Here is a 144,179-nt window from a genome sequence, read left to right on the forward strand (position 1 = left end):
GGTGGAGGGATGGGTGTTTGGTCATTATGTGATTGTAATCCAAAATGAGAGAAAGAATCCGGAATTCCCACCTCTGTCGACGGTCAAGAATTAGGTACACTGTCTCTTTTGCCAAGGCATCTAAAATCAGATGTGCTGGACATGTAATGATTTGGAAACTACCGCTGGACTAGAGCCGTTACTGACTGGATTCCATGGGATATCAAAAGACCGTGTGGCTGCCCACCTACAAGATGGTCAGACTTCTTTGTTAAGGCCCTGAATGGTCACTTTGAGGCTCTTCGTGTTTCTAGAATGAGCAGAAGCCATTGGGCTACACTAGCACGTGACAGGGATGAATGGAGATGTTACTGGTGGCCGCTCAAGCAAATTGATGAGTAAAGGGATGTCAAGTGATCAAGTGATCAAGTGATCAACCCAAACATGAAAGCTTGTAACTTTAAAAAAAAAAAGGAAAGAAAAGAAAAACCCTAAAGAACCAAAAACAAAAACAAACAAACAAACAAACAAACAAAAAACCAAAAACAAACAAACAAACAAACAAAAACTCAGTTTTTATAAAATGAACATTCCAGGGGCTGGAGCAATAGCACAGCAGGTAGGACATTTACCTTGCTTTGCGGCCGACCTGGGTTCAATTCCCAGCATCTTATATGATCCCCTGAGCACCTCCAGGAGTGATTCCTGAATGCAAACCCAGGAGTAACCCCTGAGCATCACCAAGTGTGAGCCAAAAAACCTGAGTGCCGAGAACAGATGACTGGTTAAAGAAACTTTGGTACATTTACACAATGGAGCACTATGTCGCTGTTAGAAAAGGTGAAGTCATGAAATTTACATACAAGTGGTACTACTTGGAAAGTATCATGTTAAGTGAATTGAGTCAGAAAGAGCAGGACAGACACAGAAAGATTGCATTCATCTGGGGAACATAAAGCAACAAAATGGGAGACAAACACCCAGGAGTGGCTGAGATTAGTACCAGGAATTTTGCTCCATGACTTGGAGGCAGCCACACGTGCTAGGGGAAAAGGAAGCTCAGATAGAGAAGAGAGCACCAAATAAAGGGTGTTGGGAGGATCCTTGCAAGGTGGGAGAAGCATGCTGAAAGTAGACTATAGACCAAACATGATTGCCACTCAATGCCTCTCTTGCAAAACACAGGACCCAAAAGAAGAGAGAGAGAACAAGGGGGAATGCCCTGCCACAGAGGCAGGGTGAGATGGGGGGAATGGGGGGTGGGAGGGATGCTGGGACCCGTGGTGGTGGAGGATGGGCGCTAGTGGAGGGATGGGTACTTGATTATTGTATAACTGAAGCCAAAGCACAAAAAATTTGTATGTCTATAACTGTACCTCATGGTGTTTCACTAATAAAAAAAAAAACAATCTAATTCTTCCCCTCGGATCCATATCTATCTTTCTGAGACATCCCTGTCTGTTAGGGTCAACAGGGAGAGACAGGCTACCACACTTGCAAAGTTCTGAGACATTTATTTGAACATAAAAACAGGGTTTCCTACTTGCACCCCCTTTTGATATTACAAAAAAGCTATGACAAGGCTATCTCTCTGGGAGAGGCAATACCTAGTAGTACTCAGAGGCTACTCAGACCTTGATTCTTAGATGTTATTTCCAATAACACACCGAGGACCATGGTACTGGGGATTAAATTTAGAATTCCCACATTCAAAGCATGTCCTCCAGCCCTTTGAGGCATCTTCCCAGCCCCTGGCAAGGCTTTTTAATACTTTAGACCACATATTACTTAGTCACTTTAATGTTAAAATTACAGTCAGGAAAATAAAAGCAATTGTTTTTCTCTACTTCTCATTGGCTTAAGGCAGGCTGAAACTTTAAACAATTCTAAAACTTAACAGAACTACTGATACTTCACTGATACTTTCTACCTTCTACCTCATATTAGACCTATTGGATCAGGATATTTCTACTTCTTTTTGGATAATAAAACCATTGGAACAATTGAGTTTCATTGGCCCATTTAGTTTGATTTCATTTAAGCAGATAAAAATAATTGCTCAATATTACAGTTGGATTGCTGTGATGATTGATAATCAGATTAACTCCATGCTGTGCTTCAGCTTCCAATTCTGTAAAATGAGTAAACTTGGCATAGATGATCACTTGTCTTTCAATTTGAGAACCTTTACCAAGTTTAGGAAAAGGGAGAGAAGGAAAAAAAAATAATTTATGTTTTTTAAAGTTTCAATTCTACCAGTGGTTATGCCAGACATTTTCTTCTTAATTTTATAAAAAAAATTGTGAAAAGATCATTAACATACTCTCCGAATAAAAAAGCAATAGAGATCATTGTGCTCAATTACCCACCGTAGCACCATAGCACCGTCCTCCTGTTGTTCATCAATTTGCTTGAGCGGGCCCAGTAACGTCTTCCATTGTGAGACTTACTGTTACTGTGTTTGGCATATCAAATACATCATGGGTAGCTTGCTAGGCTTTGCCATGAAGGCGAAATACTCTTGGTAGCTTGCTGGGCTCTCCGAGACGGGCAGAGGAATTAAACCTGACTTGGCCAGGCCGGTGGCTTGCAAGGCAAACTCCCTACCACTGTGCTATCGCTCCAGTCCAATGAATTACCCAAGATAGAAAAATTAATAGTTAGTGAATCTGGATCTATAATCATCCACCTTAGCATAAAACTTGAACACGTTACACTAAAGGCTGATAAATCCATCAATAATGCCTGTTCTGCAAAGATCAGATGTTTCAGAGATTGCATGTTCCCAACTTTTCTGAGTCTCTTGTTGTTACCCTCTATTTGAGAGACTTCATGAGCGTGGGATGATAGGTTTAAAAACTAGGCAGTGAGAGTTGAAGTGTTAGCTTGGCAGCTCAGCAAGTTCAAGGAGATGAATCCGAGTCTCAGGCTCAATAAGAACAAAACTAAAGTTTGGGGAAACATGGTAAAAATAAAGGACAATAGGCAAGAGGGTCTTTCTGAGCTTGTGTGTACACAAAAACAATCTAATGATATAATCCAGCAACTGCCAACTTCCTACCCAAATCCCACCTAAAATCCCATTCCAATATGATGTAGTTACTATTGCACCCTAAGACAATAGTACAGAAACAATTGCTTAAGAATAATGGGGTTGACTCTGGCTCAAGTAATAGCCCCACTTCTACTCCCTGCAGTGAACTTTTGCAAGAATAAACTTGTTTGCTCTATTGCTGATGAACTTGTGTGTGCAAGATCTTCAACTCTTTACTGATCAAATACAAGAATGGAGAATTTTTCGTCACCCATCTGTTCCACCCTATAATATAATAGGGTGGTGTCATCTTTCTTACCATGATAGTTTGAGAGTCCTCTGGATTTAGCAGACTCATTACAAAAACATAGAATCACCACCAGTACTAAACTTAATCATATGATGTGAATTTTGGCATGTTGTACCAAGGTTCTGTATGACTAGTGTCTAGAACTTCTTCTGTGAGTAGATAGCATTAGCCACATCGAATGTGATCCATGTTCCTGAAATTGTGGTCATTTTACCTGCAACCTCCTTCAAGAGCACAAGGGAAGTTTCTATTTCAATAGCCACTACCCCCCCCCCCCCCCAGGAACTGCAACAGCATGCTTAATGTATATATTTTTGATAGACCTAGACCTCTTCAGACAAGGAACTATTTCTATTTACTTCTATTAGTCATATCACTCACCAATGATGAGGGGACTTGTTAGTCTATTACACCTGACTCCAGAAGACACTGGATTCTGCAAGTTTCTGTGTTTCTGTCATGATGGTAATGCCCTGTACTTGGAGGTTTTTCAGGGAACCATGGATTTATGGAACTTTTAATAAAACTTTGTCCACCAGGCTGATATGCTTATCCTTAGTTGCATGGAGTCCTCTGGGCTAGGTTGAATCAGAAGGGAATGATACTTACTTACGTATGCTTGGGAAAGGTTCACTCAGTGGGAGTTGACATTAAAAAGAGGTAAGGTTTATATCTTGTTGGGGGCTGTAGGAGAGGATTTTGTGGGGAGGAAAGGGTAAAGAAACATTGTAGCAAGTTGCCAGGACCTGGAGAATTTGGTGGTCTGAGGAGCATGGTTCTGAACAAGTCTGATATTCTGTCCCAAGATAAGCTTTTCCATCTGCTCTGTGCAAAATTTTTTGGGTCTGCCAAGGTAAGGTGGTGTCAATTTTGAATGTTCAAACAGTTGGGAGAGGTGCTATTCTGCACATCTGCCATGCCTTCCGTCAAGTAGCAGTACAGCTGGCCCTACTTCAGTGACTGGAATGAAAATTTGCTCTTGGTGTCCACACAGGTAGAATGTGTTTGAATTGGATCAGTCTGTCTCAGGCATTGCTTAGGATCAAGATTCTTGGAGTTAATGGAGAGTAAGAGGTTACTGACAATCACTCTTAAACTTCAGGAACCCACAGATATCTTCTTCCACACAGTGTTCCTGCAGGGTACATCTCTTTGGATTTACTTTATAAAATACAAGGTGCTGAAAAGATATAAGGGCATCCATGGTGGCTATCACATGTGACACACAAAAGTCTATGTACCAAAGTGTGTGTATATATACATATATACACACACACACACACACACAGCAAGGCTATTTACAGACTGAGAGTGTGTAAAACATTTATTACATAAACTAATGCAAGACAACCTTGAGCTTTTAGCTGAGATTAGAAATGTAGATGATTATTCAACTTCATCTTTTTTTGTACTTTGGTAGGGAAAAAAAAGACTGGCTGCATAGTGGAGAAAATGCTCAGCAGGAGTATTCCAATGAGGACACACCAAGGATGCCTGCAACTCTTTCTCCCTCATTTGTCATGAGTTTAGCCCTTTTTTCAGTCAAGTAATTTTCTTGGTAAGCTTCCTGGGTTGGCTTGTGTTGAATCAGAAGGTTTTTGGAGTATTGGATTCCTATAACCCTTGACAGAGCCCAGAGCCTGCACTGCTGTTCATGTTTGATCTCCCATTCAAGTTTCCGGAAGAAGTTGGCTGAACTGAGGATCAAAGATTTCTCCACTTGCTTCTTCTTCTCCCCTATGACAGCATCAGCGTTAGCAGTTTAGTACAACAGCAAATTAACTTTCCACTTGATTATCAGATTTTGTCCATTTTCACAGAAATGGCAGTTCAGATAGAATCCTGGTTTTAGAGAAGATTTTTATTCCAGCTGCAAAGTGTCTGCGGACAAAAGTTCAGTTTAGTTAAATTTTTTTTTTAGTTGTTGTTGCTTTTAATCCATGCCAAAGGATCTGTTAGGAAACTACTCATTCTTGCTAAATAATTTTATTTGCTGGGCAGAACTCTTGATAAGAAATTTTAACAATGAATACTTAGAAGTTTCCAAGGAAGATGAATGCGTTGAATGGAATTCTCAACAATGGCTTCAACTCTCCAGAGAAAATTGTATTCCTCTGCAACACAAAATCAAAGAAATTCCAGGTACCAAAGCTCTACTGATTGTGTCACCTTCTTTACCTTGCCTTTGGACTTCCTAAATGAGGCCAACATTTAAGCACTGTCCTCCCATTGTTCATCGTTTTGCTTGAGCGGGCACCAGTAAGGTCTCCATTGTGAGACTTGTTGTTCCTGTTTTTGGCGTATCAAATATGCCATGGGTAGCTTGCCAGGTTCTGCCAGGCAGGCGGGATACTCTCAGAAGCTTGCCAGGCTCTCCAAGAGGGACAGAGGAATCAAACCTGGGTCGGCCACGTTACCCGCTGTGCTATCGCTCCAACATTAAAGAGAAATAATCTTAACTCTCTCTGTATCTGGCTCACTGCTGGTCTCGGTCCTCAAAAAGTCTGAGAGGTAGAACTTTGCTCTTTAACCTTTAAAGTGCTTCCATATTACCTTGGAATGAGGTAGAAATGCAGATTCTGATATAAGAGTCTAACAAGTTCCCATGTGCTCCTGAAACTGCTGGTCCAGAATTAATTCCCTTTGATCAGGAAGATTCTGGGAAAATTAGTATGTTATTGTAGGATTAGGATGCTTTCCGGACCCGCGCGGCCGCACATCATAAGACACTAAATATCCATCTTCCGGAATTGTCGTACCATATTTGATAGGGTTCAAATATGGTAACACCTATGAGGGCAATTAGAGGTCGCCCCAAAAGCCTCTATCCCTCTCAGAAAGACTGGCAAGCTACCGAGAGTATTCTGCCCGCAACGAAGAGCCTGGCAAGCTATCCGTTGTGTATTCGATATGCCAAAACCAGTAACTACAACTGGTCTCATTCACCTGACCTTGAAGGCTTCACTGATATGGCAGCACTGAGAAGGATGAGAAAGAAGAGGCCGATAAAATCTCAAGGCCGAACTAGGCTGCCACAATGAAGGAAGACAAAAATGATCGTCTGTACTTTCAATGCACGTACACTAGCATCAGATGCATCCATCGAGGACCTGATGGTACAAGCGCGAATGATCAAGTACGATATCATTGGTCTGACCGAGACAAGAAGGCATGAATCTCACAATGCCGTTTTCGACACTGGAGAAGAATTGTTCCTCAGAACATGCGATAAAAGAGGTGTCTGAGGCGTCGGTGTCCTTGTCAACAAAAACTTGGCCATGAGCATTGATTCATTCGAATGCCTAACAACCCAAATCGGGCGTTTACATTTGAATAGATGTGGCTCACTGCCTGCAGTTTCTATCTTCGTTGTCTACGTACCAACATCTCATTATGATGAAAGAGAAATTGAGAAGTTCTACATGGAGCTGGAGAAGTTCTATAAAGAAGACCACACCTTAGACAAGATCATTGTGGGTGATTTTAATGCCAAGATAGGACTGAGAAGATCAGCTGAAGAAATTCACATTGGGACCCATGGCCTAGAATGGAACGAACAGGGTGAGAGACTGTCTGAGTTCATCATGTCGACCAAGACCATCCATGGTAACTCACAGTTCCAGAAGGCAGAATCTAAACGTTGTGCATGGGAGTCTCCCAGTAGACGATTCCACAATGAAATAGACCACATTATATTCAATCGACGGTTTTGCCTGACCGATGTCGCTGTTGTCCCAAAATTCCGAACAGGATCGGACCACCGTCTCCTTCATGCAAAATTCTACTTCACAGAGCGGGGAGAAAGGGCTGCAAAGTTTAAAAAGAGAACTCCCAGAACAACCACCAACTGGGAGCTCTTTGGCACTATTGCGGCAACATGGGAAGATACCATTGTTGACAACATTGACGAGGAATACGATCAACTGGTACAGCACCTCCATGAATGTGTGAGGAACGCCAAGAGAGAGATAGCCACAAAAAAACGCCTGTCTTCAAAAACTCTTGAGCTTATTCGCCAGCGTGGTTTGGCGCATGCCTCAGGCAACAGCAAGCTAACGTCCGAGCTCGCAAAGCAGTGCAGAGATGCGATCAAGGAAGACCTCAAAGAGAGAAGAGCAGAAGTGCTGGTAGATGTGGCAGAAGCAGGGAAAAGTATTCGTAACGCCCGCCTGTCCTTTGCCAACTACAAGACCAAGATGACTGCCCTCCGACGTCCTGATGGATCCATCACATCCTCCAGAACGGCAATGGAGAAGATTATCCATGACTTCTACTCAAATCTATTCCATAGCCATGTCCACTTGCCGACATACCAAATTCCACAGGATGGATATGTCGTTCCCAACGTTCTCCCTTCCGAAATCCGACATGCCATTTCCTCGGTAAAGAAATGAACAGCACCCGGCCCAGACAAGGTCAGACCTGAACACCTGAAGAACCTGCCGTCAGTACTCATCAATACACTGGCTCGGCTCTTCACACGCTACCTGTCTGAATGCAAGGTTCCATCCCAATGGAAAACCAGCAGGACCGTACTACTGTTCAAGAAGGGAGACATCCATGACATTGGCAACTATTGCCTGATATGCCTATTTTCTGTCATCTACAAGTTGTTCACTCGAGTCATCCTGAATAGGATTGGCAGAACACTAGATGAAGGACAACCATGCGAGCAAGCAGGGTTCCGCAAAGGATTCAGCACCATCGACCATATCCACACGATAACCAAGCTCATTGAGGTTTCTCGGGAGTTCAAGATGCTGCTCTGTTTAACATTCATTGATTTAAAGAAGGCCTTTGATTCTGTTGAGACGGAAGCGGTCATTGAAGCCCTAGCCAATCAGGGCGTACAAACTCAATACATCAAGATCCTCCGTGAGCTGTATTGCTGATTTACTACCAGGATCTCACCATTCTACAAAGAAGTAATCATTGATGTCAAGAGAGGGGTTCGTCAGGGTGATACCATTTCATCGAAACTCTTCAGTGCCACCCTCGAGAACATCATGCGACAACTGGAATGGGAAGGAATGGGAGTGAAGATAGATGGTCGGCAATTACACCACCTCCGCTTTGCTGATGACATTGTTTTAATAACACCAAACATCAGCCAAGTGGCACAAATGCTGGCCGACTTTGACCGTGAGTGTGGAAAGGTAGGACTACAGCTGAATCTTACAAAGACAATGTTTATGAGTAACAGCCTCGTTCCTGATGCTCCATTCGCTCTCAACGGAACGACCATCTCCGAATGCAACAGCTATGTGTACCTAGGTCGAGAAGTCAACTTGACAAATGACCTGGCACCCGAGCTGTGCAGGAGGAAGAGAGCGGTTTGGAACGCCTTCAAGAACGTCGAAGAAATAACTAAGAGGACGAAGAACCTCCGGCTCCGGGCACATCTCTTTGATTCCACTGTTCTTCCTGCATTAACATATGCTTCAGAGACCTGGGCCCTATGCAAACAGGATGAGAACACAATTCAGATCTCCCAAAGAAGAATTGAAAGAGCTATACTTGGAGTATCACGTTTCACTCAAATGAGAGAAAGAATCCAGAGTTCCGACATCCGTCGACGATCAAGAATCAGGGATGCTGTCTCCTTTGCCAAGGTGTCAAAAATCAGATGGGCTGGTCACGTAATGAGATTTAAAGACGACCTCTGGACTAGAGCTGTTACTGACTGGATTCCACGGGATGTCAAAAGACTGCGTGGCCGCCCACCTACCAGATGGTCAGACTTCTTCATCAAGATCATGAACGATCAGTTTGAAGCTCTTCATGTTCCCAGAGCGAACAGATGCCATTGGGCTACACTAGCATATGACAGGGACAAATGGAGACGTTAATGGCGCCCGCTCGAGCAAATCAATGACTAACGGGAAGTTAAGTTATTAAGTGATTAAGTGATTGTAGGATTATTATAGAGTTTTTTAGTTTAGCTTTTATTTATTTCTTTTTGCTCATACCTGGCATATTTATTCCTGACTCTGTACTTAGTGGTAACTCCTGAGGTGCTCAGAAACCATACACAGTGCTAGAATCAAACTGAGATTGGTGAAATGCAAAGACAGCATCTTCAATGCTGTACGAGCTCTCTGGTCCCAGATTGAAGAGATTTTTAAAAGATATTAGCATCAGTTTAAATGAAACTCTGACCTGAAATAGACATAAAAGGAGTTGTTTTCATAGAGAAGGGACCATGATGGAATGCCTGACTTTATCCACATTCAATCTTCCACCTTTACCTTTACCTTTATCCTTACTCACGAATGAAGAGACTCATAAAGCACCTCAGTGTTACCATGCAGTCTGTAGCAGGTATGGAAGAAGCAACACATTCAAGGAAGAGAATAAGCATGTAGATCTATGTCACCTACATGTTAAGGATTAACATTAGTCCTATGATGGTTATTTTTGTGTCAACTTTACTTGGACAAAATACCCATATAATTTTAATACCACTGTGAAAGTATTCTTTCAGATGTGATCAGCATTTTAATCAATAAACTTTGACTAAACCGAATCATCCTCCATATTATGGGTGGGTTACTTCTAAACAGTAGGTGGCCTAAAGATCAGGATCCTGAGGAAAAGAATTTTTTTTCTTGTCTCCTAAAATACTCTGCCCTCCCTGGACCAGGGAAAGACTTTTATTCTTCTCCCCTAGGGCCAATATGTGTGTGTGTGTGTGTGTGTGTGTGTGTGTGTGTGTGTGTGTGTGTGTCATGTACGGGTTGGGGGAGGGAGTAGGGAGGGTAGATATACTGGTACTCAGGATTTACTCCTGACTCTGTACTCAGGGAGCACTTTTTGTCTGGGAGAGCCACATGCAAGGCCACATGCTGTTTCTCTCTCTCTCTCTCTCTCTCTCTCTCTCTCTCTCTCTCTCTCTCTCTCTCTGTAGAGGGTCAATATATTTTTTAAATTGTCCAATCTATCAGATTTATCTTCCAGACTGACAACTCCAAAACCCAATAAACCTCTGTCTGACCCCATTAGTGCTAAGTTAGCATGGGATTTCACTCCCTTACAAAGGAAGGCCTACATACTTTCCTAGCAGCAAGCAATTACAAAAGACAGACTAAGCCATATACCCCTTAAGAATCTGAGGGGATAAAATCTCTAGGGAATAAAGTTGCAAGCAGATGGATGGGGGCCCCAGTAACACTTTTTTTTTGGAGGAGGGGAAATAATGAAACTTAATTAAGAAATTATCTAGCACTAGCACTGAAGTCTCCAAAAGGCATAATATCTCTTTGAGGGTCAAATCCTGAACTCTTTGGGCATGGTGAAACTGAGGCAACACCCAGAGAAGGTGATCCCCTCAGAAAAGGAGAAACTATTAAAGAATCTAAAACCCCAATAAAAAGAAAGGATTATGACATAAAACCATATTTAAAAAAAGAAAAAAAGAATTATGAAATGTTGTGACCTGAGCTTTACAGCAGGGATAGGGCAATTGCCTTGCATGTAGCCAATCTGGGTATTATTCCAAGTCTACTTTAAGTTTCCCTAGCACTGCCAGGAGTAATCATGAGTGCAAAGCCAGGAGCAAGGCCTAAGCATTGCTGGGCATGTGAAAGAAAAGAAAGAAAGAAAGAAAGAAAGAAAGAAAGAAAGAAAGAAAGAAAGAAAGAAAGAGAAAGAAGAAAATGACAGGATCATCAACAGTGCCGAGCTTTCCCTGTGACAACACCCAGATTAACTTTTATGTATGCAGAGAACTGCAGGCCAAAGCAATTTGAGAAATTGTACATAATTTCCCAAAAGCCATTCGTTGCATTTTCCACTCTAAAGAAACCAGTGTCCACTGTTGAATATGTACAGTTCTCTGGTTCTCTCTTTATCTCCCCTCACAATTTCCTAAGTAAATTTCTTTCAATAAACCTATTGTATTAACAAAAAAGAAAGAAAATAAAGAAAGATAGAAGGAAGGAAGGAAGGAAGGAAGGAAGGAAGGAAGGAAGGAAAGAAGGAGGGAGGGAGGGAGGTAGGGAGGGAGGGAAGGAAGGAAGGAAGGAAGGAAGGAAGGAAGGAAGGAGAGAGGGAGGGAGGGAGGGAAGGAAGGAAGGAAGGAAGGAAGGAAGGAAGGAAGGAAGGAAAGAACGAGAAAGAGAGAAAAAAAGAAGAAAAGAAAGAGAATTCTGGCTCCAGAAGCTGTAGTGTCATGCTGCCTTTGCATCTCTAGTTTGCTTTCTTAAGTACTTTTGGACTTGGTCAACTTTCACAATAAAAAAATAGATTATTTGTAATAAGTCTCTCATTTCCCACTCTCCTCTTGATTTCTCTTCATCCAATTGGTTCTGTTTTAATGGAGAACCCTTATATAGTCCTGTCAATCATATAGGTGAAATAAAGTCCAGTTTAAAACAAAATATGGGTTCATTACCCCAAATGTGCCTTGATGATGATGCAGGTGCTTTGGTAAACTGGGGAGAAAGGAAGGTAGCTTCAGGAAACCAGATTTCTTCCTGAGCTCATGCCTTCTTAGGAATTGTCTGAAAGATTTGCATAAAAACTCAGAAATTTAAGATGGGTCCTTGTATATGAGAGAGGAGGGACAAAAAGAGAGAGAGAAAAAGTGAGAAAGAGATTGGCAGGCACCTGGGTTCAATTCCTGGCAACCCATATCATCCCCCAGCACTGCCAGGAGTAATTCCTGAGTTCAAAGCCAGGAATAACTCCTGTGTATCACGAGGTGTGGCACCAAAACAAAACCCAAACAAATAAATAATTGAGCCAACTAGTTTATCTATAGCTCTATCTTTCCTCTCTCAATATGATGTAGGCAGATAGATAAGGGAAGGGCCCCCCTCAAATCATGGTGATAAAGTTCTGGGAGTAATAAAGCCACTAGGCCACTAGTCCTAAATCTGACCCACCTTGTGGCTACAGAAAGCCAGAGCCCTGGTCGGGGCGGGGAGGAAAGCTCAACCCGCTCCCCTCATTCCTTTAATACCGATTAATAGTCAACTAGCCCAGATCAGATCAGATCATATCTCTGAGAATGGACCCATTCTCAGAAAGAAGATTCAGAATAAGCAAAGGTCAAGAAAAGGAATTTCAAAAGAACCTGATAAGGCTTCTTGAGCAACAGAACCTGAGGAGAGTGGACCCCTCCCTACAGAAAGAGCCTGGAGGGAATTACCAGAGAACCCTCAATTCATTCCTTTTTTTTTTTCATCATCCTGTTATTCGTCGATTGCCCCGAGCAGGCCCCAGTAACGTCTCTTTCATCCTAGCCCTGAGATTATATTCAAGGCTCTTTAGGAGAAAGAGACCCATCATTGTTACTGGTATTTGGCATATTTGGTACACCACGGGGAGTTTGCCAGACTCTGCCCTGTGGGCAGGCTACATTCAATAGCCTGCAAGTTTGTTCAAAGTAGGAATGAGATAATAAGATGTCATAAAAAAGATGTCCTGATGGATTTTATAGTCTCTGAGTCTTGGCCATTGATGGGATTACACAGCACCAGGGGACCAGGTGGTGGGTGTGACCCCCGCCTACTGGAATTTGGAGGATCTGGGTGGAGGATACCCGACTCCAATCCGAGTAGGCTTGGAGATCTCGGCCCCGGAACCCGCGTGGATTTGTCCCTCTGCCAGTACCTTCATGTGTGCGGAGAGTGGTCTCAGCATGGTGGTAGCTGGTCCTGGAGGTCTTCGGCTGCCGGAGCCCTGGTCGGGGCGGGGAGGAAAGCTCAACCCGCTCCCCTCATTCCTTTAATACCGATTAATAGTCAACTAGCCCAGATCAGATCAGATCATATCTCTGAGAATGGACCCATTCTCAGAAAGAAGATTCAGAATAAGCAAAGGTCAAGAAAAGGAGTTTCAAAGAAGACCACTCCCAACAGTACCCACTTAGCAACAACCCTAGCAATGGACTTTTATCTAGCTAGAAAACCCCATGCGGGGCAGCTTGGGAAAAAAACCTATAAAGGCCACCTTGAACAAAGGAAGGGCTTGCATATGCTGCCTGAGCCCATGTGCTGCTTGTGCCCATGTGGCCAAGCACATGTGTCGCCCACATCTCCCCTCTTGAGATGTGTACTTTCGTACTTCCACATCTAATGCTGGGGTGTGTGTGTGTAGGGGCTCTCTCTGCCCTTGGAGAAGCCTGCATTCTCCCTTGAGCATGTTTCTCTCTCTCTCACTTTCCCTCCCTCCTTATATTCAAAAACCTCCCAATAAAATCTGTTTTACTTCACTGCTTGTCTACTCCTGAAATTCTTTTCTGCAAGGCAAAACAGGTACTCCAAAACTCTGGGTCCTGAATGGCAGAGGTGACTTGGGAGAAAGTGACCAATTTCTCTCCTCCCTGCCTCATATAAGCCACCCCTTGTGCCCACCGACATCAAATGTATCACTCCCACCTCTTTGTTCAATCCACGTCAACCACCCAGGGAAATATCTGGCATAGGTCAGGACTGATACAAGCACCTAAATTGCATGGGGTCTCTGGCTCCTCTAGCCCCACAAGGCAGGAGTCAATCTGTGCTTGAAGCCCATGTGTTATGTATGACATGGGACCTGGTCCACTCTACCTGTGTTCTCAGGAACTGAAGACTCAGGCTGGAGCATGGATCTGCTCTTTGCAGGAAAAGGAAAACCAGTCCTAGCCTCAGCACAGGCATTTGTCACCTTCCCTTGGGGAAATTAATTTGAGGAGAAGGCAAAATAGTGAAGCAAAAAAATGGTTTTATTCAATTTAGACTGATGTGAGGAGACAGAGTGTTTAAAAGAGGACACAGGTTTTTTTGGGAAAAAAAGCAGAGGAGAGAAGCACTGTAGCTTTGTCCTCCCATTGTTCATTGATTTGCTCGAGCAGGCACCAGTAAGGTCTCCATTGTGAGACTTCTTGTTACTCTTTTGGCATATCGAATATGCTATGGGGAGCTTGCCAGGCTCTGCCATGTGGGGGGGATACGCTTGGTAGCTTGCTGAGCTCTCCAAGAGGGGCAGAGGAATTGAACCCAGGTCGGCCTCATGCAAGGCAAACGCCCTACTTGCTGTGCTATCTCTCCAGCCCAGAGGAGAGAAAAAAAGAGAAATATGTGTTCAAAAACACGTGTTTGGAAAAATGCTTGGAAAAGCTTTTGGAAGGAGGTTATAAACAATTCCTTCAAATGCCTGTAGTTCTCAGCCTACATAAAAGTTAACTTGGAGACTTGTTTTTCAAGTGTCCCTCTATATTTTCTTTTTGGCTTGCTCTTTCAAGCCTGTGTTCTCCTTAGCCATGTTCTCTCTTAAACACTTATTTACCTTGCTTTCTCTCCCCTCATGCCATTACAAGTAAATTTCATTCAATAAAAGCAATCTTGCTTTATACACACACACACACACACACACACACACACACACACACACAAATTAACCTTGGTATTGTCACAAGGAAAGTCTTACACTCTTGGTGATCCTTTCACAATCTTACCAGTCCTTTAAATTATCAAGTAGCTTTTTGAGGCCTCCACCCTTCTCTGGGTGGATACTTGGTTTCTGCATCTGGATGGGGCTTATGTTTGTCCTTGTCCACAGAGCTCAGGATTTGAGTCTCAAAGGGATGTGTTCTTCAGGGCAGGGCAATTTTTTGGTAAATTGTGTTTTTTTCCTAAAAGATCTTTACCAGAACCCCCCCCCCTCCCCATCTGCCTGTATGCAACAGTTTCTTCCTCCGACAAATAGATGATCTTGTATCAACTTTTCATTTATTTTATGAAGTTGGGATTCTTTAGGAAAAAGACCTATCACTGTGTAAGTTCAGAGAAATGCCTCACCCATTCATTTCCTTCATAGAGAATCACCATGAACATTCATTTCGAAGGTGTTAGAAGTCCTGCAACAAAGACTTCACTTAATGATTTTCTAGGGCCTGTTTGGTACCCAAGTAATCATGTCTTGGAGAAACATATTTTAGGATATACTAGATGACCATTCTGTTCCTTCCCAGTCCTCAGATTTTTTTCACAAGATTCAAAGATAGAATGAAACCATGAGAAAAAAAATGGTGAAATTGTTTATAATACTCAAAGACTCTCTTGCTTTTTATTCTAAAATGGGAACCTTAATAGAAATCAGCACACTGAATTGTTGTAAGGTTAATGCCAAATGATGTATACAAAGCACCCAAAGTCTAGCCTAGTGCTTAATAGACAGGATATATATATAATATAATCTCAGGGCTAGGATGAAAGAGACGTTACTGGGGCCTGCTCGAGGCAATCGACAATTAACAGGATGATGAATGAATGAATGAATATATATATATATATATATATATATATATAATCTTAAGCCTGTAAATGGTTTTATCTGAATAGTTAACTTCTAAAAAACATGGGCATTCGACCCTTCAAACCAAACCCAACTATTTTATGCTTGGATTATTTCACTTCAGGTAAAGGGCAACTTCCAGACTTTTGAAAACTTTGACATACTTCTGGCAACCCAGAAGCTTTTTAGAGCCAAGATAGTAATGATTTAATATATCCAGAGATAAACCATTCAATTTTCTTTTAAGTACACATCATAAAAGATAAAGAAATATTTGAGTCTAGATACCATGAGAGTTTTACTGAATCTGAAAGTTTTGGTACATTTTTGTAGCCACCTACCAGGTCTAGCGCCTAGCTTCATTGCTTCTTACCCCACGACTGGGAGGTGAGCTATTCTAACCTTGGGTAATACTCTAAATTCTTTCTCTCTCTGAGAATACTCAAAAAGTGATCCTTTCTTCACATAGCTATTTTGGCCTATCCAAAGTCTTTTACATTTATTTTTCTTTTGTTCAAAAATCCTCTGACTGTGGAAGGCTGCGTAGATATTGCCTATTTAACAGAGGTAGTCACTGAGGACTAGAAAGTGATGCGATTTTTTGAAATTCTAGAACAAGTTGGCATTGGAGATTCTAGCTAGAAATGCTGCCTCTTGACCCCCCCAGTACTGTTCCCTGCCCCCTGAACTGCATACCTGCACAGGTGACCCACTGCAGCAATAACACAGCCCCAGGGTCTGAGTTGTTTGTGGGTTGCAGCAGATTGGTATGCAAGCTTGGTGGGCTCTGGCTAATCTTGCAGAGGGAACCCTTCAATCTGAATAACAATCAACAAGATTTTAAAGAAATTTGGGCCAATTTCCTGGAAGTCTATGATTAATCTAATTGCTGGGTTTTCCTCTGTTTTTGTTTCCCACTGTTAATTTCATTTATTTTTCTCTTTCTTCCCCTACACAGACTGCCTTGTCTCTGTGTGTGGTTTTGTCACTGTTGTTATTTGTCCGTACATAGTTTATCATTGGCAATGCATTCAATGGGATTGTTGTACTCTGTGTTTGGGGAAGGAGAATGTTTCAATAGAGACAACATCATGCAGCCGGAAGAAAGAGCACTGAGCTGAATTTCAGAGACCCGTCGAAGCTCAGCTCTGCAATACCTGCTATGGCTCTCTGATTCCTCAAACCTCCCAGGGTTGAAGAGACCCACTGATCTTTCCTGCTCTCTTTCAGTGAAAAAAATACCTCAGATTGTGTGTTTATGTGTGTGTGTGTGTGTGTGTGTGCGTGTGCATGTGTATGTGTGTGTGCACGCACTCTCACACACACGCTATGAGAGGGGCTGTACCAGTTGCTAAACTTCTAAGTACAGGGCATAGTTCCAAAATAGTTTTGGGTGGGATAGAATAGAAAATGTTTTCTTAGTGTCAGGGGTTTTTGTTATTCATTGGACCCAATAGAGAAATATAGGATAACCTTAGAACAGAACAGACAAAGGTCTTTCAGTACTTGGGAATTAGCAGAGATTATTTAGAGTGATTATTTAGGCTGGAGCGATAGTACAACGGTAGGGCATTTACCTTGTACTCAGCCAACATGGCTGACCCGAGTTCGATTTCTCCGCCCCTCTTGGAGAGCCCAGCAAGCCACCGAGAGTATCTCGCCCGCACGGCAGAGCCTGGCAAGCTACCTGTGACGTATTTGATATGCCAAACACAGTAACAACAAAGTCTCCAATGGAGACATTACTGGGCCTGCTCAAGCAAATCGATGAACAACGAGAGGACAGTGGCAGTGACATTTAGGGTGAACTAAATACAACTAAATACAGAGAGAGTGAGACAAGGAAACAAAAGAGGGTTCTCTGCCCATGACTATGGTAGAGATGCCAAAGGACCCTTCGTGGGGTAGGAGGGGAAAGGGGAGATGTTCTGAAACATGAAACCATCCATTTTTGTGCTCTGATTCTGCTCTCTTGACTCTACCAACTTTGGAAGTTGTGTCAGTCATCAGTTTTGGGGAAATCAGAAAGTCTAGCCAAATAACACCAGAGATGCCTGGCTCAGTGGGTTGAGAAGAGTAGGACTGCCTCTAATATTAAACAACGTGAACGTGATGCTGAGGCAGCCTGTCACATGTGACTTATGTGCTGACCACCTCTCCACCTGGGTTTCCCAAAGACTCTACTTCACACTCCATTGAATTCTTAGAAATGTTCCATGGGGTCTATGAAGATCTATGATTTTTTTTATTCATTCTAACTTCAGTTTGAGAACTAAAGATGCCCTGTCTTTGAAGCCTAGAGTTGCCCTTTCTTTTCTATCACCTGCCAGCAAGCTGGAGAGGTATGGACTATTCATTTGGTAGCTCAGGAGGCAATTATGGTTGTGAGAAGAGTCCTTAATATTGGTCCATGGATGCATGCCAGAAATGAACCTGCCATATTTTATTGTTCCTGACCCACACTGTTGTAATAAATGTTTATTTTATAGTAAGAGTCAGATCATAACTTAAAAGAGCCAGTCCAGTTCAAAATAAAAATTTGAGTCCTTTGTTTGAAAGACAAAATCATTAAGAATTTTAAGACAGAAAGTACACAGTGTTTGATCATGAGTAGACTTCTTCTGGGCAAGGGGCGCTTTGTGGGTGCTCATCGATCTAGCTCAGGTTATAATAGAGACATATAGAAGGTATGTAATCTCTATGAGGAAGAAGCATTATTTACAAGTATATGTGTACATATATGTATGTAAACAAGTATGTATAAGCATATATATGTATATATACTGAGTGATACATATAGTATACGCATATATGTATATACAATAGATGTATATATGTGTATACAGTAGATATATTCATACATATATATATGTATATGCATATATGCATATATACATATACATACATATTATGCAGTATATAAAAGATATATACTCTCTGACTATAGACATGATCACTTGATGAATGATGGATCTTACAGTCTTGATGACATTCCCCTGCTACCGGTGATTTCAGGATTTGCTGGCTGGTCCACTCAAAGAGTCTGGTGTCACTGAGTGCATGCTCTAGAGGTTCCGTATGAGGTCAGGACTCCAACCATGGTTCTTGTCATCCAGGCCTGTACCCTCAGACTCTTGAGGTAGCACCTTCTGCTTACCAGCATGGCCTAATTTCTATACAACACCAGCCTCCAAATTTACAGCAGTAATTATGAGTAAGCCTGCACACCTGGGCATGGCTGGATCATTGACGTGTTGTCTCCTTCCTCCTGATGTCATGGAGAGGAGTCCTGTGTAAGAGAAATTCTCCCATCTGCTCTGGAGACTCTGCTCCTATATGGGCTCAAGGGTTCTACTTACTCTGCCTTTGTTCAGAGACACAATGACAAAGGTTGCATAGAGGTCTTAGATTCATCTCTTGGCAACTTCTAATCCTATGGCCCCATTTCTCCTCTCTTTCCCCCAGGAGCTGAGAGCTCCCTGTGCCTGTACATATCAGAGTTGGCACAACGTGGGAGAAAGCTGGCCTCTGTGTTCTCTTCCCTCACCTCCTGCTAACAGACACCTCACATCTTACCCTTAAGAAATTGAAAGGTTAAGGCTGTTGCCAGAATCCCTCTTAACTGGTTCCGTGATTCAGGGAATAGTCAAAAATTAGATTCTGTGTAAGGTCAGGAGGCATCTGAACTTTTGCGCAAAAGGGAGGAAGATTTGAAAATTGTCTGAGGTTGTGGAGAGGATTTAGCCCAGTAATAGGTGGGCAACAAATAATAAGATAGATGAGGTTTCTTGGCTCTTGAATCTCATAGACCAGTAGGCAACACAGAGAGAAAATAATTTTTATAAATAAGTCATTATGAACAGAAGTGATGAAAAAACACAAGATGACTTCACAATGTATTCAGAGATGACTGGATCTAGACACAGGGGTCAGGGAAAAAATGAAGAAATTACATCAGCTATAGATACCTCTGATGAGTAGAAAATTGTCACTGGATGAGGTGAAAAGTGGTTGGTGGAAGTCTAGCAAAGGAAACAGGGACCCAAAGTCAAGAATATTTCTAGCTTTTCTCTCAGTACTAACTCTTAGAAAGGGTTCCCAAAGAAGTACCACCATGAAGTGCCAACTGAGTTAAGAAGAGAACAGAAGGCAAGACTGAAAGAACAAGTAAAGACCACAATGAGCAGAGAAGGCTAAGCGAGCACAAGGAGGCAGTTGAGTGAGGTCCGCAGTGAGGGTCTGTTAGGGCACGGTTCAGGATCTCTGATGCAGACAAGGACTACGCAGGAATGCAATGAGCAAGCAGGCAGTTTATTGAGCCGGCTAGCCAGGATCAAGCCATCCCATCGACACACAGGTCCAGTAGGTTAGGCAAGACCCCAAGCCTCTTCAGAAGGGAACATTTATAGGGCTATACTGGCTGTTACAACAAAGCCCGCACATCTTACAGTCAATAGATTCATAATAACTCATGTCTTCCTATCCAATCTAAATTAGGAGACAGCACCCTTTAGCCTATAGCTTTAAAGGTCAGCGTTTACGTTAATGTTCAGGCAGTCTGGGTGTCAGTCATGCGATATGGGCCTTGTGAAAAGACATCTAGTTATCTGGTCATACCCGCCATTCCCTAGTGACTAAGCACCCACATCCGGGCTCCCTGCTCAGGGGCAGAAAAACAAGTTGTTTTGCAATGTAGGTCCTTGTGAGGAGAATCTGAAAGGGCTATTTGACCTTGTTCCTCACAGGTCTATGGGAAACACATAGGAAATTAGGAAATTCCACTTCCTAAGGCAAAGCTCAGAGTCAGCCCTCCCCAAGAGAAGAGGCCAGGACTCCCAGCCTGGGCACCTAGAGCTGCTTTGACCTTTCTTCAAAAACACACTTATTCCTCCCTAGGGCCATGTCTGGTGTAAGTGCGCGCGCGCGCGCACGTGTGTGTGTGTGTGTGTGTGTGTGTGTGTGTGGGCCCTGGGGGTGGGGGGCAGGGGAAAGATCAAGGAATGCAGAGTCCACTCCCATTGACTATGCAGCTCTTTTGGAATTTCTCTCTGTGCAGGAATCTACTAGTGAATCTGGGGGTGTGACATAAGGACTAAGGGAGAGGATGTTTTCTTACAAAAAGCCCAACAAAGGACTTGGTAAGGACCATTTAGGAGCATTTAGAGCTTCTATCTACTAATTATTACTTCTAATATGGTGATCAGGGGAAAGGAAAAAAGTAATGACTTTAGTTTGAAGTGGTCTCACATAAGTTTTGTGTTCTTGGGCTGCCCACTTAACCTTCTTTCATCATCAATAGAATAACCATCATGGTACTTAACCACAGAAACTTGTGTGGCACTTAGTTATCATCCCTTCATCTTTATTTCCTCTTAGTGTTCTACTCTTGTAAAATGAGTCTCTTTGAGAGTTGAAGGGGGAGAACGTCTGTGTAAGCAGTTTGCTGTCCTCTCACCATCCCTTCTAAAGGACCATGGGTCCAGCATGGAATTTCAAGTGTCCCTGAGTTCACCGTGCAGTTTTTAAATCTCCCTCATATTCCTGGCAAACTGCAACTCTTGGAATGTTCTCATAAAGGGACCAAGAGGTAAGGTGTTACAGTTTTCATTTTATAGAGAGCAACACAGAAGCTCTGAGAGGTCCATTTACACCTCCAAACTATTGAATTCCAATACTTTACCCCGTGGAGGAGAGCACACCTGTTTACTGGCTATGAAAAGTAAATCAGAAAAGGATCTTCCAGGATGGGAAGTTTAGAGCCCCCTACTCCCTGTGGGGGGAGAGAGGGGGTGGAGAGAGGGGAAGTTCCCTGAGAGTCTTTAAAAATGATCTTTCACTTGGGACCAATTTAGGTGTGGATTACTGGAAGTGGCAGGATAAGAAGGAAGAGGGTGGGATGGAATGTGTCAAATCAAGCTAGTTCATGTTCTGTAGCCCCTGATGTTCAGGGGAAATCAGGTCCCAGAGAGGACTAAAAGAGCTAGCAATACCTTGGAGCAGGACAGGTGGATCCTGGTGTTTTCGGTGTAAGAAGTAAATGTGGGTCCCAGACATTTCTCCCAACTCCTCCCTTCCTCTCTAACAACAGCCTTCCTGCCAGCTAATCTGGGGGGTGCAGGGCTGGGTGGGGGCGGGGCTGCTGCTCATACTCCCACCTGGGCTCCATCCAGTCCTTCTCTGCTCTTGCCAGGGGTTGGAGTGCTGGTGGCCGGCTCCTCCAGCTCGCCTCATTGGCCTGAGTGCGTCCTAGCCCACTCTGGATATTAGAGCATTCTCTCCTTTGAAAGGCTCCTTTATTTTTAGTGCTAAATCAACAAAGCTGTTACTGTCATTTTCCATCAGACTGTCATCTTCCACGGATTGAAAATTACACTCAGCTGCAAACTATTGACACTCCTCTTAACAAAAAAATGGTTTTAATAAATCTTTACATTAGCCTATGAGATAAAAAAAATCTTTACCATGAAATATACAAGTGTATAAGTGTTTTATGAAAGTTTTATTAACTTTACAAAAGAAAAATTGGCAGTGGACCATGAACATCCTGTACTCCTAACACGTGGTTATAAATTACATGTTCTTTCCAATAACATCTGAAAAAGAGACTGTAATTTAAATTTCAAAACCACTTGGCATACCTACTATATAGTGCTGACATGAAGTAAAAGGAGGAACTAGAGAGGCCCAGACAAAGAAGGGAAATATAAAGACGTCCTTAGCTAAAAAGCTGCTGATGGGTACAATCCCCCTCCAGCTGGACAGGGATCAAGTACTTGCTTGTCATATCATTCAATGCACTGTTCAATCTGGGATTCTTCCTTTCAACAAAAAGAGAACTTAAGTGCTAGTAATCATCGCTTGCAGAACTTTATCTCCCAGATACCTTCTTTATGTCAGGATTTCTCAATGACCATTGCCGCTGGCAGAGGGATCAAAGTTGTTATTAAACACAAATGCAATCCCCAGCCCATGCAGGAGGTACATGCCGCGTGATCTTCCCTCCCTGGGGTGTCAGCCTGCCTTCGTGATTTTTCATTTTCTTTCCCAGCTTCTGAGGTTTAAATAAAGTTCCTATGGGGTTTATCTAATATGGCAGGGTGCAGTGGGGGTGAGTCTAGCTTTTCTTTGCCAGCAAGTATTTGAGTGTTAGGAATAGTTTGGCACATTTTGGCCTTCCGGAGGGCTTCCTGGCTTATAGAAAAGTGTTCAGGAACAGAGCAGATGCCTGAGGATCTGGCTGTAACCCCCCAAGTTCACTCCTTTGGGGAAAGTAAATCTCTATCCGAAACTCAACAGCTCTGAGCCTGTAAGAGTAACAGGTAGCAACAGAACAGGAAGGCCCAATTTGAAGTTATACAAGCTTGGATCCAAAGTTCCCTTCTGATGTGACTAACTCTGTGATCCCAAGCAAGTTGCTCTCTTTTCTCAAGGAGCCATACTGGTAAAGTCTGAATGGCTGAGTCAGCCCTCTACTATACAGATTCACTCATTAATTTCCAGAGCCTAAGGAGGTGACTTGCAGGCTAACCCTCCCAGACCCAAGAAATGAATATCTGTCAAAATGGTTCATGGAAGTACGTAGGGACAGAATCACCCCATGATGGTTGCCACAGGCATAATCTCCCATTTTGTGGTTTCATTTCAGCATTTATATATGCAAATTTTTTTCATGGACAAAAATCTCAGTTGCTAAAAAGTGTCACTAAATGGGGTGCTTCTTAGTTGGGCAATGGGGCAGCTGCAGGAACCCAGTGGAGTTTCTAAGTAGGGAAATTCCATGCACAGTTTTATCATCCAATGTATACAGGGATGAAAAGGAGTCCCTAAAATGTTGGTCTCTGCGCTAGCAAGAATTTGAATTGGTTTCCAGTCAGATATGGGACTTTGGTTTAGTTCTTTCAGAAATAGCAAAGAGGAGAGTTCTGTGAACACACCTGCTTCTTTGTCTTTTACCTTCATCTGTGTGTTTATTTTTGAATTCATTTTCTCCATTGTTAGATTAAATCATTGGTGGAAGAAAGTTCTGCCTGCATAGGAAGAAAGGACTTTGGAAAGTACACTGTGTGATGATCTAGAAGGTCCTGCTTCACAAAAGGAAAGCTTGTGCCCTTGATAAAAAAATAAATAAACACCTTTCTAAAAGCAGGACTATGACTGGCATGCTCTGGAGGGCCTTGCAGCAGCAAGGATTGAACTCAGGGCCTTGTACGTGCTAAGTACATGATCTGCTCTGTGAGCTATTTCCCTGGCCATGAAAGGGAGGGGAAAAACAACTTTTAACCAAATAAATTATTTTCTTCCAGTTCAAAATAAGTGACGGTCTTTACAAAGTAGAACTTGCCCTGCTTCCAAATGTGTTGAAGGGAAGTGGCATGTGTCTTGGATGCAGAATTACAAGGGTATCATGCTAATCTCCTGGGGTCACAGCATCCCTGATGAGAAGGCAGACAGGCAAGAAGGGGTGGTGGGGACCTTGCAGCACAGTGCCTGGGGACTGCTGTGACTGACTGCATTGGGGTCACACTCAGGGACCACGCAGGAGCCCAGCAGAGGCAAGCCCCAACTTCATTAAGTGGGGAAAACGCACCCGGTGGCAAGATGCAGAATATCTGAGAATCGGTGAGAAAAGTTCATTTGGGCCGACAGGAAGCTGATTAGTTTTAAGCCTGGTGTGTCGCTACTCCCTCACTGACTTGGTCTTCAGAATATTAACGAATAGTACAAGGAACAAGAGAATCACTTACCTGGGGGTGCTGTGCTTCCATCTCTGTGCCAGTGGAACAAGCCACAAGTGCAGTCACAGGGACTTGGGAAGAGGGCCCCATGTATGATGCACTTATTGTAAGCACAGTCCTATGACTAGTACGCGTGACCAGATTTATTCCTCATCACTGTACTCTGAAATATTCCTCATAGATTGCAAGTCCAGCTTGCAGATGAAAACCTCTTTGGCACAGAGAAGTTAAATGAGCTGTCCAAAGACATATGGCTTAAGGTTTGTTCCAAATACAGTTGCTTACTATCTATAGCCTGGTGAAACTTGAACACCTACCATGAGTGCCCACATACAACCCTGACTCCCTTCCAGCTCATCACCAGATGGCAATAGACATGATTGGGTCAACACTGGGAGGCAGGAAGAGGCAAAAGACCGGTGGCGTGTGTGCAGGACAGCGTCCAGGGTTGGTGGTGTGGAGATCGTTGATTTTGACATCAGGAGAAACTGGGCATAGGAGGATGCAGCCTCTCTCATGGGGAGAAAATCATAGCCAGCAAATAGCATATGGAAATGGGGAAAACTTGCCTACTCATATCTGAGAGGTTGGTCTGTGGGGCAGCAAGCAGACCCTGTCATCATTTGGACACCCTGAAATGCAGCTATAAGAAGAGATAAGGAGTTGGCAAAAGAAATGCAACTCCTCCAGGAATAGATTTGTCAGGGTCAGAGAAGGCCTGGAGGCAGGTCCAAGGGCAGAACAGAAAATTGTCATAGAATCTTGGGACCAAGTTCCCAGATAACTGGGTATAAGGAGACAATACTAGATGCCAAGATCCTGGGGCTACAGACCACAAGGAGACATTGTTGTCCACAGTGGAACTGGTATGGCCAAGAATGGTTTGTTCCTCAGTCACGGCATTTGGGACTGGATCCTGACAAACCCTGAATGTATTCACTGCTATGCTTTCTGGAGTATTCACTCATTCCAATCTTACCTTCTCTCCTTTGTTCTCTTCATTCATTAATGTGTTCCATTTCATAAACTTTTGCCAAGCAAGCATTCTGTGATAGACACTGGTCTAAAGATAATGAGACACAGGAGAGCCCCGAGTATGGAAGCATTCTGTCCCATAGTCAGATGTGTATTCCAGGGAAAAGATCAACTATATTTAGTCAAAGGCCTAGAGATGCATAGGGAAGAGGCCTAGGACTGCCTGGAGTCATCTGGGATGACTTCCTGGAAGAGGTGATGGATGATTCAGTAAAATCTTAGAACCCAATTCATTGGTAGATACATGGTAACGAAGGAAGTAGAGGAAGAGGGAACTGGTTGAGAAAGATATAGAGGCCAGAAAGGAAATAAGCTATTCATGGGGTTGCAAGCATGTGGGGTAAAGAGGAAAAGGACTCATCTTTCCCAGGAGATGAAAAAAGGCTGGACGGTAGGAAGCCAGCAATGTGCTGCTGCTGGAATCCTGGTCCCTTCACTTGTAGTGTCCAACCTGCTCATTTCCTGGAGCCCAGAAATATTGCAGATGATTTCTCAGGTTGCAGAAAAACTTAATGAAACCTCAAAATCCTTTGCTACATTCCCAACAAGCTGGGAAACTTCAAAAATGCCTTAGCTTCTCTGAGCCTCAGAATCATCATTGTAAGGGAGAAGTCAGGCTATCAGCACCGACCCCCTGATTGGTTCAAAACTTACCTGGAACTTATCATGGCTATTCTTGGGTGTTAGTCTCCTATTTTATTACTTTATGTTCCCCAGATGAATGTAATCTTTCTATGTCTGCCCCTCTCTTTCTGACTCATTTCGCTTAGCACGATACTTTCCATATAGTACCACTTGTATGCTGAAAGTAGACTATAGACCAAATATGATTGCCACTTAGTGCCTCTTTTGTAAACCACAGCACCCAAAAGGAGAGAGAGAGAGAACAAAAGGGAATGCCCTGTCACAGAGGCAGGGTGGGATGGGGTGGATGGGATCAGTGGTGGTGAAGAATGGGCACTGGTGGAGGGATGGGTACTCGATCATTGTATAACTGAAACCCAAGCACAAACATTTGTAAGTCTACAACTGTAACCTATGGTGTTTCACTAATAAAAATTAAAAGAGAGAGACAGAGACAGAGAGAGAAACTTATCTGGAGAATTAAATCAGATAATACTTTGACAAGCAGGAGCTTCAGAGAGCTTCAGAAGCTTATTGTGGCCTGGGAGCTTGGGCATTTTGTCTTGTTTTACACAGTTGTTGGTGGGGAAGATTAAGGGGTACACATGTGTTGGAGAAACGAGAAGAGGGCTTTGCAATGAAGACCTCTCTCGGAGTCCGCATTGGTAAAGTGTCAAAAAGCCACCGGGAGGGCAGAGACTGTAAGCACACTGTGGAGGAGGGGTGCCTGCAAAGAGGACAACACTCACTGGACACCCTGGGACAGTCTATCTATGCAGGGGCATTCCATTTCCATCAGTTCAATCCCTCCTTTTCACAGTCCACATCTCCAGTGTCCAGTATGGAAAATATAGAGAAGCTGGATGGAGAATAAACAAGAAATGATATTTATTTAATGGAAACTAGCTCACATGCACTTTTTTATCCTCTGTGATACGGATTCATTCTACAAATGTAGATAGTCTATTATAGACTCTGTTATAGAATGTGTAATATGCATTCATACTTCGGTCTCTGACAGTGCCACTATTTTCAGTGTATTGATGAAATGAGGAAGTGATGAGTTGAAAGAGCTAATGATTTGCTCAAGACTGTGCAGGTGACCAATGGCAAGCTTGGGATTTAAACACAATTATGCCTGGTTTCAAAGTCAATTTCACCCCGTCGCTGGTTGTCAAGGACTACCCTCCTTCCCATTCTTAGTTGCTCATTTTCCATTCTTCTCTCTGCCTCACCTTGCATTTTGTGTCCCATCTTCTTGTTAGTTCCTATCAGAACAGAAAACATCAGTTCAGGACTGAAAGTCCAGGGAGGTAGGGGTGTGTGTGTGTGTGTGTGTGTGTGTGTGTGTGTGTGTGTGTGAGTGGGTGTGTGTGTATGTGTGTGTGTGTGTGATGTATTAGGTTCTGAGTTAGCCACACCAGAAAGAGTTTCTCTATCTTCTTGTGACTGGTGTCTCCATGTATCAGGGAAAGGGCAAGCGGCAGGAGTGGATTGGGGGTAGGGGGAGTTTTTGTTAGAAAGGTAGGAGTGAGGGTGAGTGTGGGAGAAAGCAGAATCCACTTTGAGATGCAATGCTCAAACTCTAAACTCTCAATTATTCTCCAATAGAGTTGTAATCTTGCCATGTTTGACATTCAATCTTACTCTTAAAAGAAATCCAACTCAGCCTCCTAGCACAGAAAGCACATCACAGAGGTGCTGCTTTTGTTTCCTGGTGAGGATGTGGGAATACTGAAGGCTTGGCCACGGAGTCCTTTACCCTTAAAGAGTCAGCCACCTCCCCAAAGATGACCCCAGGATCTAGACTATCCAATACATAAGATTTGTGCACAAGAAAACAAAAGCCCTGATTTTTTAAAAAAGTTGCTTGAATCCTCAGAGGAAGGAGTTAGGCATGTGTACCCTGCATCTTATGTAAGGATAAAGGAAGAATAGGAAACCCATGTTTACTGAGCTGCTGGGTAAATTCTATGTGTTCAGTGCACTTGAAAACATTATCCAGTTATTTCACACATGGTCTTAATTCTCAGGTCCAATTTATCAAATGACTTCAACTTTAAAGGGTTAAGTATCAAGGCCCAGGGGCCCATCATCTATAAGTAGTCAGCATAGAAAAGTCTTTCTTTCAGTCAGAGGAATATGCTGTGTTGCGTGGTATTTGAACTGACACCAGGATGGAAAGGCAGTCAGGATCTGTCAGAGCCTTAGTGCCCTCTGTCTGGTGCCAGAGGCACAAAAGGAAATAGATGTGGGTAATTCTGACATCAAACTGAGAGCACTGGAGTTGGAGTCAGAACACGGAGATTCTAGTTTCTGCTCCTCCACTGATGTTCCAGACCAAGTTCCTCCAACTTAAGTTTCAGGGCTGAACAGTAAGGAAGATGGGGATTGGAGACCTGAAGCTTTTGTGAAGAGGTAAGATGTAATAGGATGGATTCTGAACAAGACCGATCACTAAATTAGTTTCTACTTATTTAGTCTTATCCTATCTCACAAAAGTGCAGCTTGCTATAAATAAGTGTCACTGAAGTATGCCTCTGGCCACCACCAAATGCCAACAGTTAGGATAAAGCTAGGGTGCAGAGCCTGAGTCTCTGGAATGTGGGATGGACTTCTGACTTTTACACTTCTTAACTGTGTGACCTTGGATAAATGTCTCAATATGCTGTTTGTTTGTCTGATTTTGGTTCACACCTCACAGTGCTCAGTGTGCATACTCATGGCTCTATGTGCAGAGGTCACCCCTGGCAGTGCTCATGGGACTGTATGTGGTGCCAGAAATTGAACCCAGGTAAATTGTGCACAAAGCAAACTCCTTACATGCTGTACTATTTCTCTGATTCATAATTTACCTTTTAGATCCTAAGTTTCCTCCCTATGAAAATCCCATTTCATGGGATTGTTGTGAAGATTAAATGTGGAAATGTGTGTAAGGTGTAATAGATATCAGTTGCCTGCATAGAAATATCCTGTAACAGTGCATAAGGTCCCACTTCTCAGCTTCCTCCTTTCCAATTTCTAGACAGAAAAATAAATCACTAAAGTTAAATAATTAATAGAAATAAATCAAAACTCCTACTCACCCACCAAGACCCAACTTAACAGATACATGAGTAAATCCCCTTTGTACCTGAAGAATGATGGGACTAATGCCACCTGTAAGTTCCCTGAGGTCTTTGCGCTAGCTTTTACTACTCCATGCTATAATTTCAACACGTGCTAATTTCCTGTTTTTATGTTTGTCTTCCCTAGCAGGCTATGAACTTTCTAGTGAGAGTCTGATACCTGGGAATCAAACATACACCCTTGAAGAGCTATACATTGAGTTAGTCTGTAGTCAGTGACCCCTGAGTAACTTCTGATAGCATTTCATAGATCCCTGGGGACCCTCCACCCAAAACAGACAATTAATTTGATTTGTTTCTACAAAGAGTTCTGTACCATTACAACCTCTTGTATACAAAACAGTTCTTCAGGACACACACACAGAGAAAGAGTGAGAGAGAGAGAGAGACAGACAGACAGACAGAGAGACAGAGAGATAGAGACAGAAGGAGACGGAGATGGAGAGACAGAGATAGAGAGAGACACACACAGACAGAACATAAATGGAAAAAAGCAGCTCTGGAGCCATTGATTTTGGCACTTCTAAGGTTTTTAAGAAGTAAGATTATGTTTCTCTAGGAGACTGCACCCAATATGATGGAAACATAATAAAACACCAAGTTCTACTATCGGCCAGAGTGTATTTTTATTCCAGCTCAATCAGAGAAAGGAACTGTTTCTTGTCAGGAATAATCATCTGAGGATGCTGGAAAGAGTGAGTCTATGATCATACAGTCTCATTATCACACTGTCTCAGTTTGGTTCCTTTCAGGACCCTTTACAATTATGCTTATCTGCACAATGGGCTTACAGGTGGTTGGGGTGAGCAAAGGATGCTGCATGCTGAGGACTCAATGGAGTGTTGGTACCTAAATGCTCCTCCTGTTCCCAGTTTGGTTCCCATGTTGCCCCAGAGAAATTTCTCCACAGCAGACATGGAAGCATGATGAAGTCCCCCTCAGCAGGCAGGCATTACAGATGGGGTAGGAAACTTCCTCCACTTCCTCCTCCTCTTCCTCTTCCTCCACCTCTGTTTTCTCTTCCTTCTTCATCCTTCTCTTTCTTCTTCCTTTTCTGTCTATCTTTATCCTTCTTGTTCCCTTTCTTTTTAGAATTTTCAATTAATCCGCCTGTGTGCAGGAGCTACTTCTGGCTCTGTGCTTGGGAATCATTCCAAAAGGTGTTCAAGGAATCATATAATTCTAGAGATTGAACTTGAACCTCCTGCATGCATGGGTTGCAGAATACATGCAACCCATTTAGCTATCTCTCCAGCCCTGACAATTTTCTATTTGATTCTTGCTATTAGCTATACCATGGATTTGCACAAAAGTTCTCTCTGCAATGGCTCCCTTGGTCCTTTCAGTGCTACTGGGGTCTCTCCTGGTCCCTTTAGTTCTAGAGAGGGTTCTTTATACCAGAAGAAAGACTCTGGCACTATTCACTCATCAGAATTCCATGTACTCATCAGAGAGCAATAATCTCTCAAGCTCCACTTTTCCCTTATCATTCAGCTAGAGGGATAGAAGGAAACAGTATAAGCAACAGAGACAGACCATTTGGGTTAAAAACGCAGGAGCAGAGACTGCAGGATGGGGGCACTGGAGCTCCAGAAGGGACAATCCCTTCAACTGTTCCTTCCAAAGCCTGGCAGCTCCTCTCCAATGATTTCTTGCAAAACCCTCTGCACAGATGGTGGAATGCATGTCAGCTCCCAAATGCTTCCCAGGGACTCCAGGGCCCAGCAGACATGGTGGTGAGCTGCCTATACCCTGATTAGCACCAAGGTTCTCTGGGGATTTCCCCCAGCTCTAGAATTCCTTCTTATTCAGGTTATATCTTAAGTCTGATGGCATAAGAGCTGTGGCCCGTGTCCTAACAGGGGCCAGCTTTAGTGTCCCTGGGCCCCAAACTCCAGTTCCAGAGTTTCGTCTGAGGTCACTGCAGGCCACCTCCCATGACTGCTGAGCACCTGCTCATTGACCTGATAAATTCCAAGTCCAAGAAGCTGAACCTAGGACCAAAGCAATTTCTGATCCAGAATATCAGAAAATTTAATTTTAATTCTCAGGAGGCTCAGGGGCACCCACTGGTGATGGATTCTCAGTCTACCAGGCTGGTAGTTCAATTGCGAGGACTTAATTGCTGTGTTACTTAGGCCCTGTGATGCCAGGGGTGACCCAGGCCCCTCAACCAGGACTATGAGCTCCAGGCTATACCTGGTAATTCTCTGGGGACCAAGTAGTTCCAGGGATCAAACAGAGTTTGACTGCCTATTAAGTCATGCCTATTAAGGCATGAACCTTAATTCCTGTGCTATCTCTCACCCCCCCCCCCCCCCAAATGCCCTGTTTTATTAGCATCATGTTGTGTGACTTCAGGGCTTCATGTATTATCTCTGAGTCTTCAACTGAAATATGAACTTTTTCTAATTCTTTTCACCTTGTTGTTGTGCTGTACTGAAATCATAAGTTTGGGGTAACTGTGAGATTCCACGTTTCCCAGGTAGGGGCCTAGATGTCCCTGTTTGCCTATGACCATCTCAAGAAACTGTTGTTGAAGGTAGTTACTAATCATGTCTCTCTGACTCTCAGAGGTAGTCTGGTTTTTCTGATACTTATTGGTCATCCTATTTATGAGACCACAACGAACACTGTAAGACCGAGGATAAAAGGTGGAGTCTAGTCAGAGTATCCCAAAGTCTCTTCTCCTGGTCTCCTGTGCTCTCTCCCTGCCCCTGTCTCTCTAGATAAGTCCCAACTCTTCAGAGACAGGATTTCTGAATCTCTCTTCTGTGGCCCCCTTGTCCCTGGCGTCTGCTGATAGAGGACACTCAGGACTGACATCCTGTATAGGGGCAGCAAAGAGTTAATGTAGCTCCCAGGGGGCCAGGCAGCAGCCTCATCAGCAGGCCTTGATTCTGATTAAACAGCTGTGCATACAGAGGTACAGTGTGTGTGTGTGTGTGTGTGTGTGTGTGTGTGTGTGTGTGTGTGTGTGCGCGCGCGCACGTGTGTGTGTGTGAGAGAGAGAGAGGGAGGGAAAGAGGCAAGGAGGAAGGGAGGGAGAGAGGGTGGGAGAGAGAGTAGGGGTAAAGGTATATTTGTAAATAAACATGTGATTGAGTGTCTACAAACATGCCTGTGCTTTTGTGTGCCTTTACATTTATGGATTCTGATATATTCATATTAAAACATTTGAGTAACCATATGTATGATAGAGCTGTGTGTATGTAAGTGTGTGTATGTGCAGATGAGTCTCTGACCATTGTATATACATTTTGGAAATTAAAAAAAATTAAGACTTATAGTCAAGATAAAATTATATATGCGGGACTGGAGTGATAGTACATCAGGTAGGGCATCTGCCTTGTATGCAGTTGATCCGGGTTCAATCCCCAGCATCCCATATAGTGCCCCAAGAACCACCAGGAGTAATTCCTGAGTGAAGAGCCTGGAGTAACCCCTGAGCATCTATGTGACCCAAAAACAAACCCAAAAAAATTATACATGCAGACAAAAGTTGTGTGTGTGTGTGTGTGTGTGTGCTAATTAATGTCTATCTGGATGAGAAGAGCTGGGATGGATTGCGGTGCTTCCTTCGACCAGCATGTATCCTCATAGTTGACCTGAGTTCATGTGAACATGATCATTCATACATGTTTGCTGTAAATTGTTTGGGATTTTGAAGGGGTCTGTAGTGGGAACAATTAGCTAAGATATTTAGCTATGAAAGATCATAGGGTGTAGGCCTATGACTAGCTTCTCAGGACCTTAGAAGGGACCCTAAGTTCCTGCCCATAAGAGCACCAATGCTTAATGATAATTCTGTCAGTCTGTGGTCCTAGGTTGAGATTTTGAAGTTCTGAAAGCTTCCCAGATTATTTAAATGTGAAAATCACTTTAGAACTTGCCTTACCACTGAATGGCAAGAGGGTTTATGGATGGAATGAGAGGGCTAAGGCAGGCTTCATGAAGCTTTAAGTGCCAAGTCCGGGTTGGGGAGAGAATGATAGATAGTACAGCAGGGATGGCACTTGCAATGCACACGTTCAACTAGGGTTTGATCCCCAACACCACATGTGGCCACCTGGAGTAATCCTTGAAGACAGAGCCACAATTAGGTCCTGAAAACCGTTTTTGTTTGTTTGTTTGTTTGTTTGTTTTTTGCATGGCTGCCAAACCAAAACAAACAATGTCCAGTCAGAGAGCTTGGAGTTTATTTTTAGAGCTCCTAAGACTAGTGAAGGCTCTTTAAGAGGTCAAGGATATATGTCCACTCAGGTTTTAGAAGGATTACCAAGGCAGTTCCAGGACATGTCAGATGAGAGGTTCTACCTTGGAAAGGCTGCAGGTTTTTCTGTAAGTGCTGCCCGACAGATGAACGGTACAGACTTACAAAAGAGCTCCACCTCAGACCCTCTTTCCAGGGGCTTCAGTACATGCTTCAGTGGGCTCACAGCTGCTGCTGACTGTCTTAGGAGACTTGAAAGAAAACAATCAACTATGAGAAATCCCACAGCTGCTGTGAGATTCTGGGCTTCACCCTTTCTTACTTGAAAGAACACAACCCCACCCCTGGCTGCTCCCCTTCCTCTCCCCTTCACCCTGTCCTTCTTGGTCCTATTAGTGCTTGTGGCTGACAGCTCCTGGCTCTGACCTTGTAGACAGGGTCCAGACTTTCTATCAGGGGGCAAGGACCCTCCTGTTCAGGCCTGGGTCCCTCTCCCGAGTTTCATACTCTAGAGAAACTCTTCAAAAGCCTTACCAGGCACATCAGCAGTTGTCTTCTTCCCACCCACCTCTCTGCCAGCAAGTATTCACCCCTATCTTCTCCACTGGTCAAAACCTCACATTGGACCTCACAGCCTCACTTTATTATTTTTTTTAATTTTTAAAAAGTTTTTATTAGTGAAACACCGTGAAGTACAGTTATAGACTTACAAATTTTTGTGCTTGGGTTTTGATTATACAATGATCGAGTACCCATTCCTCCACTAGTGCCCATTTTCTACCACCACTGATCCCAGTATCCCTCCCACCCCCCATCCCCCATTTCATCCTGGGAGGATCCTCCCAACACCTTTATTTGGTGCTTCCTTCTCTATCTGAGTTGCCTTTTCCCCTAGCATGTGCGGCGGGCCTCCAAGCCATGGAGTGAACCTCCTGGTACTAATCTCGGCTATTCTTGGGTGTTAGTCTTCTATTTTGTTACTTTATATTCCCCAGATGAATGTAATATTTCTATGTCTGTCCCTCTCTTTCTGACTCATTTTGCTTAGCATGATACTTTCCATGTAGTACTACTTGTATGTAAATTTCATGACTTCATCTTTTCTAACAGCCAAATAGTACTTCATTGTGTAGATGTACCCAAGTTTCTTTAACCAGTCATCTGTTCTAAGCACTCAGGTTTTTTTCCAGATTCTGGCTAATGTAAACAGTGCTACAATGAAGAAACAAGTGCAGATGTCACTTTGACCATACTTTTTTGCCTCTCTAGGATATATTCCCAGGAGTGCTATAGCTGGGTCAAATAGGAGCTCAATTTCTAATTTTTTGACAATTGTCCATACTGTTTTCCAAAAGGGCTGAACCAGTCGGCATTCCCACCAGCAGTGAAGGAGGGTCCCTTTCTCACCATATCCACACCAACACGGGTTGCTTTTGTTCTTTGGATGTGACAGCCCCACTTTAGAGTTTCCATTTGCCTTAAACTATTCTTGCACTCCCATGATCATAGGTAGAATAGCTATCTCCTTCCTCAGAGCCCTGAAGCCTGTCCTGGGTTTCCATACAAGTTTTTGTCACCCAAGTCCTGTTCAATTCTTGTGAGTTTGGCATCTCAACTCTCCCATCTCCTCCAGCATCCTCGTCTCTGCAGCACCAGGCATGTAGGGTGCTAGGTGGGTGTTGAGAGAAGTTGCCTGAACTCCTTGTCCCATGTCTGGGCTGCAGGGACTGCATGGGTTGGGGCTGGCTTCTGGCCTGGAAAGAGTCTCACAGAGGCATCCTCCAGCTCCCCCAGCTTCTTTGGGATGTGGTCTCTGACCTCCCTTTGCGCTCACAGACAAATGCATCTCCTGGAATGCTTTGCCCTCTGTTATCAGGACAAAGGCTGGGCCAGTGACAGTTCTCTGGTCCACAGGCCCAAGTGCCATGGAAGGTCATAGGCTTTATCTTGTTTATGTCTGTGACTTTCCTGAGTCTCCTCTCTTCTTGACAGTGTCACAGAGCAGGCCTGTTGCCTGTGATGTGTCTGGAGAGCGGCCCAGATCACTCTTTCAGGGGCAGGGGAGAGGAGCCAGGAACTGGTGCTCATAGGAATGTCAGGCCAGCACGTGGAGAGTCTGTTTTCTCCTTTGAAGGCTGGCTCTGAAGCCAGGGCTGCAGCTGAGCACAAGGTATGGGTAGAGGTTCCCAAACAGAGTTGGCAGATTGCCCCTTTTCAGGAAAAACACAAAACAAGGCAAAGTACTACACAGGGCCCCTTGGAAATATACTTTCTTTAAGTGAAGAAGCAGAGAGTGTCCTGCTCTCCCTACATCATACTTGAGTGCTCCCTGGGAGATGATCTCACCCACTTTGGGGGGGGGGGGAATTGGGGTTAAGTGGAGGAGGAGAGCAACAAACCCTGTTCCTGTCTTATTTTTTCTGTGACACCTGTAGCAACCTGCTCCTAAATATTAGCTGTTTGGTAGAATGGGAAGAGAGAGGAAGAAAGGAAAAGAAAGAGAACTAAGTGTGTGTGTCTGATCCTGAAAATAATAGCATAGAACCAGAATGATAGTATCACCCATAGGGAACTTGCCTTGCATGTGACTGGCTCGGGTTCAATTCCTGGCATCCCATATAGTCTTCTGAGCCAAGTAAGGACCAGGAGTGCTCCCTGAGCACTGAGTCAGGAGTAAGCCCTGGTCACCATGAGATGTGCTTCCTCTTCCCACTACACCAACATAAGAATAAGTGCAAAAGCCTCAAGGTGTGAACATAGTGTGTGTTCCAGGACTGTAAAGAGGTCGATGTGATTGCAGTGGCTTGGACGAAGAAAATGCACATAGAGGATTAGGAGCAGAAGATGAGTCTATGAAAATCATGTCAATGAATGCATTTTTTTCTTTGAATGAGCAAACGCATAATCTAATTGACTTCCCTAAAGATTATCATGAGTTTTTGGGGGATTACAGGATTCTTCTTTTTCCAAAGTGGAGCCTTCTCAAGCTTGTTTTCACTAGCCTCTAGCACCTAGCATGGTGTATTTCAGAGAGTAACTACTCAGTAATTCTTTCTTGATTATTTTGGCGGGGATTCAGTTCCTCAGTTTTCACTTAGGTTTCTGGTGAGTTTTGAGGCCATTGTGACTATTACCCAGTTAGACACTTTCTCTTAGTGCCATGCCAGGGGCTTATTCTCTTATGGACCCTGTTCTCCAGATGTTCCATGGGTAGAAATTGGCATATGGTAACTGCTACAGCTGGCAAAAGCACAGCTGGATGCAATGTTCTGCACATCTGCTACCCAGATGTCTGACTGTGGACTTGAGAGTTAGCCAGATATCTGCAAGGTGTTGTAGGCAAGCAGGAGAAATGGGAAGTGCTCAATGCTAGCAATAGGCGGTGAGGTCAGGTGGCTCTTGGAAGGACCTGTGGCCACTTCCAGGGCGACTTGGATGCCTAAACTATCACTGACAAGTAGCGTTTCCAGTGCAGTTTTCCTTAGGTTCTCTAAATACAAGCTCAAATTTATACTGGTGACAGGATCCTGGGACCAAATTAGACCTCAAGTTCAATTTCCTTTTTTGTAGGAGATACCTGAGTTGGAAGGAGGACTTAAAAAAAAGATGTGGTTGAGAGGCCTCACTGCACGGTGGGGAATAGGTATTGGATGGATCTTTCCTTTCCCTGGGCCTCAGTTTTCTGCAACATTAGGAGTCTTGCAGGAGGATCTCTTCCTGTGAGCCCCCAGGAGAAAGAGGGATATCCCTCCCGCCAAAACTCCAGCTGGCCCCATTCTCTGCCTGGGAACAAACTGTGCCTTGCACTTCAGTTGTTTAAAAAAAAATTGACTTCTCTTTGTTTTCTCTTTTGCATCTTTCCCACTTTACTTATGAGGAGGCCACTTCCTTGAATGAAAATGGAAACTCTTAGACTCAATTAATACTATAATTTTCAAATGCAACTTTATTGAAGCTATTTTTCCCCAAACCGCTGTTCAATTATAGGCATTGGAGAATTTGCAGGCGCCTATTTTAAGCGTGGAGTCTCCAGAACACTTTAGAGCTGTTCTTTAAAAGACATGAGCAACATGTGAAAATCCCAGATGTTTCTTCAATGCTCTCAGCATCTCTAAACTGAGTGGGGAAAGAAAGTGTCAGTCAAGCCCCTCTAGGGAGGAAGGCGTTTGGGTTGAAACTCTTCACATGACTTTGCTACAGACAAACCCAGAAAGAAAGATGTTTCCCTCGTGGGAAATAAGACTGGAATCTAAAACTTCCTGAAGAACTTCCTTTCGGATCGTTTGAGAAAGAAATGGATGGCTGCGAGGACTCTGCCTTTGATCTCACATCTGCCTGGACGGGTGTTTCCTATATTCATCTCATTGGACTCGCACAAGATCCCTGGGAGGAAATTTGGGCATTCTGGTTTTGCGGAGAGAGAAACTGAGGTTCAGAAAGGCTCTTCGACTAGGAAATGATAAAGTCAGGACTTGGGCTCAGACTCTTCCTGAGCCCGCTCAGGTTGCAGAGTGCTTCGGCCACACACGCAAGAGCTGCACTGTCATTCACGCAGTTTAAAGACCTTGGACAGGGTCTCTGTGCTTAAGTTTTCTCATTGAAAACAGGACTAATAACTGCAGCCGCTGCCAGGGATTGTTGTGAATGTTCACAGAGTTAATCATAGGAAAGTGTGTGATAGGTAGATGTATATTTGGAAGATGGTGAGAACTTCTTTAAAAAAAAAAAAACAGAGCTGAGGTTGATGATGCTGCTACCCTGGGAATATGGAAAAGCAGCAATTGTTTTTAAGGACTTCTCTCTGCTCCACAGTCCAAGGTCCCTTGAGATCTGACACCTCCTTGCTGCATCTTCTTAAATCCACTCCCCACCTCCTACATGCCCCACTTTCTGGACTCCCTGCTATTAGCTGCTTCCTGTGTCTTTCAAGACACGAACTTGGGGAACTGTGGCAGATTTAATAGCCAAATGGGCCACTACACATCTATGTTGACTATAAGCAAGTTTCTTAATATTTCCAAAGCTTGGTTTCTCCACCTGTGAAATGGAAATACTAACACTGCCTGTCTTTCAGAACTCGGTGTGATGATTAAATGTTATTAACATATGCAAAGGTCTGAAATGATTAATTGCTATTCAGTTTTAGAGGTTATTATTATATCTTGTCATCACCTAAAAGGCTAAATTTGCTTTTCCCTTTCTAAACTCTACTCATTCTAAGAGCCAACTAAAAGCTTATATTCCACCCTTATCTCCCATGCAGCCTTCCTAGAATTTTACCAACCCCCCACCAACCCCCCACCTCCATACCATCACCACCACCACCACCACCACCACTTCAATTCCCTGTGGCAGCATACACCAGAATCCCTGGGGCAATTAGATACACCTTTATGTAGCTTTATGCTTCTGGGGGAGAACTTGCTCATGCACATTTGGAAGTAAGGATTTTAATTTTCCATGTCAGAATAGAAGTGGTTGCTTTGTGTTTATGGAAATAGTAGTTCTTGATACTAAACTGAAGTTACTAAGAAAGATAACTGCAGTGGGAGGAACTAAAGAATGATTGAGTCAATGTCTCCATTTGTACTGGAAGATCATAAAGGTCTGAAAACAAATAATTTCCCCAAAGTCACAAAAGCACAGGGGCTTTGCAGAGCAAAAGAAAAAGAAAGAGCAGATGATTGGAAGCATAGAATGGTCCTCAGAGTTTTCCAGAACTAGTCATGCTGACTTCTCGTCTCTGTCAAATGGGTATAAGAATACTCATCTCACGGATTGTTGTATTTAATGAGCTGACATGGGGATTTTGCTGCACATAGTAGTAAATTGTTCTCACTCCCCTCGAAGTTTGTGGTATACTAGATGAGATCATTTTTTTCTTCCACTGGTCTTGGCTAATTTGTTTTTCAAGAACCACGGGCTTCCTCTTATACTTGTTGGGGGTATATGAAGCCAGTCCCCACCAGAGCCCTGATGGTAATCCAGCACCTATGGGCTGAGCTGTGCAGTTGCTAAGCTTGTGCTGGTTACTCGGTAGTGCTTTGTCCCCACCCATCTGGTTTGGTTTTCATCCATCTCTCAGAGAGAAGAGGATGTTTCTGTCCAACGGATTTAGTGTCTTTAAAAATAAACAAATAAAAAGGTTTCTCCCTGGATGTTCTATTAACTCTACTAGTCACTTCTCCACACCCAGGGTGGAGGATAGGAAAAGTGCTCTCTTGGAAGCTTTGTTTTCCAAACTCCACTACTGTCATTACTTGGCTAGAAAATCTAGCAGCTCTGACAGAAGAAAAGCCTCTCCATTTGGCTTTCTATTTTTTCCCTGGGTGTTCACAGATGGGGTGCCTTGTCTCTCACTACCTTTACCTGTCACCAAGACATACACTCTAGAAAGGTACTCACAACCACCCTTTGGCCTAGGCTGAGATTATAAAGTACTGTAGCTGGGCAGGGGGCAAACTTTCCAGAATGCAAATGTCCACCCAATTGCCTTTGGCAGGTACCAGAATCTGTATTTCATCCCTCACCAACTGGAAAATGCCAAAGAGAGAATCTCGACTTGTTTTTTAAACCCTCAAATTTCAATGCTATTTGTAAAAATTAAGTTTTTCAGTGAACACTTCTTAGTAGCAGTCGTAAGCAAAGTGGACATTATTACCATCACAGCAGAGCCAGGCCCTCTGTGAGGTGTCTACTGATGCTTGTGATTATGTCAGTCTGAATATTTTGGTTGTAGGCAGCAAAATCAAGTTTTCCCTAAGTAAGTAAAGTGGAATTTACCTGAAGGATCATGGGATTTTAATAAATCAATGTGAAACTGAGAAATAAGCCAGAAACTAAATAACACAGAAAAAAGAACTACAAGTATATCAATCAGGGAGCTACCAGATGAGAGAGCAATAGGGGTAAATGAAGTTTTGCCATCTCTTAACTTTGGACCACTTGCTCAGAAATCAAAAGTGCAGAAAGAGAATCAATAGGTCAGACTTTGTCTTGAGCCTGGCTGAGGAGACCCTAGGGTTGCTTTAGTTTCTGCGATGGCAGACTGCTGACTCTGAATAAGTATTTCATCAAGATTAGAAGTAACAGAGGGGAAATAATTTCTAATAAACATTGGTTATATGTAGAACTAAACTTACTCTTGAGGAGGTATCGAGTGGACAATCTGGTGGAGAGTGTGGTGCTGGAATACTGCATGCATGAAACCCCACCACTAATAGTATTATAGATGGGCTGGAGCAATAGTATAGTGGGTAGGGCGTTTGCCTTGCATGTGGCTGACCCGGGTTCAATCCCCAGCACCCCATATGGTCCCCTGAGCACTGCCATGAGTAATTTCTGAGTGCAGAGTTAGGAGTAAACCCTATGCATTGCTGGGTGTGTGGCCCAAAAAGCCAAAAATAAATAAATAAAATAAAAACAGTATTATAAGTCATGGTAACTAAAATTAAAAAAATGTTTTTCAATTTTTTAAATTGGTTGGAAAGGGGAATGGAGGTTTTCTAGTCCCATCCAATTTCCCAATTTTATGCCTATTTTGTTTCATAGTTTAGAATAGGATGAGTAGTTATTAAATGTGTGTACATGTGTGTTCATGTATATAAATGTGTGAGGAAGAGTGTGTGTGTGTGTGTGTGAGAGAGAGAGAGAGAAAGAGAGAGTGAGAGAGAAAGAGAGAGAATATGATCTCTTCTCTTCCTGGAACTGAAAAGACTGTGAAGAAGGGCTACAAATTATACTTATATTGATTGATTGAGAGAGAAAGAGAGAGAGAGAGTGAGAGAGAGAGAGGGATTTTGAACATTTTCTGAGCATCTACTCTATGTCAGGTATGTGATAGCTATCGACATTATACAGTGATGATTAAACAAACTAGCTGGGGAAGAAAGACACCTCAGCAGAGAGGCTTGTTACCAATATGACAATGCATTCAGATACTCAGTGCTGTGTAAATACATCCCTTTGCTTTCTAATAAGATACAGAAACACTTCCAAGAAGAAAAGATACAGTGGTATCTGTGAAATCTAGAACATGAAAAATGAGATAGCATATATAAATTGCTAACTTTTCCATCCTCCTAGTGCTTTCATACATTCGTTCAATAAGCATGTGTTAAGGCATTTCAAATGTGTAGGACTCTGAGTTAGTTGCAGTGAAAAGAATAACTTCTTTTGCATATGAGAAACAGTCAAGAAAAGGCGTTTCTCCCAATTTGATCAAAGTGTGATTCACTCTAACCATCGTTCTAGTGAGCCTCTCAGAGAAAGTTGATTCAGTCCAGAGTCACAGGAGTTCCCTTTGGACAGCACCATGACAGTTTGGAGTACCTCATTCTCTATTCCTCTTGTTTTGCTCTAGCATGTAAGTGGGACCTAGGGAAGGGAGAAAGGGAAGTGGGGGCCCTATGCCCTTCCCCTTCCTTTGTTTCCCATCTTAGCACAAATCTGTAGCAACATTCAAAGGTTTGGGCCCATTCAAATGGACTGTGAAGATATGGATACTCATCGGGCTCTGGACTCACTCCAGCATACTGCCTCTTTGTATTCCTTTCTCATCTGAGAAATGGTGGGTGTGATCCATGACTGTTATGCCCCTTTGTCTTGTGTACCCCTTCAATCTTGTCTTTTCCTCTTTTGCTCCAGCTTTACTGGGTGGAGTTTTCATCTTAGTGTCTCCTGGTTACCCCACCTTTCTCAGAAGGTGCCTCATACCCATGAGATCATCCATTGCACTTCAATTCTTTGTTTATTTATTTATTGCTATCAGATGAGAATAAAATAGCACAAAAGAAAAAATATCTTTACTGATAGATGCAGTATTTGCTTTGTTTATGCATTTTTAAAAATTATTTTTCCCTTTTTTTGGGGGAGGGACATATGACCTCTTGATCTAACTTGAGGAACTATTCAGTGCTAAAGATTAATCCCAGGCACCCGCATGCACATCAGGCATTCTGTCCCACTGAGCTATCTCTTCAGGCCTACTTTGATCTGAACCCCACATACCATCCAGGAAGAGGCCATAAGATTGATGAACGGGAGTAGTGTTTTAATGTCATCTTCATTAAAGGAGGAAACTGATGTTGAACTAATTTACTTTTTAGTACAGTGTCTCTTCAAAATTTGCTGGTGAACTTGGGTGGGGGTGATAATGTGAAGGGGTGGAGAGGCGGGGCAACAAGTAACCAGCATGTTAATAGCCGGATGTTTTGGTGTGAAACTTGGGAGTTGATTTTTTCACCCTTTCCGTCGCTCTTCACCCCCTCACACTTTAGACATGAATTCCAACTTAATTTTTTAAGAACAAATCCCTTTACCCCAAACTATTTTATATGCTGGAATGCCACAGTGTGTTCTTACCGCACCTCACTTCTAAGCCCCTCATGTGCAGTGACAGGATGTCTACATGAAGTCGAGGCTGCCCCGGCAGACTCAGAACAGGAACAGCAGCAGAGCAATGGGTTCTACCCAGCCAGCCCTCATCTCACTTGGATGTGTCTTGCCTCCACTGCAGCACAGCAGAAACCTTTTAAAACTTTACGAGAAAGCACGGCCAGGACAAATGAAAAGTCATGTGATCAAAGACAGAGACTCATCTTGTGCTCTCTGGCCCCCACAGGAACTTCTCTGAGCATTTGGCCTTGACAGAGGTTTTGAAAAGAACGAGGCTCAGCCCCACCTTGGCAGAAGCCCTCCCCTCTCCCGCTCTCTTCCTCTGTTGTGACATGTTCTGCTCTGATCCTCTGGGTACCCAGCTTCCAAAGAAGAAAACATATCACCCATCACTGAGTAATTATAGAGCAACTGAAAGGCCATTTAGCTACTGTGTGATAAGCAATAGACTATTTTAATAATAACCAATTACCATACATTATAATCTATCATTTGGCATTTGATAATCTACTGGGGTCTCACCTGTTCCTTCCTTTATGGAGCTTTTCATGGCTATTCACACTTTTTCCAACAGAAGTTGTGTCAGTTTCTAATTGAAGCACTATTTTTAGGAAATAGTTTGAAAAAGTTTGTGGAGGTGGTACAAACGATACAGTGCCAGTAGAAGGATGCCTTCTGCCAAGTGTCTTTTCCCACAGCATTGCCATTATGTCGCTCTTGGCAGGCTGGGAAGTGAGATTTGTTTCGTGATCTGTGTTAGCCATTTGAAGAGCCGTAAACTTGGAGGCCCATTGTCCTGGCAAAGCTGTGAGTAACGTAGATACCCACTCTGTGCTTCTGATCACACTTTCCCCTGCTGGTGTGTGTCCCCCTGTCCATATGGCTGCAAGTTTGAGCTCTGAGCATCCTGTAACATCTGTTGTGGATGCCAGAATAGACCCTTTGAGGATATAGAGCATCTTAAAGGAGACAGAGGAGATGATCTCCCCATACCCTAAGACATTTTCAGGTCATTTCTCTGGTGTGTATTCTGCTAATTTCAATCATTCACCAGTCATTTCCATAGGTCATAAACAAGATAAATTCAATCTGGGTCCAATATCATCTCCATAACCATTTCCCCATTTTCTTTTATGATTTATCTCACGCAGAGACTTAGCTCCTCTTTTCCTCCCCCTCCCTCCCTCATCTTTCCTCCCTCCCTCTCTTTCTTCCTTCCTTCCACTCCCTCTCCCAGCAATGCCTTGGACTAGGGGAGAGGGACAGGACCACTCAGTCTAGAAGTGTGTGGGCTTGATAGTTTAGTGGTCCCACCCGCAGTGAAGTGCTTGGGACCACCAGAAATTATGCCCCATGGTGGTAGTGGGGACATAAGCAGTGCCAGGGATTAAACTCAAGTTCTTACACATACTAAGTATGTGTTAGACCATTTGAGTTATCACTTTAACTCAAGTAGCTCTTAATATTTTCTTCCCACCCAGAGTCTTTGTGAAAGTTTTCAACCCTTTTATTTATAGTCACACATGCATAATGTTAAACCCACAATAGGCTCACTATTGTCGATTTCCAGATTTATCACTTGATCACTTGATCAGTTGACCTCCTATTACTCATTGATTTGCTCGAGTGGGTGCCAGTAATGTCTCCATTTTTCCCTGTCACATGCTAGTGTGGCCCAATGGCATCTGCTTGCTCCAGGAACACGAAGAGCCTCAAACCAATCGTTCAGGGTCTTGACAAAGAAGTCTGACCATCTCGTAGGTTGACGGACACATGATCTTTTGACATTCCATGGAATCCAGTCGGTTATGGCTCTAGTCCAGTGGTCGTCTCCAAATCGCATTACCTGTCCAGCCCATCTGATTTTTGACGCCTTGGCAAATGAGACAACATCCCTTGTTCTCAATCGTCAATGGAGGTAGGAACTCCGGATTCTTCTCTCACTTGAGTGAAGAGTGATACTCCAAGCATAGCTCTTTTGATTCCTCTTTGGGAGACCTGAATAGTGTTCTCATCCTCTTTTTGTAGGGCCCAGGTCTCTGAGGCGTATGTTAATGCAGGAAGAACAGTAGAATCAAAGAGATGTGCCTGGAGCCGGAGGTTCTTCGTCCTCTTAACTATTTCTTCGATGCTCTTGAAGGCATTCCAAGCCATTCTCTTCCTATTGCGCAACTCAGGTGCCAGGTCATTTGTCATGTTGCGTTCTCAACCTAGGTACATATAGATGTTGCATTCGGAGATGTTCGTTTCATTGAGAATGAATGGAACATCAGGAATGAATCTGTTTATCATAAACATTGTCTTCATGAGATTCAGCTGTAGTCCAACCTCTCCACACTCACGTTCAAAGTCGGCCAGTATTTGTACCGCTTGGCTAATATTTGGTGTTATTAGAATGATGTCATCATTGAAGTGGAGGTAGTGTAGTTGCCAACCATCTATCTTCACTCCCATTCCTTCCCAGTCTAGTCATCACATGACATTCTCGAGGGTGGCACTAAAGAGTTCGGTGAAATGGTATCACCCTGCTTTATCACCCAGATTTATCAAGTTGTAGTATTTTTATCTGGCACAGAGCTACGGAGTCTCACACATTATCTCTCTGCCCTTTGGAAGTAGGTGTGATCCAGATCAATAGACGTGATCAACACCAACAAATTAGTCACTTTCATCATGTTTAATTCAATCTCCCAAGCTGTCATTTTCCCTACCTATATCATTGCAAGAACCTGATCAATTTCTCTTCTCTTACCTTGCCCCCATAGCATATATTCTCAACACATTATTCATAGAGACTTTGCTAAACCATTACCAAAGAATATCACTCCAGGATTCAAATTTTTTAAAATAGATTTCTATCTCCCTCAGAACAAATGCTAAATATTTTAAAATTTCAAAATGAAAAATAAAGGTACACTTTCCCCATAGATAAAAACCAATATAATGTTACAGTGTTACCCCTGTTAATCCCCTCCCTTTGTCTTCTGCTTATTTACTTATTCTGTTTTAGCCTCATTGACCAGGTTGCTCTTGAAGAGAAGGGACAATTTTTTTTTCATTAGTGAAGCACCATGAGGTACAGTTGTAGATTTACAAATCTTTGTGCTTGGGTTTCGGTCACACAATGATCAAATACCCATCCCTCCACCAGTGCCCATTTCCCCCCACCCCCCCTCCCACCCCGCCTCTGTGGCAGGACATTCCCCAGAAGGGACAATTTTATTCAGATAACAAAACTTTAAATCATCTGTAATAGAAAATGAGCTTTATTTTAATTATAAGATAATTTTCAAACTTTATTTTAAGAATCAAGTGTTACACCCAGTGTTTTTATTCTTTGAGGTGTTTCTCTGCATTGCAGTAATAGAAACCCATTCAATTAGTCTTTAGCATCAAGGAATTATAACTAAGGTGTGGGAAAGACAGAGGTTAAAGTAAAGGACTAAAGACTAAAGCATGAGCCTAAAGAATAAAGTAGACATCCTGGAAGAAAATGACCCAGAAGATGGAGCTGCACATGTGAGTAAATAGCCTCAGAGTGAAGAGAGAAGGGATGGTGGCTTCTCATCTTCCTGAGAAGCAGGCCTAATCCAGCCCCAAACAAAGAATATGGTGCATAGTAATTGGTTACTGGGGAAAAATATTGCTCCAATATCAGTTCAAAAGTCCTTACTTCAAACTTAAATGACATTTATTACTCATATTTTGTCTTTTAAATATTTTTCACAACAATATTTATGTTCATTTTATCAAGTGTTAGCCCCATGAGAGATTCAGAAAAATTTAAGTCTTTTAACAACTTACAATCCTTTGAAAAAAAGGGAAGACATTCATAAGTAAGTCACTTAACTAATATAAGATTGGGAGACCCTTTGATGTGTTTGTGGGAACACATGCTTAAAGTCAAAGAACTCCATGTACCTCAAATAAATTTCTCATTTAGGAAATGAAATGTTCATGATAATCCCTATGTAACTTGTGCAGAGTAGGTGTTCAAGAATCTTGATTCTTTTTCTAATGCTAGGTTTTGTCAGCCTGACAGACAAAGCAAAAATTAGAATGCTCCTCTCGAGTTCAGAGAAAGGTCAAGACCCCAGGAAAATGGAAGACGTGGGTGGAGGTCTCAGGGAGAGGGTAGAGGTTGAACTACATGTAAAAGTTAATTTTATGTGTCAACTTGACTGGAACATATTTTAGATACTTATTCAGACAATATTCTGGGGTTTCTGTTTCTATTTATTTTATTTTTTTAAAAATTTTTTAGTGAGACACCATGAGGTACAGTTGTAGACTTAGAAATTTTGTGCTTGGGTTTCAATTATACAATGATCAAATACCCATCCCTCCACCAGTGCCCATTTCCCACCACCACGGATCCCAGTATCCCTCCCACCCCCATCCCCCCCATCCCATCCTACCTCTGTGGCAGGGCATTCCCCTCTGTTCTCTCTCTCCTTTTGGGTGTTGTGGTTTGCAAAAGAGGCATTTGAGTGGTAATCATGTTTGGTCTATAGTCTACTTTCAGCATGCTTCTCTGTTTCTTTTTAATACTAACATTTAAATCAGTGACTTAAGCAGATTGTTCTCCCTAATATGGGTAGAAATCATTTAATCAGTTGAGACCTTAATAAAAACATGTCTGACTGCCCTCTAGTTGGGACATTTTATGTTTGTCTTTAGAGGTGAAATATTGACTTGTATTTTTTTTTTTTTTGCTTTTTGGGTCACACCCAGCGATGCTCAGGGGTTACTCCTGGTTTTGCACTCAGGAATCACTCCTGGCTGTGCTCAGGGAACCATATGGGATGCTGGGAATCGAACCCGGGTTTACTGCGTGCAAGGCAAACTCCCTACCCACTGTGCTATTGCTTCAGCCCCTTGTCCTGTATCTTGAGTGTGCTGAGCTTTAGATGGGATCTATACAATGGAGGTCTCCTGGATCTCCAGTTTGATCATTTACCTGTAGATGTTGAGACTTTTTCGATGTATATCTGTGCATCTAATATGCATCTACATATGCATTACATATGTAGATGTAACAAATTGGTAGAAAAAAATTGGATATTTTCACAAAAAAAGTCTAGGTAACATTAGGCAACATTTATTGAGCATGTTATGTTCCAGGCTCTGCTTTGCCTACATTAACTCATATAATCCCCTTAGCCCTTTGCTAAGATGGTATGTATCTTATCTTCCATTTATTGATGAAAAAAACTGTCACAGATAGGTCAAGAACATTTTCTAAGGCCTTTCATGTTCAAGTAGAAAGATCAGAGTTCAGACCCTATTAATATGAATCTGGAGTCTATGCTCTTGATCACTGTAAAGATTAGTGTTTGTTCAAGGTTGAGTGGACAAAACTATAGAATCTGCTTAAACAATAGTGAGTTCTAGATGGCAGGCTGAGTAGGTTTAGCAATTTAATATCTTTAACCCTACTCCTGTGTTCTGTTAAAAGGAAATTAAAGTTCAAAGATGAAAAGTGACTTGCTGGGTTTATCCTTGCCAAGGAACCAAGCCTCAACTTGACCATAGATTGCCTTTAAGCTGTATCTATTCTTTCGGCTTGCCTCAAACAGTATCACTGTTACTTGGGGGAACTCACTATGTCATGTACTTCTTTTGAAACTTGGATCTTTTTAGGCTGCTGTCCTCTGAGGGTACCTCCTGCTGAGTCATTTTTTTTTTTTTTTTGGTGGGGGAAGTCAAGAGGAAGGGGAAGTTGTGATTTTGAGTGGTTCAGTTAAACCACAGCTCTATAACTCAGCCCCCTCCCCTTTCTCTGGATGCTTTATCTTGGGACCTTTCTCCTACTTTGGGACCAAAATATTTCTTTGGGGCCCATTGCCATTCTGATTCAGTAACAACTTCCATAATCCCATTTTGTTTGCTTTTGGTTCACACCCATCAGTACTCAGTGCTCTTGAGTCTGTACTCAGAGATCTCTCCTGGCGATGCTCAGGGGACCAAATGTACTATCATGAATCGAAGGGTTGGTTATATACACGGCAAGTGTCTTAATCCCTGTACTATTTTTTTCCAGTCGCATAATCCTATTTATTCCCACAAAAGGAGTCACATGTTGTTAATTACAAGTCGGCTCCAAAAGAGGCTCAGGAGCCAGTTTCTGTCCTTGACTAATGTTCTGTAAGTACCTATTGATGGAGACATAAGCCTAATAGCATGATATATCAAAAACAAACAGACAAACAAACAAACTAACTAACCTGACACCAACCTCAGGGCTCAGCACAAAATGGTTCAACTATCATGAACTGGCTTGAAGGTTTGGCCATTTTACTTGAGCTTGGGATAAGCGCTGGTTCCAGGGCCAATTTCATGTGTTACTGTCAACTCAATGTGTGCTTCTAACTTCTGTTAGCCTAAGCTGTGAGAGTTTCTTGCGTCCTGAAAATGGCTCCAACCTAATCTTTCAGTCACTTTTAGAACATTCTCCAGTGGAAACATGGAAGCCTGTCATTTAGCAACATTTCTTTTCCCTTTACTTGTCACACATTGAAGACATAGCAATGAAGAACAAAAAGTGCCTAGCCTTAGGAAGCTCAGAGTGTAGAGCTCGCCATAAATAAAACACCATAATCCAGTGGTAAAGTTGGGAAATACAAGTTGCTAGAAGGAATTACAGGGCGTTTACAGGATCTGGCCATTAAGTTAGAAATGGCTTCCAGAGGGGGGTGATATTTGAGCTGAAAAATAAATAGGAGTTTACTGGGTATTCAGGAAATTTGTAGACACCTGTGGTAAGGATGAAGATGGTTTGTAGAGAAAGAAGAAAGGGGATTTCCATACAACGAACTATAAACACTTGGTATGAGAACTGTTAGGAAAGTTGCTGTGATATGAATGGAAAGTTGAGTTCTGTGACAGACAAAATCTTCTTTGGGGTTGGGGGATGGCTAGTGAGTCCAGAGGAGACACAATCTGGGACTTGAGTATGCGGTATCTTGAAAATCATTTCTCATATTCCCTCAGATGGGTGCATATAATAATAACAAAACCAACTTTTTTTTAAAATTCTTTTTTTAAATATATATATATATAAATTTTATTAGTGAAGCACCATGAGATACAGTTGCAGATTTACAAATCTTTGTGCTTGGATTTCGGTCATACAATGATCAAATGCCCATCCCTCCACCAGTGCCCATTTTCCACCACCATGGATAATATCCCCCTCCATCCCCCCCTCCCACCCTGCCTCTGTGGCAGGGCATTCCCTTTTGTTCTCTCTCTCCTTTTGGGTGTTGTGGTCTGCAAAAGAGGCATTGAGTGGCAAACATGTTCAGTCCATAGTATAGAGTCTACTTTCCACATGCATCTCCCCCCCCCGGGAGGATCCTCCAAACACCCTTTATTTGGTGCTCCCTTCTCTATCTGAACTGTCCTTTCCCCTAGAATACCCAGCTGGCCTTTAAGCTATGGAGCAATCCTCCTGGTGTTGATTTCAGCTATTCTTGGGTATTAATCTCATATTTTGTTACTTTATATCCCCCAGATGAATGCAATCTTTCTATGTCTATCCCTCTCTTTCTGACTCATTTCGCTTAGCATGATACTTTCCATATTGTACCACTTGTATGTAAATTTCATGACTTCATCTTTTCTAAGAGCTACATAGTACTCCATTGTGTAGATGTACCAAAGTTTCTTTAACCAGTCATCTGTTCTTGGGCACTCAGGTTTCTTCCAGTTTCTGGCTATTGTAAAGAGTGCTGCAATGAACAAACAAGTGTAGATGTGTCTTCGACTACACATTTTTGCCTCTCTGGGATATATTCCCAGGAGTGGTATTGCTGGGTCAAATGGGAGCTCAATTTCTAATTTTTTGAGAATCGTCCATACTGTTTTCCAAAAGGGCTGAACTAGTCGGCATTCCCACCAACAGTGAAGGAGTGTCCCTTTCTCGCCACATCCGTGCCAGCACCGGTTGCTTTTGTTCTTTTGAATGTGGGCCAGTCTCTGAGGTGTGAGATGGTATCTCAATGTGGTTTTAATCTGCATCTCCCTGATGATTAATGATGTAGAGCATTTTCTCATGTGCTTTTTGCCATTCAGATTTCTTCTTTGAGAAAGTTTCTGTTCATTTCATTGCCCCATTTTTGGATGGGGTTGGATGTTTTCTTCTTGTGGAGTTCAACCAATACTTTGTATATCCTGGATATCAACCCCTTGTCAGATGTGTACTCGGCAAATATCCTTTCCCATTGTGTAGACTGTCTTTGTATTTTGGTCACTGTTTCTTTGGAGGTGCAGAAGCTTCTTAGTTTAAGATAGTCCCATTTATCTATCTCTGTTTTCACTTGCTCGGCCAGTGGTGTGGCATCTTTGAAAATACCATTGGCCTCAATGTCATGGAGGGTTTTGCCAACTTTGTCTTCAATGTACCTTATCGTTTCTGGTCTGATGTTGAGGTCTTTAATCCATTTTGATCTTACTTTTGTACACGGTGTTAGGCAGAGTTCTGAGCCCATTTTTTTGTATGTAGCCATCCAGTGATGCCAGCACAATTTGTTAAAGAGGCTTTCCTTATTCCACTTCACATTTCTTGCACCTTTATCAAAGATTAGATGATCATATGATTGAGGGGAGATATCAGTTTATTCAACCCTGTTCCATTGGTCTGTAGTTCTGCCTTTAACAAAACCAACTTTGTGGGCTTGTGGCAAAGATCCAATGATTTAAGGGAAAGGGGACCTTATTTGTTACCAAGAGAAGTTCCTTCCTCCGAATAAATTTAAACATTGTTCTATGATGTCAAGCAAAAAGCTGAAGATGGTAAAGGTCAGTGAATGGGGTGTGGTCAAGGGGAAGGTGGTAGAAGTCTGCTCCAATAAATCACATCAGAGAATGTCTGCAGAACAGAGCAACATTTTTTTTTTTCAAGAAAATTTCACAGAATACAGAGAATCTGAACACTTGGTTATATTGAGCTGGCTTCTGCGTCTTGCTGAATCCTTGACATTTCCTCATCTTGTACTGTTGAAGGCAATGAGAAAAGTAAAGCCTTAGATTCAAAGTAAATGGAGGACCATACATGATTTGCCAGTGACTAGGATTGTGACCTTGAGAAGCTCATTTGAATTTTGGGAGCCTCATGTTCTTATCTCTAAAGGAGGCACAATCTCATGGAATTCAAAAGTAGGGAGATGAGGATGGGGTCTCCATATGACACAATGTATTGTTCACATGGGGGCAATTTCCTTTCTCTCCATTGCACCCCATGCCACATACTTAGAAGGATACTGCACACAAAAGGAAGATTGAGATACTGGAGGCTGATCAGATAAAAACTTTCAGGAGGTGAATTTTAGGAACAGACTATAGCTGATGCTTTCTACCTATGAGTTTTTCTTCTCTAAGGCTCTATGCTCATTCCTAGAAGTATTGGAGCACCATAATTTTCAGGGCTAAGTCCTTTCCAGGACTAAGAGGGTCAGAGGGACTCACCAGGAGAAATGCAGGCCTCCTTTAGTATACCACATGCTGCTGCCCCCTAGCTGGGCTGTCAGCCCAGGAGTCATTAGCAGGTGGCAGGGCCGAACACAAGACCATCAGTCAGAGGAGAATGTTTGCGGCAGTTCCTGGGATGCAATGGTGCCCTGAGGAGTCATTGGAAGTAATGATGATGGGTATTTAAGCAAATGAACTGTTAATGACCAGGCAGAGGTGAGCTGTCTCCCAGACCAGCTGGAGTCCAGAGTTGGCAAAGGAGGGTGAAGCAGGAATAAGGAGAGAGTGGAGAGGAGAGAGACTTTGTGTTCTTCTCAGAAATTGGTTTCCCCAGTGTCTTGGCTGACTATAGGACAACCGCTCCTTTCTTTGCTACCCTCTGTTCCAGGTCTCACCATTGCTTCCAGGAATCACTGCCAAGAAACTCCTGGCCACCTTTCCAGATACACCCCTATGCCACCTCCACCTTCTAGCTCAGTCCCTCCTGCCATGTATCAGAGGCACCTAGTCAGACACCTACACCAGCAAGGATGTAGAGAAGCTATTTCCAGCCTAGTGGATACTGTGGGCTATGGACTAAGTGGTGGGGGAGGTGAAGATAAGATATTAACAACCCCATGATCTACTAAGGGCATTATTGTTCCCACAATTATTTGGAGTTTCTCTGCAAGAAATTGTTCAAGCTCTCAAGTAACATGGTTTAACTTTGTTTCTTTGTTTTGTTCTGGTTTTAAGCCATACCTGGTTGTTCTCAGGGCTTTCTCCTGGCTCTAAACTCAAGGTGGGACTCACTCCTGATGGGACTTGATGGTTTACCCACTGTACTATCTCTATGTATCTGGCCCAGCGGTTTAATTTTTTCTTTGTTTGGGGGCCACATTTGGCAATGCACGGGGGTTATTGCTGATTCTCCACTCAGGAATTGCTCCTGGTGGTGCTTAAAAGACCACAAGGGTTTCCAGGGATTAAATCTGGGTCAACTGCCTGCAAGGCAAGCACTTTACCCACAGTACTATCTATCCAGCCTGTGTGGTTTAATTTTTAACCCACACAATCTTTAAAGTATGGATTGGCACTCCTGTTTTGTGGAAGAAGTTATGGCTCAGAAATGAAATGACTTGTCCAAAGAAGCTAGAGAGTTTAAAGTGATTTTCATGGTTTATTTCTGGTTCAGCGCTTGTGGATCACTATTGATGGTGCTTGGGACTCCACGTGCAGTGCTTGGGATCAAGCAGAAGTTGGCTTTATGCAAGGCAACGTCTTTAACCCTTGCACTTTCTCTTTCTCACTAGCCAGGCTGGTCTACCTTTTTCTTAATATTCCGCAGGAAGACTCTATGTCCCTTTAAAAATTCTGAATCCTTAGTTTTAGTTATTGCTCCATGTAAAATTCCCTGGACTTTGTCCAGAAGTATTCCCATTCCTATGTTATATAGAACAGTCAAGAGTTTCTAACAGTTATATATAGTTATATAGAAGAGTCAAGAGTCTTCTATAGTATCAACACTCTAAAACTTGCTATATAGATGATCCTGAATCTTAGAGTCTGTTCTTAGAGACCATAGAGGGACCCAAAAATGTACTTGTCACTTTAGCAAGGAGCACACAAAGATTGTCACCATTGCTTAAAAGGGGGCACAACCATGGTGATCCCTGAGGGCCACTTCCAATGGATAGAAACATACCAACATGCACCCTATTTATCTCTGCTCCCTAGGGCAAGAATATCTTTGCTTTCCTCATTTCTTCTGACACCTGTACTAGGAGCTCTCAAGCAGAGTGAATTCCCTGACTCCAAGAGCTTTATTTTTCTTCTGCTGTAACTGGCATCTGTTCAGGCGGATGAGTGAATATTTATTAGCTCTCAGCAGGTTTCATTTACTTTAATTGTTTTCTAGTGAATTGTGCCCATTGCTAAAACCAGGCCATGTTGGCTATTTATCAGGTCAGTTAAGTGAAAGGGGAGCTGAGCAGAAAGGGGAGATTAGGCAAGTTCGGGAAATTTTGGCTGCAGCAAGAAGTTACATCAAAAAAAAATTAGTCCCAAGATGGTCATTTGAAACTGATGGATTTAGAGATAAGCACCGGAGTTGTGATCTGGACACAGAGAATCACTGGACCAACCATTCTCATAATTAGATGCAAGTTCAAGCATTTAGTGTATTATTGAACTTTTGAAAGTGCATGGAGTGAAAACCATTGGAATGGCTAACCACCACTTTTTGTTTGGGGACCATACCTGGAAGAGCTCAGAGCTTACTCCTGGCTCTGAATTCAGGAACCGTTCCTGGTAGGCTAGAAAGATCTTGTGGGATTGAACCCACTTATCACTTAATCACTTAACTTCCCGTTAGTCGTCGATTTGCTCGAGCGGGCGCCAGTAACGTCTCCATTTGTCCCTGTCGCGTGCTAGTGTAGCCCAATGGCATCTCTTCGCTCCGGGAACATGGAGGGCCTCAAACTGATCGTTCATGATCTTGACGAAGAAGTCTGACCATCTGGTAGGTGGGCGGCCACGCGGTCTCTTGACATCCCGTGGAATCCAATCAGTAACAGCTCTAGTCCAACGGTCGTCTTTAAATCTCATTACGTGACCAGCCCATCTGATTTTCGACACCTTGGCATATGAGACAGCGTCCCTGATCCTTGATCGTCGACGGATGTCAGAACTCCGGATTCGTTCTCTCATTTGAGTGAAACGTGATATTCCAAGCATAGCTCTTTCTATTCTTCTTTGGGAGACCTGAATGGCGTTCTCATCTTGTTTGCGTAGGGCCCAGGTCTCTGAGGCATATGTTAATGCAGGAAGAACAGTGGAATCAAAGAGATGTGCCCGGAGCCGGAGGTTCTTCGTCCTCTTAGCTATTTCTTCGACGTTCTTGAAGCCACATGCAAATTGAACCCACATGCAAAGCAATTGCCCTACCTGCTGTGCTACCACCCTGCCCCAAAGCAACTACCACTTTTAAAAAGAAAAGTTGGACAAAAGAAAATGTTACTTAATAAGTGCCTAGTACATATTGCATGGTAAACATAAATTGGTGGATTCATTTTTTTTCTTTTTGGCAGAGAAACACTTTTTGTTCATATGGATATGTTCCCAGAAACTTACCATACGAAAGATACAAAATAGAGAAGAATAGCTTTGTTGAAGCTAGAGTGATGAACTTGAGTGTATATATATATACGTCTTTGTTTTATTTCCTCCCAAACTTCCACCTAATCATACTTTGAGATCTCAAAGTATGAAAACTCTTTAAGATATATTGATTACCTAAAAATTTAGGAGAAGTTGAAGAAGGAAAAAAAGTGGTCCAGTAGAGATGCAGGAATGTGATTCAAATAGTAGAGCACCCGTTTTGTAGGTATGAGGCCACAAGTAGAATCCCTGGTGCTGTCCATATCCCAAGCATGATCTTAGAAGCACCGCACTTTGTGATTCCCCAGATGCATCAGCAAAGTGCAATCTCCACTGCACTGCAACCAAGTGTGTGACCTTGGTCATAACAAATTAACAAGGACAGGGAAGGGAAAATATTGGTTATTTCAATCCAAACAGCAATTCTTCAGTGATTGTACTATTTCCCCATTAATAGAACAGAGACACTCTAGTCTAAAAGTTCCATTTATCCAGGTGAGAGTGCCCCCTTCCAGCTTTTTGCCTTTATTATTACCTGTCTTTCTTCACAGACATCAAAGCCCTGTCTCCAGCGACACAGCCATGGGACTTCTGGGAACCATTCTTCACAGTCAGAGAAGGTGGCACCGAAGTTGAATGACTCAGCAAGGGGAACATTAATGCAACTCCCAATGGACAGTCATTTGGTGATAAAGAGCAAATACCAATTTATTGGTAAATAAATATGTTGATTATGAAAAAATTGAGACCTGAGATCCAAAGGCAGCATCAGCAACACAGTTTGAGTGGACTGGGGTTGGGTTGGTGGGAATGCCTGACCTTGTTAGGCCTCAGTGAAAGTGCGCATCTCATTCACATGTAGCCCCAGTGGACAAATCAACCATGAGTCTCTCGGGAGCCAGAATAGCAACAAATACTATAGTTCCCCGGCAAATGACCAGCAGCTTAGTCCACTTCTATCAGAGCTCTTACACATTCATAGGATTCTTTAGAAAGAAAAGATATGAGATTAGTCAATAATGTATCCTAGTATGGAGGCTTTATCATGGCAGAAGAATAGGTTGGGTATTTCCTTATCCTTCTTTGCCATCGCTAATCTGCAATAGACTTTTGACAATTCTGGACATGATTAATAAGTGGAAACCCATTATAGAATTCCTGGAAAATTTTTATACCCTAATTGAGACATTTCCCCCTCCCCAGCACAGTTCTATGAGATAAAAAATGTAGTGAAAGGAGTTGCGGCAGCCATATTGCAACCATGAAGAAAATTAGAACTGCATAGATATTATTCATAGACACAGAATTTAGTAGTATTCCCTTTAGATAACTGTGAAGATTAAACCTCTATGTAGTTAGGAACTAAACATTTCTGTTGATCAAAGCCAAAAGCATTCTTGAAATAGAATGTCATCTTATAGGATCTTAATAACACTTCTAGAAAGTAGATATTGTTATCTTCAAAACTTGAAGAAATTCAAGTTTGGAGAGGGTGGCCAAATAAAATTCAACTATGTTCTAAGTGGTAGAATCAAGATTTATTTTATTCTTATTATCTTATGCTTATAACTCCATATTAAATAAATATGGAGTTAAGATATTATATTGTTTTGTTACTGTGTATAATATTGGTCTGACTTGCTACACATGCACTTATCTTTTTTATCTTTATTCATATATTCCATATAACACCTATTACACATTACATATATTAAACATAATATGTGTATTTCCTATCACACAAAGTTTCTTTAATATTATTGTCTAACTTCCCTTGAGCCCAAGGTGACAATATCCTCTGTCCTGGATCTATGATAACTTATCTCACAGAATAACATTACTGTAGCCTAATAAATAAAGTAAAAATGATCCTGGATAATACACAGATGATTAGGAAGTGTCATGTTTTCTAACTATTAAGAGTGACCTTCACTGGGGCAGGTGGCTTATAAAGGACAGAGAGCTATAAATCTGAATCAGGAAGATGTAAGTTATGGTCTGGGTCCATCTGATGTTGACTTGCCATGATTGCTTTGGCAAGGTATTTCCCTGGTCAGAAACTCAATAATGTTGCATATATGTGTGTGCACTTGCCAGGGGTGAAAAATATATAAAATATTATACAAAATTAGAATTATTTTAATATTGAAAATATTCTGGCTGATATGTATAGATAAAAGATATGATTATAATTGGATATTTAGCCATTGGATAGTAACTGCACACCTCTAGCCATATTAAGAGATTATTTTCTAATTTGCTAATTGTGAAGCTGTGAGGAGGAGGAGATGCACCAACTGAGCTTGAGGGTAGAGGCACATAGACGGAGAAAATACTAATTCTCAGAGAACCAGGACCTTAAAGTCTATACTTAGAGCCCTCATGGTGAATCTCTGCCATGCTCGGGCCCTAAGGGTTTGACTCAGAGACCTGAGTTGTTTTGCTGTTCTTAGTGTCAATAGTTCACTCTTGGAAGTTCCATCTTCATGACAATGTCATGCCGGTGCTATACTGATGTTTTCAAGATTACCTCACCTTTCTTCTTTATCTTCTTGCAACGTGTTCAATTTTGGAGGCAAAACAACCACCTAATTCCTCAACCATTAAACCTTCCCCCTTCTCTAATATTCTAATCTTGGGGATGGAATGGGTTTGGAATATGATCATGCCTGCATGGAAAAATTGTTTTTTTTTTTTCCAGATCTCACTTATATCCTCCTTTTACCACTAAACCAGACAACAGTAAACCTCTCAGGGAAGCTGCTTGATCTTGGATTACCCTTCTCTGAGGTCCAAATGTTTGCTGGGATTACCAGGCTAGATTGAGATTAACATGTGGTGTTTCAATGAATAGCCTCAGGCTCTTGGCTTCTCTTATTCACTGGAGCTGCCAAAATAAATTCACACCCACGCATGTGCTGAGCCTGTCTAGCTGCTTGAAGCAAAAACACAGAGGCAAAGAATCAGTGCTGTTTCATAGCAACTTCTTTCCTCATTCCAAAGGGATCCTTATATTATTCTATTTACTGCAGCTTTTGGGACCCCCCCCCCCGAAACTGGGTTTCTTTGCTCTCCATCCTAATCAAAGAGTAAGAGCCAAGCATTTAATACCTCTAAATAAAGAATATCTTATAGAATCTACATGGTCTTTTCTCTATGCAGCCCAGCACTGTTCATTCGTCCTGCATTTAACAACCATTCACTAAGAAGTTACACCTTAAGTACTTGCTAGTCAAGATACGGTGGTAGGCTATAGGTAGGCTAAAGGCAAGCAGTATTTTATGGTCATTGTAATGTTCTAATTAATTAATAGAGTACCTTCTCTACGGTTTTTGTTTGTTTTAGAACCACATCTGACTGTGCTCAAGGCATACATGTGCTTCTCCATGCAAAGATTACCCCTGGTCTTGCTCAGGAGACCCTATGGAGTACCAGGAATCAAACCCTAGTTGGCTGCTTGCTAGCAAATGTCTTACTCATTATTTTATCCCTCTAGCCTTTACTCTGAACTTTGGCTGTACAAATTACAACATATGTCTAGATTTTCCTCCTGCTGCAAGACTGTTTCCTAGTCTACAAAGAAAGAAATAAAGGAAATTTTATGAGCGGACTTAATTAACTCACCAGAGGATTTCAAATTTAAACATCTATCAATTGGGCTAAGAGACAATACAGGAGTTAAGAAACTTGCCTTGCATGTGGCCAACCTGGATTGATACCCCAAGCTCTAAGTATAGATCATGAAGAAACACCTGAACACTGCCAGGTGTGGTTTCCAAACCATTCCCTTAAACCCCCCAAAACATCTAAAATTTGGTGGATGGAGACATAGGCAAATTTACCTGTGTTTAGAGAGCTCAGTAAATATGTGTGGTATTAGATTATGTGTTAACATTTTCACAGCTGTGATAGTCATTGTTTGCCCCTGTTTTCTGTTAAGATGAGGCACAGAAACACTTCCCTATTATTAGCACTACCATTGCTACTATTACTATAAAAATGTTTCTTTTCATTGTCATTACTACACTATTATAATCACTGTTATTATTACATTACTACCATAAGCAGAATTACTATAGTACTACCACTACCACTCTAAGGTAAGGTATTATCTTTATGACTAAAATTACTACCAATCCCACCATTACTACTGCTATCACTATGCTATTATTATTATTATTAAAGTATTGTTATATTACTACTACTTTAGTACTACCATTATTATATAGCACAGCAGTAGGGTGTTTGCCTTGCACACAGCCAACACGGCTGACCTGAGTTCAATTCCTCAGCCCCTCTCGGAGAGCCCGACAAGCTCCCGAGAGTATCTCACCCACAGGGCAGAGCCTGGCAAGCTCCCCATGTCGTATTCGATATACCAGACACAGTAACAACAAAGTCTCCAATGGAGACGTTACTGGGCCCGCTCGAGCAAATCGATGAACAATGGGAGGGACTTTACCTTTATCCACTGCTAATTAGCACTATTAACCATTAGTAGCACGAATTTATTAAGGGTCTGAAAGCTAAAGGCTGCATTAATATATTAAGTGAATTAATTAACTCAACCATTTTAATAACCATATCAATTAGTGATTACTACCTTCCATTTGTAGATGAGACAATTAGGTGATAATCACAAAACTGGAAGTGATAAATCCAGCCCCAGATTATCTCACTTCAGTCTTTTACTGCTCTCTAGATCTGTTCTGCACCCAGAGCTGTGTTATTGAAAGCTGTTCCTAACCAGGAGGTTTGTAACCATGCAGCCATCCAAGAGCAGGTCCATGAGACATAAAGGATAGGGAGCTGAGACTGACATGGTTTCAGGATCTCAACACAGATCCTGATTAGCCAGGAACATTCGAGATTAAGGACTCTAAAGGCAATAAAAATTAGAGTGGGTAGGTGACAATCTCTGACAAAGATGGAAGGTAGAGGCTCTTTGACAGACAACAGATGCTCCTGTCAGCCTTAGATTGTCATTGAAAGAGAAGCCCACACTTTTTGGTGGCAGTGGCAGTTGAGCTAAGTATCATACCTACAAATCTGGATAAACTATTAAACTCTTGACCTTTCAGGAAAGAAGGAACTAACATTAGACATATGGGTCAGATTCCTGCTACAAAATCCTTTTCTCTTCTTTAGACACACTTTATACTAGATGTTAATCCCACCATTGTCCAGCCTGAACATGATGCCCCATCAGAGAGTCTCAATACACTGAGTGCTTAACTTTAAACAACAAATGACTTGTGATATGGTGGGACCAGTGAGTCCGACAAGCTCTAAAACCCCCATCACGTTTACTCCATTACTAAAATTTTGTACCTCCTTCATGATCTAGGTAAATGATCACCTAGACAGAGAAGCCTTCCTCTGTCTGAAACTTTGCAAATCTCATTGTTAGGACAACAGCCAAAGGGTTTGCTATTTTCAGATTTTCATCCTCTTTCGCACTAGAATTATTGAGGACAAGAAATTTACTGTATTCATTTTTGCATTCCATGAACTGCCTGTAACAGTTGTATACTTTGTGATTAAGGCTTAAGATATATGAAGCACTGTCGCACTGTCCTCCTGTTGTTCATTGATTCGCTCGAGCGGGCACCAGTCATGTCTCCATGGTGAGACTTGTTGTGACTGTGTTTGGCATTTCGGAGATGCCACGGGGAGCTTGCCAGGTTCTGCTGTGCTGGCGGGATCCTCTCAGGAGCTTGCTGAGACGGACAGAAGAATCGAACCCGGGTTGGAGGAGAATGAGGAGAAGAATGAGGCTTAGGCATTTTTTAATGTCACATATCTGATCTTTACAAACAGGACGCCCAAGTCATAAAATCTGTTTCCAATAAAAATATCTGCTTCATGATGGGAGAAGCATGCTGAAAGTAGACTACAGACCAAACATGATTGCCACTCAATGCCTCTTTTGAAAACCACAACACCCAAAAGGAGAGAGAGAACAGAGGGGAATGCCCTGCCACAGAGGCTGGGGGGGATGGGGGGTGGGGCGTGGGGGGGGATACTGGGATCCGTGGTGGTGGGAAATGGGCACTGGTGGAGGGATGGATATTTGATCATTGTATAATTGAAACCCAAGCACAAAATTTGTAAGTCTACAACTGTACCTCATGGTGTCTCACTAATAAAAAATTTTTAAAAATCTGCTCCCAGCTTTGTGCTCCCTAGCATTGGTTAGGAGCTTAAGGAAGTCTCTGAGCAAAATATTTTAAAAGATGCATTAGTGTAGAAAAAAGGCATGAAACTTTTCAGTCCTTGAATTGACCTTGTACCTCAGACTTGATTCTGTCTTGTTCTGTACCTCAGAATTCCTCTTAATAAAATAATACTGCTATCTCCTTTAGAAATTTTAAGAGGATATAAATATTACACAGAGCAGATAGAGTTGTTTTGTGGAAGGTAGCATAGTGCTATGATGATGCTATTTCTTATTTCCATCACAATGTCTCCACTGATACACACCCTCCAGATTTACTTCTTGCCTACCCAGCACTGGCCAGGGCCATTGGTCACTTCTCCCAAAGGAAGTATAATACCAGGGTAGACAAGGTCCTTATTATGCCTGGTTCATAGTACCTAGCCTCTAATTCATCCCAAAGGTGGTCTAAAATAAAAAATGAGGAAGCTAATCAAGACACATTTTGTTTAGCACTTGTAGCTCATCTCAGGTGACCAAGAAGGAGAAAGAAGGAAGGAGAAGGAGGAGATGAAACAGCAGCAAAAGTCTCCCAGGGAGACAGCCACTCTAGAAGAGTTCTTTCTGAGCTCTGCAGAGGGAGGCCTCGCCACTGAGGAAAATGCTGGAAAAATGCTGGCTAATTTCAGAGGCTCCACGTTGGTGGGCCAACAGCCCAGGGAGAATGAGCAATTATGATTTCCATCTAAGCAACATATGCTGTTTGCTGGCCTCTTTCGAACAGCTGTAGGTTAGATGCTGTTAAGATTAGTCTCCTTCTCTCCTCCATATTTCAGAATTCAAATTAAACTAAAATAACAGCACCTGCTGAACAAAAACCCTATTGGAAATGTGTCCTCGTACACAATTACTGCAGGGAGGCTGGTCACCATTGTTACCCGCCTATTCTTCCTGAATGGGAACGCAGCGAAGTTTCCCAGGCAGCTGCAGCAATTCAATTGTATAACTGGAGCTGGCCCCGCGCCAACCCTCAAGAACTCAAGTGGCACCAAAAGATACTATATTGATTTGCAATCGAACATAATAGGCCATCAGCTTAATTATTACTGAAGTGACAAGGTTCTGGGTATTTCATATTTATATTTCAGGGCCTGTGAAGGATGAATGTAAATCTTTTAAATGCACAGATTTGCATATCTTCAGAAGGGTTGAGTGCTCTTATTACATTCATAGCCTTTGAAAGACCAGAAAGGACAGGCTATTGAACTCAGGTTGCCAAATCCCACCGGCATTTGCTTAAATGAAGAAACAAAAGGCATAAAATTGAAATTGCTTTTAGACCAAAAAAAATCCCAACTCCAAAACAAAACCCCTAAATAAACAAAAAAAAGAAGCCCACTAACTACTCAACTGCTATAAGCTCAGACACTTTGGGCGACCCTCAGAGGGAGACTGGTTATAGGTCTAAATGTAAGGGGACAGGGGTATTTTGTCTCTGAGAAATGAAACCAATGACTTATTGGATCTGCAAGGCCCTTCTACTCTCCCTTATCAGCCTATTTCTTACTCTTTCAGCTCAGTAGACCTTTTGAACTGCTGAGATGCTGGCAACGCTGGGATGATAAGAGAGAAGAGTTTGCTATTCATTGTCTATTCTGTCTACACTTGTCTACTACATTTTTGAACCACCTTGAGACAAAAGATACAAAGAAAAATAACCTCATCTAAATCCCATCATCATTCTCTTTCCTCCCCTTTTTCTTTATTTCTTTTTTTGTTTGAAGCATCATAATTTATAATATTGTTCACTGATCTCCCTTGGCCTGGAGCAATAGCAGCAGGTAGGGCCTTGTACGCGGCCGACCTGGATTCGGTTCTCCATCCCTCTCAGAGAGCCCGGCAGGCTACAGAGTATCCCACCCGCCCTGCCTGGCAGAGCTTGGCAAGCTCCCCATGACATGTCCAATATGCCAAAAACAGTAATAACAAGTCTCACAATGGAGACGTTACTGATGCCCACTCGAGAAAATGGATGAACAACAGGAAGACAGTGCTACAGTGCTACAGATCTCCCTTATTCTAACAGGAGTGCTTGTCCTAGCAAGAAATGTTAGAATATCACAAATTCTTCATCTATGAGATCAATCAATTATTTAGTTTTAGAGATTCTGTTCTCCAAATATTCCGTGATTTTTGTTTTCATATTTATGCAGCTCTGCCTCTGCCTACTATTGGGTCTCATCCAAAAGTATAGATTGATGCATTTTTCCTCTTGCATATTACGGTGGCTGTCTTTCAGAGTGGCAGTTCATTCTCTGTTCCGCCATTAGAGGATCTTTCTGAAAATCCTGGGAATGTGTGAGGCTTCTGCTCAAAATCATTAACCAGGCTAAATTTGAGGCCTCTTTACAGTGACCCTTCATTTCTCCTATCAGTCAACCAGTCCCTAGTTGAACCCATTTATATCCTTTCCATTTTACGCTTTGCCTCAAAACCTTCTTTTTCCAGTACATAAAGGAAAAAGAATTATCTTCCAAGTTTCATTTGAACACATTACCTAGTTAATACCTTACCTGGGATCCCTCCTTAGCTCATCTATTTCACTTTATTTACCTATATCATAAAAAAAAATCCTCACACTGTGCTTTAGTTAATTGCTTACATGCATTTGTCTCTATTAGGAAGATCCTACAATCTGAAAATGTGCCTTTAAACTTCTTTAACTCCAAGACTACAGTAGGGTCTATATTATTGGAAGTGCTCAGGAACTGTGGGGTGAGTCTCCATCCCTTGGGAACATCAAACATATATTGAACATCTGTTTTGTGTGCTGCCTTGCTCTAGGCATTTAACTGAAAAATAATCCTTGTCACATGGGAGACCAAGGTCTAAGACAGGATTCAAATCTCAGCACAGCAGTCTATGCTAACCAACAGGGAATGGCGTAGACGTCAGCTGTTCTCAAACTTAGAGAAACAGATTTTGGTCTTGAGTCTGAGAAAAGGGGACCAAAATTAAATCTTGAATCCTCTTATTTAAGAGGTTAACTCGTTCTGCTTGAATTCATCTTCTGATATCCACATTTTACAGATGAGAACATTTGAAAACCAAAGCAAGATGTATGCATTTACCAGAATCACTGAATATTTGATTTCCGAATATTCTTTTCTTTTATTATTCATTTATGAACCATATGGGAATAATTAGGTACAGAGAGGATAAGGTTATTCTAAATGATGTCACTAATCAACCTCACCATCTAGTAGTGCCAGTATTACCATTATTACCATCACCAATATCAATTTTGTTATCACTATTGTTAGCATATTCCTGCCCATATTCTAGCCTAAATCTGGCCATCGAACCTACCAATATGATCCACGCTAGAGGGCCCTTCTGGGTGAAGAGAAATGAAAGAAAAAGATATTTCAACTGTGTATCTCACAGTGATTCCATTTAAAAAAGAATAAATAGAAACAAAAATTTTAAAAAGAAAAGAGGGGCTGGAGCGATAGCACAGCAGATAGGGCATTTGCTTTTTATGCAGCCAACCTGCGTTCGATCCCCAGCATCCCATATGGTCCCGTGAGCACTGCCAGGAGTAATTCCTGAGTGCAGATCCAGGAGTAACCCCTGTGCATTGCTGGGTGTGACCAAAAAAAGCAAAAAATAAAAAGATTAAAAAATAAAAAAGAAAAGATAATCTCATTCTTGTTTTTACCATCTTTGCCACTCTTCAACTTCCTGCATCGTTTGGACAGCTTCTATCCTTTATGACCTGGGCTCTGACTGTGACAACCTAATGCTTCCAGGTAGCCTTTTGTTTTTTTCCATAATTTTTTTCTTCTTATATTTATTTATTGAATCACTGTGGGAAGGCTTTCAGGGTTAAGTATCGGTCATACAATGATCAAACACCTTTCCCTTCACCAGTACTCATTTATCACCACCAAGAACCCAATATACCCCCTCCCACCTCTCCCAATGCCCATGAGGCAGATGATTTCTACTTAACTCTTCTCTACATTGATTGTATTCATCACTTCGACAAAAGCTGCACCATTATTGTTTAGAATTTCCCCCCCAACAATCAGAATTGCTGAAAAGGCATTGTGAAATAAATACTTTGTTTTCTATAGCTGGTATGAGAATCATATAATGTCTTGTGGCCACAAAAGTGGCCATGCAATTTTGGATTTCTGCAAAGAGCCAGATAATTACAAGACATTTCTGTGCATCTGGTGTTATGGCTGTGCCAGAGAGCCACTTGTGGAGGGGGGGGGCAACTCGTGACCTCGGTAGGGCATGAAGCACAGCCAGTACTGCCCTCCTTCCCATGAGACTGAAGTTGCCCCATCACCGCTGGCTCATACCTGGCTTTCCTATAAGCTCTGAGGTGGTGGCCACCTTGCCGCTGGGGGGAGGAAAGGCAGAAGGGAGCAACACCCTTTCCCTCCTGGGGAGGCATGGCGCTGTAGTTTAATGCATGGTCCACTCACTTTTCTGCCTCAAGCTGCCGGACTCTGGACTAAGTCCTTTTGCCTCTGGAGCCATGGCCGTGATGGAGAGCTGTTCGTGGGGGGCAACTCGTGACCTTGGTAGGGCATGAAGGAAAAGCCGGTACCGTCCCCCTTCCCATCAGACTGCAATTGCCCCGTCACCGCTGGCTCATACCTGGCTTTCCAATAAGCTCTGAGGCGGCGGCCACCTTGTATGTGGTCCAGATGCATTTCTGCCAAAAGCCTCTGGGTTTCGAGATTTGTTTCTGAGTCTCTGGGATTATGGCTGTTAATGAGCTTGATCAGGAGCCAGAGAGGATGTTTGTAGGCAGTAACGTGGGGTCTCTTTGGGATGGGGAGGAAAGCGCCAGTTCTACCCCCATCTGGTGAGGCCCCACGTGTCTCGTCATTGCAGGCCCAAACCTGACTGTCCAGTGGCCTCTGGAGGATGGTGATCACTGGGCCGCCAGGGGGAACAGGCCAAGGTACGAAACCTATTTCCACCTGGAGTGGCCCAGTGCCAGTAACCTACTGCAAGAACAGAACGCATTTTTGCCAAAAGCCTTTGGGTTCCGAGATTCGTTTCTGAGTCTCTGGGATCATGGCTGTTAAGCAGTTCAATCAGGAACCAGAGAGGCCATACTTCCAATTATATAGCTGAGCCAAAGGTGGTTTGTGGGTGGGTCTCCCACATACCTAACTTTTGGCCATTTTCTTTCTTGGTAAACTTTGCCCCAAGTTCTTGGGGTCTGTCTAAAGGCACAGCAGCAATTTGGGGGTATCTGAAAGTCTGACGGTGCCATCAGGCTGCTGATGTATTCACCTCACAGGTACAGATTGACCTGCTGGCGGCACCATACCCCCAACCAGGTAGCCTTTTATTCCCTTGAATTGATAAGGTGTTTTCAAGGGACATACAACCAAAGAGAATGCAGGAAGGGAAAGGAAGATGTAAGATTTTAGAAACAAAAATTCTGTCTAATGAGGCACTAAGGAGTGAAGTTCTAACATTTCTCAAAGGAGGTGAGGTAGGGATGGGTCCAGAACTCTGAGGAGGGGGAAAAATGCACACAGATCAGGAACTGTTGATATGATCTCCAAGACACAACAAAGCCTCTCTTTCACTGGCCTGTGATTTCCTGACTCAGTCTAGCCCCGATGCCTATTTCCCCCTTCTGCCCTTTTGAAGGATCACATTTAGATGAACTTCCCTGGCTTATGTTCTGTGGAAGGGCCCAGCACCTCCGTTTGGATTATTGAGGAGAGACTCAATGCCTCAAGTCCTAGGCAACAGCATCCTATGAAGGCTACTCCTGCCAGACTGATCACAACGAACAGCATTTTCCCATGGGGAGCAGACGAGACTCCAAGGACCACCTGCACAGGCAATTCTGTGATAAAATGAAGTCAGGCAGAAAATTGGACAATTGTTACTAAGTAGCTGAGGACACAGCTGAAAGGGGTTTTCTCTAATAACGATGAGAGAAGCCAGCTTTAAAGGCAGGCAGAGATTTTCCAGAATCTTGAGATTCAATGAGAAGAGCCTGAGGAGGAAGCCTTCAAAAGGACCATCTCTGCATTCTCAAACAGAGAGAGGGGAAGTGAGGTCCTTTTATGTAGGTTTCAGAAGTATTTCATGTGGGTCAGTATTATTTCCTCTCTGCTTCCTAAGTGCATTATCATGTGAGCACCTGGAAAGGAGAGAGTGATCTCTGAGCTCTCTGAGAGTTCCCAAAGAAATTAGCTACAGACTTGCTGTTTCCTGAAACACAGCAGAGCAAATCCATCTGGATTAAATATTGCAAGGCATTTGACAAAAGTTTTCTTTTTATCTTTGTGGGAGAGTAAAGAGTAAGGTGATCAGGTGGATTTAGCACTAGTTATTATAATATACTGAGTATTTATCATGAACTAATTATCAAACTGGGTTTTCCATACATTGGACATGCTGCATACCATTCAATCACCTCATTGCCCTTTTAGAAGTGAGAGGAGAGGGCCTAGAGAAGTGTAACAAATGCAGGATAGTTTGTATCTGTGTCACCCTGCTCTGTGGTTTAGTTGACCTTTGAACAACATGAGTTTAAAATATTCCTGTCCACTTACACACAGATTTCTTCCAATAAATATAATTGACTCTCCATTTTCCCGGGCACTCTATTCAAGGTTTCAATCAACTGACAATGGTGGCTAATTGAATCTTCACATGCCCAAACCATAAATAACTGAAGGAGAATTTGAGCATCTACAGACTTGGTATCTTTGGTGTTTCTACAGATAACGATACTTGAACAACTCTACTTATCTAGAATGGTAATCTACTTACACATACTCACTGGGCATGTTGTTCCACCTGAACATGGGTGAACACCTATTAACACACTCATAGTCACAGTCACAAACCACTACTGTGCACTTGTAGATGTATGCCTATGTACAAATAAACTATTGGCATACATGTTTCACAATATAGCCACCTATGGCCGATCTTGTCTTCTATCATGTTCTCATCTCATGACAGAAATGGACAGAGCTATTCTCACCTCACTGCAAAAGTAAAGACAAGTGTCTCAAGTCTCATGAGAAAAAGACCTCTTTTATGCGGTTGGCCTCAAAGTCTAGTGGGTTAAGTAGTACTATCCCAACGGCATAGCTCTGATGGATGTAGGTGAGAGAGTTGAGGCATGAGGATAGGCCCTGCCACCACCAGCTTTGCCCTGAAGGGAGACACTCAAGTCAAACCCTTCCCCAGGCTGCCCAGAGGGCTCAGGGCAAGTGAGTCACAGAGACTGAGAGATTCACAGAGCCTGGTCTGCATTCAGATGCCCAGCCTAGGCCTTCATTCACAGTGATCTCAGCAGCCACTGCTCTTTTCAAACCTCATTGCCCAACTGTTCAAATGTGAATAGACATTCCCATTACAGAGCACTCCTAGAAAGCACTAGGCATAGAGTTTGTACAGAGTGTCTGTGACTGACCAATAACCTGATGCAACTCATTCTTGTGTCTTTCCATACTGCCACCTTCTGATGCCAAAGCCATCTCCACTGCAGCCTGCACTGCACCCTGTCAACCGTCTCCAGGGAAAAGGAGGTGGCAGAAAGTCAGGGGGGGCTGAGACCCTCAGCTGCTCCTGGCGAAGCAGGGCTGACAAGGCGAGGATTGTTTTTCTCCCCTGGTGTGAAGCATGTTGACTTGCTGTTGATAGATGGTGGGATGATATTAATTAAAATGCAGGCAGGTGTGAGGGCGCCTCTTAGTGCTGCATTCTCCTTTGGGGGGAGGGGAAGACATCAGGGATTCATTTTATAGCCACAAAACAGGAACAGAGAATCCTTACCCTGTCCACCCTTTTGAAAGCAAGTGTGATGTGCAAGGAAGACTCTGTCCCTGGAAGAAGCATTTCCCAAGGGTGAGGGACTCCAGGCAGAACAACAGTCACAGTCTCCTATCCTGGTGGAGGGAGGGAGAAGGAGGATAGGGAAAACCTCTTCTCACATGTCTTGTATGCCATGGGACTGAATCTGTCGCGCCTTTAGAGATGCTGCTCACGGGCTTGCTTTCTCCATGTTAACTGCCTCTATCACTCTCAGCTGGGTCAGAATGTGGAGGGCTTCTGAGAGAGAAACTCTGGACCAAGGTAAAGCCCACAGACCACTGTACAGAGGCCGTATCCAAAGGCTCAGGGCCTGAGCTTTGGAGTTGCAGGTATGTGGGACCAAAGTGAGGGCAGAGCAGGAACAAGAGAACTGTGTGCAGAGTACTATGGAGTAGTCCAGCTACACTCTGTGAGTAGTGGGCTACTCATTTTCTGTGTCATGCTGGACTGTAAGAAGATGCAAAAGTTTCTCTTTGGAGGGAATAAAAGTGCCTGCCACAGAGATGGAGGTATATGTGGGAGGGAGACTTGGGGACACTGGTGGTAGCAAATGTACAATGGTGAAGGGGTGGGTGTTGAAACATGATATGACTGAAATCCAGTCATGTACAGCTTTGTACTTTGTAACTGTGTTTTCTCACCAATTCAATTTTTTTAATTTGCTTTTTGGGTCACTATCCTCCCGTTGTTCATCGATTTTCTCGAGCGGGCCCCGTAACATCTCCAGTGTGAGACTTTGTTGTTTCTGTGTTTGGCATATTGAATACATCACGGGTAGCTTGCCAGGCTCTGCCGTGCGGGTGAAATACTCTTGGTAGCTTGCCGGGCTCTCCGAGAGGGGCGGAGGAATCAAACTTGGGTCGGCCATGTTGGCTGCATGCAAGGCAAACGCCCTACCACTGTGCTATCGTTCCAGCCCTTCACTGATTCAATTTTAAAAAATAAATACAAATTAAAACAAAACAAGAAGTTTCTCTTTGATTTCCAATTTCTTCTTTCATATATATATATATATACATATATATATATGGGTTGGAGCGATAGCACAGTAGTAGGGCGTTTGCCTTGTGCACAGCCGACCTGACCAACCTGGGTTCAATTCCTCCACCCCTTTTAGAGAGCCTGGCAAGCTACTGAGAGTATCTCACCCGCATGGCAAAGCCTGGCAAGCTACCTGTCACGTATTCGATATGCCAAACACAGTAACAACAAGTCTCGCAATGGAGATGTTACTGGGCCCGATAGAGCAAATCAATGAACAATAGGAGGACAGTGACAGTGACAGTGATGTGTATATAAATATATATATATAATCCATACACACAAAAATAAAGCATACATTTTTAGAGGATTCTTTTTTTGGTACTGGGAATGAAACTAAGGGTCTCACACATTCAAGGCAAGTGCTCAACCACTGAGCTACATCCTCCACTCCAATTCCCCCCTTCTCGCCTCTATCTTCAAGAATAAGAAGTATTTCCTGAAGACCCCTGGTTTTGAAGTACAAGTATCTAAGATGGTAGAGCATGACTGACTATGGTTTAATTGAACTTAAACACTAATTTCTGTAAAGTAGAACAAAGCACTACTTCATTCTCAAAAACTTAATATGAACAAGAAGTAAGTTCCTCTGTAAAAAGGAAGAAAATATCTGTGGATTATTTTATATCTTTGGGGTGAACAGACAAGGAGCAAGTTTGAAGCTCAGTAGTTATTTTTATCGGAGTTTAGAGTTCTAATAACTACAAAGACTAATTTTAACAATTAAATTTTAATAATTTTCAACAATGCTTTATTAAGCATTTGTAAAAAAATGAGGTTAAGAATTTTTTTCTCCCTCCCTCCCTTTCTTTCCTCCCTTCCTTCCTTCCTTCCTTCCTTCCTTCCTTCCTTCCTTCCTTCCTTCCTTCCTTCCTCCTTTTATTCCTTCCCTCCTTCCTCTTTCCTCCCTCCCTCCCTCCCTTTCTTCCTTCCCTCCCTTCCTCCTTTCTTCCTCCTTTTATTACTTCCCTCCTTCCTCTTCCCTCCCTGCCTCCCTCCCTCCCTCCTTCCTTCATTTCTTCCTTCCTTCCTCTCCTTCTTCCTCCCTCCTCCCTCTCTCCCTCTTCCTTCCCTTCCTCCTTCCCCTCCCTTCCTCCCTCCCTCCCTCCCTCCCTCCCTCCCTCCTTCCTTCCTTTCTTCCTTCCTTCCTCTCCTTCTTCCTCCCTCCCTCCCTCCCTCCCTCCCTCCCTCCTTCCTTCCTTTCTTCCTTCCTTCCTCTCCTTCTTCCTCCCTTCTCCCTCTCTCCCTCTTCCTTCCCTTCCTCCTTCCCCTCCCTCCCTCCCTCCCTCCCTCCCTTCCTTCCTTCCTTCCTTCCTCCTCTCTTCCTTCCTCCCTTCTTCCCTCTTCCTTCCTTTCCTCCCTTCCCTCCCTCCCTCCCTCCCTCCCTCCCTCCCTTCCTTCCTTCCTTCCTTTCTTCCTTCCTCCTTCCTTCCCTCCAGGGAATTTGACAAACTTCATTTGGGCTTCTTAAATATGTGTAATCATTTCTCCACCATCTGACCTGTAAATAACAGCTTTAATGAGAATTGTTGGGAAACATTCCCCAGGGATGGCAATAAATTATAATGCAAATTGAACCAAGCTCCTCTGCAGGCATAATAGCTAGAATTGTTAACCAGGAGGACTATTTTAGACATGTTGAGGAAAAGACATGGGGATGCCATACCACTGATAATGAAATCTACATAGACTCAAGGCTTTTCTCTAGTGTCCTTCATTCCTCTTCCTTCCTTCTTACCAAGCAGTAAAATTCTGATTTTACTGCTGCTCTGGAACCAATCAATAGAGACACAAGATTTTATTCAGCAACAAGCTAGCAGATTAGATGAAGGTAGAATCATGTCCAGAGACCCATCTTGTCCACTTTGATATAAGATATGGATTATGTAGGAAACAAAGACATTTTTAGAAAAGGTAGGCTGCACATGGTGGGCACCAAATTTGTCAATGAACTCCCTTGTGGACTGCTTTTGGGGAACATACCATTGTATCAACAAATATACAAAAAGGTTCCTGATAAAAGTTTCAGCCAGTAAATTCTCTTAAGAACAAGAGTGAGTAGCCCCTCTGCAGAAGTTTGCTAGATTTTAAATCTTTAAAATCATATCTTAATTTTGGGAGGGAGGAATACATTTTAATCTCTAAAATCAAACTCCTCTTTGTCACACGTTGCAAAAGCCCTTGTTGTCTTTAGACTACAATGTAGAATAGGACTCAAAATTAAGCTTCTGGAAAATAAAGAGTCAATGTAAAGCAATAGAAAGCTTTGCAAATATGATTTTTTAACCTCATTGATGGGCGAGGCTCTTGTCTTTTCCACCATGCTTTTCCTCATTTTCATCTTCCAGGTCAGATTTTATTAATGTATTTATTTAATGGAATAAAACTGAACAGAGAAAAGAAAGACCCATAGTATCTTGATCATAAAGGTATACAGATTATTTTACTTTTATTATAAAAACTCACCTGAAATGGGAAAGCCTGTTCATTGTTATTTATCTCACTTAGAGTTCATATTCATGCAAAGTTTCAGGTTTCTGTCACAGTATAGCTTTTAAAATAATTTTACAAAAGGAACTCAATCTTAAGTTTTAAAGAATGCATTTATAAACAAAATTAGTAGATACATATATCAGAGGACAAAATATTTTGTCTTCCTGAAATTAAATGGGAAGGATTGATCTGGTCTACTTCTATGTTAATTTAGACATGGTAATACATGGTAATACTTACTATTGTGAACAGTGCTGCAATGAACATAGAGATGCAGATATCATTTCTACTGTGCTTTTTGCACCTCTGAGATATACTTCCAGAAGTGGTGTTGCTGGGTCATATGGAAGCTCAATTTCTAGATTTTTAAGGAATGCATGTATTGTTTTCCAGAAAGGCTGGATGAGTCAGCATTTCCACCAACAATGGAAATGTTTCTCCTCACATCAGTGCCAGCACTTGTTGTTCTTGTTCTTTATGATGTGTGCCAGTCTCTGTGGTGTGAGATGATATCTCATTGTTTTGATTTGCATCTCCCTGATGATTAATGATGTACAACATTTTTCATGTACGTTTTGGCCATTTGTATTTCTTCTTTAAGGAAGTTTCTGTTCATTTCTTCTCCCCATTTTTTGATGGAGTTGAAGGTTTTTTACTTCTACAATTCTACTAATATCTTATATATCCTGGATATTAACCCCTTATTTCATGTATATTGCATAAATAATTTTTCCCATTCCATGGGCTCTCTCTGTATTTTGGTCACTGGTTTTCTGATTTTAAAATGTTAGATTTGAACATATGCCTTTAATTATACTTCCTTTTGAAATGTCCTTTTGAAATTTCACTTAAGTAAGAGTAAACCAAAAATTTTTTTTTAATTAGTGAAACACCATGAGGTACAGTTGTAGATTTACAAATTTTTGTGCTTGGGTTTTGGTTATACAATGATCAAATACCCATCCCTCCACCAGTGCCCATTTTCCACCACCACAGATAACATCACTCCCGCCCATCCCCCCCATCCCACCCTGCCTCTGTGGCAGGGCATTCCCTTTTGTTCTCTCTCTCCTATTGGGTGTTGTGGTCTGCAAAAGAGGCATTGAGTGGCAAACATGTTTAGTCCATAGTCTACTTTCCACATGCATCTCCCCTCCTGGGAGGATCCTCCAAACACCCTTTATTTGGTGCTCCCTTCTCTATCTGAACTGCCCTTTCCCCTAGAATACCCGGCTGGCCTCTAAGCTATGGAGTAATCCTCCTGGTGTTGATCTCAGCTATTCTTGGGTATTAATCTCATATTTTGAGTAAACCAAAATTTAAGGACGACAATTGAAAACAGTATAGAAAAACAGTGAGGAAAGAGTAGGAAAAAAATTTGGTAAATTGAAAAGTAGAGCCCGGCAAGCTACCAAGAATATCTCACCCACACAGCAAAGCCTGGATATGCCAAACACAGTAACAACAAGTCTCACAATGGAGACGTTACTGGGCCCGCTTGAGCAAATCAATGAACAACGGAAGGACAGTGATAGTGAAAAGTAAAAGATGAATGAATATTGGTTGACAGTTGACAATCTTGAACTGCCATCAGGAAAAGTAAAAATTACAATTTATATCACAGAATACTTTCAATTCTGAACATTCTTAAGGTATGTTGGTAAATGACAGTATAAGAAGAGACACTACAGGGCACAAAGAAAATTTTCCTATACTCCCTTCAGTTTATCTTAGGTGGCAAATAATGAAACAAGCAGTGGCAAATTGATGAAGAATGAACTTCCAAAAAGCTTAATAATAACATGCATACATGGAGACCTATTTAAACAGAGTAACCCACCCACATGGCTTCAGACATCATTGTAAAGAACTTTAACTATGACTAGGAATGCTGAAGGAAAAAGGGAGAGTCAATGAATGGCAGGTGACTTCGGAAGACACAAATAAATAGAAGTATAACTCTCATGTTCTGCCTTCTTCAGTTATAAGTAAAGTTGGGGTCTTCTGGTACAGTAAAGAAGTGCCCTTGTATAGATTTTCTATTGTCCATTAAATACCTCTTTTAAAAGGCCTTTTTTATTGCAAAAGGCAGCCTCCAATAACCCTGCTATGAAATAAATATTTTGCCAAAAATAAAGCATGTATTTAACAAAGACATAGATTTTGGGGTAGCATTTTTTTACTCCCAATAACATTAAAATATGGTCTTTTAGAATGCAATTGAGAATTCAGATAACAGTATTAACCATGGTACTTCAAATCATATTTTAAGAAATTGGTTATAAATGTTGGAAGTCTTTGTGAAACAGAAAATGGGAGGGATTGGGGTATGTCATTTGGTTGTATTTTAGTTTATAGTCCTTCATATGCTAGGTCTCTGTAGGGGAATTAATAAATAAAACATATGTGCTCCATTGTGATAGAAAAATAAGTGTTTAATATGTTTTAAGAAAAATATTGTAGTCATATATTTTTAAGAAAAATATTATATAGTCAATATTAGGATAAAAGGAATTGAGAAGCCTCCTAATAAATAAAAATCAAACAAAACCCCTTAACTTGCAAAATATGACTAAGCTGTCTACATACTGTTTACTGGTGACAGTCTAAAACTTTTGGTATAGACAGATTCACAGGGATATAGATTTACTAAGAAAGTGTTTTTAAAAGTCTACAGTACTATTTGTACTAAAATAAAAATCATGTAACATAATAAAGAAGAAAACATGTAGTACCACTTGTATGTAAATCTCATGACTTCATCCTTTCTAACAGCTACATAGTACTCCATTGTATAGATGTACCAAAGTTTCTTTAACCTGTCATCTGTTCCTGGGCACTCAGGTTTTTCCAGATTCTAGCTATTATAAACAGTGCTGCAATGAACAAACAATTGCAGATGTCACTTTAACTATACTTTTTTTGCCTCTCTTGGATATATTCCCAGGCGTGGTATTGCTGGGTCAAATGGGAGTTCGATTTCTAATTTTTTGAGAATCGTTCATACTGTTTTTCCAAAGGGCTGAACCAGTCAGCATTCCCACCAGCAGTGAAAGATGGTCCCTTTCTAGCCACATCCACGCCAACACCGGTTGCTTTTGTTCTTTTGAATGTGGGCCAGTCTCTGTGGTGTGAGATGATATCTCATTGTTGTTTTGATTTGCATCTTCCTGATGATTAATGATGTAGAGCATTTTCTCATGTGCCTTTTAGCCATTCGGATTTCTTCTTTGAGAAAGTTTCTGTTCATTTTGTCGCCCCATTTTTGATGGGGTTGGGTGTTTTCTTCTTGTGGAGTTCAACCAGTACATGGAAAGTATCATGCTGAGTGAAATGAGTCAGAAAGAAAGGGACCGACATAGAAAGATTGCATTCATCTGGGGAACATAGAGTAACAAAATAGGAGACTAACACCCAAAAATAGCCAAGATAAGTACCAGGAGGTTTACTCCATGGCTTGGAGGCCAGCCGCACACTCTAGGGGTAAAGACAGCTCAGATAGAGAAGGGAGGACCAAATAAAGGGTGTTGGGAAGATCCGCCCAGGATGGGAGATGCATACTGAAAGTAGACTATAGACCAAACATGATTGCAACTCAATTCCTCTTTTGCAAACCACAGTACCCAAAAGGAGAGAGAGAACAAAAGGGAATGCCCTGCCACAAAGGCAGGGTGGGATGGGAAGATGGGGGGTGGGAGGGGTACTGGGATTAGTGGTGGTGGAGAATGGGCACTGGTGGAGGGATGGGTACTCGATCATTGTATAACTGAAGCCCAAGCACAAAAATTTGTAAGTCTACAACTGTACCTCATGGTGTTTCACTAATAAAAATTAAAAAACAAAAAGCAGAACAATTACTTAACATAGATTAGACTGGAGTGATAGCACAGTGGTAGGGCATTTGCCTTGCACGCAGCCAACATGGCCGACCCGAGTTCGATTCCTCTGCCCCTCTCGGAGAGGCCGGCAAGCTACCGAGAGTATCTCGCCTGCACCTGGCAAGCTACCCGTGATGTATTCGATATGCCAAACACAGTAACAACAAAGTCTCCAATGGAGACGTTACTGGGCCCGCTCGAGAAAATCGATGAACAACGGGAGGACAGTGACAGATTAGACTATACAATCTAAAATAAAATAAAATTATTTATTTAAATCTACTAAGAAGCATAGTAGTAAAATATTTTAGATGCCAAAGAGATAGCTCAGTTTGCAGTTACATGCTTAGAATGTGCAAAGACCAGAGTCTCATTCCCCATCACCTTTAGTTTTTACCCCTGAGCACAGCTGTGATGAATGTTTGTTATGACTGTAATAGGCCCCAGCACCACTGGATGGAGTATTTCTGGCCTGTGCAGCCCAGATCTTCTCTGAGCAGCCTCTATAAAAATAATAATAATAATAATAATAATAATAATAATAATAAAATTTAAATTAAAAATAAATATTCTTAAAACTTAAAATTATGAAGTTGATGAAAATATAATTAGAGATTCAAAGATATGCCTCATTTTCTCACAGTACCCTACTTAGTAAGTGAATGAAGTTAAAAAATACATTGAATTACGTTGCTGCATTTGGTCTAAATGTATCTGTATTTGTGGTTATGTACTTCCTTTCTTGAACAATTCATAGTTATTTTAAACATTTTCTTGCTCTATTCTCTCTTTTATATTCTCTTATATTTCAATTCATATATATGATTTAACTTTTCAAGTTAACCCACAAGTTTTGGTGGTTCTGTTATTTTTTTTCTTTTTAAAATTTTTTAAAGTAAAGTGGCTCTGCTATTTTTTATGTTTCTTATTTTTGCACTTCATTTTGGGAAATTTCCACTGAGATATTTTTATTTTACTTTAAACCATTTTTATAGAGGTATTGGGATTTACGATGCTGCTAATCATACTTTCCTTGCACAGTTTGTTCCAATACCACACCCATGGCCAGAGTGCTCACTTCCTTTCACCAGTGTCCCAATGACCTGGCCCAACACCCCCTCCCATGTAAGCTCAGTTCTGTAGACAAAAATCTCTAGTCCAATGACTTTGACCATTTGTTGTTTTATTACTATGGCTTTTTTAAAAACCTCACATTTGGGAGAGAATTTTTTAAATTTATTGTGGAGATGGTTCCACCTATACAAATAGCAATGAATATTTTTGGATTCAGTACTGTGTCCAATCAACTTATGACAAAAGGAATTATTGTTATTTGCATTGTACTGATTTTGGTTTCTAGCACTTTATTTTGATTACTTTTTTCAGAATTTCTATTGCACTACCTATCAATTATTGCATTTTGTCTACTTTTACCATAAGGCTCTGATTATATTAATCATAATTTAAAGTTCCTGCCTGATAATTGCAATATCTGTGTCTCATCTCAATCTGGTTGTTGGCTCTTGCTTTGTCTCTTTAGACTGTAATTTTTCCTTGTCTTTTAACTTGTTGTGTAATTTTTGCTGAAATTTGGACAAGTAGTATCAGGTATAGTCACTGAGGTAAACAGAATTTTGTGTAAGCATTTGTGTTAACCTGAATAAGAAATGGGCTATGTTTATTGTTTGGTATTGTTGTAAATGCTAAATGTTTTAAATTCCACTTGTCTTGTTTATTTCTCTACCATAATCTCTGGATTTCCATTTGAACTCCTCAAATAGTCTCTTTTTTTCAATGCTTTTAGATATAACCCATCATAGCCAAAAATATAGAATACACATCCAATTTATTTTTTTTACCAATATAAATATTGTATAATACATGGAGAATAGATGAATCTCTCTTGTAGAAAAATTCCAAGTAGTTACATAGACAGACATTCCATTTTCAATGACATGGAGCACAACTTTCCAGTTATTAAGTAGGAGAAATATAGGGTCAGGAAGTTTTTTACACAGAGAATAGTAAGGGCTATGGGAAATAATTAGTAGCAGAGGAATTCAATGAACACTAAGTTAGAGAGAGATGATCACTGTCAATGACAGTGATAAATTTTGTTGCTAGTGTATATCCTTGATATGATGTAATGAAATCTATTTAACCTTTGAAGTTTTCTTCTATGATACTGGCAAGAAATACACAGATTTTAAAAAGTATCGTGATAAATGAATCCCAATTGATAGACAGTTATATAATTCTTGCATGATACTTCTCAAAACTGCCACTGTCATGAAAATCAGGGAAAATCTAAAATACTGTCAGAGTTAAGAGGAACCCACAAGGAGATATGCTGATTTTATGTAATGAGATATCCTGAATGTTATTCTGGGACAAAGAAAGGAAATTGGATGATTCAAAAATTATATGGGCTCCTAGAAAGCCGGTTTTCTCCCCATATCTGTGCGGGATGGGCACCGAGGCCCAGCTCTGGGCAACCAAGCTGAACGACTCCTATTCCAACCAGGTACAGCCCGCCCCCAAGGGCCTGGGACCCTCTCTACGCATGCACAGCTAGCTCCATCTCCTAGAAAGCCGGTTTTCTCCCCTGATCTGCGTGGGACGGGCACGGAGGCCCAGCTCTGGGCAACCAAGCTGAACGGCTCCTATTCCAACCAGGTACAGCCCACCCCCAAGGGCCTGGGACCCTCTCTGCGCATGCACAGCTAGCTCCATCTCCTAGAAAGCCGGTTTTCTCCCCTGATCTACGTGGGACGGGCACGGAGGCCCAGCTCTGGGCAACCAAGCTGAACGGCTCCTATTCCAACCAGGTACAGCCCGCCCCCAAGGGCCTGGGACCCTCTCTGCGCATGCACAGCTAGCTCCATCTCCTAGAAAGCCGGTTTTCTCCCCTGATCTGTGCGGGACGGGCACGGAGGCCCAGCTCTGGGCAACCAAGCTGAACGGCTCCTATTCCAACCAGGTACAGCCCGCCCCCAAGGGCCTGGGACCCTCTCTGCGCATGCACAGCTAGCTCCATCTCCTAGAAAGCCGGTTTTCTCCCCTGATCTGTGCGGGACGGGCACGGAGGCCCAGCTCTGGGCAACCAAGCTGAACGGGTCCTCATTCCAACTGTAGACGTTCCCAACTCCTCGCTCAGTGCCAGGGACTCTTTCCGGAGCTGTGGCTGCTAACGTGTCCGCGATATATTTTCCCACTACTTATGCCATAGGAACCATAAGCTACCCTCTTAGATGGAAACTTCTCTAGTTTAGCTCAGTCACCAGAAACACAGTAGCCAATAATCCATAAGCCTATCTTAATTCACACTGCATATCAAGCAGAATAGTAACAGTGAACGTGAAGGACTAAACCACACTTCTCACAATGGTAAAGCAATGCAAAAGCCCACCAAACTTTCTTATTGAAGAGTCTACCCCTGATGACACCAACAGTACTGTAGTCTTAGACACCCTCTCTGACAAGGAATTCAGAAGGGAGCTACTTAGGATGCTTAGGGAACTAAAAGAAACAATGGAAAACAATGCCAATAGAAGACAAGAGGATTTGAAGGCAGAAATGAGGAAAATGCAGTCGGAAATGTCAGACCTGAAAAATCTCGTAGGCGAATTGAAAAACTCAGTGGAAGGCCTCAGCAGCAGAGTAACAGCTGCTGAGAACAGAATCAGTGAGCTCGAAGATGAAGTTCAGAGACTCTCCAGAAAAGAGCAGAAAATGGAACAGAGACTCACAATTCGGGAACAGATGGCAAGAGAAGATTGTGATGAAGCCAAGAGGGGTTACATAAGAATTATTGGAGTCCCAGAGGGACAGGAAGAAAACCTTGATGAAGAAGAAACTGTCAAAGACATCATTGCTACAACGTTTCCAGAGCTGAAGAAAACTTGTGACCATATTCAGGAGGCCCGAAGGGTACCAGCTAGAAGAAATCCGAATAAAAATACCCCAAGACACATTCTGATCAAAATGACCAAAACCTTAGACAGAGACAAAATTCTGAAAGCAGCAAGATCGAAGAAAGAAATCTCTTACAAAGGAGCATCCTTAAAATTCACAGCTGATTTTTCTGATGAAACCCTCATGACCCGAAAACAGTGGTGCGACATAGTGAAAAAACTCAATGAAATAAATGCCTCCCCAAAAATACTTTACCCAGCGAGACTCTCATTCATAATAGAAGGAACAACACACAGTTTCACAGACAAACAACAGCTCAGGAACTTCATAGACTCAAAACCGTGGTTACAAGAAGAACTAAATGGGCTACTTTAAGGCAGGAAAGGCCCCTCAAATACACCAAATTTCAACAGAACAATGGGACAAAATCCCATAACAATAATCTCTCTCAATGTCAATGGGCTAAACGCACCAATTAAAAGACATAGAGTGGCAGGATGGATTAGAAAACTGAACCCAACATTCTGCTCCCTGCAAGAAACACATCTCAATAGTCAAAGCAAACACAGACTCAGAGTCAAAGGCTGGAAAACAATCCTACAGGCAAAGAGCTCCCATAAAAAAGCTGGGGTAGCCATCCTAATATCAGACCACATCGATTTCAGAGTGAGGAAGGTCATAAGAGACAGTGAAGGCCATTTCTTATTGACCAAAGGATCTGTACAACAGGAAAAACGTACAATAATAAATGTATATGCACCTAATGAGAGACCAGCAAAGTACTTAAAACAACTACTCATAGATTTGGAAAAAGACATCAATAGCAACACAATACTAGTGGGAGTCTTCAACACCACTTTGTCACCTCTTGATTGATCAACCAGACTCAAGCTTAGCAAGGACATACTTCATCTGAGGGAAACAATGGAAGAAAGGGACTTAGTAGTTATATACAGGACACTTCATCCACAAAAAGCTGAATACACATTCTTCTCAAGCGTACATGGAACATTCTCCAAGATAGACCACATGCTGAGCCACAAAACATGCCTCCATAAAATTAAGAAGATAGAGATTGTATCAACAATCTTCTCAGACCATAATGCGCTGAAATTAGAAGTAAATCACACACAAAAACAGAAAACTAAATCAAACACCTGGAAATTAAACAGTGCTCTATTGAACAACTAAGTGGCTTAGACAGGAAATCAAAGAGGAAATCAAAAGATTCCTAGAAACGAATGAAAATGAGGACACGAGTTACCAAAACTTATGGGACACAGCAAAAGCTGTGTTAAGAGGAAAGTTTATAGCTCTACAAGCATTCCTCTGGAAGGAGGAGCGAGCACACATAAGTAACCTAACCTCACACCTTAAGAGCTTGGAGAAGGACCAAAAAAGGAGCACAACCCAAACAGGAAAAAGGAAATAATAAAACCCAGAGCAGAGATTAACGAGATGGAAACCCAAAAGACAATCCAAAAGATCAATGAAACCAAGAGCTGGTTCTTCGAGGAAATTAACAAGATTGATACGTCTCTAGCAAAACTCACAAAGAAAGGGAGAGAGAAAACCCTAATAAACCGAATCAGAAATGAAAAGGGGGTCATTACAACAGAAACTACAGAAATTCAAAGGATCCTCAGGGAGTACTTTGAGAAGCTTTATGCCACGGAACATGAAAACCTCGAGGAAATGGATAAATTCCTAGACTCCTACAGACTCCCAAGGCTGAACCAAGAAGACCTGGAATACCTGAACAGACCTATCACCACCAAGGAAATTGAAATGGTAATAAAAAGTCTCCCCAAGCACAAAAGTCCTGGCCCGGATGGATTCACTAGTGAATTCTTCCAAATCTTTAAAGAGGACTTACTCCCAATCCTCTTTAAGCTTTTCCACGAAATTGAAATATCAAAAACACTTCCGAACAGTTTCTACGAAGCAAATATCACACTGATACCAAAAGCAGACAGAGATACCACGAAGAAAGAGAATTACAGGCCGATATCCCTGATAAACACAGATGCAAAGATCCTCAACAAACTACTAGCAAATAGAATCCAACTACTCATCAAAAAGATCATACACCATGACCAAGTAGGATTCATCCCAGGGATGCAAGCATGGTTCAACATTCGGAAATCAATCAACATAATCCATCATATCAACAAAAGAATAGATAAAAAGCATATGATTATATCAATAGATGCAGAGAAAACATTTGACAAGATCCAGCACCCCTTTATGATGAAAACCCTAGCCAAAATGGGTATAGAGGTGTCCTTCCTCAACATAATTAAAGCCATCTACCACAAACCTACAGCAAGCGTCATCCTCAATGGGGAAAAACTGAGAGCCTTCCCTCTAAGATCAGGGACGAGACAAGGATGCCCACTATCTCCACTGCTGTTCAATATAGTACTGGAAGTACTTGCAATAGCAATTAGGCAAGAAAAAGATATTAAGGGCATTCAAGTAGGAAAGGAAGAAATCAAGCTCTCACTATTCGCAGATGATTTGATACTATACTTAGAGAACCCAATAACCTCCAACAAAAAACTCCTAGAAACAATAGACTTGTATAGTAAAGTTGCAGGCTATAAAATCAATACCCAAAAGTCCATGGCTTTCCTATATGCAAACAGTGAGAGAGAACAAAGCAACATGAAAAAAACAATCCCGTTCACAATTGTGCCCCAGAAAATCAAGTACTTAGGAATCAGCTTAACTAAGGAAGTAAAGGACCTGTACAAAGAAAACTACAAAACGCTACTTCAGGAAATAAAAGAGGACATGAGGAAATGGAAAGATATCCCCTGCTCATGGGTCGGGAGACTTAACATTGTCAAAATGGCAATACTACCGAAAGCATTGTAAAAATTCAATGCAATCCCTATAAGGATACCCATGACATTCTTCAAAGAAATGGAGCAAACACTCCGGAAATTTATATGGAACAATAAGCCCCCACGAATAGCTAAAGCAATTCTTGGAAAAAAGAAAATGGGAGGAATCAACCTCCCGAACTTCAAACTGTACTACAAAGCAGTAATAATTGAAACAGCATGGTACTGGAACAAAGGCAGAACTGTAGACCAATGGAACAGGGTTGAATACACTGACATCTCCCCTCAATCATATGATCATCTAATCTTTGATAAAGGTGCAATTAATGTGAAGTGGAGTAAGGAAAGCCTCTTTAACAAATTGTGCTGTCATCACTGGACGGCTACATGCAAAAAAATGGGCTCAGAACTCTGCCTAACACCATGTACAAAAGTAAGATCAAAATGGATTAAAGACCTCAAAATCAGACCAGAAACCATAAGGTACATTGAAGACAAAGTTGGCAAAACCCTCCATGACATTGAAGCTAATGGTATCTTCAAAGATGCCACGCCACTGACTGAGCAAGTGAAAACAGAGATAGATAAATGGGACTATCTTAAACTAAAAAGCTTCTGCACCTCCAAAGAAACAGTGACCAAAATACAAAGACAGTCTACAGAATGGGAAAGGATATTCGCCAGATACACATCTGACAAGTGGTTGATATCCAGGATATACAAAATACTGGTTAAACTCCACAAGAAGAAAACATCCAACCCCATCCAAAAATGGGGCAATGAAATGAACAGAAACTTTCTCAAAGAAGAATTCCGAATGGCAGAAATGCACATGAGAAAATGCTCTACATCATTAATCATCAGGGAGATGCAGATCAAAACCACAATGAGATACCATCTCACACCTCAGAGACTGGCCCACATTCAAAAGAACAAAAGCAACCGGTGCTGGCGCGGATGTGACGAGAAAGGGACTCTCCTTCACTGTTGGTGGGAATGTCGCCTGGTTCAGCCCTTCTGGAAAACAGTATGGACGATTCTCAAAAAATTAGAAATTGAGCTCCCATTTGACCCAGCAATACCACTCCTGGGAATATAAGCCAGAGAAGCAAAAATGTATATTCGAAGTGACATCTGCACTTGTTTGTTCATTGCAGCACTCTTTACAATAGCCAGAAACTGGAAGAAACCTGAATGCCCAAGAACAGATGACTGGTTAAAGAAACTTTGGCACATCTACACAATGGAGTACTATGTAGCTCTTAGAAAAGATGAAGTCATGAAATTTACATACAAGTGATACAATATGGAAAGTATCATTCTAAGCAAAATGAGTCAGAAAGAGAGGGATAGACAGAGAAAGATTGCATTCATCTGGGGGATATAAAGTAACAAAATATGAGTTTAATACCCAAGAATAGCTGAGATCAGCACCAGGAGCATTACTCCATAGCTTAGTGGCCAGTTGAGCATTCTAGAGGAAAGGGCAGTTTAGATAGAGAAGGGAACACTAAATAAAGGGTGTTTGGAGGATCCTCCCAGGAGAGGAGATGCATGTCGAAAGTAGACTATGGACTGAACCTGTTTGCCACTCAATGCCTCTTTTGCAGACCACAACACCCAAAAGGAGAGAGAGAACACAGGGGATTGCCCTGCCAAAGAGGCGAGGGGGGGATGGGGGGATGGGGGTGGGGGGGATATTATCCATGGTGGTGGAAAATGGGCACTGGTGGAGGGATGGGTATCTGATCATTGTATAATCAAACCCAAGCACAAAAAATTGTAAATCTACAACTGTACCTCATGGTGTTTCACTAATAAAAAAAACTATATGGACTTTAGTTAATCATAATATTTAAGTTCGGTTCATTAATAATGGCCAGATCACAAGACATATAAAAATTCTCAATAAATAGAAAAACTGGGTGTGGGCATATGAAATTTATCTGTACTACATAAGTAATTTTTCTGTTTATCTGAAATTATGATAAAATAAAAAATTATTAAAATAGAAATTGAGAATCCTGGAACCAATTATTTATCAAACGCAGTCTATAAAACTTTCAGTATTCTAAACTCTATATTTTCTTGCTGTAAATGGATTATTTACTTAAACTGTACTACTTTTCTCCAAAACACTGAAAAATATAATAGGTCTCTGAATTTATTTTATGACAAATATTTGACAAATATACAATGCCATAAATACATAGTTATACCATCCTGTAGAACTTGAATTCATTGCCATTACATGTATTTGGGATTACGTGTATTTGGTAAACCTAATTAATGACCAGGAAATTTGGGAGTTCTAACAATGCTTAGAATAACAATATGTTGACTCATGTTATCATTTTAATAATTCAGTTCCTTAGAAAAATCCTTAGATCCTGATCATTAAAAAGGTAAATAGTAAAATCGATCAGTTATTTCTTATTTTAAAAACTCCCTTAGTGGGAAGTATAAATGTTTTTTATATGTAGAAAATAATCCTCTGTGAAACTAAGAACTGGCATCCAGCATGATATTCACTAGTGAGTCTGTGATGTTAGAGTCATTTTTATCAAGGATGTGACATTTACACTTACTATCACCTCTATAATTAAACATCATTCTGAAACTGAAGAATCAAATAAAAATATAGAAAAGTGCAAAGCCACATTGATATCCTTCTTACATAAATGATTTTTTAATGTGCTCCAAAAATCAAACTGTTAACCTTTCAGCTTAGAGATGGGTTGGTGGCTGACATTAGTAGAAAAAAAATAAACCTACATAAGCAGTCGTCTTGCTTATCTCAGAAATATCAATAATTTGAAATGGTCTTTTCATTCTCTGATAATTCACATAATTGTCCCACATTTTACATTATTTGCTAGAATCATATTTTCTGTATCCAATTATAATATTCAGTACTAATATGTTCGGTTGGCTGATAATTGAACATGCAATTTCACATTTGAAATGTAGCAAGTGATTTTCTCTATGTTTAGCACTTGAAAATTTGACCTCATTGGATTAGCTGTATATAAAAAGCATCAAGGAAGGGAAGAAGAAAATGGGGGTGAGGGTCAGGGAGCTATGTGGGAAATGGTTTGCTATTTAGTTTCAGGTTAGAGGGGCTATACATACTTCTCTCGTGGTTATCTCTGTATATTTACATTATAAAACTATTAAAAGAATACCATCTTTATAGATAACAAAGAGAGTGAAAACAGAGGAGAGAGAAAGACAAACTGGTAACTGTAGAATGAGAAAACTTAGAAATAATGGACATTTCAAGTTACTTTGGGAATGTTTTACTACTTTGATTCACCATAAACTGAAGTGAAAATATACTTTAATCAATAAATCTGGAGTTTTATTTTTGTTAATTCAAGTTTTCTAGTGTGAAGACATTCTGTGCTTGCCCTGTTGATGGGGAGCAAAATAGCAAGCAAGAGAAAGAATTCTAGAAATTCATGTTTGTCCCATGTCACGCTGCCACACCAAATAAGCTCATCTACCACCTTTGTTCCAGAGACTAATAAATACATTTACAAAGAGATCAACTAGCCACAAAAATTCCTCGTACACCCATTCCAGGCTGACACCCATTCCTATCTAAGACCTATGGGGAGATCTCAGGAGTGGGGCGTACCAAGTTCTTGTCCTACCACACCTCCCAGCACTCACCCCAACAACCAACACCATGTCTTCTGCCCAGTTAAATATTCTGGATTTTCTGGCTGCAAATGAGACCACATAACATTTTCAAACTCTACAATACTAACATCCCTGTAGAGTGCACCAGATTAAGAATGTAACATAGAAGCCAACTAATCTTGACTAATGAAAACATTAAGACAGAAAACTTAACTTACAACAACAGCTTAGTAAACCCTCAGACAAGAACTTAATGTTCTTATGGTGAGCTAGAACAACTTTCACAAAATTTCTTTACTGAAATATTTTTTGATCATTCCATTAGACAGTTAGAGGTAACAAGCAATTTAAAATGAATGATCGCAGGCCTGCTAAAGGGGCAGACTTGAGGGGCAGTTGGAAAAAATGGAGACGATGGTGAATGGTAGGTGACTGCAACAAGTCATCATGAACAACTTTGTAAAGCAGAGTGTTTAAATAAATGGGAACAAAAAGAATTTTACAAATAAGCAAAATGTAAAGCAAACATAGTAAAACTAAATCGATAGCTATCTGACAGATACTCATGCTATATAGGTGTGTGTGTGTATGTATGTATGTACAAGCGTGTGCATGCACACACGTGTGAAATCCCTATTATATAGGTACTATTATTTTCCCCATTCTATAGAATTAGAAATCAAGAGTAGGAACTGAAATAATTTGCTCCAAATAATAATGATTATAGGCACAAAGAGATAGCACAGGAATTAAGGCATTGTCTTGCATGCAGCTGGCTCTGGTTTGAGTCTCCAGCACTGCAATGGGTCCTGAGCACTGCCATGAATGATGGAGTGATACTAAGCACAAAGTCATGATTAAGGCCTGAGAACTTGCAAGATGTGACCCAAACTCAGCCCCCTCTCCCCCCCACAAAAAAGTAGAATGACTAATTAGTAACATTATCGTAATTTATATCTAGACCATCTAGATTCAAAGTTGACAATTTACACCACTTCAACTTGTATCTATAGTTTTCTGTTTCTTGGTGTTAAAATTCTAAATAGGCTAAGCATGAAATACAATATGAAATTAATATCTTGTAATTCTAGTGGAAGTTAGGGAAATTTTAATAGTCAAATATTCTAGAGACAATCTGAATAAAGATTTAATAAAGAAAGTGATGACTTAACATTTTGTTAGCACCATAATTTGATCAAAAGATTCCATATTAAGCCATATGTATCAAAACAATTACTGAATCAAAATAAGTCCTGTAAATATTATGAAGGAGACAAACCTAGTGTAATTTCTTGATTGTCGAGATTTCTACCTAGAAAAATGAATATCTTATAAAAATAGAGCTAATAAAAGCTTACTATTTTCTAGTTATTGAGTCAACACAAAATTCAGTGATTTCTCTATCCAGTACAAAAAGTTATTTAGAAATACTTGAAAAATCACTGTATCACTGTCATCCCATTGATCGTCGAATTACTTGAGCAGGCATCAATAACATCTCTATTCCTCCCAGCCCTGAGCTTTTAGCAGCCTCCTCTTACTTGTCTTTTCCCAACGATTGGAGGCTCTTTCAGGGTCAGGGGAATGAGACCTGTTGTCGTTACTGTACTTGGCATATTAAATATGCCAGAGGAGCTTGCCAGGCTCTGCTCGTGGGGGCAGGATACTCTCAGTAGCTTGCCCGGCTCTCCAAGAGGCATATATTTATATAATTTTCTCTAAAATCAAATAAAAACTTAAAAAATAGGATTAACGCTTCTTCATGCCCTACCGAGGTCATGAGTTGCCCCCCACGAGTGGCTCTCCGGCACGGCCATGGCTCCAGAAGCACAAGGACTTAATTCAGAGCCTGGCAGTTTGCAGCAGAAAAGTAAATAGACTATGCATTAATCCACGCCACCATATCTGCCCGGAGGGTAAAGGGTGTTGGTCCCTTCCGCCTTTTTCCCTCTGGAAAGAAAGATGGCAGCCACTTGGGAGCTTTGTGGAAAGCCAGGTATGAGCTGGTCGTGATGGGGCGACTAAAACCTCGTGGGAAGGGGGCGTTCCTGGCTCATCCTTCACGCCCTACCGAGGTCACGAGTTGCCCCCCACGAGCGGCTCTCCAGCCCAACCATGGTTCCAGAGCACAGAAACCAATCTCTTAATTATCTTACTCTCAGCAGAAATACTTACAGGGTTAATAAGTAAAATACCAGAAATACAAAATCGTTTAATTCTTGTGACCAGCTGTAGAAAACAAATTATTTCACAATGCCTTTTCATCATGTCTGATTTGGGGGTGTAAACCCTAAATAATAAGGGGTGCATCTTTTGTTGAAACAATGAATTGAGTCAAAGTAGATAGTGTGTTAACTAGAATTCATCTGCCTCACAGGCATTGGGAGGGTTGGGGGGGGGGGAGGGTTATTGGGATTCTTCGTGGTGAAAAATAAGTATTGGTAAAGGAAAATGTGCTTGATATTTGCATGACCGAGACTTAAACCTGAAAGCTTTGTAACTTTTCCCACAGTGATTCAATAAATAAATAAGTAAATAATAAATAAAAATAGGATTAACAATAGCAACAAAATGTCTATGGTGGTGGGGCTGGAGTGATAGCACAGCGGGTAGAGCGTTTGCCTTGCACACGGCCGACCAGGGTTCAATCCCCCCCGCATCCCATATGGTCCCCCAAGCATCTGAGTGCAGAGCCAGGAATAACTCCTGAGCATCGCTGGGTATGACTCAAAAAAAAAAAGTCTATGGTGGAGGGAAGTGTTCCAGTCACTCACAGGAGCAGACTGGTAGGAGGGAAGCAAATGGGGGTTATGGGCATTAATGGAGGGAAGTGGTCACTGGTGAAGGAATCAGTGTTGAAACATCGTGTCTGAAACCCAATCACTAAATGAAAAAAAAAATTAAGTAATATAATAGAATACTCTTACTAATATATATGATAGATCTAAAAAAATAACAGACTTAATTTAGGGATGTAAAAGATGTTAATAAATCAAGAAACATTCATGTTTCTGGATTACAAGCTTCAATACTTTAAAGATACCATTTCTCCAAATTAATTTATAAATTTAATGAAATACCAATTAAAATTGGATGAGATTTTTGTTTGGAATTTGACCAAATGATTCTAAAGTTCATTTAAAAGAATAATTGTGTTAGAATAGTCATGAAAATACCAAGAAAAATGAGTAATAAGATTAACTTGCCCTATTAGAAATTAAATTATCACTGTGTTATGGAACTAAAGTAGTAAGACATATTCATAAAGTCAAAAAAAGAATTAGAAGCTTAGCTAAGTATATACAGTAATTTAGCATATATTACTAATGCCAGTTTAAAATATTAGGGTAAGAATAAACTATTTATTAAATGATTTATTTAATCATGATGATTGGAAGCAAGTAGATAAGCATTTGTAAAAGTTTGACTCTTATGCTAAACTTATACAAGAACGAATTCCAGATATTTCAGAGTTTGGATTGGAAAACAATATGTGAATAGCAGAGTACATAAGTATTTACATGATCTTGTGGTAAAAGATGAGGAAAGCATAAAGTCAACTGCTAAAAGAAAAAAAATAATGTTTGACTACTTAAGATGTTATAACTTGTAAATTGCAAATTAACCCCTGATTAACTCATCCACCTAAATATCATAAACTTTTAAAGAAAAACTATGAAAGTTATTTGCAAGAAATATTACAAGTGGATAGTTTCCTTGCTCTTCTCAGGGCTTATGCAAATTGGTAAGGTGAAAACAATACTCAAAAACAAAATAGTCTGTTGACACATTATTTAATTCAAAGAATAATGGATGTAGATTGAAAGCCAATTTTTGCCTATTAGGCTACAAATTGTTAAAACATAGATCATATTCTGTGTTGGCCACAACTGAAGCAACTGGCATCCTTAGAAGTTTTACTACAAATTCAAACTGAAACAAAAAAATTTCTAGAGAAGACTGGGCCCACTCGAGCAAATCGATGAACAATGGGAGGACAGTGACAGTGACAGAGGAAAGCTGGACATTACCATAATCAAACATGTGTATTCATTCATTCAATAAGTTGTTTTATAAAATTTAATCTTAGGAAAGCAATAGGGCAAGTATCTGAATATATAGGCAAAAGATGTTCATATCAGCATTGGAAGAGGGAAAATTAAAATACTTCATTAACATTTAATATAAAATATGGATATATGCATGATGGAGTTTAGCAAATGGAATACCATACAGCAGTGCAAATGATGGTGGGAGACTTATACTCATTATATAATATGTCTCCTCAAATAGGAAGTTAAAAGCTATTAACATATTAAATTCTTCAGATTAAAAACATTTGTCTAGTGAGATACCTTTTACCATACATATATTTGTGTGTATGTGTGTTGAACAATAAATGGTAATTATTACCGAGGTTATCATGAATATGTTAAAACTCAGATTTTCCTCTAAAACTATAGAATACTCAGTCATAATGAGTCTTAAGCAGGTTGCCTTTTTCATTCCTGAATCTTTCCATCAGTAAAATAGCATCTGTCTTAGAGAATTGTTGTCATGTTCAAATAAATTCAAATAAATTATGTATATAAAAACCTAGAATAATATCTGGAATAAAATCAATAATTTATATTATGTTTATAACATTGTGTTTACTCTTATATTAACTTGTGCTTATTTTCACCCTTGTAATATATAGAATAGTACCCGGCAAGTAATAGTACCCGGCTCAGTTATTCATCTTTATCATTATTTCAGTAATCATAGAACTTTTACTATCAAAACCTTCCCAGGAGCATAAGAGCAAAGAAGGAAGTTCTGCAACAGAACTAAACACTGAGCAGTCTAGAATTTTGCCATTGGTGGTCTCTGCAGGACACAGAAAACTGATGTGGATACTGGGAGGACAATGCAGAGCTCTGAAACTGGACTTACTTCTGAGTGACGCTAAAAACACTCACAGCATCTCCTAAAAGAATCAAGGGCAAATACAAAAGTGTTGGAAGCATGAAAGCCACATGCAGGGACAATTTCCATGACATTGTTTCCACGGCTCCCTTAGAGCCCATAGCCTGTGATGATTCTAGAGTCATGTCTTCAGTCTCAGAAACTACATATAAAGGTAAATTGAAATTACTTTAATACCAAGCACTCATTTGCATTAAGGATCTGTGCAGTCTTTAATATGTACTTAGTCCGTCTAAACTAAATCCTGCTTTTGTCCAGTTTAAATAGAGACCACTGCAGAGACAGCTATGGAGACGTTTACCTGTATTAGTTAAACTGCTCAGAATTGGCATAAATAACCCTATTCATAATGTTGTGTTTTTGTTTCAGTCAGTAGGCCTAAACCAGGTCTACTGATTATAGAACCCCTGACAAGGAAGTAGGGCCTTCTTTGGAGCATTTTGTTCCCTGAGAAAAAGGCAGAAGCATGCAGGACACCCTCCTGCAAGCAGATAGTGGGATCTTTTTAACCATGGAGAAATGTTGATTTCATATTTGTCTGTATGTGTGAGATGAATGCTGGGCATGATTTACTTACTCCAGAAAGTGTTGCCTGTAATGTGGAGACACAGGACAGTTTAAATGGAAGAGTAATCACAGCACACAGCTATTCATCTTCGCCGTCTCTGGGAACTGTGAGCTGATTAACTCTTGCTGTGGCTGGCTGCCAGGAGAAGCCATCAGCTCCTGCTGCCATGTAGCTCTGTCCTCTCCTGTTCCTCACTGAGAAGAGAGCCTTGATCTCTCACTTCTCAGCTTTAACCTTTGGTCCACTTGGGGCAGGATAGAGAAATAAACCTTCTTGTTTTCTAAGTCAAGACTGACAAGAGCCTACATGACTCACCTTTACCAAACCATGGCCACTTGCATTCAGTTTTGAAAACCTGGAACTTGAGGAGCATCTGTCTTGCAAACTTGAGGTTACTGAGGTCGTGCGTTTAATCCCTGGCACCACCTCACATGCCTGAGTGTACTCCCAGAGGGGCTTTGTTCTTTGGAATTCTCAGCACTATAATCAAGTGTGCTGTTTCTGGTGCACCACAGCAAGTATAGGCAAGCATCACACCCAAGTGGACAACCACCCTCTCCCCCCAACCCACACCATGTACACTGCAACCAAGTTAAATGCTAGCACCTTAGATAAAACGTTTGGTCTCCTGTAAGCACAACGAAGTGTGTGCAACCCCTAGTCATCAGAGAAATAACAAAGGGAAGAAGAGAAAAATATCTTTTAAGTGTGCTTAGTCTCGGTGACTGTAATACTTTCTGAAGGATAAAATTACTTAGATAACCTTTGCCTATTAAGCCTTTATCACTCTCCTTGAAACCTTTGTGACTATTATTCTGGTTGCTTTATTTGCCCTTTCAGTGGCAGCCAGTTTATAAGGTAACCAGATGTGCTTCTAAAGAGTGTGAATTGTTTATCCAGCTACTGTTTTGAACATTCTGTTACGTGCCTGTTGCTGTTCTAGGCTCTGCAACCAGGAGAGTGAACCAGACATTCAAGTGCCTGTGGCCGGTGTGATGATTTTCCCGTAGAGGAGATCAATATTAAATAATACACAACTATAAAAAAAGATTATTTCAGAGGGTCAGTGCTATGGTGAGGATGAAGCAAAGTGATAATTTAGGGAGTGAGTTCCAGGTGGATAAAATTAATATAGTGGTCAGGGAAGTTGCTTTAAAGAGGCTGGGCATTTAATTAGGAATAGAACTATAAGCAAGTCTAGGAAAGTGAATTTTAGGAAAAACAAACAGTAAGTCAAAGCTCTGTTTTAAAGATTAGTTAGAATATTTCCTGTTATTCTTCTGGAAGCTTATTTGAAGACTTGGTGCTGTTTAAACTCGATACTGAAACTGTTGGGATTTTGTGTTTGGTGAATTATTTTTTTTAATTTGATATCTTTCTTTCCCAAGAAAATGTTTATAGCTATGAATTAATTTTTAGGGAGTATTTAATTTTTCAGAAGGTGTAGCAGATAGTTACTTGGAATTTTCATGTTTGGGGACTTCTATAGTAAAATCTCTTGAGTTTTCATCTAAAAAATAGCTTAGCATCCCAGGAGAGATAAAAGGCAGAGAAAACTCAAGAATGCAATATAATGTCTCCTATTTTCCAGCTGTGACCTTATGGTTTGGGGGACTTGAACTCACAAATTTTTCTCTGCAAATTTCATCACTGAGGTCTGGGACCTCAGTGCCTGGGATGAGTCTAGTCCAAGGCAGGAAGAGTGATTATTTATAAGGAAACCCAAGAGAAGAAAAAAATAAAATAATTTGGAATGACCTACATTTGGAGTTAGCACTCAACACATGAAGACTCACAGTTTCACTATATTTTAATGAAAAAAGTAAACTTCTAGGCAGAAGGTAGAGAGTCCCCAAACTTACTCTGCAAGTTAGAGTTAAGGAAAGTGGACTAGTCAAAGAAAACAGACATGACACAGGGAAGACAGGGCAAATTTTTAAGCAGAGGCTGAGCGTGGGAAGACATTTGACTCATGAATTTCTGTGCTTCTGCACCCTCCCCCATGGCTGGAGTCTCAGGGCCTGCTCTGTCACACATGCAAAACCAATCTGCTCCCGTGACATGGAGCATGAAGGTTCATCTCCTAAAACTTTACACCCTATTGAAAGAATATAATAGTGTTAAAGAAAAGCTAATTCTGTGATCCTTTCGCATCGGGCTACAGATGGGATGCCATTTTCAAGGGACATTTTTTTGCCCCAGTTCCCATCAAATAGCTCCTGAAATAGGCATGATACAGCCCCCTTGAATAAAATAAAATACCTTATTTAATTGCCTGAATGACACTCGGGATTGTGCTGCTGAATCAAGCCCAAACAGGCCCAACCAGAAGCAATATCCAGGGGGTAACTTGACTGTGAGGCAGCTCTAGGCCCAGCCCCCACGACTGCCAGCACAGGCTGATGGAAATGAAAACAGGTCTGGGGAAATGCAAATGAAATCTGCAAAGTATCAGGAGGGAGAGGGAAACTGCTTCCGAGGGTAATGAGCTCATTGATTGCAAAGATGGCACCTCAGCCAGACCTCCAGGGCGCAGAGCCCCCATTAGACACAGAGGACAGGGGCCGGGGATCAGGGACAGGAGGGACATAGTAGCAGACTCAGCCCACAACTCACTCATCACTTACCTGCCTTTTATAGAATTCTGTGCCCCATTTTTATTCTTTGTATATTTCCTCCATTGGTGTAAACCTGTGTAGGGTTCCACTGTATTCTTAATGTTTGTGAGAACAGCAAATCTTGGATCTTTTAAGACCCTCGATTTGATTTATTTTGATTGAGTCAAACCCAATTTTATATGTTTTTACCAGACACAAAGCTATTGACTACTAATTCCATGTTCATTTTCTGCTGGTATCCAATGTTTAGAATTGAAGAAGTTTTTAAATTGTCCTACTTTGTTGAAGATACCATTTTTTTTACCCGAAACATGCATTAAATATATGAAACCAGTTGGGGTACTTTATAGAACACACACCTCAAAAGAGCTATTGCAACAAAGTCATGTGAGGAAAAAATATTAACAAAGGTGCACAAATAATTAATCTTATCATGGTGTAGAAAGCTAAAAAATATTCCACTCACTTTCACCTTCTTTAGGGTAACAAAAGTTTTAGAATATTTTTAGTATAAGCTTTCTGGATCTTTCTAATACCACTGTCCTTTTCATTGATCATTATGGATTAATTCATCAGCTATTTCAACTGTTCTCATATTTTGGGACAAGGACTTAGGAACAAGTACTTTATTAGGGCAAACTGTAATGATCTGAATTATGGACCCTGCCCCAAATACATATATTGAAGTATTAACCCTGGATCTCCTCTGACTTAAAAGAGGAAGAGGAGATAAGGGTGGGATAAATAGTACAGGAGTGAAGGCGCTTGTTTCATGTGGTTGACCCCAGTCTTATCCTTTGACCCACTGGGAGTGATCCCTGAGCACAGAGCCAAGAGTAAGCCCTAACCACCAGTGGGTGGATAAAGGGAAGAGATGCTAGGGGTTCGCATGTACAAAGGAGAGATATTATGTGTGACAGTGGGAAGGCAATCATCTACAAGCCAAGAAGATAGATATCAGAGAAATCAACTCTACTGTCACCATGATCATGGACTCACAGCCTCCATAATTGTGGAAAAATTAACTTCTGATTATTAATCCACCCAGTCTACAATATGTTGCTATGGCACTCTGAGCAAACTAATGCAGGAACTAATCTCAGGAAACATGGATAAAGGAGGAGTGGAGGCCAAGAAGAAATGTGATACCAAGTGAGGAGTGTCCACTTTCTATTGGAGAATCCTGAGAGTGAGTGTAGACATTTGGTTGCAGAAATATCTCACTGGAAGTGTTAGTCATAGGATATTTTGCACCAATTATTGTCTGCTTCTCATTGATTATAAACTACTGGAGGAGTAAAATTCATTCTCTTGTCCTCTAGCCTGATATATATATATGTATATATTGATATGATATGATATGATATATATATGAATATATGGGTATAACGTGACTGACCAATTACCAATAGATGTAGATGCTGATAACTGGTTATCAGACCATACATGGAAGGTTGAAGGGTGGGATCAGGGGAATAAGGATGCAGCACTGCCAAACCTGCTCTCAGTCCCATCAGAGACCCTCTGTCTTAGAAAAAAAGAAACTTGTTGTCTCTCAATCTCTTTCCATGTCTGTCTGTTTCTGTCTCTCTCTGTCTCTCTCCATCTCTCTTCTCTCTCTCTCTCTCTCTCTCTCTCTCTCTCTCTCTCTCTCTCACACACACACACACACACACACCCTTTTGGCACTTTTCTTCAATATCTGCTTGCATATACTAGTCAGAAATGTTACCTGAGGTGCATAGTGCCAGACATTTCTAGAATAGGTCTTTGAGATCTATTCTTAGACATACAATCACATTGACAACCAAGAAAAATCATTGACTTTCTCAGTGGAGTAGGGCAATAGTAAGAGGCCCACCTACCATTATAGAGCACCCTCACCTGCACTGCAGATGATATGTGAGATGGTCAGGTCCAAGTCTACTCTGGCACAGGGCTGTGACCGTTTGAAGAATGTACATAATGTTTTTCTCACAAAGATTCAGCCCATTCATGAAGCATTTGGGGTGCTGGCTTTCATGATTTGTATAAAGTCAGTATAGAATCATCTGTGTGACTAAGCCAAGCTTAATAAAGAAAAAGGGTCTTATAATAAATTTGTTAGCAACATTTCTTTCCAACCAAGAAATGAGGGTTCCCTAATATTGTCAAAGCAGTAAAAACATCATGATCCTTGCCCAGACTGCCAAGGATCCTGGTTGGATTTTACCTGGGAGTATAATTGGAACAATGAGGAAAAATCCCATAAACTTTTACATGGGTTATTCCAAAAATGGGAAACAGGTAAAATTTAGGTGTAAATGAATAGCATGGTCTCCTGGACTTTCTAGACAAGATGGTCTCAGGAGATACATTAGGGGGTATCATAAGAAAACTTACCTAGAGTGTCAGGGACTTCAACTGTACTTCTAAGAATACTGCACCAGTTTGTGGAAACAAAGCTGAAATTTTTCCCCATGAATTTTGACAAAGAAGCATAATAATTTGTTGAATCAGAGGAGCCCTGAATAGAAATCAAGAGACAGGAGTTTTCCTCGGCTGGTCTTAAAATATATGAACCAATGACTTCACAGCTAGGTATCAGTTTTAGGGAAAGAATTTAAAATGCAGGCAGGGATTTATGCACAAAAAGGGTTTATTGCAACATTATGTGTAATAAAAATCCTGGAGACAGCTGAAATAGCTGGTGGTTAAGGTATGGTTAATTAATGCAATTAATGTTTGAAAAGAATTTTTAATAACACAGAAGAGTAATGGTAAGTGAGCTAAGCAGAATACAAGTACAGTATATAAAGCTGGGGTGAGGGAGAGGAGTGGAAAAATTACTAAAAGGAAATGTGCCAAAACATTAACATTTTTGCCTCTAGGTAGTACGATTATAAGTGATTTATTTTTTCTTTTTCTTATAGTTTTTTATATTCCCAATCTTTCTACAATTAAGCATCTTGTATGACCTAGAAAAATAGCAAAATTAAAAATAGTAGTATTCCAACTTTAAAATACCAATTCTAAGCATGTATGCTTATAGAAGTCCCCACCCATACCTTGGGCTTCAATGGAACTGGCATGTGTGGGTAAGCCCATGTTACCAGACAGTGTAGGACATTCCAGAATAGACCAGGGCTTTGTCTTTATAAAGGGAATGCCAATGGAAGGAAGACTTCTCTAATGATATACCATGAAAGTTTATTGAGGTCATATTTGGTATTCCTTCTGAATACAATCAGTTTTGAGAGAAAAGCAAATTTTGAGCTTGGAGTTGGCAAGTATAAATATGTCTCATGAGATAGTGGTGAACTTACCCAAACTTTACTTCATATAGAAAAACTCTGAGATACCTTACATGCCACCATGGCATCTCTATATAAACTTTCTAGGGTTGCAACTTTGATACCTGGACTCAAATTTAAAGGAGAAACAAGTGTTTCCTTTCCTTTCATTTCATTTCATCATCCTGTTATTCGTCGATTGCCTCGAGCAGGCCCCAGTAACGTCTCTTTCATCCTAGCCCTGAGATTATATTCAAGGCTATTTAGGAGAATGAGACCCATCATAAGTGTTTCCTTATTCAGTGAGAAATAGTGAGAAGCAAATGTTTCAGAAGTTTGTAGGAAGAGACAAGAAAATGCATGAGAAAAACATTGAGGGAGAAGTAAAAATGTTTCCCATGGTTGGATAGGAAATACAATTTGATGAAAGAAATTGAAGAAGTAAATACTGAAGCCAAATAGTAATTGGTGAGAGAAGATTTCCACTTAGAACGTTGGATATTCTCTGATGGGTTCCTTGTATATCTCTCAGCCCAAAAGGGATCCTAGCTGTTGTTATAGTACTAGTAGCTGATTACTCACATTCTACCATCACGAATTTTTCATGATATTTACATCCCATGTTTTTCTCTAATGGCTTTTTTCAACATGGTATCACTCTTAAGTCTCTTTTGAAAAAATACCCATAATCTTAAAGTCACGGTCACTGTCTTCCCGTTGTTCATCAATTTGCTCAAGCGGGCCCAGTAACATCTCCATTTTGAGATTTGTTGTTAACTGTGTTTGGCATATCCAGGCTTTGCCGGGTGGACAAGATACTCTCGGTAGCTTGCTGGGCTCTCTGAGAGGGGCGGAGAAATCGAACCCGGCTTAGCCGGGCTGGCTGCACGCAACGCAAACGCCCTACTGCTGTGCTATCACTCCAGCCCATAGTCTTAATATATTCTAAAACAAAGACAATTACCCATATACCACCACAAGTCACTTTGCATATACATCTTACACTTGGGAAATGTTATTCTTTATTCATTCATTCAATAACACATTAAAATATCAAATGTATTCTAAGAGACTAAGATATATAGCATTAAGGAAATAAAGAGAATGTTCATAACATAAAATGTGACAGATTAATATATTGAGAAAGGGATTTTTTTGTTTTTGTTTTTTTTAAATTTTTATTAGTGAAACACCATGAGGTACAGTTGTCGACTTACAAATTTTTGTGCTTGGATTTCGGTCATACCATGATCAAATACCCATCCCTCCACCAGTGCCCATTTTCCACCACCAAGAATAATATCCCTCCCCCCCCATTCCCCCCATCCCCCCCTGACACTGTGGCAGGGCATTTCCTTTTGTTTTCTCTCTCCTTTTGGGTGTTGTGATCAGCAAAAGAGGCACTGAGTGGCAAACATGTTCAGTCCAGTCTACTTTCAACCTGCATCTCCCCTCCTGGGAGGATCCTCCAAACACCCTCCATTTGGTGCTCCCTTCTCTATCTGAACTGTGAGAAAGGGATTGTTTTTAAAAATTATTGCAAAAATATTATTCAAAATATTTTGTAGTTCTAATACACGGTAGGGAAGCATCCTGTTTCTGTGGAGTGGAACTGCAGAGAGAGTTGTCTTTGCAAACAAAAATGTATGGAGCTAAAGTATAGGATAAATGGAAACTAAAGAATTAATAATAAATTTTAAATTCCTATGATAAAAGAGAAAATGAAAGGTAGAAGGCATTCACGTAAATGCTATAGAGGTAAAGGAAAAACTCAGAATAAATACAATAAAGATGTAAGTTGCAAGAAATCAGAAGAAAAACAATGTGACTACATTTGAACACAAGATCAGTGTTTTCAAACTCTATTCCATTAAAATACTTAAATGTCTTTTTCTAAATAGAAATTCCAGATAAAAATAATTAGAATTTCTGACGATCTAACAGGTCATAATCTCCAGTAGAAAACTTTTATGGGAAGCCTACGTCTAGAGCCAGTAGATAGGGTCTAATTTGAAAAGTGCCTCTCTGTTGAGAAGTTAGTTTGCAAAGGCTGCCCTTCAGAGAACTGACATGAAGAGCGGCACCCTTCATTTCCTTTCAATAAGTCATGAATGGCAGACATCACTCAAATCTGCCACTCATTTTTTTCTCTTTTATTGTGATTAAATCTTGCGTGTTCATTGAATTCAAACAATAGAAGGCTTCTCTTCTTCTATGACTAAAATCATACACAGAGAAAAGGGCATCATATCTAAACACTGGTCCCAACACTCTTTTCCTTAGATCCTTTAGTGCATTTTTATTATTATCTCTTGTGCAATCTTTATTTACTTTACCATTAAGAGTTGAGAAGGCAAGCAGTGCTCTATTTAAAATAAATTTAATGATAATAAGTTTGGATACTGGACCTGAGAGTTCCAGACTTGGGGTGGGAGGGGAATAAATAGGTTGGCTGGAAGTAACATGGGAACATAAGTGGAACATGAAGAGCACATGGAAAATGCTAAGGTATGAACCTTAAAAGATGTGTTTTAAGGCCTGTAGTATGCAACAAAATCATAATTTACAGTCAACAAGTAAGAGGGTTCTGGGAAAAGGGAACAAAGATGGGACAGGAGGTGACATAAGGAAAAGGGAATGAAAAGCACTTTGAAGGCATTGCTGTGCAGTGACTATATCATATGTTCTTGTGCTACTATTTCATACATAGCACTAGTCATTGAAGAGTCCCCCTGGTGGGACCATATGTGGTTCCAGGAACTGAACTGAGATTGGCTGCATGCAAAGTAAGCCAGCTACTATAACAGCCCTGGACTATCACTCTGGCCCTGACATTTTCATGTGAAACTTATTTAGTAACATTTGAAGATCTTACTATAGTAAATCTTATGGGCTGGAGTGATAGCACAGCAGGTAGGGCGTTTGTCTTGCACGCAGCGGACCTGGGTTCGATTCCTCCATCCTTCTTGGAGAGCCCTGCAAGCTACTGAGAGTATCCCACCCTCCAGGCAAAGCCTGACAAGCTCCCTGTGACTTATTCCATGTGCCAAAAACACTAACAACAAGACGCACAATGGAGACATTACTGGTGTCTACTTGAGCAAATCGATGAACAACGGGATGACAGTGATACTATAGTTAATCTTATGATCCACATTACTTTTAAAAGATGTACATGTATGTTTATTTAATGGCCATACATTCAGATAGTTTGGACAATCTTATGTAAATTGAATTTTAGCCTTATACTGAGGTCAGGGTACACAATAGTCGTGAGATTGGCTTTTCAGCATTTGCGATTCAGTACATGCTCAGCTCTTGTAAATATGACTAACATACCTGAATGAACATATTCTTTTTTGATCCACTTGACTCTGCTCTGGTTTGACTCCTCCCTCTGGTGCTCAGGGTCACTATTGGCTATGTTCAAGGTTACTTCTGGTTGCACACAGGGCACCATATGCAATGCCAGGAATAGATTCTGGATCAACTACATGCAACACAAGCACCTTACCTGATGGATTATACCTCTGGCTCCAGAAAGGACCTATTATTGCTTTAGTGTCTCCTAAATTGTAGTCCAGCATTAGCAGCTTGATAATGGGTAAATTACTCTGGCATCACCCTAGATGCTAAATCAGAAACTCTAGCAGTGAGACCCAAAATGCTGTTTTAACAAATTCTTTAGGCAATTCTGATGCCAACCAAACTTGAGAATCACTGCTACAATAGTTGAATAAAATGTTCTAGAGAAGAATTAGACAAAACTTGATTGTTCAGATACTTGGAATTTTTGATAGCTTGATCTATCAGTTTATGAGAGGGATTAATTTAAATTTCTCACTACATTTATAGATTTATAAATTTATCCTTATATTTTTCAATCATGGCATAATTTATTTTAGGTTTGCATTACTAAGATCATTTGAGTTTAGAATATCTGCATTTTACTGAAAGTGATTTTTGTTTTATCATTATATAGTTGCTCTCTTTAATACTATTTTTGTGTTAAGGTCCATTTCGTCTCTTAGCAATACAACTATAATAGTTTAATTTGTTGACATTTGCCTAAAATATTTTTCTTTTCCCTTTATTTTCAGTTTTCATATTTTGTAATTTAGATATTTATTCTAAGTAACTATAACTGAATATTGCTAATTATTTAGATATATTAATTATTTTTCATCCTATCACACTAATTTTATTTGTAAAACTTTTATTTTTTGTTGTATTTTCCGTGCTTTTTAAAAATTTATCTTTACTTAATTTGGCTTCTGAGTTATGTATTCCATGTTGAATTTCAGTGGTTACCTATAAATTTTTGATATGCACATTTAACTTCATAATGTTTAAAATTCTGCAATATCTCTTCAGAATACATATCATTTTCAAGTATATTTAAATGTTCATCAAACTATACCGTATGTTTTCATCAAAAGATTGAAATTTTATACAGTCTGTTCTCTGACTGCAAGTGTTTTAAATTATAGAACCATAGCAATAAGACATATAAAAAGTCCCCAAGTAGTTGAAATTTAAAAAACAAGCTTATAAATAATCTATGGGTCAAAGAAAAAATAGAAAAGAAAATAAAAAATTCTTTTACATTAAATGATGATGAGATAAGACCTAGAAAAGTTAAGTAACTAGAATAGCCTTATAGATCAATACGTGCATTTAAAATACTTATATTAAAAAGAAGAAAGATTGAAAGCAAAGAGCTAAGTTTTAAAATTATAAACAAGAAAATAAAGGTAAAGGTAAAGGTAAAGGCCCTCCCGTTGATCATCGATTTGCTCGAGCGGGTCCAGTAACGTCTCCATTGGAGACTTTGTTGTTACTGTGTTTGGCATATCGAATACATCACGGGGAGCTTGCCAGGCTCTGCCACGCGGGCGAGATACTCTCGGTAGCTTGCCAGTCTCTCCGAGAGGGGTGGAGGAATCGAACTTGGGTTATATGTAAAATCAGATTATAAAAAGAATAGATAAAAGCAGAAACCAATGAGGTAGGAAAAAAGAAGAAAATTTTCTGTTCAGAGTCAAAAAGTGCTTCTTAGAAAATACTGAAAATTTCTTTCGAGATTGAAATGGAGAAACACAAACAATATCTGCAATTCAAGATTGAGGGAGATAAAAGATGTTGTATCCACCAAAAGGATGATAAAAGCATGGGTCAATATATTAATATAAATATATTAAATAACATTATTAATAATAAATATATCAAACAACAAAGTGATTCAGTTTGTGAGGAGGGGCTTTGGGATACTCTCTGTGTTCCTCGGGGCTTATTCCTGGCTTGATGCTCAGAAATCATTCTTGGCAAAGCATGGGGTTGATATGAAGTGGTGGGGATAGAACCAGAGTTGACTACAATACATGGCATCTTGCCTCCTGTTCTATATTTCCAGCACCCCAAAGAACTCAATTTTTTTAAATTTTTTTATTTTTTTTTATTTTTTGCTTTTTGGGTCACACCTGGCGATGCACAGGGGTTACTCCTGGCTCTGCACTCAGGAGTTACTCCTGGCGGTGCTCAGGGGACCATATGGGATGCTGGGAATCAAATCCGGGTCGGCTGCGTGCAAGGCAAACGCCCTACCCGCTGTGCTATTGCTCCAGCCCCAAGAACTCAATTTTTAAAAGCAAAGTTTAACTTAAATACTTGAAGAAAACTTAATGGAAAAACTGAATAGTCTGTTAAGGAACATCAGTTTGTTATTTAAAAAAAATACACTTTTATACAAAAAGGATCTAACCTGAATGATTTTACTAAAGATATCTATAAACATGTTGGCTGCGTGCAAGGCAAATGCCCTACCGCTGTGCTATCGCTCCTGGAAGGGCGTTTGCCTTGCACGCGGCCAACATGGCCAACCCGAGTAGATTCCTCCACCCCTCTCGGAGAGCCCGGCAAGCTACCGAGAGTATCTCGTCCGCAGGGCAGAGCCTGGCAAGCTACCCGTGATGTACTCGATATGCCAAGCACAGTAACAACAAAGTCTCCAATGGAGACATTACTGGGCCCACTCGAGCAAATTGATGAACAACGGGAGGACAGACAGATCTATAAACACTTAAATAATAAATAATAGCAATCTACCCAAACTCAGAAAATAAAGAATGAAGGAATTTTTCCCAGCTCAGTGATGAAATGAACATAAATGATGATAATAAAATCTCACAAAGATTTGAAAGGAAATAAAATTACAGGACAAAAAAATAACAAATACATGCACAAAATAGTCTGCAAACTATTATAAAACATAATCCAGCAATAAATGAAAGCATTTACAAAGTGGAATTTACCTTTTGTGGAGTTTACTCAATATTGAAGACAAATAAATTTAATTAAGACATTAACAAAAAGAAAAAAGCTGCATGATCATATCAATAGATGAATAAAAGTATTTTATGAAATTTAGCATATGCCATGGTAAACGGTCACGGTCACAGTCCTCCCATTGTTCATCGATTTGTTCGAGCGGGCCCAGTAACGTCTCCATCGTGAGACTTGTTGTTACTGTGTTTGGTATATTGACTATAGTAAATAGTAATATATTTCAACATTATAGTGAATAGTAATATATTTTTTAAAATTCTCTTCTTTGCAAATAAAGCAGTGGCATTTGAAAGAGGGAGGTGGAGAGGGAGAAAGCAGAAAATCAGAAAGTAAAGGCATACCTATTCTACCAAATATGAGTAATTCCAGGGTAAAATGCCAGAGAAATACTGAAATACCAAAATTTTGAAATCGTTGGTCTATGTGAAAATCCTAAATATTCTAAAATACCAAAATTATTCAGTAAATTTAGCAACATTTCAGATAAACTGTCAATACTTTGAAATAAGTTACATTTCCACATTAACTAAAAATAGAAATTAAAAATACCATTTATAATGGCACCAAAACCTGAAATTTCTTAGTTATAGCTTAATAAAATGTATGCAAGACCTTGGCACTAATGCCTACATAAGACCTTAAGATAAATATCAAGTTTCTATGCTGATAATAAAAACCCTAAATATTGAAATGTAACTAAATACTTGAAGACATATGCCTCTCAAAATTTTTATGAACCTGTTCTCTTCCAATTGATACATAGACAAAAGACAATCCCACTCAAAATTCCAATAGGCTTTTTCTGCGCATGTGGAAATTGATAAATTTACCTAAAAGTTATTAGATGTGCAATGAATGTAGGAAAGCCCTTAAAAAACAAAATTAGAGGAATTGCTTTAACTAATTTCATCATTTGTTATAAAGTAAAACAGTATAATTCTGGAAAGGTTAAAATTAGATAAAAGCAACAGAATAAGGAGTTCAGAAATGAATTCACATGTATATAACCATGAGACTTTTAAGAAAAATAATTGCATGCCAAAATGATATCCCTTTTCAAATTCTGGATATCCATACCGTAGGTAATAAACCTATATATCTACATCATACAATATTCAATATTAACTGACTGAATTATAGACCTAAGAGATTAAAAATTAAAAGAATGTTAAAGAAATCTAAGAGAAATCTTAGCAATCACATATTTTACAGACTTTGGTAAAAAATATACATAAATTGGACTATTAAAATTATACACTGCTTTTCTAAAAGCATTAAAAACAAATCAATCTATTAAGTGATATAAAAATATCAAATAACATTTGCCAAGGATGTCTATCTTATGTATCACTGTCACTGTACTCCCCTTGTTCTTCGATTTGCTCAAGTGGGCCCAGTAATGTCTCCATTGTGACAATTGTTACTGTGTTTGGCATATCGAATATGTCATGGGTAGCTTGCCAGGCTTTGCCATGCAGGCAAGATACTCTCAGTAGCTTGCCGGGCTCTCCGAGAGGGGCAGAGGAATCGAACTCGGGTCAAGCCATATTGGCCCCTTAGCAAGGCAAACGCCCTACCCGCTGTGCTATCACTCCAGCCCAACTTATGTATATATACATGTATATGAAGTTCCCACAAATCAATATTAAAGCAAACATTCTCATAAAAGAATAAACAGTTACTTCACAAAAGAATATTTGAGTGGGTAATAAAAACAAGCCAAGATGCTAAACTTGATGTCTCATGAAAGACAATTTTATAAAAAACTATAATTGCTAGTTAATGGGGGTGTGAAACAACTAGAGGTCTTATTTATTACTCAGGTAAATGTAAAATTTCCAGATATCGTAGTAATTCAATAGTTTCTCATATCATAAAACATGCTACTACATTGATTATGATTGTAAGATCCAGCAAGTTCGCTCCCAGGCCTCACTCAAAATAAATGAACATCCTTTGACCAGGCAAAGGAGATAGTAGAGAATGCAAGACCCTTTCCTCGTAGGTAGCCAACCCAGGTTTCTGTTCCTAGTACCACATATGCTCCTCAATATCACCAGAAGGCACTCCAGAGCACACAGTCAGGGGTAAATATTTAACATAAACATATTTTATTTGAATAATATATCATATAAAATTTATATTATAAATTTACATTTATACATTTAAATCATCTTATTATTTTCTTGCTTTAAAGGAATATATGTTGAAGGGAGAGTATGATTTAAGGGAGTCTGGGTCAGGGTGAGACTTTAGAAGGAGGAGATAAATTGTTGGTAACAAGAAGCAACACTCTAAAACGATACAAATGTTTTACATTTTTGTTTAGATGGTGGTTACATATATTTGTGTAAGTTAAAACTCAACAGAGAGTATAAGTCAAACTTATACTTTTTTATTATATGCAAATTATATGTTTTTATTATATGCAAATTTCAAATTTTAAAATAAAAAATTACTGACACATTTGAAAAATAAGAAAAAATAAAGGATCTCATTTTTTCCAGTTCTAAAAATTAATAGTAAAGTTATGTAGGCTAACTGCCTGATGCAGCAAGATTAGAGCCCAGAGAGATACAAAAAAGGAAGCCTTATATTTGACAAAAATAATAATGACAAAGGGATAAACATGCTTAACAAATTAATGTAGAGCATTGATTATCTATATGAAAATATAAACTGAACACATATCAGACCATGAACAAAATAGGATATAATTATTAAAATTTTTTCACTGAAAATTAACTTTAAGCTTTTAGGGAAATAGTACCAAAAATATTTAATATGGAAGTTAGAAGAGTTATTTCAAAAGACAGCAAAAGTATCAAATAATAAGAACAAAGACTGATACAGTTGGCCACATTAAAAGTAAAAAATGTCCATGCAATATAAAAATTCTATAAATCTACAAATCAAGGGAAAATATAATTGATAGAATGGAGACAGGGGGCATTCACAGTGTCTAATAACTGAATAACTAAGATTCAAATTAAGAATAATATAAAGAATTTCTATGAAGAAATTCTAAGAGGGCCAAAATGGACAAAGTATGTAATGTAGCTTAAAGGTAATAAACTTAAGACATAAGCACAATGAAATTAAAACAAAATGAAACATTTTAAAATTTACCAAATCAGAAAACTTCAAATAACATAATAATATTGATTTTGCAAGAAAAGAGCATGTATTATTCATTGCTGATTGGAATTTAAATTTGCATAGCGACTCTGGGGAAGTTTTTGATATTTCTATTAAAAATTAAAATGTGGGAGTGGAGAGATAGTTCATGGATTAAGGCATTTTCCGTGCATGCAGCCAACCTGGATTCTCTTCCAGGCAGCACATGGTCTTCTGAGTATCACCAGTTGCAGCCCTGCAGGTCCTCTAACACCTCAGGACAATCCAGGTAATGCCCTGGACACTGTAGGGCCTGAGCAGCACTTGAAGTCCTGAGAACCACCACATTGCTTTGCATTCCCACGTTCTCACAATGAATATGAATTCAATGATTTCAAAATTCTGACAGAGAACCATGTTAGTTGAAGATCTCCATAAGGGTCCCTTACTTCCTGAACACTGCTTGGAAGGTACCCCCAAAATGAATACCCTTTAGTTATCTATCTTTTAAAAATCACAAATATAAATGTTGAGATCATTGAAAGTTCATAAGATCATCAGTTGATAGAAATATTAGAAATAATCTAAATATGCATAATAAAAATGAAGAAAAAGTTGAATAAATATCTAACAAGCAGCAATTGCAAGAGACATGTAGGTCAACATGTGTCAGCATGAAAATAGATTAAAACACAATGTTTAGTGAAAAAAGCAAGTTGTAGTTGCTATATAATATCTATATATAAATAATGGTCACATTTGTAATCCTTAAAATAAATATACAATAGAGGCTTCTATGGATGTACATAAAAATGCACAGTGATTAAAAAAAAACAAGAATAAAGTATAAAAAGCATTCTAGTGAGGGACCTGGAGAGATATTACAGTGTGAAGGGCACTTGCCTTGCACCTGGGTTTTCTCCCCAATAACCCAGTAACAATTAGATTGGGGATTAAAATCAAAGGGTTCTGGATATAAGAAGCAAGTCAAAATGTTAAAATATTTTATTGTTGATTGTGGAGTATAAGGCTTTTGTAGAATATGTCTTTACAATGTTTTTGACATTATAGAATCTTTCTTAAATCTAAAGTGCAAAGAAGACAGGATAACAGAACATTACTGCCACTGATTTAAATTTATATATATATATATGTACACATATATACACATATAAGTGTGCGTGCGTGTGTGTGTGTGTGTGTGTGTGTGTGTGTGTGTGTGGTGAAAGAGACACACAGAAAGATAGCTAGAGAGTTAGACAGATGGAGAATAGCACACTTAAAAGAAAATACGGTCTCCTAGCGAGGTGAGAGAGCTGAGGGTACATCTTGAGATGCAAACAACCTTCAGAATGGGAAATACATGGCCTTTGCAAAGTTTGTTTTATAGGACTTTTCAAAACTGTCACATCTGAGCTTTCTAATTCAACAGAATGACGTTTAAAACTAAAGTTACCACTCCTTTAGTTCTAGTTAAATGGGAATAGGGAAAATCCTATTATTTTTTTCTTAACCAATAAAAAAAAGCCTTCAAATTAAGCCAAGAGTTCAGATCATCTTTCAGTGACAAAGGTAAGTATTATTTCCCCCTAGAATTTCATCATTTCAAGACATTTGTTGTCTGAGATCTATCCTAATTCTCCCCAATTTTCCTTTGGAACAAACCTTTATGCCAGCATCCAACATCTCAGAGAAGAGTTACAAATAGAAAAAGGAAAGTCCAAAGTGAATTAAAACACCAGGTTGTTGACAGGAGTGAAAAAAATAGCCCCTACTAATAACCTGATTTGACATCTGATTTATATGGTCCTAAAAGGACAGTCATAAAAAATGTGTAAGTGAAGGAATAACACCAAGTGATTTACAAAGGCCGTAAGAGTGTGGGCGACAGGATACAGTGAAAAGGGGAGCAATAAATCTGGCCTGGGAAGCCATGCTTGATCCTTTCACCCTCCAAGGTCTGACTGAGTGCCCTGAGATTCACTGCTTATAGCACTTTTCATTCAGTCTTTCATTCAGCAAACATTCCCAGTACCCCCTGGCTTTGGGCAGCATGGATAAGGCAAGTATGTTGTTTGTGCAAGGTAATAATAGGTTAGAGAGGAAGATGGCACAAGATGTAGCCCAAAGTGTTGATGATGAACTAATTAAACTGATAAAACAAGAAACTAAGACAAAAATAAAGAGAAGCACTAGCTAAATAAAATTAAATTAATAAAATTCCAGAATAAGTGATTGTTGTTTTTTAATTATCTCAAAAGTCTGACCAAGGAGAGGCTCTCTAGAGGTTATTGAAACAGTGAGTTAAAGAAAAGCAAATTCTATACACCTACTTTTATTTATTTATTTTTTGAATTTTTATTAGTAAGACATCATGAGGTACAGTTGTAGACTTACAAATTTTTGTGTTTGGGTTTCAGTTATACAATGATCGAGTACCCATCCCTCTACCAGTGCCCATTGTCCACCACCACTAATCCCAGTATCCCTCCCACCCCCATCTTCCCATCCCACCCTGCCTCTGTGGCAGGGCATTTCCTTTTGTCCTCTCTCTTATTGGGTGTTGTGGTTTCCAAAAGAGGCAATGGGTGACAATCATGTTTTGTCTATAGTGTACTTTCAGCATGCTTCTCCCATCCTGGGAGGATCCTCCCAACACCCTTTATTTGGTGTTCCCTTCTCTATCTGAGCTCCCTTTCCCCCTAGCATGTGTGGTTGGCCTCCAAGCCACGGAGTAAAATTCCTGGTACTAATCTCGGTGGTTCTTGGGTGTTAGTCTCCTATTTTGTTACTTTATGTTCCTCAAATGAATGCAGTCTTTCTATGGCTATCCCTTTCTTTCTGAGTCATTTCGCTTAACACCATACTTTCCATGTAGTACCACTTGTATGTAAATTTTATGACTTTGTCTTTTCTAACAGCTACATAGTACTACATTGTGTAAATGTAACAAAGTTTCTTTAACCAGTCATCTGTTCTTGGGCACTCAGGTTTTTCCAGATTCTGGCTATAGTAAAGAGTGCTGCAATGAACAAACAATTGCAGATGTCACTTCAACTATACTTTTTTGTCTTTCTGGGATATATTCCCAGGAGTGGTATTGCTGCGTCAAATGGGAGATCAATTTCTAATTTTTTGAGAATCGTCCATACTGTTTTCCAAAAGGGCTGAACCAGTCGGCATTCCCACCAGCAGTGAAGGAGTGTCTCTTTCTCGCCACATCCGTGCCAGCACTGGTTGCTTTTGTTCTTGTGGATATGGGCCGGTCTCTGTGGTTTGAAATCATATCTCATTGTGGTTTTGATCTGCATCTCCCTGATGATTAATGATGTGGAGCATTTTCTTATGTGCCTTTTAGCCATTCGGATTTCTTCTTTTGTGAAAGTCTTTGTTAATTTCGTTGCCCCATTTTTTGATGGGGTTGGATGTTTTCTTCTTGTGGAGTTCAACTAGTACTTTGTATATCCTTGATATCAACCCCGTATCAGATGTGTATTTGGCGAATATCCTTTCCTATTCTGTAGACTGTCTTTGTATTTTGGTCACTGTTTCTTTTGAGGTGCAGAAGCTTCTTTGTTTAAGATAGTCCCATTTGTCTATCTCTGTTTTCATTTGCTTGGCCAGCCATACTTTTAAAGAGTATTTCTAAGTTTTAAATATTGTTCTATTACCTAAGCATATGGCAATAATACAAAAGACTATTAAGATTCAATTAGAATTATGACATAATTATATATATATATACATAATTCCAACCATTGGAATTATGCTTTAGCCAGAGAAAGAACTAAAATAAATTAGCAAGCTTGTTATTTCAGACATTTGGTAAGTCATAACTGCATATGACAATTCAATGAGTATGGGGAAAGGTGGAAAGGAGAGGGAAATTTCACTTAGGCAGGGTGCTCAGAGCAGTCTGCCAAACAAAGTAGCATTAGAACTGACCATCTGCAAAATGAGAAAGACCTGGGTAGAGAAAGTCAGAGAGAAATAATGATAAATGAAAGTTGTGAAGACTAGAACAAGCCTGGAATCTAACACCTGTTTTCAAAGAACAAAGACGTCTACTAAGATAAAATGAAAAATGAGAGTGAAGAAATTAGATTAGCAGCAGAATTGGCAATAGGCATATGGGCCGTGTAGGTCTTGGTAAAAGTTTGTATTTTACGTGAAGGGAAATGGGATCAAGACAAATTGGACAGACCATTGGTACCCTGCGCCACATCCATTAAGCCCACATTTGACTCCAGACAGAGGCCAGTAGATTGGCAGTTACCAGGCACATTCCCAATATTTCCAAATCAAATACAATTTAGAGGGCATGTACTATCATCTATAAGGTTTCTTATAAAGTTATAGTGGTTTATATAGCACTAACACATATGTGGCCATTTGATTTAAGAATGGTAGCATTTTAGTCCAGTGTGGGAAGGATGGTGATTCAGGTGGTATAGGTCTAAATCTGAAAAGTTCACGATTACACCACACATAAATCAATTCAAAATGGATTAAAACAAATATAAGATGGTAGCATTTTAATTTTAATTTAATTAAGAATGGTAGCATTTTAGTCCAGTGTGGGAAGGATGGTGATTCAGGTGGTATAGGTCTAAATCTGAAAAGTTCACGATTACACCACACATAAATCAATTCAAAATGGATTAAAACAAATATAAGATGATGTAATTTATTCGTATGTAATATACTAAGAAATAATGCAAGGGAATAGATAATGTCCCGTGAAAATAAATCCTTAGACTCTGATAACAGAACTGAGTTACCAAGCAGGGTGTGGTGAGGGAGTGGAGACAATGAGGCTGACAAGAAGGGATCTAGGAAAGAGATGGAGGGAATTCAGCACCTTGGTATTTGTTAATGATGCAGAAACATTCTATGTCCAAAGCTTAAACATTAACAGGCAAATACTTGTGTGTGTGTGTGTGTGTGTGTGTATGTGTGTGTTTAAGAAGGGAGAGAGGAGAAACAGTACAGGGATTAAGGCCAAATATGACACCAGGCACTATATATGGTCTCCCAAGCCCTGCCAGAAGTAATTCCTGAGCACAGAGCCAGAGTTAGCCATGAATTCTGCTGTGCATGGTCAAAAACCCGTTCCCAAATGGTACCAAGTGGAAAATGAGGTGCCAGAGTAAGAGAAATTGTTGATAATGCATAACTAGAAAAAGATTTGTATCCAAAATATACAATGGACTTGTATAAAACAATAAGAAAATTATGGGAAATACAGTAGAAAAACAAACAAAAAGACTTACATTTCACAAAAGAGGTTGTTCAAATGACAGAGTGAAGTATCCAACATCATTGCTAGTATTAAGGTGCAAATTTGGTTACAATGAAACATCATAACATGCGCATCAGGATGGTTAAAATTGAGAATTTTTTAAAAAAATATTTTATCTGAGAGAGAAAAATCTTTGAAGGCTTTTGAGCGGAGGGTAAAAATGGCACAATCTTTAAAATTTTATTTCAAAGTTTTTCTTCAGGATATCTTTCACAGACTTTCTTTACACTCTCATTTATTCACCTTTAAATATTTTTCCTTTACTCATAGCAAACATTATTGGGCAGCTACCAACCCTATTGGAATATACTCATCTTCCTTTATCAACAGAGGCCCTAAGGGGTCAAATCCAGACACCAGGTTTTCTCATTCTGCACACTCCATCTCTGAGATTCCATTCATGCTCCTTCATGAATTTAAGTACTATCATACTGTCAACGTGCTAATTGTAAGAGACCTAACTGATATTAAGGACTTTTTAGAATATGGGGATTTCAGTACTAAAATCAAAGTTTCAAACCAACTGGGAAAAATTGGTTACACTAACACAAAGAGAGTGCTCCTATTGTACAAACTTGCACATCCAGTGGGTTGCTAACCTTAATCACTTTCTGTTTAATGGATTTGGGTGGTCGGTCACACTTATAAATGTAAGTTAAAAAGGCCCTCCCGTTGATCATCGATTTGCTCGAGCGGGCCCAGTAACGTCTCCATTGGAGACTTTGTTGTTACTGTGTCTGGCATATCGAATACGTCACGGGGAGCTTGCCAGGCTCTGCCGTGTGGGCGAGATACTCTCGGTAGCTTGCCGGTCTCTCCGAGAGGGGCGGAGGAATCGAACTCGGGTCGGCCATGTTGGCTGCGTGCAAGGCAAACGCCCTACCACTGTGCTATCGCTCTAGCCCTCTGATAATACTTACAAATGTATTATCAGAGAATCATAAGTGGTACCAAGGATTGAACCAGGGTGCTGCAAAGAGGCAGACTCCTTATCCCTGTACTATCTCTCCAGGCTTTTATGGATGTTTTTCTCAGTATGCACTCATGATTTCTCCAAACCCTTTATTATCCTGATCTCAGTGAAAGGTACTCCCAACTACATTACTACATTACTGTCATCCTCAGCACCTATTCTTTCTTTATTGTCAAATTCAAACAAATCAACTCACATTCACACATATTTCTATGTTCTAAAGCAGGCATCATAAAATGGAAGAAAATGAAACAATATATAAGGAACCTCAAAACAGTGCTATGAGGAAAAATAAAGCAGCTTAAGAGAATAAAACAATCCATGATATAGATATTCTTTTGGATGAACAAAATATAATAATAAATTAATATTTTATTAGAGCTTTAAGTAATATAAGGGCGCAAGTCATGTAAAGTTTTAGGAGAGTGACTCTCACAAAGATAATAGTAAGTGCAAATGTCCATACAAGGTGAGAAAATGTTCTAGAAGTCAGTGTAGCTGAACTAGAACATGCAAAATAGAAAACGGCAAGAGATGAAAAAGAAATAAGTAAAAAATAATCAGATAATAGCAGATTATTTCTGACATTGTATGCCATTGGTAGAACTTCTGCTTTTCATCTAGTGAAATAAAAAATTATTGAAGAATTTTATGTTTTCACAGGATTACTATGTGAAGAGGATCAAAGGTAAACACAGGAAGTTCAGCTAGAAAAATGCAGAAATAGTTCATACAAGATATAATAGTGACTTGGACTAGACTGAAGAGTAGACAGTTGTTACAAAATAATTGGATTTGTTCAATGAGATATCATTTCACACCACAGAGACTGGCCCACATCCAAAAGAACAAAAGCAAACAATGTTGGTGCAGAGGTAGCAAGAAAGGGACCCTCCTTCATTGCTGGTGGGAATGCCGACTGATTCAGCCCTTTTGGAAAACAGTATGGACAGTTCTCAAAAAATTAGAAATTGAGCTCCCATTTGACCCAGCAATACCACTCCTGGGGATATATCCCAGAGAGGCAAAAAACTTCTGTGTTCATTGCAGCACTGTTTACAATAGCTAGAATCTGGAAAAAAAAAACCCGAGTGCCCAAGAACAGATGACTGGTTAAAGAAACTTTGGTACATCTACACAATGGAGTATTATGTAGCTGATAGAAAAGATTAAGTCATAAAATTTATATACAAGTAGTACTACGTGGAAAGTATCATGCTAAGCGAAATGAGTCAGAAAGAGAGGGACAGACATAGAAAGACTGCATTCATCTGGGGAACATAAAGTAACAAAATAGGAGACTAACACCAAGAATAGCCGAGAAAAGTACCAGGAGGTTTACTCCATGGCTTGGAGGCCAGCTGCACATGCTAGGGGAAAAGGCAGCTCAGATAGAGAAGGGAGCACCAAATAAAGGGTGTTGGAAGGATCCTCCCAGGATGGGAGATGCGTGCTGAGAGTAGACTATAGACTGAACATGATTGCCACTCAATGCCTCTTTTACAAACCACAGTACCCAAAAGGAGAGAGAGAACAAATGGGAATGCCCTGCCACAGAGGCAGTTGGGATGGGGGGGATGGGGATGGGAGGGATACTGAGATGAGTGATGGTAGAGAATGGGCACTGGTGGAGGGATGGGTATTCGATCATTGTATAACTGAAACCCAAGCACAAAAAATTGTAAGTATACAACTGTACCTCATGGTGTTTCAGTAATAATTTTTTAAATGTAATTGGATTTGTTATATATCAGGTCCTTGATTAATGTTATTATATTAATACCTTTTCATTAAAATGTTCATGAGAAGAAAAAACAAATGCCAGTCAACATTAACCAAAATGATTTTATTCCATTATATATCATTTCGGTTTCATTATGTGTCATTTAGCTTAGCATTAGAATTCCCCAGAATTTTATTGATGATGAAAGGTGAGAATATAGCTGTATTTCAGAGATATGGTATACATATTTTGCTAATGTATTTGATGTTTGGTTGGTGAAAAATAAAGAAATGAGATATATGTCTCTTTAACACATATATCTATGTGTGTTTAATGTATTCTACCCCTAGGAGTTCTTACTGCCACCAGTTTCCAAGCCACTATCATCTTTCCTTGGAAACTGTAATAGCAAATAAACTCTTGGTTAGTCTATTTTCATTGCCTCATTCCTGTCTGCATTGTTGTATACAAAAACAATGTTATTGTAATGAAATTCAAGATCTGTCATGCTCACTCTGTTTCATTCTAAGTGATTTTTACTGGCATTAAAACTACTGTTCTGGTGGTAACATAAGGGTACTAGATAGGGGTTTCGAATATTTTGATGCTGTGAAGGTGAGATAACCATGAATCTCAAAACCACAAGAGTCAACACTGGTGTAAACATGTAACCCAAATTGTATTAAATAAATAAACATAAATGAGCAAGTAAACATAAATGAGCTTACTAAGGAAGCAGGGTGGGGAGAAGAAGGTAAACTTTGGTCATTGTGGAGAAACGCTGAAACTGGTGGCAGGTTTAGAGGTGGAAACTGAAGACCTGGAACTTTGATCATAAACAGCTTTATAAATCACAGTGAATAAATAAAAACCTACAATCCTAACTGAGGCATTTGAACCTGTGTGACATCTTTGTCTGCCCATTTCATCACTCACCATTCTCCTTTTTTAACCTACCTTTTAACCATACTTTTAACTGCTATTATTTTATATTAAACCTTGCCTCAATTTCTGTTGAACTTGCTGTTTCTGCTGCCTAGAATTTTTTACCCTTTTCCAAACAGAAACACTAATTTATGGGCTTGATGTAATTGTTGCCTTTTCAGAGAAGACTTTATTGTGTCCCTTGTTCTCCTACTGACTAAGAACTCGGTTGATCTCCTTTGTTCCCATGAACACTAGTAATTAATTGGGGAATCAGTTGTTAATGTATGCCCCCCACAAAGTACAAAGTCGAGAAAAGCATTACCTATGCACATTTAGCATACTGCTGCATTCCTAGTGTCTGCTACAGTTCTTTGTTCAGGTTTAGTATTTTATTTTTTTTAACGTAAATGATTGAATACTTGAAAATTGTGGTTCATATATGAAGTCAACAGACCAATAATCTCACTTATGCAAGACCTCAAGTTATTTGACTCATGCATTCTTCCTGAAAAATTGCTCCAAGATCTACTTCAGCCAGCTGAAAAAAATGAATCAAAATTTGAAACTCATAAATAGTATAGTCATGGTATGGAAGAGGTGGTAATGAGGAACTGAAAGCATTTAAGCACATAATTTATTCTAAATAACTGTGTTAAATATGGTTACAAAACAGAATGACAGTGTCATAAATAATTCTTGAAAGAGAAAACTCTTGAAGTACAGTGGAAGTAGCTGGAAGGCAGTGGTTGGAGTCCAAGGATATCAAGGAAGACAGAACTAAGGCCCAAGATCCCCGGATTCCTGATGCATCACCTCACCCACCAAATTGAAGTATGATATAAATGTTCCTAGCTTAGGAGGAAAGTCAGTGAAAGAACATAAAGCCTTGGGGCTGGAGTGATAGCACAGCGGGTAGGGCATTTGCCTTGCACGTGGCCCGACCCGGGTTCGATCCCCAGCATCCCATATAGTCCCCTGAGCACGGTGAGGAGTAGTTCCTCAGTGCATGAACCAGAAGTAACCCCTGAGCATCACCGGGAGTGACCCAAAAAGAAAAAAAAATCTAATACCAACTAGAAATTAAGGGTTTTTTTTTTAATTAAGAAGCAGGACTAAATGCCTAAACATAAGATTCATGAATCAGAAGATTTATATAAAAATATACAGAATAAAGCTCAGAAAAGAGATAAATGAAATTTAAGACAGCACAAAATATAAATGGGAAGTTTGAAAAAGGTCTAGTATGAAATGGAAAGAACTTGAAAGCAATATTTGAAGTAATATTAGATAGCACTAGTAATATTGCATGACAATTTTCCAAAACTATTGACCCACAGATTCCAGAGGCTCTATAAATCACCATTTTAAAATACTTAAAGGTAAGTCTGTCTCTCCCTCCCTCCCTCCCTCCCTCCGCTCTCTCTCTCACACACACATACATACACATATACTAAGATGCACTGTAGCACTGTAGCACTGTCCTCCTGTTCATCAATTTGCCCGAGCAGGCACCAGTAACGTCTCCATTGTGAGACTTGTTACTGTTTTTGGCATATCGAATACGCCATAGGTAACTTGCCAGGCTCAGCCGTGTGGGCAGGATATTCTCAGTAGCTTGCTGGGCTCTCCAAGAGGGACAGAGGAACCAAACCTGGGTCGGCCACATGCAAGGCAAACGCCCTGCCTGCTGTGCTATCGCTCCAGCCATATACTAAGATACTCAAAGCAAATATGAACCTTGACTACTCATTAGACAAGTTAGAAGGCAGCAATACCTTTAAAGTGCTGAAAGAAAAGTTGTCTATCTAGAATTTTATCTCTGGGCAAAACACCTTCTGCAAATAATAGCAAATGAAACATTTTCTAATAAACAACAACTAAAAGAATGCATAATAAGCAAAACTTGTACTACAAGAAATGTTAATTGAATTTTCTTGAGGATAAAGGAAAAAACAATACCAACAGAAAAGCATATCCACATGAATGAATGAATGCTAAATGCTGTCACTGTCACTATCACTGTTCTCCTGTTGTTCATCGATGTGCTGGAGCGGGCCCAGTAACATCTCCATTGTGAGACTTGTTACTGTGTTTGGCATATCGAACCACAGGGAGCTTGCCAGGCTTTGCTGTGCAGGCGTAATACTCTCGGTAGCTTGCCGGGTTATCTGAGAGGGGCGGAGGAATCGAACCTGGCTCGGCTGGGTCAACGGCGTGCAAGGCAAACGCCCTACCCTCTGTGCTATCCTTCCATTAATTGTGGCAAATTATAATACATTAAAATAGTATTTTAGCATAACTGACAAAATAATAATGTAAAAGGTTTAAGTAATAAAGCAAAAGAGGGAGGCTGGAGCGATAGAACAGCGGGTAGGGTGTTTGCGTTGCACGTGGTTTGAGTCCCAGCATCCCATATGGTCCCCTGAGTACCGCCAGGAGTAATTTCTGAGTAACCCCTGTGCATCACCAGGTGTGACCCAAAAAGCAAAAAAAAAAAAGCAAAAGAGGTAATGTAGAAATTTTTAAACATCACTAAATTAGTTTAAAAGAATGAAATAAAAACATTTGCCAAGAGAAGTGGAAAATAGGGAAAAATTAAAAAAAAAACATTAAATGCCCTCCCCACCTTATGGGACCCAGCCCCAGCCTCCACTGCCCAACCACGACCACGTTTCAGGCCACTCTCCAGACTGCGCAGCTGCAAAGTGACCACACAACACATTCTAAGATACTTCCTACCTATTTATGCCTCTCAGAGAGCCCAGCAAGCTACTGAGAGTATCCTGCCCGCACGAGCAGAGCCTGGCAAGCTCCCCGTGGCGAATTAGATGTGCCAAATAAGGTAGCAACAACAGGTCTCATTCCCCTGACCCTGAAAGAGCCTCCAATCATTGGGAAAAGACGAGTAAGAAGAGGCGGCTAAAATCTCAGGGCCGGGAGGAATAGAGATATTACTGGCACCCGCTCGAGTAAATTCAACCATCAATGGGATGACAGTGATACAGTGATACATTAAATACATTATTAATTATGTTATATTTCAATGACATTAATAGCCAATTAAAGTCAGAAATTGACAGATTAAAATGTCAATTTCAATATGAAATCAACATGAAAAATATAGTTCTAATATAAAATATATATATATTATAAGTAAAAGGTGAAAGGTAGAATACCATTAAAAATCCTTTATGGTAAACCATTATATGACAAAAAATAAAGTAGCTACATTAATATCATGCAAATCTCATATAACAACAAAGAATTATTGTCAGAAATAAAGAAGCAGTTTGTACAATATTAAAGTATCCTCCACCTGGGGTCCAGCAAAATAATTAAATGAGTAGAAAATTTGCCTTGCACATGGCCCACTCTCCGACACCACATATAGTCCCCTGAGTCCATCAGGAGTGATCTATGAGCCCAGAGCCAGAAGTAAGCTCTGAGCACTTCTAGGTGTGGCCCAAAAACAAAACAAAAAAGTGTTCTCAATAGGAAAACCCAATTATCTTGAAATGGTATAACATAGCTTCAAAATTTATAAAAACATAACCTGATAACATAAACATGAAATTCTACAATTTACTCTTGAAATTTTTAGTATTCTTGCAATAGTCACTGATTGAACAGGTAGACAAATAGTAAGAATATAAATTTGAAAGGCATTCTTAATCAAAATAGCTAAGGGCCAGAGAGATAGTACAGCCAGTAAGGGTCTTGCCTTTCATGACACCTATCAAGGTTCCATCCCCAGCATCCTGTATGGTCCCCTGAGCATTACCGAAAGTGAATCCTGAGTACAGAGACATGAGCACAGAGACATGAGCATCACCAAGTGTGACCAAAAATAAGCACACAAAACATCCAAAATAGCCTAAGTAACATTTAGATGACATCAAATACAACGGCAAAAGGCATGTTCTTTTCTAATTATACTAGAATATTAATAAAGCATAAGAACATGTCAAAGCATTGAAGTTTTGCACAATATGTTATTGGATTACAATGAAACTGAATTATAAAAACACAGGGGTATTACTACAAAATCCTCAAATATTTGAAAATTGATCAATATATTGCTGAATAACAAAATTTACACAAAAAGTCAAGGAAAACTATAAGACTTGAAAGTGAAAAATAATTAAAATAAAGCATACAATTTATATGTCCAACTTATTTGTTGATCCAACAATACTAGAAAGATGCTTTAGTTTTGTTTACTTTGGCTTTTGTGTATGTGTGTTTGTTTGGGGGGCCACATCTGGCAGTGCTTAGGACTTACTTCTGGTGCTGCAGTAAGGGATAACTTTTGGTGGGTTTGGAGAACTATATGGGATGATGGGGATTGAACCCAAGTCAACCACATACAAGGCAAGTGCCCTGTTCTACTACCATTCTGATCCCATCATTTTATTTATTTTATAAGATAAAATAAATTTCACCTCAAGAAAGTAGAAGAAAAACCAGAGACATGATCCTTCCATCAGTCATTGGCTCACTCGGGTAAACTTGTCTGCCCTGCCAGTCTACTACTCCTCCATTTACTGGCCAATTTCAGGGGTCTGGTCTCCCTTCTTCTGGCCCTTGGCTGATTGATCAACAAAGGCAGTATTAACCTTTACATTCAAGTAAAACTGACTTTATGGCATAAGGAACTAAATGTTGAATGAATCCCTTGCTGCTGCACCAAAATGATTTTAAATTTCTTCCAGTGATCTTAGTGAATATCCATTTTTTTAAATAAAAAAAATTATTGGATCACTGTGAGATACAGTTACAAACTTGCAAGATCGTGTTTCATTCGAACAATGCTCAAGCACCCATCCCTCCACCAGTGCACATTTTCTACCACCATTGTTCCCAGTGTCCCACCCAGCACTGCCGCCCTACCCCACTCCCTGCCTTTGTGGCAACTACAGTCTTTCTAACTCTCTAATTTTGGGCATTTGATTGTGATACAGACACTAAGAGGTCATCGTATTTGGTCTTTGGTCTACCTTCAGCACATATATCCCAACCTGGGCCATCCCTTCAATCACCATTTACTTAGTGGTTCCTTATCCATCCCAACTGCCTTTGCCCCCAACACATGGAGCCAGCTTCCAAACCATGGCGTGATCTTCCTGGCCCTTATTTCTACTGTTCTTAGGTGTTAGTCTCAAAACTGCTACTTTATATTCCATAAATGAGTGCAGTCATTCTATGCCTGATCTTCTCTTTCTGACTAGTTTCTCTTAGCATAATACTCTCCATGTCCATCCACTTATATGAGAATTTCATAATTTCATCTCTTCTAATGGCTACATAATATTCCATTGTGTAATATTCCATATACCAGAGTTTGTTCAACCAGTCATCTGTTCTCAGGAACTCAGTTTTTTACCAGATTCTGCCTATTGTAAAGAGACTCTCTTCTCCTCCTTCCATCTTCCTGAATGGAACCTTGTTGTAGCAATGTGGGAACCAAACTAGAGACACTTATTATTACCAATGCTCTGGGAAGTGGTACTGTTCTCTTGAACTGCTGCTGAGAAAACATGGTTTTCAAACTTCTTCCAAACTGGGACTGGTGAAACAGGATATAAGTCCTTTAGCACAAGACTGTTTTAGGGTGCTGATTTTCACCTGTTGATCTGTCATTGCCTCCAACCTGGGACACATGGAAGGCGGTTCAGAAAGGCAATGTCCAACCCAGGCCTCTGAAGTTTACCAGTGAGTGCAATAGCCATGTGTCCAGAGTGAAGTAAACCTTTAGTATCTGCCACTCAGGATCTGAACCTCTACCCCAAGCACTTGAAAATGACATTTTCATATTTGAAAAGATTTAACAAACTTGATAGCTTAAGTTTGCTTGTGGTTGAGCTCTGGCATTTCTCACATCCTCTCAATTTCCCCTCAGAACTAGACTTTGGAAGGAGGTTGGGCTATTTATTGCATGTTAAAAAATGGAGTGTAGAAGTGTTTGTCTTTTTCTAAAGACCCCTTTGTGAATTTAAAACAGCATTGATGAACCTGGATTGTGAAGGTTTCATGAATCAGTCTGGGCTGAGTGAGACAACCCTTGATCCTTAGGATGCTAGCCTAGTTTTTGCCTTTAGGAAAAACTAGATAATATCCCCTTGATGTGTAACACTTTTTTAAAATTTAAAACAGTAACTTTTATTATTTTTCTAATTTTTAAATATTTTCAAGATATCCTTTTTTCCAAGGAAGTGTTCCTGCTCTCTGTGATTCTGGATCATTCTTTTTTTAAAAAATTTTTATTAGTGAAACACCATGAGGTACAGTGGTAGATTTACAAATTTTTGTGCTTGGTTTTCGGTTATACAATGATCAAATAACCATCCCTCCACCAGTGCCCATTTTCCACCACCATGGATAATATCCCTCCCACCCCTATCCCCCCCATCCCACCCTGCCTCTGTAGCAGGGCATTCCCTTTTGTTCTCCCTCTCCTTTTTGGTGTTGTGGTCTGCAAAAGAGGCATTGAGTGGCAAACATGTTCAGTCCATAGTCTACTTTCAACATGTATCTCCCCTCCTGGGAGGATCCTCCAAACACCCTTTATTTGGTTCTCCCTTCTCTATCTGAACTGCCCTTTCCCCTAGAATACCCGGCTGGCCTCTAAGCTATGGAGCAATCCTCCTGGTGTTGATCTCAGCTATTCTTGGATATTAATCTCATATTTCGTTACTTTATATCCCCCAGATGAATGTAATCTTTCTATGTCTATCCCTCTCTTTCTGACTCATTTCGCTTAGCATGATACTTTCCATATTGTAACACTTGTATGTAAATTTCATGACTTCATCTTTTCTAAGAGCTACATAGTACTCCATTGTGTAGATGTACCAAAGTTTCTTTAACCAGTCATCTGTTCTTGGGCACTCAGTATTTCTTCCAGTTTCTGGCTATTGTAAAGAGTGCTGCAATGAACAAACAAGTGCAGATGCCACTCCGACTATATATTTTTGCTTCTCTGGGATATATTCTCAGGAGTGGTATTGCTGGGTCAAATGGGAGCTCAATTTCTAAGTTTTTGAGAATCATCCATACTGTTTTCCAAAAGGGCTGAGCCAGTCAGCATTCCCACCAACAGTGAAGGAGTGTCCCTTTCTCGCCAGATCCGTGCCAGCAACGGTTGCTTTTGTTCTGTTGAATGTGAACCAGTCTCTGAGGTGTGAGATGGTATCTCATTGTGGTTTTGATCTGCATCTCCCTGATGATTAATGATGTAGAGCATTGTCTCGTGTGCTTTTTTGCCATTCGGATTTCTTCTTTGAGAAAGTTCCTGTTCATTTCATTGCCCCATTTTTGATGGGGTTGGATGTTTTCTTCTTGTGGAGTTCAACCAGTATTTTGTATATCCTGGATATCAACCCCCTGTCAGATGTGTATTCGGCAAATATCCTTTCCCATTCTGTAGACTGTCTTTGTATTTTGGTCACTGTTTCTTTGGAGGTGCAGAAGCTTCTTAGTTTAAGATAGTCCCATTTATCTATCTCTGTTTTCACTTGCTCGGTCAGTGGCGTGGCATCTTTGAAGATACCATTAGCCTCAATGTCATGGAGGGTTTTGCCAACTTTATCTTCAATGTACCTTATGGTGTCTGGTCTGATATTGAGGTCTTTAATCCATTTAGATCTTACTTTTGTACATGGTGTTAGGCAGAGTTCTGAGCCCATTTTTTGCATGTAGCCGTCCAGTGATGCCAGCACAATTTGCTAAAAGAGGCTTTCCTTATTCCACTTCACATTTCTTGCACCTTTATCAAAGATTAGATGATTGTATGATTGAGGGGAGATGTCAGTGTATTCAACCCTGTTCCATTGGTCTGCAGTTCTGCATTTGTTCCAGTACCATGCTGTTTTAATTATTACTGCTTTGTAGTAGAGTTTGAAGTTAGGGAGGTTGATTCCTCCCATTTTCTTTTTCCCAAGAATTGCTTTAGCTATTCGTGGGGGCTTATTGTTCCATATAAATTTCAGGAGTGTTTGCTCCATTTCTTTGAAGAATGACATGGGTATCCTTATAGGGATTGCATTGAATTTGTACAATGCTTTCAGCAGTATTGCCATCTTGACAATGTTAACTCTCCCGACCCATGAGCAGGGGATATCTTTCCATTTCCTTACGTCCTCTTTTATTTCAAGAAGTAGCGTTTTGTAGCTTTCTTTGTACAGGTCCTTTACTTCCTTAGTTAAGCTGATTCCTAGGTACTTGATTTTCTGGGGCACAATTGTGAACAGGATTTTTTTTTTCATGTAGCTTTCTTCTCTCTCACTGTTTGCATATAAGAAAGCCATGGGCTTTTGGGTATTGATTTTATAGACTGCAACTTTACTATACAAGTCTATTGTTTCTAAGAGTTTTTGGTGGAGGTTATTGGGTTCTCTAAGTATAGTATCATATCATCTGCGAATAGTGAGAGCTTGATTTCTTCCTTTCCTACTTGAATGCCCTTGATAACTTTTTCTTGCCTTATCGCTATTGCAAGTAATTCCAGTACTATATTGAACAGCAGTGGAGAGAGTGGGCATCTTTGTCTCATCCCTGATCTTAGAGGGAAGGCTCTCAGTTTTTCCCCATTGAGGATGATGCTTGCTGTAGGCTTGTGGTAAATGGCTTTAAGTATGTTGAGGAAAGTCCCCTCTATATCCATTTTGGCTAGGGTTTTCATCATAAAGGGTGCTGGATCTTGTCAAATGCTTTCTCTGCATCTAATTATACGTTCATATGCTTTTATCTTTTGTTTTCTGGATATGATGGATTATGTTGATTGATTTCTGAACGATAAACCATGCTTGCATCCCTGGGATGCTTTTTGATGAGTAGTTGGATTCTATTTGCTAGTAGTTTGTTGAGGATCTTTGCATCTGTGTTCATCAGAGATATCGGCCTGTTATTCTCTTTCTTTGTGGTATCTTTGTCTACTTTTGGTATCAGTGTGATTTTTGCTGCATAGAAACTGTTCGGAAGTGTTTTTGATATTTTGATTTCAATGAAAGCTTAAAGAGCTTTGGAAGAATTTAGAAGAATTTTGTGTAAAAGCTTAAAGAGCTTTGGAAGAATTTGGAAGAAAAGATTTGGAAGAATTTATTAGTGAATCCGTCTAGGCCAGGACTTTTGTGCTTGGGCAGACTTTTTATTACCATTTCAGTTTCCTTGGTGGTGATAGGTCTGTTCAGGTATTCCAGGTCTTCTTGGTTCAGCCTTGGGAGTCTGTAGGAGTCTAGGAATTTATCCATTTCCTCGAGGTTTTCATGTTCCGTGGCATAAAGCTTCTCAAAGTACTCTCTGAGGATCCTTTGAATTTCTGTAGTTTCTGTTGTAATGACCCCCTTTTCATTTCTGATTCGGTTTATTAGGGTTTTCTCTCTCCCTTTCTTTGTGAGTTTTGCTAGAGGCTTATCGATCTTGTTAATTTTCTCGAAGAACCAGCTCTTGGTTTCATTGATCTTTCGGATTGTTTTTTGGGTTTCCATCTCGTTAATCTCTGCTCTGAGTTTTATTATTTCCTTCCTCCTGTTCGGGTTGTGCTCCTTTTTTTGGTCCTTCTCCAAGCTCTTAAGCTGTGAGGTTATTTTATTTATGTGTGCTCGCTCCTCCTTCCAGAGGAATGCTTGTAGAGCTATAAACTTTCCTCTTAAGACAGCTTTTGCTGTGTCCCATAAGTTTTGGTAACTCGTGTCCTCATTTTCGTTCGTTTCTAGGAATCTTTTGATTTCTTTTGATTTCCTCTTTGATTTCCTGTCTAAGCCACTCATTATTCAATAGTGCACTGTTTGATTTAGTTTGCTGTTTCTGTGTGTGATTTACTTCTAATTTCAGCTCATTGTGGTCTGAGAAGATTGTTGGTAAAATCTCTATCTTCTTAATTTTATGGAGGCATGTTTTGTGGCTCAGCATGTGGTCTATCTTGGAGAATGTTCCATGTACGCTTGAGAAGAATGTGTATTCAGCTTTTTGAGGATGAATTGTCCTGTATATATCTACTAAGTCCCTTTCTTCCATTGTTTCCCTTAGATGAAGTATGTCCTTGCTAAGCTTGAGTCTGGTTCATCTATCAAGGGGTTACAAAGCGGTGTTCAAGACTCCCACTAGTATTGTGTTGCTATTGATGTCTTTTTCCAAATCTATGAGTAGTTGTTTTAAGTACTTTGCTGGTCTCTCATTAGGTGCATATACATTTATTATTGTAAGTTCTTCCTGTTGTACAGATCCTTTGATCACAAAGAAATGGCCTTCACTGTCTCTCATGACCTTCCTCACTCTGAAATCGATGTGGTCTGATATTAGGATGGCTACCCCAGCTTTTTTATGGGAGCTGTTTGCCTGTAGGATTGTTTTCCAGCCTTTGACTCTGAGTCTGTGTTTGCTTTGACTATTGAGATGTTTCTTGCAGGCAGCAGAATGTTGGGTTCAATTTTCTAATCCATCCTGCCACTCTATGTCTTTTAATTGGTGCATTTAGCCCAATGACATTGAGAGACATTATTGTTATGGGATTTTGTCCCATTGTTCTGTTGAAATTTGGGGTATTTGAGGGGACTTTCTAGCCTTAAAGTAGCCCATTTAGTTGTTCTTGTAACCACGGTTTTGAGTCTATGAAGTTCCTGAGCTGTTGTTTGTCTGTGAAACTGTGTGTTGTTCCTTCTATTATGAATGAGAGTCTCGCTGGGTAAAGTATTTTTGGGGAGGCATTTATTTCATTGAGTTTTTTCACTATGTCCCACCACTGTTTTCGGGCCATGAGGGTTTCATCAGAAAAATCAGCTGTGATTTTTAAGGATGCTCCTTTGTAAGAGATTTCTTTCTTCGATCTTGCTGCTTTCAGAATTTTGTCTCTGTCTAAGGTTTTGGTCATTTTGATCAGAATGTGTCTTGGGGTATTTTTATTCGGATTTCTTCTAGCTGGTACCCTTCGGGCCTCCTGAATATGGTCACAAGTTTTCTTCAGCTCTAGAAATGTTGTAGCAATGATCTCTTTGAAAGTTTCTTCTTCATCAAGGTTTTCTTCCTGTACCTCTGGGACTCCAATAATTCTTATGTTACCCCTCTTGGCTTCATCACAATCTTCTCTTGCCATCTGTTCCCGAATTGTGAGTCTCTTTTCCATTTTCTGCTCTTTTCTGGAGAGTCTCTGAACTTCATCTTCGAGCTCACTGATTCTGTTCTCAGCAGCTGTTACTCTGCTGCTGAGGCCTTCCACTGTGTTTTTCAATTCGCCTACGAGATTTTTCAGGTCTGACATTTCCGACTGCATTTTCCTCATTTCTGCCTTCAAATCCTCTTGTCTTCTATTGGCATTGCTTTCCATTGTTTCTTTTAGTTCCCTATGCATCCTAAGTAGCTCCCTCCTGAATTCCTTGTCAGAGAGGTTGTGTAAGACTACAGTACTGTTGGTGTCATCTGGGCTAGACTCTTCAATAAGAAAGTTTGTTGGGCTTTTGCGTTGCTTTACCATTGCGAAAAGTGTGGTTTAGTCCTTCACGTTCACTGTTACTATTCTGCTTGATATACAGTGTGAGTTAAGATAGGCGTATGAGTTATTGGCTACTCTGTTTCTAGTGACTGAGCTAAACTAGAGAAGTTTCCATCTAAGAAGGTAGCTTATGGTTCCTATGGCATATGTAGTGGGAAAATATTTCACGGCCGCGGCTCCGGAAAGAGTCCCTGGCACTGAGCGAGGAGTTGGGAACGTCGATGGAGCTAGCTGTGCATGCGCAGAGAGGGTCCCAGGCCCTTGGTGGTGGGCTGTACCTGGTTGGAAGAGGAGCCGTTCAGCTTGGTTGCCCAGAGCTGGGCCTCCGTGCCTGTCCCGCGCAGATCAGGGGAGAAAACCGGCTTTCTAGGTGGTGGAGCTAGCTTTGCATGCGCAGAGAGGGTCCCAGGCCCTTGGGGGCGGGCTGTACCTGGTTGGAATAGGAGCCGTTCAGCTTGGTTGCCCAGAGCTGGGCCTCCGTGCCCGTTCCGCGCAGATCAGGGGAGAAAACCGGCTTTCTAGGAGGTGGAGCTAGCTGTGCATCTGTTGTTCCTCTTGGCGTCATCCCCTACGTCTCTGATTTTCCTTAGCGTCATTTTGAGGTCTTTTTCTATTGCTTGTTGTTCCCTATGGGATTTCTGTTGCTCATATTCAAGCTCGCTGATCCTCTTTTCAGCTGAACTTATCCTATTGCTAAGGGCACTTACTGACTTTTTAATTTCATCTAGTGAATCCATTATTTGTGGCACTTCTTTTTGCAGCTTTTTTATTTCTGCTCTCATTTCTTCCTGTATTTTCTCGACTATCTGTTCTATTGTTTCTTTCATTGCTTTTTTTAGTTTTTGGATATATCTTTCATTGATTCTTTGAGTAGATCCTTGAACACCCTCTGCATTTCATCCTGGAATTCTTTATCGAAGAGAGCATAATTGTGGACAACCTCGGTTGAGGATTCGGGATTCTTTTCTTCGTATTCTCCTTGTAGTGGAGATTTGCGCTGTTTCTTCATGTTGTTTTGGTTGCCTAGAGGTAGAACTCTGAAATCACTGGTATTGTTCCCTCTTATCGTGGGAAAGGATTTTGGATAAGGTTGGTTGATCGTAGCCACCCTTCTCCCTTTCTAGAGTCTTTGTTTTATAACCTACATTGAGTGAAACTTTGGAGGAGGTGCTTTTTAGTATTGAGCTTGTACAGTTCATTTCATAAAGGTCTTTTGTTAGAAACGGAGTAGGCAAGTGGGATGTTGTTGTATTGTAGTAGAGGTGGTCAGAAATTTTTGGTCAGTATTAGACGACAAGGTGTGGGATGAAAGTCCTGAGTGCTCAGACTGGGAACTTCTGGGAGGCCAAGCCCCTTTGTAGTGGCGACGCCCCCAGGCTGTTCCAGGGTCACTCCCACCCAGGATCCTGGAATGGCGGAGGGGCGATGGACAGTCCCACAGAGCTGCGGCAGGTGTCCCCCACTGGGGGCTGTGGGGTTCCCAAAGGAGGAGTTTAAAGTAAGCAAAGGGAATTGTGAGTATCCTTAGGAAGTCTATGAACCAGGGAAGCACTGCAAGGGGTGTAGCAAAAGGGTGGCAGATAACTCAATTAACATCTCCTAGTGAAGAAGAGAAATAGATGTGAGCAAAACAAAATGCTCATAATAGAGGAGTAATGATTACAAATTTGGGGGAGATGGAGCTCCTTTTGGCACTTTCCCTTTTTGCTGTTTCAGAGATAATGTCTCTGAAGCTCTCTTCCTCAAGGACAATCCCCAGATGCATAATTAACATCACTCAGGATACCATTGCCCAGATGGCTTGAGAGCAGTGCCAGCATGGGATCCAACACTAAAATATTAAGCAAAAAACTAAATAGAAATTCCTAGTTCTTGCACATTATAATTATAGAAAGAGCTCAGTAAAAGCCAAGGAGAATAAAATGTGAGTTTGAATAGATGTATCACCATATAGATTTATAGATATATGCATAGAGTGAGAGCTTGTTTGGAGGTTCTAGCAGGGGAGTGCAGCTACTCGTATGCCCTCGGCCGAAGACCGGTCCATCTCTGTTTGGGGAAGGCCGTCCTCTTCGACCGAGCGTGCAGCTTCGGGAAGGACGCACATGGAGCGGTGAGGGAGGAAGGGGACACCTGCCTAGCCAGCCAGATCAGCCGAATCAACCCTGGCGATCAATGGGGTGACAGATGTCGCAGCCAGATCGCCCTCACATCCATCCTCAGATGGACACTACCTCCACTGCCCAGCTGCCTCCACACTCCAGGACGCTTTCCGGACCCGCGCGGCCGCTTAGCAGCAGCGCAACACATCATAAAACACTAAATACCCATCTTCCAGAATTGCCGTACCATATTTGATAGGGTTCAAATATGGTAACACCTACGAGGGCGATTAGAGGTCGCCCCAAAAGCTTCTCCCTCTCAGAAAATCTGGCAAGCTATCGAGAGTATTCTGCCCGCACGGAATAGCCTGGCAAGCTATCCCTTGTGTATTCGATATGCCAAAACCAGTAATTACAACTGGTCTCATTCACCTGACCCTGAAGGCTTCACCGACATGGCAGCACTGAGAAGAATGAGAAAGGAGAGGCCGATAAAATCTCAAGGCCAAACTAGGCTGCCACAATGAAGGAAGACAAAAATGATCATCTGTACTTTCAATGCACGTACGCTAGCATCAGATGCATCCATTGAGGACCTGATGGTACAAGCGCGAATGATCAAGAACGACATCACTGGTCTGACCGAGACAAGAAGGCACAAATCCTACCATGCCGTTTTCGACATTGGAGAAGAATTGTTCCTCGGAACATGTAATTAAAGAGGTGTCGGAGGTGTTGGTTTCCTTGTCAACACAAACTTGGCCATGAGGATTGATTCATTCGAATGCCTAACAACCCGAATCGGACGTTTACATTTGAATAGATGTGGCTCACTGCCGGCAGTTTCTATCTTCGTTTTCTATGCACCAACATCTCATTATGATGAAAGAGAAATAGAGAAGTTCCACATGGAGCTGGAGAAGTTCTATAAAGAAGACCACACCTTCTACAAGATCATTGTGGGTGATTTTAATGCCAAGATAGGACCGAGAAGATCAGCTGAAGAACTTCACATCGGGATCCATGGCCTAGAATGGAACGAACAGGGTGAGAGACTGTCTGAGTTCATCATGTCGACCAAGACCATTCATGGTAACTCACAGTTCCAGAAGGCAGAATCTAAACGTTGGACATGGGAGTCTCCTGGTGGACGATTCCACAATGAAATAGACCACATCATATTCAATCGACGGTTTTGCCTGACCGAGGTCGATGTTGTCCCAAAAATCGGACCACCATCTCCTTCGTGCAAAATTCTACTTTACAGAGCAGGGAGAAAGGGCTGCAAAGTTTAAAAAGTGAACTCCCAGAACGACCACCAACTGGGAGCTCTTTGGCACTATTGCGGCAACATGGAAAGATACCATTGTTGACAACATTGATGAGGAATGCGATCGACTGGTTTAGCACCTCGCATGATTGTGCGAGGAACGCCAAGAGAGAGATAGCCGCAAAAAAATGCCTGTCTTCGAAAACTATTGAGCTTATTCACCAACATGGATTGCCGCATGCCTCAGGCAACCACAAGGTAACATCCGAGCTCACAAAGCAGCGCAGAGATGCGATCAAGGAAGACCTCAAAGAGAGAAGAGCAGAAGTGCTGGTAGATGCAGCAGAAGCCAGGAAAAGTATTCGTAACGCCCGCCTGTCCTTCGCCAACTACAAGACCAAGATGACTGCCCTCCGACGTCCTGATGGATCCATCACATCCTCCAGAACGGCAATGGAGAAGATTATCCATGACTTCTACTCAAATCTCTTTGATAGCCATGTCCACTTGCCGACATACCAAATTCCACAGGATGGATATGTCGTTCCCAACGATCTCCCTTTCAAAATCCGACATGCCACTTCGTCAGTAAAGAAACGAACAGCACCCGGCCCAGACAAGGTCAGGCCTGAACACCTGAAGAACCTGCCGTCAGTACTCATCAATACGCTGGCTTGGCTCTTCATATGCTACCTGTCTGAATGCAAGGTTCTGTCCCAGTGGAAAACCAGCAGGACCGTACTACTGTTCAAGAAGGGAGACATCCAAGACATTGGCAACTATCTCCCTATCTGCCTATTTTCTGTCATCTACAAGTTGTTCACTCGAGTCATCCTGAATAGGATTGGCAGAACACTAGATGAAGGACAACCATGCGAGCAAGCCAGGCTCCACAAAGGATTCAGCACCATTGACCATATCCACACGATAACCAAGCTCATTGAGGTTTCTTGGGAGTTCAAGATGCCGCTCTGTTTAACATTCATTGATTTAAAGAAGGCCTTTGATTCTGTTGAGACAAAAGCGGTCATTGAAGCCCTAGCCAATCAGGGCATTCAAGCCCAATACATCAAGATCCTCCGTGAGCTGTATTGCGGATTCACTACCAGGATATCACCATTCTACAAAGAAGTAATCATTGATGTCAAGAGAGGGGTTCGGCAGGGTGATACGATTTTACCGAAACTCTTCAGTGCCACCCTCGAGAACATCATGCGATGACTGGAATGGGAAGGAATGGGAGTGAAGATAGATGGTCGGCAATTACACCACCTCCGCTTTGCTGATGACATTGTTTTAATAACACCAAACATCAGCCAAGCGGCAGAAATGCTGGCCGACTTTGACCGTGAGTGTGGAAAGGTAGGACTACAGCTGAATCTTATGAAGACAATGTTTATGAGAAACAGCCTCATTGCTGATGCCCCATTCGCTCTCAACCGAACGACCATCTCCGAATGCAACAGCTATGTGTACCTAGGTCGAGAAGTCAACATTTCAAATGACCTGCCACCCAAGCTGCGCAGGAGGAAGAGAGCGGCTTGGCACACCTTCAAGAACGTCAAAGAAATAGCTAAGAGGACGAAGAACTTCCGGCTCCGGGCACATCTCTTTGATTCCACTGTTCTTCCTGCATTAACATATGCCTCAGAGACCTGGGCCTTACACAAACAGGATGAGAATGCTATTCGGGTCTCTCAAAGAAGAATTGAAAGAGCTATGCTTGGAGTATCACGTTTCACTCAAATGAGAGAAAGAATCTGGAGTTCCGACATCCATCGATGATCAAGAATCAGGGACGCTGTCTCGTTTGCCAAGGTGTCAAAAATCAGATGGGCTGGTCATATAATGAGATTTAAAGACAACCACTGGACTAGAGCTGTTACCGACTGGATCCCACGGAATGTCAAAAGGCCGCATGGCCGCCGACCTACCAGATGGTCAGACTTCTTCATCAAGATCATGAATGATCTGTTTGAGGCTCTTCATGTTCCCAAAGCGAAAAGATGCCATTGGGCTACACTAGCACGCGAGGGCGACAAATGGAGACGTACTGGCGCCCACTCGAGAAAATCGACGACTAACGGGAAGTTAAGTGATTAAGTGATTAAGTTCATAGATTGAGAGAGGGTGAGAGAGCGAAAACAGATATAGGCAGCAATAGTTATCTATATACCAATAGTTACATGATATTTTATTTATATAAATCACTTGATCACTTGAAATCCTATTACTAATCGATTTGTTCGAGCAGGTACCAGTAACATCTCCACTCATCTCTGTCATGTGCTAGTGTAGCCTAATGGCATCTGCTCAATCCAGGAACACGAAGAGCCTCAAACCATTCTTTCAGGGTCTTGACCATCTCGTAGGTGGGTGGCCACGCAATCTTTTGATGTCCCATGGAATCCAGTCTGTAATGGTTCTAGTCCCGCAGTCATTTCCAAATCTCATTACGTGTCCAGCCCATCTGATTTTTGATGCCTTGGAAAATGAGACAGTATCCCTGATGCTTGACCTTCGACGGAGGTCGGAACTCCGGATTCCTTCTCTCACTTGAGTGAAGCGTGATACTCCAAGCATAGCTCTTTCGATTCCTCTTTGGGACACCGAATAGCGTTCTCATCCTATTTTCATAGGGCCCACGTATCTGAGGTGTATATTATTGCAGGAAGAACAGTGGAGTCGAAAAGATGTGCCCAGAGCCAGAGGTTCTTCATCCTCTTAGCTTTTTCTTCAATGCTCTTAAAGGCTTTCCACACTCTCTCTTCCTCCTGCGTAGCTCAGGTGCAAGGTCCCTTGTCTTCTTGATCCAGGCACACATAACTGCTGCAATCGGAGATGTTCATTCTGTTGAGAGCAAGTGGAATGTCGGGAACTACTCAGTTTTTCATGAACATTATCTTTGTGAGATTCAGCTGCAGTCTGACCTTTCCACACTCACGGCCAAAGTCAGCCAGCATTCGTGCAACTTGTCTAATGTTTGGTGTTATTAGAACAATGTCATCAGCGAAGCGGAGGTGGTGTAGTTGCCGACCATTTATCTTCACTCCCACTCTTTCCCATTCCAGTTGTCGCATTATGTTCTCGAGGGTGGCACTGAAGAGTTTTGGTGAAATATTATCACCCTGCTGAACCTCTCTCTTGACGTCAATGATCACTTTCTTGTAGAATGGTAAGATTCTGGTGGTGAATTCATAGTATAGCTCAAGGAGGATCCTGATGTATTGAGTTTGAATGCCCTGTTTGGCTCTGGCTTCAATGACTTCTTCAGTCTCAAAAGAATCAAAGGCCTTTTTTAAATCAATGAACATTAGACAGAGCAGCATCTTGAACTCCCAAGAAACCTCAATGAGCTTGGTTACCATGTGGATATGGTCGATCATGCTGAATGCTTTTTGGAACTCGGCTTGCTCAGATGGTTGTCATAGATAATCTTCTACATTGCCCTTCTGGAAGATATGATAGATCCGTCAGGACGTCGGAGGACAGTCATCTTGCTCTTGTAGTTGATGAAGGACAGGCTGAAGCTGAAGTAGAAGTATAATAGTGATATTAAAGATTAGAAGTAGAAGTAGAAGCTGAAGTTGAGTGTCACTTAATCACTTAATCACTTAACTTCCCGTTAGTCATCGATTTGCTCGAGCGGGCGCCAGTAACGTCTCCATTTGTCCCTGTCGCGTGCTAGTGTAGCCCAATGGCATCTCTTCGCTCCGGGAACATGGAGGGCCTCAAACCGATCGTTCATGATCTTGACAAAGAACTCTGACCATCTGGTAGGTGGGCGGCCACGCGGTCTCTTGACATCCCGTGGAATCCAATCAGTAACAGCTCTAGTCCAACGGTCGTCTTTAAATCTCATTACGTGACCAGCCCATCTGATTTTCGACACCTTGGCATATGAGACAGCGTCCCTGATCCTTGATCGTCGACGAATGTCAGAACTCCGGATTCGTTCTCTCATTTGAGTGAAACGTGTTATTCCAAGCATAGCTCTTTCTATTCTTCTTTGGGAGACCTGAATGGCGTTCTCATCTTGTTTGCGTAGGGCCCAGGTCTCTGAGGCATATGTTAATGCAGGAAGAACAGTGGAATCAAAGAGATGTGCCCGGAGCCGGAGGTTCTTCGTCCTCTTAGCTATTTCTTCGACGTTCTTGAAGGCGTTCCAAGCCGCTCTCTTCCTCCTGCGCAGTTCGGGTGCCAGGTCATTTCTCATGTTGACCTCTCGACCTAGGTACACATAGCTGTTGCATTCAGAGATGGTCGTTCCATTGAGAGCGAATGGGGCGTCAGGAACAAGGCTGTTTCTCATAAACATTGTCTTCGTAAGATTCAGCTGTAGTCCCACCTTTCCACACTCACGGTCAAAGTCGGCCAGCATTTGTGCCGCTTGGCTGATGTTTGGTGTTATTAAAACAATGTCATCAGCAAAGCGGAGGTGGTGTAGTTGCCGACCATCTATCTTCACTCCCATTCCTTCCCATTCCAGTCGTCGCATGATGTTCTCGAGGGTAGCACTGAAGAGTTTCGGTGAAATGGTATCACCCTGCCGCACCCCTCTCTTGACATCAACGATCACTTCTTTGTAGAATGGTGAGATCCTGGTAGTGAATCCGCAATACAGCTCACGGAGGATACTGATGTATTGGGCTTGAATGCCCTGATTGGCTAGGGCTTCAATGACCGCTTCCGTCTCAACAGAATCAAAGGCCTTCTTTAAATCAATGAACGTTAAGCAGAGCGGCATCTTGAACTCCCGAGAAACCTCAATGAGCTTGGTTACCGTGTGGATATGGTCGATGGTGCTGAATCCTTTGCGGAACCCTGCTTGCTCGCATGGTTGTCCTTCATCTAGTGTTCTGCCAATCCTATTCAGGATGACTCGAGTGAACAGCTTGTAGATGACAGACAATAGGCAGATCGGGCGATAGTTGCCAATGTATGGATGTCTCCCTTCTTGAACAGTAGTACGGTCCTGCTGGTTTTCCATTGGGACGGAACCTTGCATTCAGACAGGTAGCGAGTGAAGAGCCGAGCCAGTGTATTGATGAGTACTGACGGCAGGTTCTTCAGGTGTTCAGGTCTGACCTTGTCTTGGCCAGGTGCTGTTTGCTTCTTTACCAACGAAATGGCGTGTCGGATTTCGGAAGGGAGAACGTTAGGAACGACATACCCATCCTGTGGAATTTGGTATGTCGGCAAGTGGACATGGCTATCGAAGAGATTTGAGTAGAAGTCATGGATAATCTTCTCCATTGCCGTTCTGGAGGATGTGATGGATCCATCAGGACGTCAGAGGGCAGTCATCTTGGTCTTATAGTTGGCGAAGGACAGGCGGGCGTTACGAATACTTTTCCCGGCTTCTGCCGCATCTATCAGTACTTCTGCTCTTCTCTCTTTGAGGTCTTCCTTGATCGCATCTCTGCACTGCTTTGCAAGCTCCGACGTTAGCTTGCAGTTGCCTGAGGCATGCGCCAAACCACGCTGGCGAATTAGCTCAAGAGTTTTCGAAGATAGGCGACTTTTTGTGGCTATCTCTCTCTTGGCGTTCCTCACACATTCATGGAGGTGCTGAACCAGTCGATCGTATTCCTCGTCAATGTTGTCAACAATGGCATCTTCCCATGTTGCCGCAATAGTACCAAAGAGTTCCCAGTTGGTGGTCATTCTGGGAGTTCTCTTTTTGAACTTTGCAGCCCTTTCTCTCCGCTCTGTGAAGTAGAATTTTGCACGAAGGAGACGGTGGTCCGATCCCGTTCGAAATTTTGGGACAACAGCGACATCAGTCAGGCAAAACCGTCGATTGAATATGATGTGGTCTATTTCGTTGTGGAATTGTCCACCGGGAGACTCCCATGTCCATCGTTTAGATTCTGCCTTCTGGAACTGTGAGTTACCATGAATTGTCTTGGTCGACATGATGAACTCAGACAGTCTCTCACCCTGTTCGTTCCATTCTAGGCCATGGGTCCCGATGTGAAGTTCTTCAGCTGATCTTCTCGGTCCTATCTTGGCATTAAAATCACCCACAATGATCTTGTAGAAGGTGTGGTCTTCTTTATAGAACTTCTCTAGCTCCATGTAGAACTTCTTGATTTCTCTTTCATCATAATGAGATGTTGGTGCGTAGACAATAAAGATAGAAACTGCAGGCAGTGAGCCACATCTATTCAAATGTAAACGTCCGATTCGGGTTGTTAGGCATTCGAATGAATCAATGCTCTTGGCCAAGTTTGTGTTGACAAGGACACCGACGCCTCCAACACCTCTTTTATCGCATGTTCCGAGGAACAATTCTTCTCCGTTGTCGAAAACGGCATGGTGAGATTCGTGCCTTCTTGTCTCGGTCAGACCAATGATGTCGTACTTGATCATTCGCGCTTGTACCATCAGGTCCTCGATGGATGCATCTGATGCTAGCGTACGTGCATTGAAAGTACAGACGATCATTTTTGTCTTCCTTCGTTGTGGCAGCCTAGGTCGGCCTTGAGATTTTGTCGGCCTCCCCTTTCTCATCCTTCTCAGTGCTGCCATGTCGGTGAAGCCTTCAGGGTCAGGTGAATGAGACCAGTTGTAGTTACTGGTTTTGGCATATCGAATACACAGCGGATAGCTTGCCAGGCTCTTCCGTGTGGGCAGAATACTCTCGGTAGCTTGCCAGTTGAGTGTAATAGTGATATTAAGGATAAACTATTATTTGGGGGATGGAGTAGTTGGGCCAAACCTAGCAGTGCTCAGGAATTATTCTGGCTGTGCTCAGGAGACCATCTGTGGTGCTAGGGATTGAACCTGGGTCAGCCAAATGCAAGGAATACACCTTACTCAATGCATTATCTTTCTGACACATAGAATATTATAAAGATAATAACTTCCTGGCTTTCTAACAAGCTCCTATTTTTTATCAGACTCTTCTAAAAGCAGTTCTGTGTTAGTAGCCTATATTTGATTTTGTTTATTTTTACAGATAATTATTGCACAATACTTTTATAATGTCAGTAATAAAAATGATAGTAAACTTTTCAATATTATGAAATATGATGTAGAGACTATAAAGTTTGAATTCATAATGAAAATGTATAGGTTGTGAATAGTTGGAGGAAGTGAGCCCTAATCTCCCACTTTTAGTTCTGCTGTACAGATCTACAAAGAATTCCTTAAGTGCTAATGTGACTAGGGTATGGCTTAGCCAGGGCCATATGGCCAATATTAGAGTTGGCCTGTATCCAGAAGTTAAAGTGAAGTATGTACAGGGTGGTAGTCTAAGTGTAGCTCAAACAGCTATGAGCAGAATGATAACATTATGAAAAACATGACAAAGAACATGCATCTTGGGGAAATATGATGTGAGTAATAGGAGAGAGGAGGCTTCATAGAGATATTCAGATCAGAAGGTCTTGGATATCGAGTTTAGATAATTGTGATGTGTCCTGGTTCTGTTGCTTCAGAAATTCTCTGACCTTGTCAAATCTGCAACAATCAAGTTCTATCTGTGGATTACTTTTTGCATTTTATAAAATAAGGATACCAATTCTCTGAGCACTAAATCAGATAAAGAATGTGAAAATTATTTGGCAGTGTAAGCTGGTAATCACTGAAAAAGAATAAATAGAAGACAAAGTACTGGAGTTTGGTCTTGAGCCCCAGGAAATTGCCTGTATGGCCTCCCTGTTGATATTTCTGGATACCATGCAGAGCACAAGTCAGCTTCCTGTGAACAGAGATTCTAACCCGTTTTGGCACTGATGTCTTTGGGGAGTAGCAAACTCAATTTTCTGGTGCCTGAAGGCAGACATTGTCCCTGAATCCCCAAAGAACTGCACATATGGTTTGGTGTGGTTTTCTTAAAAACACAATTGCTGTACACTTAATCATTTCTTTTTCAAGGAAAACATAACATTAGCTACTGTACATGGGTATGTAACTCATCTCTTTTAATTAGATGCTAATTAATGACTCACTAGCTTTAATCATATCAATCTGGTAATACTATTTATGCCCCACAGAATAATGAACTACTTTATAAGAAATGAGTGTGGCACATGTTGACATAGGAATGCATCCAGCCATAATTCGCTTTGGGTAAATATCCCACCCAGACTTGGATCCTGAACAATTTACAAGGCAATGCTCACATGAGGCGTGGGGGAGAGAAGCTGACTCTTTCATATGGAGAGGGGGTGAGGGGGAGGAATAAGAGGCGGGTAAAATGGCAAAGGAGGAATTTCCAGAGAAAAAGATCATTGTCTTAGTCACTTTTATTGTGGAAATAAACTAAAAAAAAATCTCTATTTGAGTGCATCCAAGGAAGATTTACGCTATAAATGTAGCACTACAGAAACTGCTTTCTGGCTAAAGAATAATGTGGTGTGATTCTGCTAAGGCTTGGCTACAAGTCCTACTGGGTCCAGCCAGGACAGTGGAGTAAGACTGAGGATGAGACAGGGTGGAACCCATGTGGACAAAAATAAGCCAATTATCCTATTGATCCCCAAGAGAGGAGGAGAGTCCAGGAGCCAGAGTTCATGTCCAAATAAATATGGTGATATTGAACAGAGTTTTAGAGCCAACTCAGCTCTCAGGGAGAACTGGAACAAGTATAGAAAAGAACAACCCAAACTCAGGTAACTGGAAAGAGTGGAAGTTCAAACATGCCCATATTTATGACTTTGAGAGGATTTGCAAGATATTTCCAGTATAGCAACGGTGACTAGCAAGGAATATTCTTTATACCATACCATTTATTTTCACTCTAGTATTATGAAACAAGCATGGTTGCTTCTATTTAACAGAAGAGAAAAAAGAGCTAAGATAAGTAACTGTCCAGTGCTACAGAGGTAGTAAGTGGTTTGCTCATGATTTAAAGGCAGAACACTGGCTCACACCTCTTTTTTATTTTTGCTTTATTTTTTAAATTTTTTAACCCCATATGGTGGTTCTCAGGGTTTACTCCTGGCTTTACATGAAGGGATAACTCCTATCAAGGTTCAGGGGACCACATAGAAGTGCTGGGTATTGAACTCAGGTCTGCTATGTGCAAGGCAAGTACCCTACCAGCTGTTCTATCTCTCCAGTTCCACGAATACCTGTTGTTAAACATTGAAGGCACCAAGTCTTCACCAAGTCTTAACTCAGGGAATCTCCAGAATTAGTCGGTTAATTAGAATTGTTATTGCCTTGCATGCAGTCAATGCTGGTTGAATTTTCAGCTCTGCACAGGGTCCCCAGAGGATGGCCATAGGTCACTCCTGACCACAGAGCCAGGGATAGCCTCTGAGCACTGCTGGCTGTGACATAATCTCCCCCTCCTTCCCACCAAAATATTGTTAATGGAAAATTGGAGTCAGAAGTCTACTGTGACAGCCTGAGATAAATTCATGAAAAGTTGCAGTTTGTTGAGAATCTAGGATTCCTGCATCAAATCTAGTTTTAGCAGAATTTTCTTCATAAGCTTCACATGCATTGTTTAGCTTTAAGTCAGTATTACTTTAAAACTTTGAATAGGGTTAGAGATGAGGGTGTGCAGTTAAAGAGCAAAAGTCTTTTAATGGCTTAATAAGTCTTTCATGATTTGATTCTGCTATTTTGTATTGTTTCTCCTTCTACACTAGCCTAACTGTTAGCTTGTTAATTGTGAGCAAATAACTCGACAAGAATAAGAAAAACATGTATTATATCTAGATGTATCTCTGTGTTCACCTCTATACCAATGTCTTTGCACAGATTGTTTCTTCAATCTAGAACACTCCCCTCTAGATTATTTATTGAACAAAGAGAAGTATTTCCATGTGTGTGCTTGTTTGCATGTACGTTTCCACCTATTTTCTCAAGCACCTAAACAATATCTGACACTTGATAGGCTCTCGATAAATATGTAATAAGAGGTCTTGGTTTTCCAGTGCTGTCCTAGAAGGCATAAACTCAAATATATTTCTTTCTACCAGTTTATGTCAATCTCCTGACTACTTTCCCATGACACCATTCTCTAACATTATCCCACAGTTTCCTCTGCAGCATGTCATACAGCCTTTTTTATTAAGTCTTTGAACTTGTATTCTAACTTCTTAGTGCAAAACAAAAGGGAAATGATAATCATTTGTACTTAATAGGTGAATAAATATTCATTGGAGTGTGAGTTGGATATCACACATTTTATATCATTAATATGTTTAGTGCGGTTGGGTGTTTGCCTTGTGCGTAGCCAGCCTGGCCGAGCCTAGTTCGATTCCTCTGTTCCTCTTGGACAGCCTGGCAAGCTACTGAGAGTATTCAATATGCCAAACACAGTAATAAGAAGTCTCACAATGGAGATGTTACTGGGCCCACTCGAGCAAATCGATGAACAACGGGAGGGCAGTGGCAGTGAGAATATGTTTAGTGCAAAGAAAGTAAAGTAGATATAGGGATAGTGGTGGAGAGACTTGGGAACTTTGAGGGTAGTTGAATACAGCAACTTTTCACATCAATATTGCAAATATTAACTCTTAATATTACGATAGAAAGCATAATAAAAGTAAATTATAAAATAAAATCACAGATAGAAATAAAATAAAAAGCTAAAGATAAAATATTTTTTTAAAATGAAATCAGGGGTTGGAGAAATATAGTATACTGGGTAAAGCAACTCTCTAACATGTATTTGACCTCCATTTGATCTGGGTTCATTTCCTGTTATTACACATGGTCCACTGAGTCTTGCCAGGAGTAATCCCTGAGCACAGAGGTAAGATCAAATCCTGAGTCGAGGCAGGCATGGCCCAAAAAATTGAAAATAGATATAGAAGTAAGATAGGTTTTTGGAGAGGCTCAAGAAACAGGCTCTTTGAACTTGACATTAAAGGATTGACTCACTATAACAAAGAAAAGGAGGTACTTCAGACAGTAGAAAGAAAATTGCACAAACACATGAAAACAGATGTGCAACCCCTTCTTTCTTTCATTGAGTAGTAACCTTTCTATAATGATAGGAAGATAGTTTTTCATGGGATATCTGCTCTCCAATTCCACATTAATATGCCAACGGTTAAGTGAACCTTTAAGTTCAAGGGTTTCTTCTGGCAACTGAACCAGAGCATGATGTGTATCTGCCTGCAATGATTGGTTCAGGTATGGAAAGACTCTTTTGAGTCAACAAAAGGCATATCCTAAAACAATGCTCAAAAAAACATTTGTAATATTTTGTGCCATTAAATTTGAAGAGTATGTAGGGTGGGGTTGGAGGTGAAAATAAGGAGTATGTGCCACCAAATGAAGGATCAACAAGAGATTAGACAAATGACTCAGCACCAAGGGAAAAACAAAAGAGGACTAAGGTTTTAACATCAAATATCACAGCAAAATTTGCACTAAAAAAAAAAAAGAGGTTTTTTGCTGTTGTTGTTAGGTGAGTGAGGGTAGGGTATAGTGGTTATGAATCTGGAGAACAAGCGAATTCTCATTTTTCCTAAGGCAATTTGTGTTGAAATTTGTTTATGAATTAAAAGATCCTGACCATAACAATGACGAAAACAAAAAAAGAAAATAGTATATTTAGATAAGACCAAGCATTTGAAAGATGTAGGCACCATTCCAGGGAAGCAGTCTATAGACCAGAGAGAAGCAGTTCCCTTAAGATTCACATGAAGACAAGTAGAGAGTTTGGTGGATGAAGAAGCAGGCCAGAAAAGGGCACAAACCTTGAGGAAACATGGCAAGAGGTTATGGATATTTTACTGTCACCATTTGGCTTATAAGCAAAGGGATTTGGAACTACATAACCAAGCTGAGCAGTATGTCCCTAATATCTACTTTTCCTTATATGAAGATTCCATGACCACTCGGAAAATGCAAGACCTAATATTGACCCGGTATCTTGTGCTAGTAACACATAAGTTTTTACAAAGCATTCTGCTTTATAGCATAAAATTAAATAACTTTGTCTTATACAACTTCTCTTTTTAATTATAAATACCTTCACACAAATCCTGCACCAATGCTTAAGTAATATATATTTCAAATACTGCAAATGGAGAACCAAGGTAGCTCTCAAAGCTAGAGGTTGATTTTTTTTTTTACCCCAATAGATGGATAGACAAGTGACTTATGCAGATGTGGTATATACATTCCGCGCAATTTGACCATGGTTAAAGGGTATTTATATTCTGATGCAGATAAAATTGAACGTGTCAACACTAATGCATTTTTCTGGGAGAATCACTACTTTCACCATAATTTCCATGGAAAATTTGTGTGCACACGCAGTAATAGACCCATTTATAACATCAAAAGGATTCAATTTTCTTTTCAATCATACCACAGTATGAATCGCTTTTCCT

The sequence above is a fragment of the Sorex fumeus genome, unplaced genomic scaffold (assembly GCF_029834395.1).
Source record: "Sorex fumeus unplaced genomic scaffold, SorFum_2.1 ptg000030l, whole genome shotgun sequence".
NCBI classification, from domain to species: Eukaryota; Metazoa; Chordata; class Mammalia; order Eulipotyphla; family Soricidae; genus Sorex; species Sorex fumeus.